The sequence below is a fragment of the Rhamphochromis longiceps genome, linkage group LG8 (assembly GCF_057381845.1).
Source record: "Rhamphochromis longiceps isolate RC_006_pf linkage group LG8, R_longiceps_female_GT1.1, whole genome shotgun sequence".
NCBI lineage: Eukaryota > Metazoa > Chordata > Actinopteri > Cichliformes > Cichlidae > Rhamphochromis > Rhamphochromis longiceps.
Genome location: NC_140564.1, coordinates 15727077 through 15847611, shown reverse-complemented (window position 1 = coordinate 15847611; position 120535 = coordinate 15727077). Strand labels below are relative to the sequence as shown.

Genomic DNA, 120535 nt, shown 5'->3' with positions numbered 1-120535 from the left:
TTAATACACACAGGGTAAGAGGTCAGTAGAGAGAAAATAAAATTGAGCCAAAACGTCACTCCTTGTTCATTAGAGGCAATAAATGCTAAAAGTGATTGCACACATAATAATTTGAAGCACAATTTTTATTATACATGCCAAGTTTCAAGATGAGGCTTGCAAACATGGCAGTCTTTTGAGATTAGATCATTCAAGAGCAGAGATGGGCAGTAACGCGTTACTTGTAACGCGTTACTGTAATCCGATTACTTTTTCAAGTAACTAGTAAAGTAAGGGATTACTATTGCAAAAACGGTAATTAGATTACCGTTACTTTCCCGTAGGAACGCTGCGTTACTGCGTTACTAAAACCGTGATTTTTTTGCGAGAATGTCTCATGACAGTGACGTAAGCGAGTGCGACGTTCGTGACAACAGCTGTGTGCAGATCAACAATGGATCATATATCGAGTGCGGGAGAGAGTATGAGCGTGCAGCGTTTAAAGCGTGGAAGTACTGACCTTACTTTAAGTTTGATAAAAAGTGACAAAAACATTAGTGTCCGTTGTGCGTGGGAAGAAAACTTCTTTTTACAGCGAAAAAAAACCCTAAACTTCCAAGCAAGCTCCGAGTGCGCTATGACGTAATGGAAAATTCACAGAGAAACTGCCGTATCCTTCCACTGACCGCTGCGGCACACCTGCACCAGGGTAAACCTCCGCCTACCCAACTCCTGCTGTACAGGTGAAAATAGAGCAACAGGACCGCTAGTCTTTGATTTTATTTATTTTCTGCTGTGTTTTACTTGCATCTATTTGAAAGAGTGAGTGTAAACACAAAAAAATATATATTTTATGTGCTGGAATGTGCAGAAAATAGGTTTAAATATTAAACAAATTTCTTCCAGTCAGAGAGTGTTGCATATAATTAAATTTTTGCTTGATGCATAAAGTTAAAAGATTAAAATTAATAAAACTATAAAAGTTTTAAAAAGAGACTTTTCCATTTGATTACATTTTGTATGATGGATTATGCAGAAAAAGTAGAATTGGGCTGAAAGATCTATCGCTTTATCACCTATTCAGGTTGTAAATCGTGTTTTTAAAAAGTAACTAAGTAACTAAGTAATTAATTACTTTTGAAAATAAGTAATCAGTAAAGTAACGGGATTACTTTTGGGGGGAAGTAATCAGTAATTAGTTACTGATTACTTTTTTCAAGTAACTTGACCAACACTGTTCAAGAGTATCAACAACTAGAAGAGTGGCAAATTAAAGCTGCCAGTATCAAACAGAAGACAAGTCCAATAAGTGATAATATCAACAGTGCAGGGTTTGTACCAAATCTAATATAAGTATGAAATGTAAGAAATGTACGTCATGATTGAACATGTTCTCCAAAATAAACTTCCCTCACTGTTCCACAAACATTTGAGTCTTTAATAAAAACTTCATTTTGGTTAAAGGTCGTAAACTCTGGCTTGGCTCACATCTTTGCTCTCTGTATTTCTGTCACATGCTGGGTAACATGGACCATGAAGGAGAGAGCTGTCAGGAATAATTTAATTTCAGGGGATGGAAAAAGCACAGTTAAAGTTAAAGACAGAGTCAGCACATGCTTAGAAATATAAATAAATGTCTGCATAAACCTCACGAGGAGCAAAATCATGACAACAGTATTGTTTAACTTATGGAGAGTGTACATTTAATGTCTGTGTGAGGAAGAGAGTGACAGAGCCAAAGTGTAAATAGAGTGCTGCAGGGATGATGTTTTTTTCATTAGTCATTGTTTCATATAAAAAAGGAGACTTTTTTGTAGGTTTTTAAATTTAGAATAAGCTTTATGTGAAGTTTGTGACATTTACAACAAGATCATCTTTATGAATTATCACCAATATTAGGCTATAAATAAGCACATCTGGAGATAAAAAATCTTGGATGCAGTAAAACTTGCAGTTGCTCCAATAGTAGAAACAAACAAGCTCACAGCCTTTTTTTCCACCTTCATAAGATCCAAGGGGTGGGGGTGGGGGGGTTAGGAGTGAGGCCACTTTTAGTGATAAGTAGTGACCACCGACAATATAAAACCTGGATGTAACTTCCAGGTCTGTCTGAAGACCAACTATTAGATGTGGTTGCAAAAAACAGAATCAATGGGAAAATGGACTATTTTGGACAATTTTCTAGAAAGGTTCAGTCACTAATTTTGGGTCACATTGAATAAAAAAACAAAACAAAACCAAAAAAACTTGCTTTGTAAACACAGTACTAGCTTCTTGCCTGTCAATCGTTGTGATTGACAAGCGAGAAAATGGTACTGTGTTTACAAAGCATGCACAGACACATATACCAGGGCCAATGAGCGTGGAGTTCCACAGTTACACCCGCCCTTTCTAATCACGTGTAGAAAACCAACACGGTGACAGAGGAAATGCTCATTATAGCAGTAATTACTAATAATTATTTGCGTATGTGCATTGTGAAATTTTTGTAGCAGCTTGCTACTATAACATTAAGTAATAACTTACCATGAGGCCATCTTTTGACTGTGATGATGTTTAACAGGCCTAATAACATCCATAACCTCATTTAGCCACTTCTTTTTTTTTCTTTTTTTTCTTTTTTAGCAAACTACAGGTTTGGGAAGTGTAAAAGATTTAAAATTGTGTTTGTTTTGTTTTTATAGATTTTATATTATAGAACAAAATTGGAAAATCTCCTACATTTTTATTAAAGACAGACCTTATTTCAGACAGAGAAATTAATAATAATAATAATAATAATAATAATAATAATAATAATAAAATCCCATTAACTTTGATACAACAGAACTTGAAGTGGAAAATAATAACTCAGTTCTGAGTTTTAGCACTCATTCAAGCAGCTTCTTGTCAGTTATACTCTTTATATGGATGGCACTTCACCACTCTCTGCTGCTGCCACTTTGGCTTCAAATTCTGTGGGTGGTTTAATCAGCAACCCACAGAGCACTAGACAACACGCAAGTGTCCTTTAGCATACTCTGGTTGTAAGGGCAGGTTCACAAAGCAGCTTACATGTTTGCTTACCAGGTTTTAACCCAGCAGTATGACCAGGATTTTTCCATTATTCCAGCCCAGCAAGCTCAACGAGGAAGTAATGTAACACACCATACCTCATTCAACCACAGTGCAGGTCATACTATGCATATAGCTGCACAGACTGAGACCTAGGAAACAGTTTTCTTCCATTCGAGTCATCCTAGCTGACTAAACCTTTATAGCCCTAATTAATAGAGTTGGATTTTTAAAATGTAGTTCCCACCTCAGCAATGATTATAAACATGTACAGAAGTGACAACTACTGACATAAGGCACCATCCTTTAGGGCATTTTTACTGTGCAGCCATAAATCAAACACTGGCTCCCTAAATTGTCACTCAGTTATTGTAACTTTGAGAATTCATCTTTTATATCTGACACAGCAAGTGTAAACATCGTAACTTCACAATATAGCAGTTTTTCATGTATGTAACTGCGTCACAGATGGTACCAATTAACTTTTAAAGTATCTTTAGCCTCATTTTACCACTAATGTCAACTGCTTATCACAATAAAAATGCTCTGCCGGCACTTATTAGCTTGTAAAGTTGTGAAGTTGAAATCTTGCATATGTTGAAGTCATTATGTCAGTTTTAACTCATCCACTAAAGCAGCGCACGCACAAACGCACACACAGACACACACACACACACACAGAAGGAGCACACAGAGTACTCAAATGCTTCACCACAGAGATCGAGAGCAGTAACAGCTCTGGTTTGAATCAAATCTAACAACAAACATCCTCACAGATATCGGCCTCTGTGACAAATCTTCATCCAATAGGATCACTGACCCATGTCTTGTCTATCAGGAGCTTGACGTGCATGAAATTGGCAAACCCATATCTCAAGTAAACACTGGTATTGTTTTGCTCTGACACTCTCAGGAATACACGGAACAATCTGAGAGAAGAGAGGAGGACTGAAGATGAAAATATGGAAGGCAGTGACGTCCAAAATGAAGTACCTGACCCTACTAGCCGTGATCAGACTTCACAGGAAGAATGGTGTTCTGAAGGTAAACACACACACACATACAATCAAGGCCGTTTCCAGTAACATTTGGCTACCCCTTCCAGTAATTAGCCATTTCATCAGATAACCTTCTGCACACATATGTGAGTTTGCACAGCTGCTGCTGACAATGTTCATAAAAAGGGGTTAAACAGTGCAGGTCAGGATGACCTTCTAAGCTAATCTAACCTGATACTCAGATTCTATCATGTCCAATTTCTGCACATTATGAAGAGAAGAGTCAGAGCATTCTTCACATTCTCCTCCTGCAAAGTTTGGAGCTCGGCTCTGGAACATTTGGGCAATGTTCTCCTTTAGACACACAGGCCAGAATGTTTTTTCTTTAAAAAAAACCCACAAATACTCAAGGTTGGTGTGTGAGGGTGTGTATCTGCGAGACGTTTCCTACACTTTCCTCTCACAGTCTGCCATTGCTCAGGACTTGCCAAAATAAGCGATTAGCTGTGCTTTTTCTGCACACACACCCAGGCAGACATACACATGTATGCTTTTACCCACTTTTCTTCGTCTTTTGTCATCCATCCTCTTTCAGCTTCATCCACCCAAGCAGGAGTGAATGACCACGAGCAACCTCAGCAACCTATGGTAACCTGGGAGGACAACATCAGCTGCTGCTGAGTGCATTTGTCATATTTAGCTCTATTGTTTAGCTACCCCTCCCTCATGCAAACACAGTTTTTCATCCTCCATCTGTACCTGTCTATGCGTGTCTCAGTATTCATGTGAGGACCTCTGCCAGACAGTAGCTTTGTGTTACGAGAGGAGAGGACTATTTGAGGACATCGACCACAGCAATCGCTGCTGATTGGCTGTTTCTTGTCTCTTCAGACTCAGGTGGTCCTGCTGGTGAGATTTGTGCTGATTACTTGATCTTATCCCCTCTCTTCTGCTCCTGCTAGCTTCATGAATACCTTATTTTATGTTCTGTTGGTGTCTTGTGTCTGCAGTAAGAAATAACTAATCTTTTTCATCCTTTTTCTATCCACTCTGTCCCAGACAAATGCCAAAAATTCTGCAAATCGAACTTACAAGAATAGTTCCACATTTTTGGAAATTCATTGTTGCCAAATGTTCCATGAGAAGATTAATATTGTCCATTGCTATTCTAAAAATATTAAGCTACAGCAACCAAATAGCTGAACTTTTCATAAAAGCTGTGTGAATTTGGAAGCTCTCTCCAAAGGTAACAAAATGTGCTCAATGAACCAATAATGCTCACTACTTAACACATCAGCTTGGTGATCTGTACCTTGGTTGGGGAATTACTAGAAAACTGCTGGTGTTTTGTTTGAGGGTTTGTTTGTTTTTTTCCAGTCTTTATGGTAAAAATAGTTTGGTATACTAGACTAGAATGAGGACAAATGATGCCCTGTCCAACCATGTCAAAGTCTGTAGTTCTTCAAAGCAGCCAAACCTCATGGTGTGGTGAAAGGCAGCAGTCATAAACAAGAAAGAATACGTGATATAGTTTAAATGCTGGAAATTTTTAAACACTCTCACCTGGAAAACATTCATAGTACTGCATTTGTTTTTGTTTTTAAATGGGACGATGTTCAAAATACAGATATAAAATATGTTCAAACCCTGGGTTCCTATATTTTACAATTATTTGACCATTCACTAATCACTAATCACGCCTGGCTGTTGCTTCTTGTTGTCATGGCAATATGACCACCACCCTCGCCCATGTCACGTGTAGCTTGCTTTTTGGAAAATGAGAATATACACTCATAGGGCATTTTATTAAATACACCTTGCTAGTACTGGGTTGGACTCGTTTTGCCTTCAGAACTGCTGTAATTCAACAGGGTGCTGGAAACATTCCTCTGAGATTTTTGTCCATATCAACATGACAGCATCATGAAAGTGCTGCAGATTTCTTAGCTAAATATCTTTGATGTAAAACTCCTGTTCCACCACATCCTAAAGGTGCTCTGTTGGACTGGATCTGGTAAGTGTGGAAGCCATTTAAGTACAGGGAACTGACTGTCACATTCAAGAAACCAGTTTGAGATGATGTGAACTGACATGACATGTTATCCTGCTGGAAACAGCCTGGAGAAGATGGCTACTCTGTGATCATAAAGAGATGACCGTGTTCAGCAACAATATGGAGGATATTGGACCAAGAGGGGCCAAAAATTTGCCAATATTGATACGAGGCAGGATGAAGTTCTGATCCCACCATCTGAATGTCACAGCAGAAATCAAGACTCATCAGAGTCTCAGCTTCCTCTTCTGTGGTAACATCAGTGATATTTGGTGTAGTCTTCTGCTGCTGTAGCTCATTATGTCGTGTATTCAGGGACGCTCTTCTTACCTTGGTTGTAACAAGTGTTTTTTTGAGTTACTGTTGCTGTCCTATCAGCTTGAAGAAGTCTGGCTATTGTCCTCTGATCCTGCATCAACAGGACATCAAGTGTCGCTAAATGGATATTTTCTCTTTCTTGAAGCATCCTCTGTAAACCTGAGAGATGGTTGTGTTGGAAACTCCCAGTAGATCAGTAGTTTCTGAAACACTCAGAGCAGCCTGTCTGGCACACACAACCATGCCACGTTTATATTCACTTAAATCACCTTTCCTCTCCAGTCTGATGCTTGGTTTGAATTTCAGTATGTTGTCTTGACCATGTCTACATGCTTAAATGCAAAAAGTTGCTGCCATGTGATGACTAGATATTTGTATTAATTTATATTACAGCAGGTGAACAGACAAGGCTTCCAGATCTGAAAAGTAAGGCCAAAGTGGAAGTGGCATAAACGTGCATTTGTTGTCCAGCAGGGGGCGACTCCTCTTCTTTCTAATTGTCTTGAAGTTTATGAAAAAATGCACCCACTGTTCATGTTTCTCTAATTATGTTGTGCTTTCATTTGCTAGTTTCAAGTTGCATTGAACACGATGTGTAAATTATGGTTCCATGTAGAGCAAAACAGACAATAAAATGGGGTATATTATAGATCACAGCTACTGTAGCTTTGTAGTCTAGGTTTCTGGACAACACAGATATACTGGTCAGCACTGGTCAGCACATGCAGCTATAAAAGACTCGATCAATTTTGCAGGAATGCGACAGCTCGGTTTCACCTCCTTTTTAACCGAAGTCAGTCTAAAGTTTTCCAAAAGAGCTTGATTGATGGGAAAGTAAAATGGGACGGAAACAGAAGCAAGAAATGAGTTCTGCTACTCTGTTTAGGATGCATCTGGTGAGAAATTTGTCTTTTCTGATTTTCTTGCTTTTCTCCCTCTGTTGATCTTCTTCATCCTCTCTCGCCCTCTTCTTCTTCTGCCAGCCCTTTCCCTTTCATAAAACTACCACATTGTGCATTTGTGGCCTAGACATGGAGGATGTTTTTTCCTGTAGCTGCCAGTTCAGTTCATGTGGACTGACCATTGAGAGGTCAAGAAGAAGGAGCCCTGCACTGATTAATCTAACGTCTTTATTTGTGATCTGAATTAAGAATGCTGAAAAATGTCTTCCCGATATCGATCTGTGAAGTCTTATATTTGTGTTTTCTGATATTGAAAAGTCTGGTTTTGATTTTTTCTTCTTTTCTTTCACTCATTCCTTCTCCAGGAGGCTTTATTGAAGATTTGCCCACAATCGGCTGTGTGTTTTATCAAAATAAGACTGGCAGCTCAAAGCTCAGCGTGCAGCGTCTGAAAGAAAAAAGTGAGTCAGATGTAGAAAGAGATTCAAACGTGAACATTGTTCCTTTGTGTTCCTTTTATGAAGTTATTTTGAAACAGCAAATTGAATATGTCCTTTTGAATATGCGATGAACTCACTGTGCTGGAAGGATTTTCAGTGTCACTGCACTGTCTCTTCTGCATTTCATATGCTGTATTATTTTTTTTGCCCTTTGTCCCTCGCTTTCAGCTTTCGTCTTATTCCACTTTAATGTTTGCAAACTAATGTCTGTTGTTTGGCCCATTTATTCATAATATACTTCTTTTATATGCAAAAAGAAAAAAATACACATTGGGAAATATCAACACTGTGATGGTGGTGTGCTAGCCTAGCATAGTAGAGTGTAAATTATGTAAATGGATTGCCTGGCTCTGTGCAACAGTATTGAAATTTGCCTAATCAGCACCTCTAAAAGATCACAATGTGTAACAATGAGAAATAACTTTATGGAGGTTGGGGTGGGATTGTTCTCTGTGCTATTCTTGTTTTTGTTTTTTGAGTGGGTGCAACTTAGAGTCGTCCTCCCAGGAAATGACTATACTCTATTTCCATTTGTGTTTGTATCTATTTCCCATTTTCCTATTTCCCATTTTCCTAGCAAAATATGAAGAAATTATGCGCTTTTGTACAGTATAGTGGGATGCTTAGCATTTTGTTACCTTTGGAAAAAGCTGAGCTGTTTCGCTGTAATTCCCCACTTTATGCTAAGCTATAGCAAAAAGAATGATATATAACTATGGAAGGACAGAGAGCTGAAGTAGTTTTAAATGAAGTCTAGCTGTCTGACTTGTTGCAGCTCTTTGCAGATAATTTGAAGCTTCCTGATATGATACTTCTAGGTCATCCAAACAGTCATCTAGACAGGAAAACATCAGAGCCATCGCATCGCTTTATCTCAACAAAAGCCACCCTGTACTTATCATCACAGTTTGGCTAAATTGCAGAAATTGGTGACACAAGACTCAATGTCCTATTTTCATGTGTTTTCTTCATACATTCGATTTTGAAACATCTTTGCACGCACTTTTCCTGTTATTGAAGAACTGGGTTAGTTTAAGTACCGGTATGGATGTTCAAGCGGGGGTGGAGGCATGCTCAGTGCTTCCCGGGGATAAATGCGAACAGACACAGCTTGGACAAACAGGGCAAGTCATCCGCAGAGCATTTTGCCCCCTCCAGCATCTTCAAGTCAACAGTGCATGAGTGAACTCCACCAAATGTGTTGTCAGAAATATCTCCAGCCTGCTCATGAACACGGATGGTTTGATTTTAAGTCATTACAACTTAACGTTCCTGTCTTTTTTATGCGTTGGCATAAAAGCATAAATATGGCTTGAATTTCGTTTTGTTGCCTTGAAAGCTTCCAATAAGACTGTTGCCTTAAAAGTTAAGTACAACCAGGAGAAACTTAAATAGATGATTTAGTCAGTTATGAAAAATGTGACCTCTCCTTGTACTCTTTACGCAAATACGTAATGTAAAAATACAATACTGTGCAAAAGTCTTGAGCCACTCTCATTTGTTTAGGAGGTGTTGCTTTTAGCAATAGTTCTCCAAATGTTCTGAAAGTCTTTTGAAGGTTTTATTTGGACATTGACTGCTTTTTCACTCATTTTCAGTTGAGTCCTAGTACCTGACCATCTTCAGAGTAACATAAAAAAAACTTTTTTTTCCTGACTCTGTAAAAATTGTCAAAGATAAAAAGAGTTTGATCAGTATAAAATAATATTATTACACCAACAAGATGATTTAAAGCATGGTGTGAAGTGTGTTCTTAAAAAATTTGAGGAGACTGGAGAAATGGAGGGCAAAAGAAGTAGTGGCAGAAAACACAAATGTTGAGTTTTCAGGGCAGTTTCTGTGGTATGAATACAAATAAACCCAGAATCATTTGTCTTATGGAGTCCATGCTTTCCTGGGTCAGGGCTGTTCTGGCAGCACAAGTTCATGTTTCTTGTAATTCTGCATACTACATACTGCATACATCTACTACAGATTAACAGTATCTGAAAGTCATGTTCTTAAAAAATAGAAAAACAAATCCAGCAAATGCCTGACACAGGCCCTGAGAGATGCATCTGGTCCTTCAGCTGATCCATCTACTGTTCATTGAAGACTCAGCAGAAATGGTCTCAGTGGAAGGGTGGCTGTCAAGAAGCCATTTTTAAGGAAGGAAAACGGGGAGAAAAGGCTGAGGGATGCCAAATTACACAAGAACAGAGTGTCTGCAGCCATCTCTAAGACACGACGGAGGCTCTGTTGTGGTTTGGGGCTCTATCTCAGGCAGTGGTGGAGATGTTAAAATTGATGGAATTATAGAATCGGAAAAGTACCATCAGATTTTGATCCACCATGCAATACCATTTGACTGGCAATGGCTTCGTTTTTCAGCATGACAATGATGCCAAGCACATCACCAGTGAAGAAAAGAAAAGAAACATGACATAAAATACAAGAACGCTTGCCTGAGAGACTTTAGGCTGTGTTGAAGAATAAATGCAGTCATGCCAAATCTTGGCTTTCAATGTTAGAATTGTACAAACTATATTTTTCCCTTAGATATTGTATTCCCATGCAAGTTTGTGTTGCACCTATTTCTCATTTTCCTTGCAAAACATAAAGGAATGAGTGGTTCTAGAAATGGTGGCACAAAACTTTTGCATAGTATTGTGTCTGCTTTTAGACAACAGCATCCCCTTTTCTTTGACTCGTAAAAAAGACCAAAAAAAAAAGGAAACTGTGGTTGTAGTGGCAAAGCTCATCTACAGTCTGGCTAATTGGCAGGTTAAAGCTTCCTGTCACTGATTTCCAACATCAGCAACAGCTTCTCTCGCCCTGCTTTCTCTTCTGAGAGGGTAAAACACCCTGGAGAGCTGCTCCCAGACATCAACACATCACTTTGCCAGAATTCCACACACACACACAAACACATACAGCCAAGCAGACGACAGATGTTCCAAAATACCACAACAGTGCCGATGCAGGCTGGGAAAAGCCCTGTGAGGTTTACATTGCTTCACTATAAAGCTGCCTAGGGCTTTTACGGTTGACGTGAGCGACAAGCAGACTTTGTGAGTCAGGAATCAGGAAGACAAAGAATAAGGAAAAGTGTCCTAACACAGTGAGGTATTTGATTTCTTTTCATTTCCTCATTTCAAGTTGTGCAACAACTTCTTTTTTCCCTCCTGCGCTGCCTTTTATGAACGTTTGTATCAGTGTGGTTCAGGGCAAGAGAGGTGAAGGAGTCGTGTGTGGGAACTACAGCAGGAAGGAAAGCGCAGCTGGGAGTTTTTGCCTGGAGCGAGACAGACTGGAGGTCTGTAGCATAAAAGGAGGCAAAAATAGAGGCAACATAAAGAAGAAAAGGAGAGAGAAAGAAACGAGCAAGGAGCGCAGACGATGAAGAGAAGATGAGAGGACGTAATGAGCTTTGACAAGAAGTGAAAGTGGACTTCATGAGGAGGAGTAGGGTGGAGACAAGAAGATAAGATAGGGAAGGGAAACTTTCCTCCACACCCCTCTTGGGGGAAAAAAAGAAAAAGAAAGGATGGCAAGGCAAATAGCACAGTCACGCCACCTTAACTCATTTCTACACCTGTGCATTTTAAACATGTAGATTTAAATCTTCCTGTCAGAAATCACGCAGGAAGGCGGCCAGCTTAAACACACGATAATGAAAACCGGACCTGGACCTGCACACAAGCGCTGGCACTGCCTTAGACCCGCCACGCCAGCTGGACGGGGTTTTATTCAAATCTGTTGTAATAAGCAGAAGTGCGTTGTGTTGCTTCCGAGGACTTTGCTCTCCAACAGTGTGTGAGAGTTGTGCTTTCTGCACCCCCATCTGCACTCGCCACTCTCTCCCTCTGCTAACCTGTAATTTGATGTTTGTGTACATACCTGCACATGCACACCCACACGCTCTACTCTCTCTCTCTCTCTCTCTCGCTCTTGCTTATATGTACACTTGCACACGCTCTCTCTCGCTCTTCCTCTGAGCAGCAGGTCCCTGGAAGCAGCCAGACTGTCACTGACTGCTGCTAGCACATGCTCGCTCTCAGCTCGGCACTTTCTTCAGTAGCTGCCAAGAGAGGAGGAGGAGGAGGAGGAAAAGTGAGGCTGGAAGAAACAGACTGAAACACAGATAGAGAACAGAAAGAGAGAGAGAGAGAGACTTGGACCAACCTGTGACTGCTTGCCTCTGCCCGGCTGACTGTGTGTGTGTGTGTGTGTGTGTGTGTGTGTGTGTGTGTGTGTGTGTGTGTGTGTGTGTGTGTGTGTGTGTGTGCGAGACTGGAGGGAGACTACAAGTGATGCCTCACACAGTCCCGAGCAGCACATAGCCAGGACTTTGCTCAGCTTTCTTTGCCCCCCCTATACCCCCCTCCTTCTGTTTCAATGATGAGAAGAGATCGCATCTTATTAGCTGTGACCCTCACGGCCGTCTTCTCCGCCGACCTCTACTTCATCCTCTTGCCAAAGATGCGGAGCAAGGGCCTGACATCGGGACACTCCTGCTCATGTGGCCCCAACAAACTCACCCTCCCCCCCAGCCAGGGGGGTCTGGCCACGCCGCAGCTCTCCAACTGGACTTCTGCACCACTCCTGGACGGCACCACGTCTGAGCCTGCGTACGGAGGCTCAAAACTGGTGAGGCTTTTCTCTCACCCTCTATACAACATCCAGACTCCGGCTCTGGGGCCAGAAGAGAGACTGCTGCAGGTGGAACAGCTGATTGACTACTATAGGAGGAAAGTGTCGCACTGGGAAAGGTCAGTTTCTGGTGTCATGTTTCATCATTCTAAATTAAGATAATGTTTGTTGTGACAATAACGCCACTGATTTTGCAATGCGTGACTTGACGGAGTTACTTCACTTTATTGTTAAATTGCGTGTTCGTTTTGGCTCAGAGTTCCCACTGTGGTAGCACGTGTTGAGGCTTGACTGTGGTCAGGAGGCAGGGTCAGTGACACTGGGGCCAAACCCACCCGAGGCACACACACAAACACATATCCATGAACTTGGATGCACTTTGTTCGTGGTGACAGGCATACACCCACAGACAGACATCCGGATCTGTAGACAATTCTGTGCGTCATAAAAACTCCAGTGTCATGTGGGCTGGGTCAGAAAACCCTGACAAACACGTCACTTCTGAGAGCCAGCATCTGGAACGGTTTCTTTAAGGTAAACAAGGATTTTTAAAACTGCCGGGGCCCATCTCAATCTTTGGGAGTTGTAGCCGTCTTGGCTTGTGAGGCTGTCTGTCTGTCTCCCTCAGAGAGATATAGATATTGGGCTCTCACAGTGGAAAATAAGAAGAATTATGAGCAATGGATCTCCCCGCTGTGCTGCCTTACAAATGTGCACTAAAAAAAAGGCAGCTCACAGGCTTGTTATTGCAAAATATTGCAACAGCGTCTAAACATCACATCTACTGCATTCGTTGTGTGCATTCGTGACTTATCTGTTTCCCACAGTGTGTGTTTGGATACACGCTCTGCTGTCTGCACTTGTCCAGCGGCCTGATTACTCTGTGTCACGTCAAATTAAATGAATGAGGTGGTAGGAATGACAGAAAAACAAACTTCTATTCTTAGCGCTTTGCTCCATTATCTCATTTTGTTATCCGGTCTGTGATGGAGTTTGTTTGGGTGGAGAAATGGCAATCCCACTCACTGTGGTCAGCCCTTGTCATGTGGTGCCCCTCTTACCACAGACAGTATTTCTTTTGGTATCAGTTTATTCTTATTCCTACTTGGAGGGGAAAGGGGGCTGGGCAGTTTAGATTTGTTAAAACTCAATTTAGAAACAGTAAAAAGCCTGTATATAAGAGACTAATAAAACTTGGCTGACTATAAATGACTAATGGAGGCAGGAGTAAAGTGGTAAATAGAACAAGTACTTTATAACACAACATGTTTTTCTTTCCTTTGCTTTAAGCATGTCATCTTAGGTTCAGTGTAAGCATCTCTTTAAATCAGCTACTCTGTTGTTTTAAATAACATAGGATTAACAATGGCTTTACAGAAAATTGATGTGTTTACATATGTTAACCATTTATTTAGGGCTCTGATAATAGGGAGTTGACAGCATCCTGTATCCCACAGCTAACATCTGTCCTATGTGTTATTCGTCTTCCTCAGACATATGAAGCTCTACAGTCTGGCAGCGGCTCTGGCTAACATCACTGTGACTAATCATGAGGTGACCTACGACCCTGATACCAGCTGGCTGAAGTTCCACCTGGGAATAAACCGCTATGCTCTGTACTCCCGTGATGACCCTACTGTCCTTCAACTTATCAAGGACATGCAGAGCATGACAGTCATCAGTGCAGGTGAAGGTCAGATGGGATTTGGAGCGTCTAGCTCGATGATGTCAGGGAAAGATTATCGGCTTCCTGTGTTTATGCTGTACTGTCATATCCCTCATGGGGTCTAATTTTGTGAACTGGGTGGAATTTTACATGTAGTGCAGTATAATTGAATAAATATGCAATGAAAAACGCTTCTGTTAATATAGGACAGATGTAGGAAAGATATAATATAATATCAGTACAAGAGCAACCAAACAGCTGATTGTATTGTATTGTAAAGCTCCTTTACAGCACAGGACTCTAATGTTTTTTACAGTAAGGACTGTTCAGCTAGCATTTTATGCAGATGGCAAATCCAGCACCCATTACTTTTCTGGAATTAGACAGGTACATTCCCTGCACTAAGTGTGCTAATTTATTACCTAACAAGTTCATTGTCTTACAGATTACACTCAAGATGAGAAAGCCCTAAAAGGAGCGTGTGATTGCACCCAAGGTATTACAACGTCATCGCCACCTGTAATGAGCCTTTTATCCATTCGGGGATTTGGGCTTTTATTTTCTTTACCTCATATCTCATGTTGTGCAACCGCATGAGTCTGATTTCTCACTAGCCTCTTTGTTTCTCTTTTTGTTTGTCTGCCTCTCTCTCACTCTGCCTTTTCTGCTTGGCAGTACCATGAGAGACAAACACACTGTTGCCTTTGTGATAGTGAGGATTTTTGGTTTTTCTATTGGCACCAAAATCCAGATTTGTCTTTCTGTATAAGACACTTTGCTCTGGGGGCAAATAAAACCCAGGAATTAGTCTGCGTTCAAAGGCAGAGCTCCTAATTAAGCGTTTGATGTCTTCACGCGCCGAGGGAAGCCAGCGTTTCTTACCACCTACGCTGCCATCTCCTACTTTACTTCTGAGCAGCACGCAAACCAAAGCTACGGATGGATAATTGAAAGTTAGTGACGTGCCAAACAATAGATGCTACTGAGCTGTTCACTAAGTAAGTGCTGTAAAAGTGTCGCAGGTAGAAATGTACACATTAAGGAGGACAAATAGCTCATTATTGGTTTTATATGTTAAATTTTTCTCCCAGCTACGTTTCTTCTTCTTCCACGCTGACTTGTCTGACCTGTCTCGTCTGTGCTTTGTCAGCATCCCTGCGCAGTGAAGTGCATGGCCACACAAACATCACTCACTGCCAAGAAGAAACAAGCAACAAAACAATCGCTACCCCCCACAGTTTAAATTTAACCTTCTCATTATTTCACTCACCAAAGAGCGACGTAATTCATCGGCCACAGAAGCTGTTTGTGCCAGTTGGATTCGCGTTGAGTCATTTCCAGAAATGGTTTTATATTATAAACCTTGCTTGATTGTTAACTATTAAGAACCTGGAGTTTCACTGAGCACTGTGGGGAGGGGGGTGCTTGTATGTGCTGATCTGGACTACTGCTGTGACACAATATGGAGCCAGTCAGAGAAAGCGCAGGGTGCATCCAATTACCTTATTACTCGGGTGAGGCCAGACAATGATTCACATTTTGCAAATCTAAAATCTTAAAATAATGAGTCAGTTTGCATGCTGCTCACTGTTTGCTTTTCCCTGGCCAAAAACATTGAGATAAGTGTGGAGTGGAAGTCATGTAGGGCAAATGTTGTGGTACAAAAAAACGTCTCGATCTCGCACCACACATCATGTTTCTGTGTGTCTTCCCACAGTGGTGAAGCCCAGCGGACATCACCTGAAACTGGCCCTGAAAATGCGCAACCTAGCTAAAGCCATGTTTAAACCAATGAGGTGAGGAAATCTAGTTGGTTATTTTCAGTTGGTGAAATCAATGAAATCACACAAAAACATGAAATGCTGAGTTAGGTAACATAGACTGTGTACTGTAATAGCATGCTATGTCATGTTCTGTGTGAATTTATGTCAGTCAAAAGCCTCGAGTTGGCCACCTGTAATGTCTTGATTATATATTGCAGAGTGTTGGAACTGACAGTTTGATCGCTCTGTGTGCGTGTGCGTGTGCGTGTGTGTGTGTGTGTGTGTGTGTGTGTGTGTGTGTGTGTGTGTGTGTGTGTGTGTGTGTGTGTGTGTGTGTCAGGCAGCAGAGGGACGAGGAGACTCCAGAAGACGTCTTCTATTTCGTTGACCTCCAGAGACACAATGCAGAGATTGCTGCTTTTCATCTGGACAGGTGCAGCCTCATTATCCCTCACTGTTTTCACGTCTTCTCGGTCATTGCTGTTAGACTGGGTAATTTTAGTGTCCTCTCACTGTGGTTATATGACTGCTTGGCTTGCTGGGGGTAATTTTAGTGTTGATTGCACACATGTTATTTTATTGATCTCAGTTACGTCCTTGTATATATAAAGGTACTATGACTGTTTTTGGAGGGAGGACGAATGCGACCAAATGGGAGGAAAAAAAGCTTATTTATCACTTTGATTCATTTTCTTTTTTTCTTAGTCAATTATCCAATTCATTTCTTGAGGGGAACGATAACATCTGATCCAGATTTCATTATAATCCATAAAAATGACCAAAAGCCAGCCCCAGCTTCCTCCCACAGTCAGAAGACTTGCATGTTAGGTTAATTAGTGAGTCTAAATAGCCAGAAGGTATGAATGTGAGTGACAGCTGTGGACAGATAGCCAGTCTATTGCAGTGCCAATACACTGCAATAGACTGGCTATCTGTCTGTGGTGTACCCTGCCTCTAGCTGTATGCCAGCTAGGCTCTGCCACCTCTGTGCCTCTAAATAACTTCAGTGACTGATGTCATCACAGCAGGCAGCATGGTGGTGCGATGATTTGCACTGTTGCCCCACACCAAGAAGTTCCTGGGTTTTAATCCACCATCTGGCCATGGCCTTTTTTGTGTGGACTTTCCACATTCTCACCATGTCTGTGTGGGTACTTCAGCTTCCTCCCACAGTCCAAAGAACATGCTATTAGTGGGGTTAGGTTAATTTGTGGTTCTAAATTGCCCATAGGTGTAAATGTGAGTGTCTGTGTTGGCCAGGATGTACCCCACCTCTTACCTTAAGACAGCTGGGGTAAGCTCCACCTTGGTTTGTGATTGGTTACACTAAGAATGTGAATATAGTAAACAAACAAGCTTAAAATCCGCATGGTTAGATGACAGTATTTGGACACTCAACGATAGACTGTATATAAAAGATGGATGCATGACATCACATTTTTTAACTTCTATTCTAAAGGCTCAATTTTGTTGTTATGAAGCCAGAAAAAAATTGCATTTGAGGGAGGTGACAAAATTCTTAGTTATCCCAAATGCTAGCTAGCTAGGCTAGCAAGCTGCATCCACATACACAAATGTTTGCTAATTAGTGCTAATTAATAAATAGCCTACTTGCATTAAAAATGCTCCAAAAGGTACTGCAAACATGGTCGAGAGATACATTTTAGTTACTTGAATAAGCTAAGAAGCACTTGGCAGATGTGTCTAGCAACTACAACTGCCGGTGTTAACATCAAAGTGTCATGTATCAATTTGTGGCTGGCAGTTTTGCGGACCCAAATTGCAGACATGCAGATGAAAATTAAAGAATTTGCCCCAAGTGACCTTTCACAAAATTCTTATTTTAGATTTTTCCATTTCCATGCTGAAGTTTACATCCTGATGTTAGGATCGGGTCTAAACTTTGTGAAACTCTTTCTAAAATGTATAAAACAAAAATCCTAAAATTGACCAAAAATGAATCCAATTTAATTCAGTTTTTTTCTATAGCGCCAAATCACTACAACAGTCATCTAAAGGCCCTTATGATTTTGTAAGGTCAAGACCCTATAATAATAATCCATTTTTAGATTTATGGATCCATCCATTATGTCTTAGAGAGAAAGTGATGAAATTAAAGAATCCTCAGAGACGATGTGGCAGCATTCTTGTAATAGCGAGATTCAAAAACATCCTTAAAATCCCAAACCGTCTCCAACAATTAAGTCTAAAAAAACAGGTCCCCCTGTGCGAACGAATGTATCATGGAGCCTCGAAAAAGATTGCAACATTTTGGCACACCCTCAGATTTCCCAACTTGCTGATCAGTTCGAACCACAGTGTTTGGACACAGATGAGGACACACTTATCTTTATGCAATTACACATTAGCTGAGGCGAGGTGATTCACTCATCTGAACTAGACGGTATCATTAACAGACCCACACACACACAGTGTTAAGTCACAGACAGAAAACAACTCCAGCACCACGTCAACAGCTCGAACAATTACTGTAATTACTCTCAAACAGTGCCTTTTCTCCTTATCTGCTCATACTTTATCAGTTATTCTTTAAAAAGTGAGAATGTTGTACAACTCCTGTTCCTGTTTTCTTTTTTTAAATTTTAATTTGCTATGTGTGTAATCTGTGGCAGTGTGTTGCCTCTCTCTCTTCGTTGTGTCTCACTTGCCAGAAGCCCTCATCATTATCACTCGCAATCAGGGGCTGGGGAATGCCAACCATTTTAGAAACAGCAATTCGGCATGACACGCTGATTGTTGTTTGATTACTATTTGCGAGACATGACTAAAACTCTGCCTCTGGGGAGTACAAGCTCTCGATAGTTTATATGAACGCAGCCAGCTGGATTACACAGCACGGCGGCTGTCAAGCGGACTCATTCACTGATAAGAATCAGTAAAATCAGTGAAAGTGGAGCGTGGGCTCCTGTGAGATGAGGATTTAAAGTTAGATAAGACTACCATCACCTTTGGAAGGTTTACACTGCATTAATATTTATGCCAGCACGAGCTGTCTCCCTACACGAGTAAAAGGTTTTCCTCTGAATCACATCAATATATTTTCTAGGATCCTAGACTTCCGGAGAGTTCCTCCAGTGGTTGGCAGGCTGGTGAACATCACTAGTGAAGTCCTAAAAGTAACCCAGAATGAAGACCTACGAGCTGTGTTCTTCACCTCCCCGGGTAAAAAAAAAAACCACATCAGTTCCTCAAAGTAATACCTTTAGATTAGACTCAACGGTTATGCCTGTATGTTAAATATAAACTCCTTTACAATAGTTCAAATACTTGATTGACACATGAATAGTGTTTCTCAGTAGCTGTGCATCTGATTGGGAGCTTGTTTATCTCTGCCCTTTGCATATCTTTGCAAACAAGCATGTCTGCGTGAAGCTAAGATGATCCGCGAGTTATTTTTTACTCAGTTTGATGTTTGTTTGTGTTTTTCCTTGCTGTTGATATGGCATCCAGCTAGAGGGAAAGGCAGAGCTGATTGGAAAGCATGTAATCGGAAGTGAACAGAAAAACTCATTTTGCATTCTTCCGTTTTTGTTCTGCTTCCCAAACAGCAAACAACACTTGTTTCTTTGCCAAGTGCCTGTATGTGTGCAAGACAGAATATGCAGCGTGCGGGAGCCCCGACCTGCTGGAGGGCTCCCTGTCCGCCTACCTGCCGGGACTCAGCATTGCTCCCCGCATCTCCATCCCCAGCCCGTGGATCCGTTCCTACACCTTCACCGGACGGGAGGAGTAAGACCTCGTTTTTTTTAATGCAGCACAAAACTGTTTAACTGCCAGCAAGCATTCTGCAAAATGGTGAGCTGGCGGTTGTTGATGGCAGTTGTTCAGCTTGAGGCTGAAGGGATGAATTTTTCAGCAGTTTCAAGACAAGCTGGTTGATGCACGAGCCAAATTCTTAAATGATTTCAGCTTTACTGACACCAATTATTATGCAGAATGCTTGTAAATTCACTGGTAAACAGTGCATTCAAGTTCATTCTTGGCACACAGTCCACTGTTGCCTGCAAGATTTTAGACTTAAAGTCTGTTTTCCAGTGACCAAGCCTGTCATCAACTTAGGTTAGGCCAAATCTTGCCAACAGAGAACCGGTCCAAACATCACTTTAGTTATGAGAGTCAGTTTCATTTAGTTTATCCAGACAGGAAGCAATAAATTCCACATTTATCAGAAGCTCCTTAACCAACACACTCTTCCTGTCCTGCCTAGATTCCAATCAGTCAGCAATTTTTATGGACGATGATGTACTCTGTCACACTGCAAAGCAGCTAAAACCGCTCCCTTCAACCTGATAACGTTAAAATAATGAGACGCTTGTCTCAGAGTCTTTATCTTAATGCAGTCGAGAATCTGTGGAAGCTCACTGAGGACAAAATTAAGGCTCCATCCTGCAGGAACAGATGTCCTCAAGTCATTCCAAGAAAGTGGTGTCCATCACATCCTGCCGGTTTTTGAAAACTGGAACAATAATAATTTTCTGTATTTTGCTACTAATTGCTGCTGTGGTTACTGTTCTGTGACTCCGATCACAATTCTTTATAAAACTAACCATTTAAGTTTTTAATTCTGATATAGAATATTATAGTTTTGTTCACTTTAAACAGAAATAAGTAGTGGCGGTGGAATTCAGGAAAATATAATAATAATAAGACAACAATATTTCTGCTGTGTATATGCAGTTAATTTAATGGATATTTCTTGCTACTAAAACATGAGTGTCATTTTCCATAAATCAGAGTGCAAGATTTCAAAGACTCTTTTATTTACTATAGCATCCATTATTTTTAAGGCCTCCAAAGTCAGATTGCACAAGTCAAATGAAAACCACTTCCTGTTTTATATCATTAAAACACCTCAGTGACTTTGTCACACAAAATAAATGAGAGGCCTCCTGACTCTGTTATCTGGTTACATCATTGTAATAACATATTAACATTGTACTGTATAATGCATTTTAGAGCATCCTACATCCAGTTGATGCCTTTTAAAGGGAAGATTTTGCTTATTTTTGCAAGACTAACCAGATTCTGCAATTACCACAGGTCTGTAGAGTTATTACCAGTTAATTACATTTGGGGCCTTGTGAAATTAAAAAATGTGGCAAAGCAAGCACTAAACTGTTAAGATGTAAATAAAATAAAATACAGCATCTGTCTACTCAGTTCTGAATGCTTGCAGAGTGTTAAGAAATGAGGGAGGTAACACAGTGTTACACATCAACCCCTTTGTTTTGCTGGAGCATCACATTGAAAGTGAGCAATAAAAAGTTGTGGCTAATTTATTTTAATTGCTTCATTTTCCAAAGAATATTCTCCATCGGCTCCTTTTAATTTCCTCTCGTTTATGCTTCTTTCAAAAGGTGGGAAGTGAATCCTTTCTACTGCGACACAATAAAGCAGCAGTACCCCTATAACTCAGGAAACAGGCTCCTAAACATCATAGACATGTCCATCTTCGACTTTCTCATAGGTATTTCATTACCTCTGCATTATAAACTGTTCATGTAGCGTCAGATATTTTATATTGCGGAAATCTAGCTACACGTGTAGAGATTTGTTCCCCTCGTTAAAGTCACGCCTTCGTTACAGGGAACATGGACAGACACCACTATGAGATTTTTACCAAGTTTGGGGATGAAGGCTTCCTTCTTCACTTGGACAATGCCAGAGGGTGAGACAGAACCGCTGCTGAGCACTAAATGATGCTGCTTTTGTTCGCTGTCGGGGTTTAACGTGTATTGTTTATGCACCAGGTTTGGGAAGCACGCTAAAGATGAGATGTCCATCCTGTCTCCACTGTCCCAGTGCTGCATGTGAGTATGACTCAGTCTATGGAAGTTGTGTACATAAGGGCATAAGTAAAAAAAATTTAATAAAATCTGTGCAGGAATTAAGGAAACTAATTTCTCTTCTCCTGTTGATCGTGTGTTCTGCCCTGTCCTCTTACCCCCAGGATAAAGCAATCCACACTACTAAGGCTGCAGCTCCTGGCCCAATCAGAGTTCAGGCTCAGTGATGTGATGAGGGAGTCCCTGCAGGAAGACTCTTTAAGGCCCATCCTGACAGAGCCCCACCTGTTGGCCCTGGACCGCAGGTTGCACAAGGTCCTCCGAGTGGTCCACCGGTGCGTCCGGAGGCTGGGCAAAGACGAAGTGATCACTGAGGACTTTTTTAAATCCACAGTGACTCCCGAGGCTGCCACAGACGGGACGATGCAAAGGTAACAGAGGATGCGCTCGGCTTCTGGCTGCTCGGGAAGAGACTCGTATAAATAAGACTCGATAAATTTTTAGGAAAAAGTCGTGAGTCTTCATCACAGAAGGAAGGAATCTCTGACACCTTCACATTTTTAAATAAAGACCCTGTTTTTGTTTTTTTTTAATGAAATAAAATGAAGCTTTGTGAGTGGAAACTTACAGCATCTGATATGTAGAGCCACCACTGGATCAGCTTTTTTTTTTTAATGATTGTTGGTTTACACTGTGGATGTGGAAAGAGAGCTCTGCGTGTCCGTGACATATAATCAGAAAATAAAGTCTTTATGTGATGATTCTGCAAGTTCTGAGGAGAAGTTATCACTTTAGAGCAGCAGACTGTGTGTGTGCGCGCTCAGCCATATGTTTGTGAGAAAAGTGCTACCTATTAAACAGCCACTTAGTTTACTCCACCCTGTTTTCCAGACTTGTAATCCTCCGTCTCATCAGAGTGTTTAAACAGCTTCACAACGTCACCGTCAGCTCCGCCAGGCAAGGATACAGAAACAGCAAACCCAAAACAATTAGCAAATATGCATTTCGTTGCACCACAGTAATAACTCTCACCCAAGCGGACTTGTGTGAGGTTTTCGTCTGAACATGTCAGAGCTTTGACCCGTTCATTCCCTTTGTTCTCCTCCAACTAACCTGATAGTCTGCGTTGCTCTGTGATGTAGAGTAAGATAAATAACCACAACTATTTTTAAGAGACTTTAGAGCCAAGTGGAGTCAGACTTGAGCTTGACAAAGCAGAAAGAGTGGCTGATAAGGATCCTTTACTTAAAACAGGCCCTCGAGCACAGGTAAATCCCTTCATACCGAAGCATTTTTACAATACGCCTTCTCTAAAAGCTTTCAGTGAATGAATGTCTAAAATAAAAGATTTACCAAAGGAAAGCACAGAGAGGATTTGCAAATAACCAGTAGCTAAAGTTTAGAGAAATATAAATGTTGGGTCATAGTGCCAAATACAACAATCTAACTTTAAATGTGCTCAGTTGAATAATATCTGCTAAAGACGGAGTTTTAAAAAGCTTGAGGAAAAAAACAAATTTATTATAAACTGGACAAAATTCTCAAATGAGGAATGAAGAATTGTATCTGTTGTTTAAATTGTTTAATTTAGGCTTTTTCTTGTTGAGCAAATCAATGTTGTTTATTTTTCTGTGCAATACCTCCACCTAGTGTGCAAATTTGATATTACATCTTTTTGAAAATACAGGGACATGGCGGGCAGGTGCTTTTCTTAAACTTTACTATTAGATATTTCGAGGTGTTGAACTGCTGGTTGGGTATTTTATGAAATAAAGGACATTCAAAGCTCTTCTTTGACTGGCTTTTGTTCTGTTCTCTGTGTCAACATGATCCCACACTGCTTCAAAAATGTTGCAACCCATGCTTGAAGGAGGCCGGTCCATGACTGATAGTGCTGCACTGTGTGTTTGGTACGTTTTCCCAGCATCGTATGTTTAAAAATTAAACCACTGGCTATCAGATTCTGATATTGAATGGTGGATCAAAATCTGACAGTACTTTTCTAAGGTCATAATTCCATCAGTTTGGATAGGATCTCCCACACCACTGGCTGATAATGCAGCCACAAACCATGACAGCCTCCACTGCGATGGCTGTAGACACTCACTGTAGTACCTCTCTCCTGACTACTTCCAACACCTTTGAGATAATTTGAACCAAAAATTTTAAAGTTGGATTCATCACTCACATCAGAGCTATTGTCACTGATTTTAGTGCAGCACTTGTGTAGTTTGGGATGCCTCGGCTTTTTCTCTCTTTCTTAAGAACACCTTCTTGACAGCCACACTTCCACTGAGACCATTTCTGATGAGGCTTCAGTGAACAGTATGAGATACATATTTTTCTTCCTATTTCTTATTAGGACACGTGACGTTCAGATACTGTTCATCTGCCGTAGGTAGCTTTTGAGTCAGCAATGCCTTCTTCTGTCCTCTATTTGTCGAGTTTCCTCAATGTTTTAAACACATTTGACACCATGCTGAGATATAGCAAGTTTCTGGGTAAAAGCTCAGCTTGTTGGTGCAAAAATACTATTGTACACCCGTCAAACTGTGTTTTATCTTGGACATTTTTCATTCAGTGAACTAAAGAAATGAGAACAGATTAAAAACAAACAAAAACAGGCTGCTCATAACAAAATGCCCAGAATCTACAAGATTTTGAAAGTTATGTTATGTTGTGTAGACACGACACTGGCCAATCCTTTTAGTTTCATAGGTCCATGTTAAGTGGCTTAAACAAAACCACTCTTCTGAAAATGGTCAGGTATGAGGACTGGACTGGAAATGAGTGATCAAGCAGCCAAGAAGAACCCTGCACAGTATTGAAAGTCTGCAAAGGAAGAAGTCTGAGACAAAGCAGAGTTTCTTTTTTACTATTTTATTGCTTAAACTGCCATCTGGAACAATCTATACCAAAAGGATAAACATCTTTGCACATACAGGAGGTCAAACTAAATACAGGACAGAATAGAAAAAGAATGGTCCTCTTATAATCTGCAGCTCTCTGTGCTGCAGGCCTAACAAACTCACTGAAGGTCGGGCTAGCAGGAGTGACTGACTTCTACTGTAAGCCCAGGTTAGGTAAGCTAAGGCAAACTGGGACGACTGCAGTGTGGCTAAAAACGTTTTGGACTCAAACCAATGATGCAGCTATTTACACGAAAACAATATTCTGACAGAAAGGTGAAACCCTCACCCCTAACGGAGCCATTTCCCAGATGTGTTGTCAGTGGACACAAATCCACAGGTAAGCCACATCCGCAAGGTTTAACCTGAGGGTTAGGGGCATGATGATCAGATTTAAGCGTGAAGAAACATACACTCACATCCATGAGGTCTTCTCACCAACCTGACTACCCTGCAATCGGCACATAAAACCAAACACACATCTCAGCTGTAAGCGAGTACAAACGCTCTGAATGAGAACCAAAAGAAACATGATTACAGGTCATCTCTGCTAACAGACAGTGATGCAGGAATGTAGAGTCCAGAAGTCAACATCATGTGATTTGGTAAAGGTTTTTTTTTTGTCCGTTTGTTTGTTTTTTTTAAAAAGAAATATTTCATTTTATTATGGCATCTAAATAGTTGTGAAGCAGTTCAGCTAAGGAGTAACAAACCAAATATTCGACAGGGTTCCTGCGTCTGCAGGACTTTTTTTCCTTTCTTTTTTTTTTTAAATACACACTTCCATTCATACCAGATCACTGGATGCCTAAAACATCATGCCAGGTAAGCATAGAGAACAGGTCACAAGCTACTCTGATGAAAAGACAGCCACCTTTTCAAATAGGCAATAAGCAATGACACTAGTTTTAAATAAATATCCGCTCGCTCTGCCTGTCAACTCGCCTGTGCCGAGCTGTGAAACAGAAATACTTCAGATGTCCTGAAAAGTCCTTTAAAACCGCTTTGTACTCCCCGCTTCGATAAACCTTTAATTATCCCTTTGATCTATTTAAAAAAGTTTTTACCCATGACATTTTACACAATACAATTACATACTGTTTCATCAGTTGACAAGAAGAAGCATTTATTTTTACTTTGTGGCACTGGACACCTAAAATAGAATTTATGGAAAAATAAGTGTTTACAAAAAGACAAAGTTCAACATATTTTTTTTTAAACAATCACCATCACTCCAAACCATAAGTTTATCATTTAGTCAATGATAATAATATAACTAGGATCATTTTAACTATACTATAACATTTTGATTACAAACCATAGCAGAAGAGTGACCAAGTTATTTGGTATATACTAAAGAAACTGAATACTGAAATACACTTAATACTCTTTTTTTTTGTCTTCCTTTCTTTTTATTTATTTATTTATTTTCCTCAGAGTAGTCAAGGCAGTTCTTGTATGGTCGTCCTATTGATTAAGATGACTACAGGGTGATAACTACTTCCTGTTTGGAACAGAGCACGCATTGCATTCCCACGGCTATGCATCTTTGCATTGAATGACAGTAATCAACATTTGGCACTAGCCTGGTAGCTGCACAATAAAAAATATTTGTTGTACAAGCTCTCTCGAACTAAAAGAGACATTGTTTTCTCGTCGTACCAATCAAACGGTAACCAAAGTCGAGCATTAGATCTTCACGCCCTCTACAGTTTCTCGGTTCTGCTCTCTCTCTGTGTAGTCAAGCTAATTGATGTCCAAAAAAAAAAAAAAAAGCCCGACAACAAAGGAAACTTTTCTTCACTTCAGTCTGCAACAAAAAAATAATAATTTTACTGAAAGCGCAATGTAAAGTCTGATTGTCTGTCTCATCAGTCTGAGAACCTTTCAGATCTCCCGCTTCGTATCGAAAAAAAAAGAAGCTTAATCAGCAAATATATATATATATAACATAAGTTACATGTGGTGTAACTGTGCCTACAAGGTAGCGTACAGCAGCTGGTACAAGCGCTGGTGAATGGCTTAAAAAAAAACAACAAAAAAACAAAAACAGTCACAGCAGCGTGACCGGTGGGAACAATAAAATGATTTGTGTGTGAAATTAAGAGTGGGAATGGGGGAACTGAAATCAGAAGAAGGTGACAGAAAGCAAAAAAAAAAAACTAACAAAAAAAGAAAAGCACTGGTGGACCCCTGGGTCTGAAAGGAGAGAAGAAGAGGTGGAGAGGGTGCGGCGGGGGGCGGAGAAGTGAGTGTGAGGAGAAATGCTCCCTCAGACAGACAGCGACACAAAGCTGTTGTACTGTTGGATGTTGCGTTTGAGGATGTCTGAGCAGGGACCCAGGACACGCTCAAAGCGAGGCCGATCGAGCTTGACGCACTTCAGGGGGCCGCGGGCAACCACGGTGGCGGCGCGGGGGCGGTTCATCAGCAGAGCAATCTCACCTGGGGGGAAAAAAAAACAAGTGTCACAGACTTAAAATTCAAAATTCATGAAAACATCCTTCAGTGTCACACACAGAGACATGTATACAGAAATAGTGTTGGTCATAGTCACAAAGATCTGTTTTTCCACCATTTTTAATGCTCCCTATCTTTTTTTTGTTACTTAAAATAAAAAACTACTGAGTTAATGGCATGACACATACTTACATACATGCATATGGGGCTGCTCGATTATGGCAAAAATGATAATCACGATTATTTTCACTGAAATTGAGATCTCGATTATTTGACGATATTTATTTAACAATAACAATGTATTGAATAATGACTTTAAAAATTGTCAAAAAATAATATAAAATAGTGTGCAAATACTGATAACAGTGCAAATGTTTGCAGTATAAAAAATAAATGAAAAATGTAAAGATCTATGTTTAGTGAACTTTGCAGTGTTGCTCTGTGGTGCAGCTACGACACTGTAGCAAAGTTTACACACTATGTCTACTTGATCCACGACTGACTCCGCGAACACATAATGTTTCCACACCACTGAAGTTTTTTTTTACCTCTCTTTTTAACCAGCAGCAGTCACTTTCCTCTCCAAATAACTTCTGCTTAGCTTTCCGAGCTTCCCTCGGGTCCTCTTAATCAGCTGTCCCCAACCCCCGGGCCTCGGACTAGTACCGGTCCGTGAGTCGTTTGGTACTGGGACGCGAGAGTTGAGGCTCAGGTGTGAAATGTATAGTTTTCAGGGTTTTTATCGGTTTTCAGCGTTATTTTGTTATTGTTTTTATCGTTTACTCGGTTTTCCTTGGTCTTTTCACTTGTGTTATGCATAAATTTTCTTTTTTTCGGTACCTGTACTAATTTTATTTTGTTGTATTTATCCGCGACATCTTAAAGGCTGGTCCATGAAAATATTGTCGGGCATAAACCGGTCCGTGGCGCAAAACAGGTTGGGGACCGCTGCTCTTAATTGTTGTGACACGTGTTCGAAATGCAGAGAGGTGCGCTCGATTTGCCACACGGAGCAGCGCGAGAGTAAAGCACGAGGGAGGGGCTAATAATCGGCTCAGTCATTTTTAATGATCGTTGAAAGCCCAGATCGTAATCGAGATTAAAATTCGATTAATTGAGCAGCCCTACATGCATTTATATGTAAAAGACTCCTATGTAACACTTTAGTTCTTACCAAAGTAGTCTGATGGTCCTAATCTCCCAACTTCCACAAACTCCTCATTCTCTGAGCGACGCTGCAACACAGCTGCAGAGCCCTGAAAACACACAAACATCAGCTTATCATAAAAGTGCTTTTAATACATTGATGAATCAAGACTGCGACTAATGAGGGTTTCAGTTGTTTAAACCAATGCTTATTTTGTTCAGTGGTACATTTTTATAAAAACTACAGTAAAGAAAAAACAAAAACGTTGTAACAACTTCATAACAACCTTAAAGCTAAATATGTTCATGTTGGAATAATGCAGATAAAGAAAAACTAAGCTGGAACTGAAATATTCCACAGTGTGGGATTATTCCATTTTTTCCTGTGAATTAACTTTCTGACACTAACCGATCATCTGTCAATCACATGCATGACCACAAGAGGGAGTGTGTGGAAAACAGAGGTCAACAACTGTAGAGCAGCTTTGCATGATTCAGTTTAAAATTAGTCATATTTATGTTATTTTGTAGCTTTGTGCGGCTCATTAGTTTATGTAAATATGGCAGAAAACCAGGAAAAGCAGGAGCAGACAAGGTCATTCAACTCATTGACAAATGTTTGATAAAGTAGCCATTTACATTTACAGAAATGTAAAATATTGCTTGCTGCCAGCATTACAAGATATAGAAACCAGGTAACCAAAGGAAGCTGAGCAAAAATTCACCTATGATCCTACCCTCTCGCTGCTGGCATGCTGCTAACACTAATGCTAAACATACTGGTGTGCACTACCAGCAGCAAGACATACTTTGGCCAAAAAAAAAAGAAAAGAAAAGAAAAAAAGATTTCAACTGCTGGATATATTTAAAGTGTTGTCTGGGCGTACGCTGCTGTCACACAGCTCTTTCTGAAGAGGAACTGAAGCCTCCATCTCTCTTAAAGTCGTCAGACTTTGATGAAAAAGAAAGCAGTAATTTAACACTGCTGAACACAAAGCTGCTGAAGTTTGTTTGTGTGACTTTAAGATATGAGCACAATTATTGAGTATCGCACTAAAAGCTGTTAAACATCAGAGCTGCACAGGAAGCCAGTGTTTGCCAAAGTTAGTTTGGGTCATTTCTGGAATCTGGTTGCTTAAAATAAAGAAAATATGAAAAAAGTCTGCGTGACACCAAGCAAAGCGTTGAAAATACAGCCCACAACTAACCAAACTAACACTTTCATGTATTCCTGTCACCTTAACAACTGAAAGCTCAGTGAATTACATTAGCCAATCATGTCACAATAGGAAAAGGAAATCCTGTTGTTTCCTAGGGAGGGCTCATGTGACCTAATTAGTACACGCACAGGTCAGAGGTCTGGGGGCAACATAACGATGAGAGACAACCACAGAGTGTAGAAAAAGGACTGATTCATAACCAACAGAGAAGTAGAGAAGTGCGTGTTCATGTCATTTTACGTGTTTCCGTTACATTCAAATGCTGAACAGAAATCCAGCTGAGTGTGTCTTCTCCTGTCCTGCACTTCACACTCATGTACATATTTATCTGTTTCCGTTTCCAGAAAACATTGTGATCAGAAAATATTGAGTTTAAAGACACTAACTACAAGGGGAAACTGCTAACATAGTAATGCACTGCACTGCTGAAATTTAGATTTTAGATTTACCTCTAAGATGATGAAGAACTCATCTCCGGGCTCTCCTTGCACAACAATCTTTTGTCCATCCTCAAACTGGACAGGCTCCAAGGCATCGGCGACTGTCAGACGCTCCCATTTGTCAAGCGACTCTGAGGAAGGAGAGCAAAGTTTAATAATGAGACATAATGATGACAGAATAAAAAACAAACCAAAAAAGAAAAAAATCTTCTGAAGGCCTGAACCTGTTACTGTTTTTCTTTTAAAAGTGAGATATTTTTAAAGTTCTTTTCAGGTTATTTTAATCTCAGCAACAGACACAGGTAATGCGCTTCCCTTCCTCTGCTTTAATTTCTGATATGGTTAATTTAAAAACAAGTAACCCACCTAAAATGGAGACTTTTCTGAGGAATTCCTCATACATCTTCCTCTTTCTCAAAGTGCTTCCCTAAAAGAGAAGGACATTTTTTAAAAGTGTAAATGCTTAAAAAGAAAAAAAACAAACAAACATAGTGTCAAGAATATGCTGGTGGATTAGAAGTGTGAACATGAGAACAATGGCACACCTATAAGAAGAAATTAGCTCAATACAACAGCAACAGAAAAAAAGAGCAAACAGTGAATCTACAGTACAAGAATAGATCAAAAACATTTCAACTTCAAGCTTTAGAAACGCTGGTCTGCAGCCGCACATCTCCTCACCATAAGTATTCTCCTGTAGCTGTCTCTGTCGATGCCCCACAGTTTAACGTTGGTCTTGGCTCTGACAGTAGCCGCTCTTGGGGTGCCGTAGATCAGTGCCAGCTCTCCAAAGCTGCCACCTTCCCCTATGCTGGTCACCCATTCATTGTTCACATACACCTACCGGATTGGAAAAGGGACAAACCAAAATAAATACTTGCAAATGTTAAATGTGATTTTAAATGAGTCATTTAACAGAGCTACTTGACAATCCAAACACTCACATCCATCTCTCCTTGGTCGATGACGTAGAAATTGTCACCTTCGTCACCTGAGGGCATAAAGCCGAGTCAGTTAGCATGACAGAAAGCAGTGCTATGATTTTGGTTAATGCTTTTTTGTGATCAATGCTGACAAGCTGTAATCATACCCTGCAGAATAACTGTTTCCCCAGCAATGTAGGTGACTGGAAACATTGCATCAAATATGTCACTAAATAAAGAAAAGAAACAGAGAGGTGAGCCAGTCATCCAAATCATCCCCACGAATATACTTTTTGAAAATTATAAAAAATATTAAGTCTGGTACCTCCGCTCATTGTCATCCAGGTGTGAGAAGAGAACATTCTTTTCAATAGCTTTGGCCAAGGCAGCCATTGTTTTGTAGTCTTTTGGAATGACCTTAGGAATCAAAAAGAAAGCAATGTCAGGATGCTGGCACAAATAGAAATCATATGTGCCATAGCGTCGTATCTGCTGTATGCATTTACCTTTCTGACATATGAGGCGGCATCCTCCTCTGTGTAAACCTCTGCGCTGAAGGCGCCTCTCCGCCGGCGGCCCTTTACCACGGGGTTCATGGGCGGAGACACCTCTTCATCACGAGAGTCTGAACGGGAACTGCTGGCCTTCTGCTGGTTCTGAATCTGCTTGGCCTCCTCCTAAATAGGAGGGACAGGACTGAGTCAGTCAGGGAAACAAGATTTATACAGTCACAACTAATTGTATGATAGAAAGCAACGCATCCTACACTCAGGACTCATGGTAATGTTTTCCTCCAGCATGCATCAGATGGGTGTGTTCCTCTATTGCAGACACTACACTTTTGATTTATATGCAATTTATTTGGACAGCAGTTCACATGAGGTGAAATCAGTTTGTTGCATTTGGTTGAATCTGAGCACACAAAAAGCCACTGTGTACCCCTACACTCATCCTGTTGTTTCTATGAGCAGTGAAATGATCAATACGTTTTATTGTCCCAGTTCCACTGGCAGTCACATGTGCACAAGCCACACTTTCCCCTTTCCATCGTTCTGAGGTCGATTTTTGCTTCATCACTCCATATAACACTGTGAAATCTATGAGTTCCACTCTCGCCCTTTTGTTTTTGTAATCTGGACTGTAGCCTTTATGTTGTGATGATTTCACTGGGTCTGAAAATTTTAATAAATCCTGAGAGGTTTTGGTGCAGCCCATTATCCAGTTGTTCCTGTGTACGTAACAAGATTTTTAACGTTTTTTGTTACAGGCAGTACAACTTTGAAACATATGCATTTCAATAGGAAGTATGTTTCCTGTTTGCACCATGCATGCTGCTGAGACTCTTCAGAAGGAATTCATGAAACCACATTCTTTTTATAACAAACACTAAGTATTTGTATTGCCCAAAACTGAGGCCCCTAGTGTATAGAAACACACAAAAAAAACCAGACAAACAAATTGAGTTTAGAAAACCAACAAAAGTAATTAATATTGTAACTATTTTATGAAATTGTGTTGTCTGGTCTTATTTTAATCATGTGCTGGACAGAAATCTAGACTAGCCATGGAGTTATTTGAAAAAATAAACTAAAAAGAGTCGTCTTTCCCATGCAAATTACATCAACAGTTTCTCTTTTAGATCTAATAGTTTATTTGCATTTGGCTATCATTATTTTGTTACTCTTCATATTGCCAAGACAATTAAACTCATTCTAGGTCGAATAAATCATCTCTAAATCACCTCTGGGCTACTCCTGAGCTCTTTTCAGCAATGAAAACAATGAAATGACACGGCTCAAGAAACACTTTGGAGCCAAGCGTCCGATTACTTTTTAACCTTTTATAATTCAATATTGACAAAAGCCTCATGTGACAGACTGGCGACCTGTCCAGGGTGCACGCTGCCTCCCACCCTGTGGCAGCTGAAATAGTCCACAGCCACACTGCTATGGTGATTTGGATAAGCGAAAGAAAATAGATAAAAAGATGGACGAAAGCCTCAAATGTTCTGAATGTTGAACGTAAATAACTGCAAACCTGAAGAAGAAAAAACTCTGAAACTGTCCATCTATGTATGATCATGACTACAGTTGAAGAAAATAATAATATAAGATAAACAAAATAGTAGCTAAGGTATTATTTCATTTTCCTGTCTCTGGAAGATAAAAATCTGCAAAAGATCTGACAGTAACCAGACTACTAATTAATTGTTTTACTTATTCTCTGTTCCTTCATATGAGCTATTGCTGACTCTGGCTGGCAATATTTTACTAATATTTAGAGTAAACTATAGCATCCACTTCTCAAAGAGTTTTCTGGAAGTCTGTTCTCCAAGTGTGCATGCACATTTGGTGGGTCTAAATATTTTTCCACAAGATGTGCTTTGAAAAAAAGAAAGAAAGAAAAGAAAGGGGAAAAATGTATAATATAGGGCTTGTCTGTTTTCCCCCATTGCATGCTGAAAAAATTAAAAATCAAGAACCAACTGTAAATAGAAAAAGGTCAATGTGGGAGGTTAAGTGCTGTCAGCCTGCTGGACCAATAGCTAATCATTCTGCTTTAAAGTGCTATGAATTTTGGCGTCACTGTAAGTGACACAAATCAGAAGGTAGGTTACAGTAACTGGCAGTAGTACAGTCCAATACAAGGGTATAAGATGCCCACCCATCACTGACAAATGGCTTGCATTTGTCCAAGACACAAACATACATTAGCACACAAACCTTCTCCAGCCTCTCAAAGTACTCCCTGAGGAAAGCCATGGGCCTATCTGGCCTGGAGGTGCACAGCTGGACAATGCAGTCCTTCAGCAGCTGTTGAATGTTGTGTTTCTGCACGTACTGCTCACACTCCCTCAGGCTCCGCTCCTCCTCGCTGCTCGTACTTCCAGATGCCATGACGACAGCCGCAACCCTGCTCTGTGACCTCTAACCTTTGTGCTGAGAGGAAAGGAAAAGAAGCATGGTGTCAGATCATCAGCGCACAACACTGAGGACAGAGAGTGACACGGGGTAAAAGAGCCTGAGCGTCTCAATGTGAACTGGACACACAGAAAAATGTGAGAATGTGAGAAAAATGGAGCCGGAGTGAGAAAGCACAGCATGTTGTTTTTGTCACTATGGAACCCGAGTGCTCCTAATTGTCTGGAGCGAAAAATGGTCATATGATGTGATCACACACAGGCAGACACAACAAAACTAAAACAAGCACACCGTTTTTCTTGGTTTTATTTACACAAAACAGTTCAAGTTTTTTTCCCCCAGACTGAATTAAGCCCTCTATCAATGACAGAGCAGCTGGCTAGGGCTGAAACATTATCATAGACAAGGCCTAAATTTAGACGAATGGTGAAATGTGAAACAGGCCAAAAGCAAGCGCACATGATTGAGGTTTCAACATTTCACGCCACAATACTGGTGCTGAGCAAGACAGCCTGACAGCTCCTTAGATCATCTGATCAGCCTCTGTGATATAAGTTTCTTCAGACAGCTCTGAGCTTGATCTGGCTATGTAGTCTAAATCAGGAAGGCCTCTAAAGTCCTGATGTAACCCATCTCTGCCATTTAGAAGGGTAAATGAGTAAACAAGTCCTGCGGAGTGAGAGTACAATCTATTCTGTGCCTGCAAGTGTATCGTGCATGTGCATCAGTATAATAGGATTCGGATAATTTCTAATCTGACAAGGCCCAGGGGAGATTACTAGCCATGTTATCAAAGATGAAGCTCGCACAGCCGTTATGCACAACTAACTACGCTTGTAGTGGAAACTTGGCAGGCTTGCTTTAATCTAAACCCAGCACAGGAATAACTATGTGGTAAACGATACTGTTTTCGGACCAGGTGGTATAAATTAAGAGCTACGGCAACCTCTACTAGGAAAGCTCTCCTGTCTTATGCAATAAGAAAGTCTTACTTTATTTGAAATGTCGTAAAATAGTTATTTATATTTAAATGTCGATTCTTTGAATCAGCTACTATCCTGCAGCATCGCCTAAAACTAACTATGCAATTAAACAAAACAACAGCGAGGCACAATGACCTTGCTAAACAGCAGACAAATGAGCATAGCTGATGATGGATTGTAATAACGCATTTAATGGTTTAAAAAGTGGCGAAATACCACCGTTAGAGTAAATATGAAGCAGATGCCCTGTCTGTAACACTGTCTAGGTCAGGAAGGCTTCGCGAGAAAGCTGACGGCTGCAGTCAAGTAACTTACACGAGCAGATTAATGCTAATAAAACGAGCAACCCGACATATGAAGAAGCAGCAGAAAACTCCTCAAATGAGCAACACGCGTATCAGAGGATTGCTAAACTACCTTCGGCCTAGTTTATGTATGTCAGGTTTGATGCCTAGCTCGCTAGCTCCGTGCAAAGGCAAAGCGCTCCTCCAATGACGCCATCTTGAGTTCTAGCATAAACAAACGAGAGACGGAGGAAACAAATTTCACCTATACAGAGGTCATATGTTCCGCGAACCAAAACAACACGAATACTCACAAGAAACGGTAAAATCCTGCCGAGCCTTTAAACGGTGACTCGGAATGTAAGATATTTCTCAAAGCGCACCGTTACCAGATCTTCCTCCTCTTTTCGATTTTTTTCCCCGAGCCCTGGACCGCTGCCCCACCGGATACGGCTGAGAACCAATCAACAGCCGTCACTGACGTCAATTCTCTTCGTTCTGACATGTGAGCCGGTAACCCGTGGCAACCTTAAAGGAGACCGCACGGAAATCGTGACGTCAAGGAAAAGGCAAAGAAATTGATTAATATTTGATTTCAAAAAGTGGTCGTGGTGGCAAAAGCAACAACACTACGAACCCCAACTACAAGAACAAGTCTTTCATTTAACTTGTAACGGTAAACAACTTTAAAGAAGTAGTATCAGAAGCTGAAGCAGCTACTCATTAGGGAGAAAAATGTCTCATATGAATGTTATTCGTTATTTTTTACAGATATAGTGTTATACCTTATTGGGTAATTCAGTAATACTGCATGTATCCACAGATGATATTGTGATAGTGATCTATGGTGAGATTAGGGAGCAGGTGGAAAAGAGCACGGAGAGGTGACCATATAATCTGGAGGAAAGGGGAATGAAAGTCAGTGAATAAGAGGACAGGTGTAACAGTGAAGCTGCAAGGAGCAGAGATAGTGAAGGTAGAGTGAGTTTAAATAGCTGGGGTCAACGATCCAAGGCAAAGGACAGTGCACAAGAGAGAAGAAGGGCAGGGTGGGGTGGGTGGAGATGAGTGTCAGGGATGATTTGTGACAGAAGGAGCAAGAGTGAAAGGGAAGGTTACAAGATTTCAGTGAAACCTGCTATGATGCATGATTTTGAGATGGTGACAGTGACAAAAAAGACATGAGACTGAGCTTGATGTGGCAAAGGTGAAGATTTTCAGTGGGAGTGACCTAAATTAAATGCTATTATATGCTGAACATGGAGGTGCTGCTGGGCAGGAAGAAAAGGAAAAGACTTCAGAGGAGGTTCATGGATGCAGTGAAGGAGAGCATACACAGGGTTGGTGTGACAGGACGCTAGGGATAAGGTACAATGGAGGGAAATTTATTTTATTTATTATTTATTTAACAAGATTACTGCATGAATACATTGCCCTGAAATAAAATCAGTGAAATGTTCATACATGTTTGGGTACTGACATCACTTTCAGGTCACATTTGTATATAGGGCTTTGGAGTTGAGGTCACGCAATGCATTGTGGATATAACCCTTATTTCAATGGAACCGTGTGTCACTTTAATGCGGGTTTTTTTTAAAATAAGAAATGTATTAATTAATAGGCTTCCTGTTTCTAAACTCTGTTGCTGTTTCTTTTGCAAGACTGGGCTATTTATTCACTATTTCAACATCAGTTAAGTATTTAAAAGTCTGAAACTGATGCCAAGTGTGCCACTGAATTTGAAAGCTATTGCTGTCAAAAAGAAAAAAAATCCCTTATTATCATATATTAAATTAAAGCAGGAAGTCTGCACTTCAACTTCATCTAGACGTGGCTCACAGAGCCAACAATAATGACTCAGTAATGTATTGCACATCCAAGTTTTTAATTTACATTTTTATTTTTGTAAGCATGACAAACGAACATAGACACGACATAGATGAACAGCCACCGCAAGTAGGAACTGAAAGAGGAAAGACTTTCTTTGGGTCACAGTTTTAGCTTAATAGTAAAAGCTTTAAACTACTTAATCTTTTGTTTGTTTTTATGGTTAATTAGTTGTTTTAAAAACCTGAATTCACGTCAGTGCTTTAAACCGAAACTTTGAAATAGAAATATTTTCGTATACGAATAAATTAAAAATGTTCTTACATAAAAATATTTTTACATAGATATTATAGTAGTATATTTAATTTCATATTACTTTGTTTAAAAAAAAAAGTAAACTATTACCAAAAATTGCGTACTGTAATTTAAGCTGTTTGCGTGTCACTGGGTTTTCATCCAATCAAATCATCAAAACAATTCCTCATGACAAGACTGAAAGCAAAACTGGCCAATCACCAGTTTTTCCTCTTAAACAAGCCGCTCGGTTGATTGATAGCTGTTTGCTAAAACCATTCTTGGATTTTATCAACTTGACCAATAGAAAAGCCAGAGAGGCGTGCAGACGTATGGTTGGAAAGCCAATCACGATGTACCTCAGGGTGACGCATCCTCCCATCAGCTGTTTTTGTTTTCCTGTGTGGACACTGGAAGTTAATAACACAATAATAACAACGGGAGTGTAGCCTCTCCGAAGTAAAACGGTCGTCAGTGAGCTGTTCCTGTTTATCTTTGCTCCCGTTCCGGTTAGCCATAGCAGCTCACGCTCCTGTTTACGATGTGCACCATCTGAGCCAGCCTGCCCGGACATTCCTGTCCCCGAAGAGTGTGAGCGTGGCGCTTACAGTCGGGGAGCAGCAAAAGGGGAAGCGGGTTCCGGCGGTGATCGACCCGGGCCCAAGGCCTCCGACCTCTAGAGGAGGGGGAATTCAGCTGCTGGGATGGAGTCACCGGACTTATCCGACGACCCCGGAGTGCATCGAGGTTTCATCTGTGCCTCGTTTAACCAGGACACCACGTAAGCGACCTGCGAGCTGGGCCCTGCATGAACTCAATCTCCTTGATACACCTGACCGTTGCATAATTATTTTCAGCTGCATTTCTATAATGTGGTTTATTTTCTGATGGGACCTGCAAAGTGAGCGCATGCAAAATGAAGTAACCTTTTTGTGTGCACCATTTAAACTTCTAGACGAGAGTCCCATAGAGCTGGATATGAAGTAGGCCACTGTGTGGCCTATTGCACTTTTGAGTAGTCTTTTAGTATTATAACCAAACTTGTAGTAACACAGTTTAACAGTCTCTTGACAGTCTCTTGCTTACACTCCCAGTCAACGTGCAGTGCTATTTGTTAATAATGAAAATAAAGGAGCTTTAAGAAAAATCTGCTTTACAGTATCTCATACTGAACCAAGAATTCACAAACTCTTGATTTTAATGTGTGTCTCCTTAAACAAACAACTCCTTTGGGTATGCTTCAGGCTAAACAGCCAAATAAGCCTGCTGACCACATTGCTCCTCTCATCTCCAGCTGAGCTAGGAAGGCAGGCATCTTTATGGAAATTAACCGCTTTTAATGGTAATTGCTTTAAGGCTTTGTTGCCTAAGCATGATAATGACTCAGGTGCCAAAGACTTATGCACATAAACAGATGTTTGCCTGAAATTCTTTGTGGCAGGCTTAAGCTGCCCTAAGCCTAACAAAGTAGTTCTGTGATCTGATAACCATGTCCTAACCCTGTTGTCAGTTATGGTCATGCTACTATTGCATCATGGACAATGATGGGTTAGTTATCAGTAGAGCTGTAAGGAAGTCAACTGAGGCCACAGTGTATTATTTTCTTGCTTAGAAAGTAGCTATTACAGCATTGGTATCTATGATCCATTATAACCATTCGCAATGGTTTACAGTATTATACTAGTGACCATATGTGTGTGTTGGTGTATAATACTAAAGACATTATTTTTTTAAGGTATTCCAATGTATCCAACTTAAATTAAAGGCCGATGGTATACTATGTAACTACAGTGTTACTAAAAAAAGTATTTGGGTGTGCTTCCATTGTAGCTCTCTATCAGTGGGCACTAAGACCGGCTACCGGCTCTTCTCAGTCACAGCTGTGGACAAACTGGACTGCATCCATGAAGGGGGTAGGAGTGACACTGTTCTTCACTCTCTTTAATCAGCAAACAAACCAACCTGCATTCTGCCCCCTAAATATGACACGAGTACACAGTGACAGAGGTCTGCACAGCATAGTTTGAGCTGTGGTCATGTTCAACTTAATTTAGGCTGTTCAAGTCATGTTTAGTCTGATGTGCAAGGTAGGTAAACGCAGACTGAGGCACTTCTTTTTTTTTTGTACCAAAAGGCTGCTGCGAAGACTGGCAGCAAGTCTGCTACAGGTCAAACCATTCTCACAGCTCACAAATAGATGGGATACTGTGAATGTACTATGAATGAATTTTGACATGAGGTACTTTCCATAACTTCTCTGAGTAGAAGTACAGGGAGTGCAGAATTATTAGGCAAATGAGTATTTTGTCCACATCATCCTCTTCATGCATGTTGTCTTACTCCAAGCTGTATAGGCTCGAAAGCCTACTACCAATTAAGCATATTAGGTGATGTGCATCTCTGTAATGAGAAGGGGTGTGGTCTAATGACATCAACACCCTATATCAGGTGTGCATAATTATTAGGCAACTTCCTTTCCTTTGGCAAAATGGGTCAAAAGAAAGACTTGACAGGCTCAGAAAAGTCAAAAATAGTGAGATATCTTGCAGAGGGATGCAGCAGTCTCAAAATTGCAGAGCTTCTGAAGCGTGATCATCAAACAATCAAGCGTTTCATTCAAGATAGCCAACAGGGTCGCAAGAAGCGTGTGGAAAAACCAAGGAGCAAAATAACTACCCATGAACTGAGAAAAGTCAAGCGTGCAGCTGCCAAGATGCCACTTGCCACCAGTTTGGCCATATTTCAGAGCTGCAACATCACTGGAGTGCCCAAAAGCACAAGGTGTGCAATACTCAGAGACATGGCCAAGGTAAGAAAGGCTGAAAGACGACCACCACTGAACAAGACACACAAGCTGAAACATCAAGACTGGGCCAAGAAATATCTCAAGACTGGTTTTTCTAAGGTTTTATGGACTGATGAAATGAGAGTGAGTCTTGATGGGCCAGATGGATGGGCCCGTGGCTGGATTGGTAAAGGGCGGAGAGCTCCAGTCCGACTCAGACGCCAGCAAGGTGGAGGTGGAGTACTGGTTTGGGCTGGTATCATCAAAGATGAGCTTGTGGGGCCTTTTCGGGTTGAGGATGGAGTCAAGCTCAACTCCCAGTCCTACTGCCAGTTTCTGGAAGACACCTTCTTCAAGCAGTGGTACAGGAAGAAGTCTGCATCCTTCAAGAAAAACATGATTTTCATGCAGGACAATGCTCCATCACACGCGTCCAAGTACTCCACAGCGTGGCTGGCAAGAAAGGGTATAAAAGAAGAAAAACTAATGACATGGCCTCCTTGTTCACCTGATCTGAACCCCATTGAGAACCTGTGGTCCGTCATCAAATGTGAGATTTACAAGGAGGGAAAACAGTACACCTCTCTGAACAGTGTCTGGGAGGCTGTGGTTGCTGCTGCACGCAATGGGCGATCGTGGCTCAAGAGTTGGGAGTTCGCCTTGTAATCTGAAGGTTGCCGGTTCGAGCCCCGGCTTGGACAGTCTCAGTCGTTGTGTCCTTGGGCAAGACACTTCACCCGTTGCCTACTGGTGGTGGTCAGAGGGCCCGGTGGTGCCAGTGTTCGGCAGCCTCGCCTCTGTCAGTGCGCCCCAGGGTGGCTGTGGCTACAATGTAGCTTGCCATCACCAGTGTGTGAATGTGTGTGTGAATGGGTGGATGACTGGATATGTAAAGTGCTTTGGGGTCCTTAGGGACTAGTAAAGCACTATATAAATACAGGCCATGTTGATGGTGAACAGATCAAAACACTGACAGAATCCATGGATGGCAGGCTTTTGAGTGTCCTTGCAAAGAAAGGTGGCTATATTGGTCGCTGATTTGTTTTTGTTTTGTTTTTAAATGTCAGAAATGTATATTTGTGAATGTGGAGATGTTATATTGGTTTCACTGGTAAAAATAAATAATTGAAATGGGTATATATTTGTTTTTTGTTAAGTTGCCTAATAATTCTGCACAGTAATAGTCACCTGCACACACAGATATCCCCCTAAAATAGCTAAAACTAAAAACAAACTAAAAACTACTTCCAAAAACATTCAGCTTTGATATTAATGAGTTTTTTGGGTTCATTGAGAACATGGTTCAATAATAAAATTATTCCTCAAAAATACAACTTGCCTTATAATTCTGCACTCCCTGTAAGCAAGTATTCAAGAGATTCATCTGTTTTTCTTTCCCCAGTGGAGTGTCCAGATGTCTATATAGTGGAGCGACTGTTTTCCAGCAGCCTAGTGGTTGTGGTCAGTCTGTCCATGCCACGACGAATGAACGTCTATCACTTTAAGAAAGGCACGGAAATTTGTAACTACAGCTACTCCAACAACATCCTCTCTGTCAGGCTCAACAGACAGGTAAAGACAAGAGTGACAGCTTTGCATACCCCTTTATCATCCCAGTTTGTGCTGATAATTACATGTTCTTGTGCTCGTGTCTCTTTCAACATCAGCGGCTCGTGGTGTGCCTCGAAGAGTCGATCTACATCCACAATATCAAAGACATGAAGCTCCTTAAGACGCTGCTCAACACACCCACCAACCCCTCAGGTAGACTACAGCTTTTGGAAGAAATTAAAGCTTTGCCTGCTGAAACATGACAAAAAAACCCCCAAAACTCCCAACTGTTAGAGAGACAGCCTGATGCCCAGATGTTGCCAAGTTGTTCTGTGGGCTAGAAGACACTGAAGCATTAATAATAGTACAGCACCTTTAAAATCTCTTTAGAAAGTTTTTTAATGAAGGCAAAAGAAGGATGCTTAGAAGGTAAAGCCAGTCTGCAATCGCAAACAATAATAGATTAAAAAAAAGAAGATATAATTGATACAAGGAAAAGGGGCATAGAACTGAATGCAAAATGTCAGTAGAAAAAGAACAAAAAGCAAAGTAATATCAAAAAGACAAACAGACACATCGCATAAAACCTGGTCTATAAAAACATGTTTTCAGAAAAGATCTAAGGGAAGTCAATGAAGCTGCGAGCCACAATAGCCGAGAGGCCCTGATGGCAGACACATGGTCACCTTAGAACAGCCAGAAAGGGCTCAGCTGAGATTTTAAGGTTGCCATACTGTTTATGAGGGCTGCATACAGTTCAGATGGGATCAGCATGTCTTTTACGTAGCCTGCCGGAGATTCCAGTTGGCTTTAAAGGTGATTAAGTGATTAAAGAGAGAGTTAGAAGTTACTGTGTGCAGAGAAAATAAATGCAGCTACAATTTGATTTGACATTATGCTATCCAATGCAATGAAATTTATGCATTTTGTGACACTTGAATAATATATGGGAATATTTGGGGGACTGTAAGGAAAAGTAGTATCATATACATGTGTGTTAGCTGTGTATTTAATCATGCAAGTGGAATTTACATTACTTTTTTGACTGGAAGCCACTGTGGATACATTTTCAATTTACAAAACAAGCAGACAACAATCATAAAGTCAGCAAATGGACTCTGCTATATCAATACTGATTAAATGTGACAAGGCGCTTCAGTTCCTGTAACAGTGATAAGAATTTTGCATTTCATAGGCTTTCCAAAGCACTGTGTTTAAAAAAGCATGCAACAGTTGCTTGATCCAATGTATTCACAGGCCTAACACATTATTCTTTATAAGTAATAAGTCAGATTAGATAATGCATGTTAACTCCAATAGGCAAAAAAGCCAAATCAGTGATTATGAAAAGAAAAAAAAAAGATAAAATAGTAAATAATCCTCTTGTCTCCTTTATAGGTCTCTGTGCACTCTCCATCAACCATGGCAACTCCTTCCTGGCGTATCCTGGTAGCGCCACCATGGGAGAGATCACAGTCTATGATGCCAACAATCTGGTGAGGCAACAAAGGAAAGAAATGCAGCTGTTTTCATTTCACCTGGAAACCCCATGGGGGAAAAGAGCAGCCTTGTGTTAAAGAGCATTGTTGCCCCTTTAGAGCACTGTGACGCTGATCCAGGCCCATGACAGTCCCCTGGCAGCTCTCACATTCAACGCCTCCGGCACAAAGCTGGCTAGTGCTTCGGAGAAGGTGAGGGTTTGATTTCCTTTTTCACCTTCCTTCTCTTTTATTACACATCAGTCCCTCCTGACCACGCTTTCCTCCACAGGGTACTGTCATCAGAGTTTTCAGCATCCCTGAAGGACAGAAGCTGTTTGAATTTCGCAGAGGCATGAAAAGGTTATTATTATTCTTTTCACGTAGTTTAGGCATTAAGTACTGACCAGCAGTCAGAATTGAAAAGAAAAAAAATCATTGAACAAACATGATTCATAATGTAGGAAAGAGGTTTAATAAATTTCTCGTGACATGAAGGTGAGCAGTGCAAATAAATCTGGTAATATTCACCACTTACATGTTTTGGTGAGTAAGATACTTTACTGCTCTTCCGCTCAACAGCCAATGATACATGGCTGTGAATGTGCTGAGCAGGTTCCAGTGTCAGTGACTGACTAACAGTAATGTGAGTGGTGGGGTCATGGAAACATTACACTGTAAGATAGCATGGAGGCTGTCATACACAGCGTTTCAACACTCACACTGCTGTGACCGGACTGTGTCCAAAGGTTTGCAGAGTCATTTCTTATCTCAGACAAAAATCCTTAAAGGCAAAGTCGTGCACGGGCTTTAATAATACATCACTGTAATGTTAGTTTTGGATTACTTAAAAGAAATTAAATCTCACTGTTTTGTTTCTCTTTCTATTTCCTGTGTGTGTTCCAGATATGTTAGTATCAGTTCGCTGTCCTTCAGTGCAGATGCACAGTTCCTGTGTGCCTCCAGCAACACTGAGACGGTCCATATCTTTAAACTGGAGCAGCACAGCCCAAGGTTGACTCTCTCTTCCTTTTTCAAGCTTCTTTTTTCAGTTACTCACTATCTAATTTTGAAAAGAAAATTGTGTTGAGAATAATATTAATCCTATTATATAAAGTCATATGTTAATTAATGTAAATATTCACAGTCACTTATTAGGTGCATCTATAAAAGTAGTTGGCACTGGATTGGACCCACTTTTTCTCTTCAGCATTAATTCTTAATGGCAGAATTTCAACAAGGTGTTTCTGTGTGGGGTTTGCATGTTCTCCCTGTGTTTGCGTGGGTTCTCTTCAGACACTCTGTCTTAATCCCACAGTCCAAAGACATGCAGTTAGTGGTTAATTGGTGATTCTAAATTGTGAATGCAAATGGTTTTCTGTCTCTAAGTGTTAGACTGGGGACCCTGTCTCTTGCCCTAACAGCTGCAGCCTTGTATTGGATAACCAGAAGATAATGGATGGATGCTGAAAATATTCCTTAGGTCTTTTGGAGCATATTGACATAATAGTATCACACAGCTGCTGCAGATCTGCCTGCTGGTCAGCTGTAAATCTCCTGTTCATCAGATCCCAAAACGTGTGAGGCTGGAGGCCATTTGAATATAGCAGACTCCCTGTCATGATCAAGAAAGGGATGGCTTGAGCTTTGAGATATAGGGTGTTATTAGACAATGGTGCACCGTGTATAGGGATGTGCATGCTCAGTAACAATACTTTGGTAGGCTGAGTAGCATTTAGATGATGCTCTGTTGTTTCTAAGGGACCCAAAGCTAGCCAACAAAATACTCCTCCACACCATTACATGTGTGGAGGAGTATTTGGCCAACTTTGCCTAAACCATTGATAAAAGGTAGGAGGAATCAATTTTTTCATGTTGTTTATGCCAAATTCTGACCTTACCATCCAAATATTTCAGCAGAAATTGAGACACGTCAGATTATACAATCTTCTATTGTCCAGTTTTGAAATGTAGCCTCAGTTTCGTGTTCTTAGCTGAAGGAAGTGGCACCTAGCGTGGTCTCCTCCTGCTTCATGGTTTGATGTGTTTTGTGTTCAGAGATGCTCTTCTGCCCACCTTGGTTGTAACAAGGGGTTATTCGAGTTGGTTTTTTTCGTCCTGTCAGCTTGAAGCAGTTTAGTAATTTTCTCCTGACCTTCTGTCATCAACAAGGCATTTTCACCCAGAGAACTGCTGCTTACTGGACATTTTCTCTTTTTCAGATTTTCTGGAAATTCTAGAGATGGTAGTGCGAGAAAATCACAGCAGATCAGCAGTTTCTGAGATGCCCATCTGGCACCAACAACCAAGCCTCATTCAAAGTCACTTAAATCATCTTTTTTCCTCTGATGCTCGGTTTGAACTTTAGTAGAACTGGTGTACCTAATAAAGTGGCTGGTGATAACTGATAATAAACCATTATTTAGATGAGTATTATCCTGCTTCACCATTACTATTATTTTATTTTGCACGGGGGACTCACTGACAGTTGAGATGCTTTTGTCTCAAACGTTGCTCTTCCTAACCAGAGTAAATGAATGCCTCGGCCTCTCTGCTGTGTTATTATTAAAAACAGCACTTTTTTCTAACTCTCATTGCTCCATTATATTATAAAACTGTTATCTTTAGTAGTCTTTTATTCATGTTAAATGTTTTCTTTCTCTTTAACTACAAAGCATCTTGTTTTATTCCAGCCAAGAGGAAGAGTCCCCTACATGGTCAGCATATGTGGGGAAAATGTTCACAGCAGCCAGTACCTACTTACCCACTCAGGTATCTGACATGATGAATCAGGACAGAGCCTTTGCCACAGTGCGACTCAACATGTTCGGTCTGAAGAACATTTGTGCCCTCGCTACGTAAGAGAACTACAACTGTACAGGTATATTGAAAAAACACAAGTCTGTATCTGTGCAGGTTCATTTATATTGTGTGTGTGTTGTTTTTGTTGATGTTGTTGTCAGGATTCAGAAGCTTCCTCGCCTGCTTGTGGCATCTTCAGATGGGTTTCTTTACATCTATAATGTGGATCCACAGGATGGAGGCGAGTGTGTCCTTGTTCAAAAGCACAGGTGTGTATATCTTAGTGGGATGTACAGGTTATAAATATGGCAGGAAATCCTCATTCTAAATTAAAATGTATACTTATTTTGGTTCCCCTTGACTTACTCTAACTGAAAAGTTAGACATCTTGAGGCAGATAGAAAGGTGAAGATGAAGATGTAATCATTAGAGATGGACCGATCCGATATTACGTATCGGTATCGGTCCGATACTGACCTAAATTACTGGATCGGATATCGGAGAAAAATAAAAAATGTAATCCGATCCATTAAATATCACGAAAGCACCTCACAAAACTTGCAACACGCCGTAACTCGCCTCAGAACGTTAGCACGTCGGAGCAGTATGCATCACGTGATAGAGCGGCTGTGGCATGCGGGACCTGTCGGTGGTCTGGATAGCATTTGGAGCTTCGCTAGCAACCCGGCATTTCATCTCCGACAAAGTTATCCCCGAGAGCAGTAAAGCAAGTGTGTAAGTCCATCTCTGAATGTTTGTAAAGCATTCCTGCGTTAAGCTTAACAAACGATATATGGAGCAACTGCCTCTTCTTGCTGCTACTTCAATCATGAAACTGCTTAATGATCAGCTGATCGGCTTTTCTGTCGCAATTCCGTCTCTCTGGTTTGTTTTTGGCCCACTTTGCACCAGAAAGAGGAAACCAGTGGATAAACAACAGCAGCACGTTTAAGCTTGATAAGCTGTTGTTAGAATTTATTTAATATTACTTTCTACACCAGGATCTTTTTTTACGTAGCTGACGCTGGTAACTGTGCAGGGGCGGATCTAGCAAAGTTTAGCCAGGGGGGCCGATAGGGCATTAACAGGGAAAAGGGGGCACAAAGACATACTTTTCTTTCTTATTCTCATTTAAAATGTCTAGCTTTTAATAAATAATTATCTGACACGCAAAGTTTTAATTTGATGTAAAATGAATAGAAGTCAATTACTGTATATAGTAACTATTAAGTCTAATATATATACCCTAGTAAGCTATAGTACTTTTTCCTTTGGGAAGGTACCATCTGTGCAGTCTGCAATTTTGTTGAAGAAAGATGTTGAATCTATTTAATATTTCTTGAAAAATAATTGATTTCTGTGCATTTTTTTTTCACACTGCATCAAATTAAGGTTGATTACGTCGATTAAGCATCATGAGGTGGAGCGTGAGGGGTGGTTCCCTATTTTTTATTTATTTATCTTTGTTGTTGCTGGGAGTTGGAACCCTATTAGTTAGGTTGCTTAATATTTACGCTAAGTACTCTTTAAAATACCAGAATAGGGAGGATGGTGTAGGTTTAAGTTTATTAGATTGATCAGTATTGCTGAACTATGAAATTTATTTTTTTTTTGCATACAGGTATAACAGAATAGCTTTAGTGTAGTTGTTGTTTTAAACTTGAGTATGAACTTATACAAAATGCAGCAAGATATTTAAAAAAAACAGTTTTGTTGATTAAAAAACACTATATCGGATTCATATCGGTATCGGCAGATATCCAAATTTATGATATCGGTATCGGTATCGGACATAAAAAAGTCGTATCGTGCCATCTCTAGTAATCATGTGCACTATAATCACATGTAGGAGCTGAAAACGCTTGAATGCTATTTTTTTGTATCTGTATGCATTTAAACAGTTGTCCATTTCCTTACTTCCATACTTTTCCATCTTTTGTTGCTGTTTAGAAATCTCACATTGTTGTGCATTCCTGTTGTCGCATTATCTTAGGTGTTAAATCCTATTCAGCCCATTTCTTCCATGCTTCCTCAGGCTCTTTGAGTCCAATGAGGAGCAGGTGGACCAGAAGGAAGAGGAGAACCCCGAGAATGTCCCTCCACAACCACCTAGCCAAACATATGCTGCCACTGTGGCTCTCCCCACGACCGCACCCTCCTCCACCACTCTAATGGGTAAGATTTAAGGCTGACACTTTAAAATGAGCATAGTCAGTATACTTTATGTTTAATGGCTATTAAACACAGCTGTAAATAGTGTGTGTATGTTCAACTCTTAGTATTGTTGTCAAGCGACTCCTGTTTAAATGAAGCTTGTTTCTTTATAGTTAAAACCCTAGCCATCCAAATATGATCAGAAATATTTGAAATTTTAAAATGCTCTTTCTTTGCTTCTTTCCAGGCTACTCCGAAGACGGTGGAGCCCAGAAGGGTGAAGTCATCCCCGAGCACGAATTTGCTGAGGGCCCCGTTTGTCTGGATGATGAGAATGAGTTCCCTCCGGTTGGAAACCAGAATAACTGACCAAATTCCCCAGGGTACCCTCCCTGCCCCTGCCCCTGCACACAAACCAGACTTACCTGTTTCTAGTAGGAAGGTTGGACAAAATATTCCTAATGTGTTGCGACATTGTGGCTTCCCAACCCTCTCACAAGTTACCCTGCACACCTAAAGTTAAATCTTGGAAGGATATTACCTTCTTGTATTTCTGTATTTTGTGCACCCATTGTTATTTGTAAAGGATATAGAAAAAAACACTAAAACAGAGCAGAAGGTCCACTCATCCTAAAGAAAAAAACATCAACAGAACATTTGTTCTTTAAGTCAAAGGCTGTCTGAACCATCCTAATGTTAACTCCCATATACTACCACTAACAACAGTGTTAAACATGTTGAAATAATCACTGTGCACAGCTAGAAATTCTGACTTTTATACTACTGTTGAATATATGTATTGTCCAACGACAAATCATTACTATGGTAGCAACCTAAAGAGCAGGTAAGTAGTATGAGCTGACCGACAATACTTAAGCTCAATAATATCCAGGGGTTAAAATAACAAAAGTGCTCCTATGGCCTCAGTCACACTAGGAAAAAATTGGCAATTGGCAAGTTTTTTTTGGGACCAAATACAAATTGTTGACCAACTGGTCACCCAGAGGTTGAGTGTACAGTGCCCCCAACCTCTGAGCGATTGCTTTTGATTGCAAGGCATTTGCACAGGTCATCTGGGGGGAAGCAACCTGCCTCCAAATTATTTCAGTTATTTCAGATTTCCAAATAATTGCCAGCTTATTTATAAATGCAAATAGAACGCCAAAATGTTGCAGTAAGTTGCTGCAACCCGGAGTCAGTCTGCGTGGATGAGGATCTCGTCTGCACCATCATGTTTATTTCTCCAAGTGAGGATACAATGAATCGCGTCAGTGTCAGTTACAAAGATTTGTGGTGGGCAACTCACTGCAAGCTGCACTGAATTCAATGCTGCAAAGCATGTCTTATGTTCAGACTTTCAGAAGGCTGTAGGAGAACCACATATGAGTATACAGCTTGTCATCCTTTTTACAGTGAGTTACAGTGTTTAATCACATTTCAGCGTTGCCTTTTCTCAGCAGCGTGCACACAGAGCAAGATTCATTTTTCTTTCTTTCTCTTTCTTTCTTTCCCTCGACAGACACTAATACATACATTACATGTGTCTTTCAAAATTGAGCTATCAGTGGGACTGTGCTAGTGTATTATAGCAGTGTCTGAATGTTATAGTATGTTAGGATTAGTTAAATTAATATTTTATGCTTAACAGATGCCTTAATTCAAGGTTTTCTAACTGTGGGATGTGAGACAGCAGCCCTGGTGCATAACTCCAATTCAGGTTCACAAAGTGTACATAGATTTCAGGTATATGAAGGAAGTGTTTTCAGTGAAGTAAATCTCTGGATAAAACCTGGGCTCCGCCTGAACCTCAGTTCTCAGGGCCACACAGTCCCCAGTTATTCATAACAAAATAAGAGATCACCGTTATCCTTTTAAAGTCTGAGCAATGAAATTAAGACAGAAAATTGAGTGTTTATTGACCCTTCTAACGCTTTAAAATTAATTAAATATTAATTTTGATATATGAGTTTTAACTTGTATCATGCTTACCACATCTGTGTTTTTCTTTGCAATTTATTTCTTAAAAAATGTGTTTTGCAATTTTTTCAGGGGGGAAAGAAATCACACTGATGATGTAAGATTCTCTAAAACTCATGTATCAAGTTTGACACACTAGAAGTTAATGTGTTGTAGCATAAACATGTTGATTCTCCTTCCGCCTTCTCTCACTTTTCTCAACTGTCCCACTGTTTTCAGAGCAGAACGTCCCTGAAACCTGAATTCAAACTGTATCGTGTTGTTATTACATTTCTGGTATCCTCATTTTTGAGCCACACAGTTACGTTGCTCTTGATATAATGTTGGTCATTGATGGAATGAATTAGCTGCAGCTGTTTGTTTATAAATTTATAAAGTTTTCCCAGTCCACTTGTGCTGAGTCCACCCTTGGCTCTGGTAGGACTGACTGAGGACTGAGGTAGACGGCAACAGATTTCAATTAGGGTATTATTGCATACAGCGCTTAAGTGCCAACTTAACCCTGTTTAATCAAAAATTTATAGCAGACTGACTTCGTCTTATTACCGTTTTATCCCAGTTTTATTGCCAAATTAACGCACCAAAGTTGGTTTAAAGACAGCAGCTGAGCATTGCTTCAAAATGATCTGTCTTTGAAGAGACCATTTCAAAGGCAATACCACTGCAAGTTAATTGCATACAGGCATAATTTTTTTTTTCCGCACAGCAGTCTCCGACCGCTGTTTTCCCTAGTGTGACTGGTCCCTGGGAGGTATGCTTAAAACTCACCTAAGATTTTACTTCTTAACAAGCCAAGTGCAATGTTAAGTCTTAGGACATTTATCAGGGCCATTCCTGTGTATGGGGCTCCAGAACATTTCAATCAGTGGTCATAAAAATGTATGATACCTCAGGAGAGACAAGCAGTAGTTCACTCAGAAAGAAATTATACATAGATATTATACAATACACTATTTAAATCACGATACATGCCATAAGTATCATATGACTTGCCGATGCAGCTGTGATACTAATTATGGTAGCAATACACGAGACTGAAAAATCCTGCAGAGTCACAAATGTAACCTGATGAAATATTTTGCTCTGTAGGTGCAGCAGTCGACAGCTAAATGCAAATCCTGGGACGAGCTGTACACGACAAAGCTACAGGTCCATTGTTTTCAGTGCAAGCCTAAAAAACGTGTTATTTACTTAATAATTCTGAATATGTTAACATATACGTCAAGTTATTTTTACATTAATGCATTAAGTATCCTTTTTGTGTAATGTGTTACACATCAACACATAGACTTAACATTCGTAAAATATATGTTAATGGGTTTTTACAGTGTATAATGTGTATATAACATTTCTTTATAGTACTGTTGTAATAAGTAACATAGTAATATGACTTGCCAGAAGGTGGCGCTGTTAGGGCACCTGTGAGCTGCATTGAGCTGTTCAATACTGGACATTTACACCAGAGACTCATTAAATCTTAGAAATGATTTGACCTCTGCAACAAGTTTTGTTTTGTTTGTTTTTTATTTGTAATTATATTATAAATGTTTGAATATTATAATAAAAGCCATCAAATATTCAACAAGATAACAATAAGGATCTATTTTCAGATGTTTGGTCTCCAAAATTTGATTGTCGCAACAAAAGTCTCTGCCCTAAGCCCAATCCTATCCACTAAATTTAGTATGTCTTATGATCTGATATAAGATGTGTTATTTTTCTAAAATTACTGAGAATTACTCCAGCCACTGTTTTACTAACAGGCCAAAGTTCATCCACCTACTTCTCTTTGCCCTCTCATCTTGTTTGTACATGTCCTGTAGCCTCTGGCCATTGAACCCCTTCACTAATGGCTTCTTCTACAAACAAAGTGCTAATCACATTTTTTTAAAGAGTGAGACTTGTTTCTCCAGCTGTGAGCCTGTCTTATCAGCCTCTTGTGTGAGTGTTTACATGTGAATCCCACCCTCAACCCAGCCTGGGGCAACGACAAACAGTCTGTGTCAGGTCACAGCACGGTGCTGCTGACTCGTCTGTCCTGTAATCTGCGATGGACACTGACTTGTCAGTGGCGATGTCCCATAATAGCTTCTCCCTCCTCCGAGCGATCCTCTCCGCTACCACCTGGTATTCAGTTGTCTTGACATCCAAAGGTGTTTCCTCAGCCTCATCACGCTCAAGATCAAATATTAGTGGAGGATCGTGGACCTGCTGCTTTCCTGTTTCTCCACCGCATGCTTCTGCTGCACCTATAAAGAAACAGGAATACATGCATTCCCCATAAGCCCCTTTTCGCCTACATTAAATTGAAGAGTGTTCTGAAACGCTGCTGAGTTACTACTTTAGTTCAGGGTTTAGAATTATTTAAATAAATGCAAAGATTTTTGCAAGATGATGCTTCAGGATGAGAATGAATCTGCTACAATGTAGCCTTTAGGGTTGTTTTTCTCTTTTAAACATCTGTCTGCAGAGCAGGGTCACCAGTCTGGTACCACCATGATGACATTATGTAAACCATCCACCACAGTGGTAGGGCATAACAAGCAGCACTGCAAACATATGTGAATAAACACATCATCAGCATTAGAGAAGTTTGTTTCTCAAGCTGTTTTAATAACATGACATCATGCCCGACTGTAGTGTAATGGATTGTGGATGGTGGGCACGCGTGCCCTCCATTTGACCAGTACCTGTGATGTAGAAAGCTTTGTGTCTCCCACTGCGAACTGTCTGAAGGTCACCAAACCTCCCTGCAGCACCACTGTTAGGGTGGAAGAGAAACTACAGAAAAGAAGGATTGATGTCTGCAGGCAACTCAAAAATACAACATCACTGTGAAAAGTACACTCGCAGGCCACTTGGTAATACAACTTGCTAATACCAGGCTAAACCCTCTTTGGGATTCAGAACTGCCCTAAATCTTCACGGTATAAACAATCAAAGCATTCAATAAGTTGTCAAAACTCTCAGAGATTTTGGTCCACGTCGACACGATAGTGTCAAATAGTGGCCCAGATTTGTCATCTGCATGCCCATGATGCAAACTGCTTGTTTCACCACATCCAAAAGGTGTAAGAGATTGTGAGGTTTGCGACATGGCATTTTATCCTACTTGAATGAGCTATCAGAACATGGGTACATGTGGTCATAAAAGCATGGATATAGTTAGCAACAATACTCAGGTTTTGGCATTTAAACGACTGGTACTCAATTAGTTCTCAGAGAATATAAGAAAGCATCCCTCACACTATTACACTACCAGCAGCAGACTGAACCATGGACACAAGCCAGGATCGTTCAATGCTTTTATTCTATTCAAGCCAAATTCTGACCCCGCATTTAGAGATGCTCTTCTGATAACCCCGGTTGTAATGAGTGGTTATTTGAGTTACTGTTATCTTCCCATCAGCTGGTCATTCTTCTTTGACCTATGTCATCGACAAAGCAGTGTTGACCAAAGAACTGTCGCTCACTGGATATTATCTCCTTTTCCTGGACCATTCTTTGCAAACCCTAGAGATGGTTGTGCAGGAAAATCCCAGCAGATCAGCTGTTTCTTAAATACTCAGACCAGCCTGACTGGCACTAACAACTGCTGAACAGGTGTACGTAGCAAAGTGGCCAGCAAGTGTATACAGCTAAATATAAATTCAAAGTGAATTTTTTTTTCACCTCATGGCCCAACTGTTCACCATGTAGGAGGATATTTGTGGCATCAATGCCATCATAACGTCTGTCAGAAGGGAGTGTTACCCCCGCCAGAGACAGAACAGTTGGGAAGATGTCCATACCACTGCACAAAGAGATAAGGAGTGAGTAAGCACTGTTTTTAATGGCTGGTAAAAGACTGTTGGGTGAGTCAGTAAACAAGGTTCTTCTGTACTCTTTGGCTTTATGACCGTGTAGGGTAGTCATATATTTTATAGGATCTATAAAATTGCTCATCTATATTCACAAATATATTGTATGCATACTGTATACCTATTTAAATGATATAAACTAGCCTGTGCACGCTACTAAAGTGGTGCACCTGAGCAGGGACGAGCTGGTGGTATTTGCAGGAATCCTTCCAGGCCAATAAGCCACTGTAGGCACTCTGTGACCACCCTCCCACGTAGTCTGCTTAGCTGAACCGCCACCTAGTACACAGGCAGAAAAAAATGTAAATATGATGATGCAAAGCAATAAAGTGGACGTTATACTGCTCAGGAAGCTTATTTTATTTACCTTTGCTGGTCTGCCATTTGCCTCTGAAGGGCCCTACGCTTCCTGCATACTGGCATTTCTGTTCCCATGGACCGTTGTCACCTGTAAAGAGTGTGCACACAAGGCAAGACATTCAAGACAGTATTACAGGCTTTGTCAGAATATCAGACATGAATCCAGGTGACCAACCAGTGAACCAGATGAGTGTATTGTCTCTGTCTGTGGCCTCAGAAGCATTCTTTATTGCCCCAACCAGACTATCCAGCTCTCGCAGACTGGCAGCATACACTCCACTATTTGGGTGATTATCAGTGGTAGGGGCATCTGGAGATAGTGGAGGGGCCAAGGGGACGTGCATATGAGCAAGTGCTATGTAGAGCAGATAAGGTTGTCCTCGCTCACTGAAAATACAATTAATAAAAGGAAACTGTGTCAAAAAAATAAGGCTGGCGGATGCTGCATTGAAAAAATAAACTATTGGCTTACAAGCAGATTTGTATTAAAGGTAAATGACCTGACAAACTCTTCATTCACTGACTGCCAAATACTATTTCAGACACTTGTCACAGCAACATAACAGTAATCCTGGACAAACACAGTTATGGGGTACTTGGAGAGCAGCCATCAGCGGTGTATTTCCTGCTGATGATGCCTCAGGATATCTGCCATGCTATTGTGCTGTATTGTGCTTCATTCAAAAGCTCCAAACCAGCTTCTACATCAGAATTACCCATTTTTACTCATGCTTAAACTGAAACAAAACCATGTCTGTCAAAAAACAAGCAGTTCTGTGCTTGCAATTAAATTTTTCCATCCAAAACACAGCATTATCAACTTAAAAGAGCTTCACTGATAAAAAACAAACAAACAAAAAAACCCTTCTATGTCTTTACAGCTCATTACTTACAATCACAGCTACACTCGTTCAAATGATGCAGTCATGTAACATAAAGGCATGTTTTTTGTTATGTTTGTAAATTTAATATAGCATATTTCAAAAATATATACTCTACTGCTCTGTTAGCAGGCTATATTCTGTTATTAACAATTTCCATCAGGAATGGTTCAGAAGTCATAATGCACACCACAGAGCCATACTAAAACATTGTGGTAATGTTCTTTCATTACGATAAACATAGACAACTGTGTAGACTGCAGCAGTTTCTCCTTTTGTCATCCAAGGCAATCAACTACAGATGTCTGCAAGAGCTACCTGGTTTCACCCCCCCACCGTGTGTCGACAGAGGATCCACAGTACATGCATATCCTCAGGCAATAAAGCAGCATTTTGAAACACTGTTCAGATCAAGCCGATGATAAAAGCCTCACGTGGAATCATTCAAAGAGAATCATATGCACAGACATAGTAACAGACAACAGTTTCTATTGTTGTGGAAGTAATGCGTGAAACTCTAAATCACATCAGATTTCACTTCTTAACTTTCACACACACGCATATTGTCTAAAGAAAGATGTAACATACCTGGCTGTAGGGAACTAGGGCATTTTTGGCTCTGACACATGGTTGCAAAATAAGGCTCAGGAAACGCTGTGCTGCTTTAATGTACATTTTTTTACAGCATATTTGCACTACAGTAACCTTTCTAAACTTAACACAGGTAACTCAGGAGGTGCAAATATGTTTTTAGCTCATACAGTTCTGTACTGGGTTCAACCCAGTACTAGGAAGGTGTAAGGTCTGTGTAAATTAGTGCAACCTCATTGTACCTTGCATTGTGTATAATCCGGAGTGCAGCAGACTTGTATTGCTCTGTTAGTGTCCACAGGTCAAGCGGCTGCTCCACAATAGTGCTATTTTCAATCAGAGGAAGGCCGATTCTGGAATAACAACCTCCATGTATGTTCCTCTTCAATCTAGAGCACAAAAGCAATAGATTGTAATAAAACGACATTTCGCTTGGTGAGGCCTTGGAAGAAAGAACTGGCATCCATTCATGGTTGTTATAGTATAGTAAAAAAAAAATACTTCTAATAAATAAATAGCTACTTGCAAAGTATTGCTAGTCACTGTGCAACCTATACTTTCATTATTGTGTGACACTGTCACAGTACTACACCTGATCACTTGTGGTCCATGTGAGTCACAGGGGAGGCACTGGGGCAGGTTATATCCTGGGATATCAGTACATCCCATGTCATTACTGAAGGGAATACCTAAGTAGTAGTCAAAACCTGCACAAGAGATATAGAAAATATTGCAAATATTGATCAAAGTATCAGCATGTTATCACCTTACCATAAAAAAGGTCTTATCTCTCAACTCTCTACACATGTCCTTATGGTAACTAGAGTAGTCAGGTATTTTTCCCTGCACTACCTGTTTATACCTGCCTGAGCACAAGGCTAGTCAGTGCTTTAAAGATGCTGATGTGAAACTTTTGTGGTTGTGGTGCAGGGAAGGGGATGGGACAGGGGCAGTTGTAAGTCTGTCCTGTGTGTTGTCAGGTGCAAATATGTTGTCTCACTAGACACAGCTGGTTGGAGGACGTGATTAGTGACCCTGTGCAGTCTGCTCCCTGCAGTGAGGTTGGGAAATGTTTCACAGATACCAAACAACAAAACTTAAGTGGAAAGATACAGCATTGTGCAACAGGAAAACTGTCTACATTAACCCACTGATCACTGTTTTATGTGAAACACACAAAAAGTATCGAATGCTCAACTGCTAGATAAATTCCTGCACATTAATTTTTTCAGCATTTCTTCTGGCTGTACTGCTGCCGTTTTGCTAACTCTTAGCAGCTCTTAGCAGCTGACTATACACTCTTATACTTCTATAAATTCTCAAAGTATAGAATAGCTTGTGGTTTCCAGTTGAAACATACAATTTACTGTGATTTAGAACAGAGTTTTTGAAACCTTATCAGTACATTTAAATAAAATTGCGTATCAAATTGTGTATCAAAGGTTTACATATTGAAGTGACAAAAGCAAAAGTCTAATATACTGTCATGGTAAAAGAAAGCACAGTGTGTGTCGTTTCAAAGGTTTTAAAGGTAGAATGGTTTAGTTTTGTGATGTTAAATGTGAACAAAGACTTCTGCATTGATGTACCAAAGTATTGCAGAGTGAAATGTGAGGCCATCTGTCTGACAGCTTGTCCAACACATTACAGTGATCCCACATGTAGCAGCATATCCACATCAGAATGACTGACAAAGACAAAATCAAGATGTTATAATGGCCCAGTCAAATTCCAGACCTCAACCTGACTAAAATACTATGTTGGGGCATTAAAAGAGCTGTGCATAAACCTCAGCAACCTTTGAAAGCGAGGGAAGACAACATGGGGGACAAAGTCACACAGAAAATGAATATTTAAAATTATTGCTGCTAAAGGTGATTCTATAAGCTATTAAACCATGGACTACACTTATTTTTTAAACACTGCTTCCACATTTTGGCTCAGTTTTTGTTAAATGAATAATGACACAGTGTAATATATCATTATATTATTTTATTATATTATATTATTATGCTTATATTTTGCACTTAAATAGTTCTTATCTAAAACTAACTGCTATTTTTTCCACTACATGAAGTTGACAGACACTTTGCTTAAATGTCCCACATACCTCTGTTAGTTGGACTGTATAGTCCATTGTGTCCAAGATGCCATTTCCCAATCATGGCAGTGTGATATCCTGCCTTGTGTAGTAGCTGGGGTAAGGTAACTTCAGACAGAGGCAGGCCAGCTAGAGACTTCACCCCGAAGTTGTGAGTCACCCCGTTTCTTAGGCCATAACGACCTGTCAGGATAGCAGCACGGGACGGAGAGCATGTCGAAGCTGGGGAGTGGAAGTCGGTCATTCTAGAGAATTAAAAACATAAAAATATTTTATCGTCATACCATCTTGTGGTTTTGTGTTATTCTTGAATTTTTTAAGTTTCTGTTTAGTTTTCATTATTATTCTAACCACATCAAGCTTCACTTTTTCTTTATTTCACTGTCATTTTAGTGAAATTTTCTTGCAAAATCACTGACTTCTGATTTTATTATTCTATTTCCCAGACTGTGTTCCCTGTTTTGTTTATGTATCTGTGCTTCATAACTTTCATTGTCTCTTTCATCTTGGTTAATGTGCAGGAGTCTTCTTGTCTCAATATTATCTGACTTTTGGTTGTTGGCAGGTTTACAATGGAGAGTTCTTTTTAGTGTCTAGTTCTAGCTATCCTGCATGGCTTTGTGACTGTATGCATCTCTCATACTGACTCCTCTTGTTATGAACCGTTTCCTTGTGTGTTCTGCTCTGTGTTATCTGTGTAAATACATGATCAAGATGCTTTTATGTCCTGTGTTTCACGTTTTCTGGATTTCTGTTTGTTCCGGTGTTGCCTGATGCCTTCTGTCATGCTTTCTTGTTGTTGTGCTTCCACTTTTGTTCCTTTTCCCATGGTCTGTGTGAGAACTTTGTCTTTAAAAGGACTCACAAATAAAGGCTCCACTTGTAACTTAACTTCCTGCCTCAAAGTCTTCCTCTAACATAATATCCCATATATTTTCTCTATGGACTTCAGGTCAAGCAAACTGGCTTGCTAATCAAACAGTAATAACATGGTCAACAATTTATTTGGTAGTAGTTTTGGCATTGCTGCTGTGACGGCCAAATCCATGGCCACACTCTAAAGTCGGTAACGCTTGTGTATTTTCATTTCTTCATTTGAACACAATAACACATTTTAGTTTCCAATAAGTTTATTGATTGGTTTGGATACATTTGTTCCATTTGCAAGCGCGCACATTTAGGTTATGTATTCATACCAGTTCATTATTTTGTTTGACTTCTGACTAACTACTTACCTGCCATCATCCCTGGGAGTTGCCGGACAAAAGGGGGTGGACATGGTTTGAAACCACTAAATACAAAGAGCGATAATTGGACCGCACCACCACTTCCTGCTGAAGGGGAGAATGTGTATTTTCTTTAATTTAAAAAAAGCTTTTGTATTTGATTAGATATTTGAGTTTAGGGTTCAGTGGTTTTGATTTTCTTCTTTGGTGTTTAGTTTATAAACAAACCACGCAGTACTGCATCATTTTCGTGGTTTATAATTGTGTTTTGTCTAGTTACCCCTCGTGTGTCATAGTGGTCTGATCAGCCATTATATATACCCTTGTGTGTCATTTCCTGTTAGGTCAGTTATGTTTGTTTGGGCAGTTGCTTGGTTTGTTAAATTTGCAGTCTTTGCCTGAGCTTCGATTTGTTTCTTTGATCTCTTTTATGAGCTCAACATTTGGTATTTTTGTAAATATGATTTTTGGGGTTAAATAAATGGAAACCCTATTTTCTATTCATTCCTTTGAGTCCTCCTGCTTTTTCAACTTGGTCCATCACAGTTGCCATGTGCTATGCCTTGTTGGAAAAGGAAATCAGCATCTCCATAAAGAATGTCAATAGATGGAGGGCTCAAAAATGACTAAGCTGATTGTGGATTTCATCAAACACACTGAACCATCCGCCACCAATATGAGAAGATAGTATGGCACTCAAAATCACAGACTCCCACCGGACTTGTATTCTTAATCTCTCTGGTGTTCCTCTAGAGTGCAGGTCCTCGATTTCTAAACACAATATTGACTTTTGTCTAAAAAGAGAATTTTGGGCCACTGAACAACAGTCCGCTTACTTTTCCCCTGAGCTCAGATAAGATTAGACTTAATTAGAAATGCAAAGGTCACAGCTCTTTTTCAGAAGACAGCAATGTGTGCTACCTCTTGATGCACTGACAAAATCTTCACTCCACTCCTTGTAATGCTCTGGAGGTTGGAACCATCCCTGTTGCTTGTACATCTTTTCCTGTGACACTAATTATTAACTAATTGTGGTAGTGTGGTTAATAATAATTACTTATTATTAATCTCTAGCTCAGTTCCAGAGCATGCCTTCATCCTGTGTTGCTCACCTCAAACCCAACCGGCCGTGACAGATGGCTGCCCCTCCATGAGCCTAGCTCTGCTAGAAGTTTCTTCCTGTTAAAAGAGCATTTTTCCATCCCACTGTTGCCAAAGCGCTTACTTAATTGAATTGTCCCCTCCAGTCCACCTTCCATTAATATTCTTTGATACAGTACCCTGTGAACACCAAGCCTTTTTAGCCTTAATGACTGTCAAAGCAGCAGTATTCTCCATCACTGAGTTTACTAGTACTGAACTATACAGTGGGGCAAAAAAGTATTTAGTCAGCCACCGATTGTGCAAGTTCCCCCACTTAAAATGATGACAGAGGTCAGTAATTTGCACCAGAGGTACACTTCAACTGTGAGAGACGGAATGTGAAAAAAAAATCCATGAATTCACATGGTAGGATTTGTAAAGAATTTATCCGTAAATTGGGGTGGAAAATAAGTATTTGGTCACCTCAAACATGGAAAATCTCTGGCTCTCACAGACCTGTAACGTCTTCTGTAAGAAGCTTTTCTGTCCCCACTCGTTACCTGTATGAATGGCACCTGTTTGAACTCATCATCTGTATAAAAGACACCTGTCCACAGCCTCAAACAGTCAGACTCCAAACTCCACCATGGCCAAGACCAAAGAGCTTTCGAAGGACACCAGGAAAAGTATTGTAGACTTGCACCAGACTAGGAAGAGTGAATCTACAATAGGCAAGCAGCTTGGTGTGAAAAAATCAACTGTGGGAGCAATCATCAGAAAATAGAAGACATACAAGACCACTGATAATCTCCCTCGATCTGGGGCTCCACGCAAGATCTCATCCCGTGGGGTCAAAATGATCATGAGAATGGTGAGCAAAGATCCCAGAACCACACGGGGGGACCTGGTGAATGACCTGCAGAGAGCTGGGACCAAAGTAACAAAGGTCACCATCAGTAACACACTACAACGGCAGGGAATCAAATCCCGCAGTGCCAGACGTGTTCCGCTGCTGAAGCCAGTGCATGTCCAGGCCCGTCTGAAGTTTGCCAGAGAGCACATGGATGATACAGCAGAGGATTGGGAGAATGTCATGTGGTCAGATGAAACCAAAGTAGAACTTTTTGGTATAAACTCAACTCGTCGTGTTTGGAGGAAGAAGAATACTGAGTTGCATCCCAAGAACACCATACCTACTGTGAAGCATGGGGGTGGAAACATCATGCTATGGGGCTGTTTTTCTGCCAAGGGGACAGGACGACTGATCCGTGTTAAGGACAGAATGAATGGGGCCATGTATCGTGAGATTTTGAGCCAAAACCTCCTTCCATCAGTGAGAACTTTGAAGATGAAACGAGGCTGGGTCTTCCAACATGACAATGATCCAAGACACACCGCCCGGGCAACAAAGGAGTGGCTCCGTAAGAAGCATTTGAAAGTCCTGGAGTGGCCTAGCCAGTCTCCAGACCTCAACCCCATAGAAAATCTATGGCGGGAGTTGAAAGTCCGTGTTGCTCGGCGACAGCCCCAAAACATCACTGCTCTCGAGAAGATCTGCATGGAGGAATGGGCCAAAATACCAGCTACTGTGTGTGCAAACCTGGTAAAGACCTATAGTAAACGTTTGACCTCTGTTATTGCCAACAAAGGTTATGTTACAAAGTATTGAGTTGTATTTTTGTTATTGACCAAATACTTATTTGCCACCCTGATTTACGAATAAATTCTTTACAAATCCTACCATGTGGATTCATGGATTTTTTTTTCACATTCTGTCTCTCACAGTTGAAGTGTACCTCTGGTGCAAATTACTGACCTCTGTCATCATTTTAGGTGGGGGAACTTGCACAATCGGTGGCTGACTAAATACTTTTTTGCCCCACTGTATATGCTGGTGTACTGTGCCTCAGATAATAGTATTGAAATACTGACATCAAAAACACCCAAGGGTAGAAACATCCGTCTGATACATAATGAATATAAAATAAGAAAAGGTTCATAGATCTGAATCAAATTCTGTACCGTAGTCCTTGCAGGGCCATCAGGTTGAGGTAAGGTGTGTTGTTTGCCCTCTCTTCGAGCTGATTAGCATCCAGATCACCCCAGCCAATGTCATCTGCCAGTATGATGATGAAATTGGGTTTTTCTTTGGGTTTATCAGCTGTGGGTCCATGCTGGGACACTGTGTGGAGCAGCAGCCCGAATAGCAGCATTGCAGCAGGAGGAAGCTGGGGTGTGCCCTCCGCCATTTTGAATCAAAACCTGCAAAAGATTACTTGCAATTATAACCTTAATTCCCCAAAAAGGGATGCTTTGTAATAATAAAAACAGAAAGCAATGATCTACAAATCTAAAAGCCCATATTCTAATCACAATAGAAAAAATAGAGCAAAGAAAACATAGAAATATTTCACAAAGACTGTTTGTTCACTTTGAATTGTATGGCAGCAACACAGAGACTGAAAAGGAAGGAACAAGACTGAAAATCAATATGCTCGTGATAGCTCCTCCGTCATGGTCGTGGATCTTTTCACTCAGCATTTTCAGTTATGGACTAAGATTTATATTGTTTAGTATTCTGAGTTATTAGTTCTAATTTTTTTATCCATGGATTGTAGATATCAATGGTGTGCTGCTTTGTTTTTATCCTTAGGCTGTAGTTTAGTTCTTGGTTTTAGTTTGTTTACGTTCTCTTCCTTTTTGTTATGTCTCCCTCTGCATTTCCTGACACCTAACACAGAGAAGTCTCCTTTTCTGCGTTCAGTGTTCTCCCGTTTTAGTTACTTCCTGTTTTATTTTGGTAAACTTTGTCCCAGGTGTTTAGCTTTCGGCTTTACTTTCCCAAGTCTTGTTTCCGTGATTGGTCCCAACTATGCTCCCACCTGTTTCCTCTTCTTTGTCGTCGTCTGAATGTCCCCTTGTTTCTTGTCATTTCTTTCCCACTTGGTAGTGTGTTGTCCTTGTTCCACGTCCACTAGTGATTATTGGTTGTTGATTATTAGCTCAGCTTTTGATGTAATAGTTCCATAATAAACCTGCCTCTGGAGCTTATTTTCTATCAAGAGTCCTACATTTTGGTCCACATACTTCCCACCACACTGCCAAATCGTGACAGCCTCAGGAGGAAGTGCATTAAAATCTGCATATGCAGGTTAAAGCTCTACTGTACAAAGTAGAACCAGTGTTTGCACATGATCCAGAAACGCTGCTGTCTGCTCTGGGCAAAAGTGAAATTAAAATGGACTCAGGCAAAGTGAAAAACTGTTCTTTGGTCAGACAAATCAAAATTTGAAATTTTTTTTGGAAGACATGGACATCAAACAAAGGACTATCTGGCTTGTTATCAGTGCTTGGTTCAAAAACCTGCAACTCTGATGGTACATGGATGCATCAGTTCTTATGGAATTGTCAGCTTACACACTTTAAAAAGCAGCATCACTGCTGAAGGGTATATACAAGTTTTAGAGCAACATCCAGATGACATTTTTTTCAGTGAAGTCTTTGTATATTTGAGCACGATGAAGATAAACCACGCACTGCAACGATTACAGCAGCATGACTTCATAGGAGAAGAGATCAGGTGCTGAAGTGAAGACCTTTCACCAGCTGAAAACATCTGGCACACCATGACAGGAAAAATGTGACAAAAACGACCCAGTACAATGTGACCATATTTCTCTCTCAAATGTCCAGCAGCTGGTCTCCTCAGATTATGAGCTGTTGTTAAAAGAAGACTTGATGCTACAGAATGGTGAAAATGCTAGACATCCCTGTGTATCAACACAGCACATCAATAATACAGCTTTATTAACTATCAGGCATTGACCAGTGCTACTAGTTTTAAATCTGAGTGTTTGTGACTGTTGTGCAGTCTAGGATCAGAGTATTATAAACTAGCATGGACCAAGATGCCGCTATGTTTAAGCTTCTATGGAAAATTACTAACTACATTTCAAGATTTTGCAGAGTAAGCTTACACAGAATAAAGAGATCAGTCGATCCAAATTACCTTAAATCATTTCAAAACCTGTTACATATCCTGTAATAAGAGACGCGATCTCTCTAATCATGCAGGTAGTGTTCCTGTTGCAACCCACTTTTTATCAAAGCAGCCTAGTTTGTTGAGGGCAAATCAGTTAGCCTCTGATCACAACCCGTGCTCAACTTTCTGCTTCATCACACCAGCACGTGTGATGTTTGTCTAGTTCCTAACAGTTTTAAGATGGTATCAGCATTTGTGGTTAAGAATTAATCAACAAAAAAGCTGAAATTTTATAGGTGCATCAAAAGAGTCGTCAGTAAGCCCACTGGGTCAGATGTCAGTGAGTAAAATCTTTTGGCATAGAGCAGCAGAGTTAGTTCCTTGGACAGTATTTGTTTTTTAAAGAATCCTTAAGAAAAAAACAAGTATTACATTATGTATGAATGGACAATGTAACTGTAGAAGGATACCCTAAAAAGTGCAATCCTTAATTCAGGTAAATGGCAGTCATCACTTTTTAACCAAACAAAGTTTAGGGATTTAAAAAACAAACAAACAACAAATCTGTACTTTTCTGATTTGACAAAACGTTTTTCAAATATTCAAGCCTGAGGTTGGGCACAAACTCCCAGTCTGTCTCTCTCTCTCTGGCCAGCTATTAACTCAGAGCACCGCTCAAACAACACCCCAAGTTAAAGAACTTTGTGTGTGTATGTGTGTTTAGTTTGCCGGGGTACTATGAAGAACTGGCTGCAACCAGATCTCTTTAACCCCTTCTTCCACCCCCCACCCCGTTCTCGTTCATGAATGTCAGCTTTTATCTGATACAGCATGCTTGTACACGTGCTTACATATATGTAATATATGTCAGTGTGGGTGTCTGTGTACACGTGTGTGTCCTTGTGAGAGAAAAAAAACGCCTGTGGAAATATGTGCACCATAAGTTAGCTTAAGTTTGAAAGTTTATTGACGTCGCTCGCGCGCCACTTACGGGACTATAGCAACGAGCGAAGACAGGACCCTCTGAAAGTAGCTTCTTACAGGTGAGACAGCTCACTCCGACTTATTACAGCCATGTCATTACAAACGAATACGTTCGCTTTTAATTAGCTACTTCAAATAATTTTCCGGCCAACACGCGACGCACAAATACTTACAAACTATTTGTGAGCACTTATTTAGACGTTATTGCCCAAGGGTATCACGCGCCCCCGCAGACGGACCGGATTGCGTCAGTCGCACGAGAACGGACCGTTGGGGTGGGGCACCCAAAGGTTAACATTACCACCCGCGTCTCTGGCTCTTAATTTAAAGTTATTTCTTTACAGCTAAATATTGTTCAGTGGTCAATTTCCGGCTGTAATTAAACCGTTCTATTTTATGTTATTTAATTTTAAAGCACATATATATCATATTTCTCTATTAATTTGGATCCACACAAAGACGATAAAGGTAGAAAAATTTCAAACGCCTGAAAAAACCCCAAAAGAAAAAAAACAAAACAAGCTGCAGTCTGTGGTTGTCAGTTAGTATTTTTCAACGCCTTAAACATGTCTAAATGTCGATTATATCCTTCGGGATTAGTTTCGTCTTGTGACTACTTTCCTTGATGCATTTGATAATATTTAAGAAACGGATCACTTAGGTTATGAAATGATACTTTTAAAGAGCCGAACCATTTGTGCGTACTGATTAAACATTAGTTAATTTGTTAGTAAATTAGTTAAATGTTGACCTTTAAAAAACAGTTTATTAAAATCAGTTTTATTTATATATCACCAAATCACAAAAACAGCCCCCTTGAGAGGTTTTATATTGTAGTTTACCCTACAATATATATATAATGTATATTATTACAAGAATAACAGAGAGAAAATCCGAACAGTCAGACAGTGGGAAGGAAAAACTCCCTTTTAACAGGAAGAAATCTCTGGCAGAACCAAGCTCAGGGAGGGCAATCCATCTGCCACAACTGGTTGAGGGTGACTCACCAGCTATTTTATTAGGTACACAAGACCAAAAACCAAAAACTATCCCCCACACCATTACAGTACAACCACCACCAATCTTTTATGTTGTTTATGCAAATTCTAACTCTACCATGTGAATCAAGACTTATCTGACCTGGCAAAATTTTTCCAATCTTCTATTGTCCAGTTTGGACATGAGTGACACCCAGTGTGGTCTTCTGCTGCTTTAGCCCATCTGCTTCAAGGTTTGATGTGCTGTTCATCCATAGATGTTTATTTGCATACCTTGGCTCTAACAAGTGGTTACGTTATTGCTGCCTTCCTATCAGCTCAAAGCAGTCTGGCCAATCTAATCTGACCTCTGTAAAGCCCAGAGATGATTGTGTGGGAAAATCCCTGCAGACCAGGCCATCTGGCACTAACAACCATGCCAGGATCAAAGTCAGTTAAATCAACTTTCTTCTCCATTCTGATGCTCAGTGACCATGTCTACAATCCTAAATACACTGAATTTCTGCTATGTGATTGGCTGAGTTAACAGCCAATCACATGTTCTACTGCTTGAGTTAACAAGCAGTTTATCTAATAAAGGGATGTGTAAGCATATGTATAAAATTAAAATGTTAATGGAAGATTCACTGAACAGCTTAGTAAGTGTCACAAAATATATGTTAAAATGTTTTTATTTTATTTTATTAGTCCTTTATTTATCCAGGTAAAAAATCTCATTGAGATTAAAAATCTAATTTTCAAGAGAGACCTGGCATCATGGCAACAACAGTCAAAATGTGATCCATTGATGTGCTTGTGTGTGTTTGCTTTTGCATGTAATAATAAAGAATATGCATGATGACAGACTTTTATCATTCTGGTCATTCACTGATATTTACATGTTTTACAGAAAAGAATACAGAGTAATTGTGTGGCTCAAGAGTTGGGAGTTCGCCTTGCCGGTTCGAGCCCCAGCGTGGACAGTCTCGGTCGTTGTGTCCTTGGGCAAGACACTTCACCCGTTGCCTACTGGTGGTGGTCAGAGGGCCCGGTGGCGCCAGTTTCCGGCAGCCTCGCCTCGGTCAGTGCGCCCCAGGGCGGCTGTGGCTACACACATCACCAGTGTGTGAATGTGTGTGTGAATGGGTGGATGACTGGATGTGTAAAGCGCTTTGGGGTCCTTAGGGACTAGTAATAGTAACTAGCCATTTACCATTTAACTGAAAATTTACAGCAGGTGTACAGAATGCCATAGTTGTTTGTTTGTTTGTTTTTCAACAATATATGACATGTAATATGAGAAGCCTGTATATCAAAAACAGGATTTACACTATGCTTAACATACCAGCACAGCTTATGAAGGCTAGGTTCAGAAATTTTACAAAATCTGGTAGGAGGGGGATACTTACACAACAGGTTTGCAGCTCTGGAGAGTTATGAGGTCAAACAAACCACGCTGGAGATTATAAATCCAAACACAGGTAGGTTGGGAGACCTGGGAATCCCATAAAAAATACTCAGATGCATGGAAAATGTATAATTCCTGCACATAATTTCACAAAGGAGCTGTATTTCTATATCACCTGGTGGTACATTTAAGGATTTAGGATTTAATCTGTCATTATTGCTTCACTTTTTTCTCCCGTTCTTACAAAAATAAAAACATATTTGCTCAGCTTCATTAATAATTGATCAGGGAGAATGGAGAGACTGAACTTCAGCGGCTGTTGCCTTTCCCCCTCCTGACCATCTTTTGTTGCAGCACTGCCAGTGTTTGTACATTAAACAGATGTCCGTAAGAATGTACAGAGAGACTTTATTTAAGAGGCAAGCAGCTAAAGAAAGACCGATATAAAAGAGGGTGTAACACTATATGAACTTCTACTGGAAACACCAGCCAGTTATCAAGTCAGCTGATTTGAGTAATTTGACAAGGATCAGGCTTACCACCTCTTACTCAGACTGTCTGTGATCAGAAGAGGAACACTTCAAAAAGCTGTGACTCAGTCCTCACAGAGCTGAAGCTGGCTTTTGTGCGGCAGGTACCTACAGCACCACAGCAGCGCGTGCGCCCCCTGATGCTGGATCGTTTATTGCTAGAAGAAAAAAAAAGGCAACTCGCTTCTCCTTACATTTACCGCTCAGGCTGCCGAACGAGAGCAATTTCCAGTTTAAGATGAATTTTCCCCGAATGCGTCATTAAAGTATTCCTGCCGGTTTGTGTGAGCGAAACGGAATTGTGGGTTTGATCTGTAATTACTTACAGCGAGTCCCGGCCAGTGTCCTGCGGCTATGGGCGCATTCTCGTTCCGCTCGTGTTGACGCGTCAGAGCGCCTCTACAGTAACAGTCCAGCATTTGTTGCCACTCTACTTTGTGTTTTTGTCTTAATTCGATCATCCATTCAAAGTACGCACATTTGATTTATTATTATTATTACTTTTTTTTTAATTGATTACTTTGCAGTTATGCTAATCCGCTGTTTTTCTTTCCAGGGCATGGGATTGAGTGGTTTCTTGGGGCCCAATGTGTACTCGGAGGTCCCCGACGGTGGCTGGGGATGGGTGGTGGCTGTGGCATTTTTCTTGGTGGAGGTGTTCACCTATGGCACCATCAAAAGCTTTGGCATCTTCCTCCAGAACTTGATAGATGAGTTTGGAGAGACCAACAGTCGAGTCTCCTGGATTGTTTCCATTAGTGTGTTTGTCATGGCATTCAATGGTAAGCACATGTGTTGTTGCTATGTGGCTGCAGCTTTAAAAAACTTAACATTACATGCGTACAAAAATAACATTGAAATAATGAGAATCGCTGTACCACTTAGCACCTTTTGCTTCCATGATGACCAACCGCTTTGGCTTTCAACTTGTTGTCATGACTGGAGGACTGCTTATTACTTCTGGCACCATCGCCACCATCTTTACCAGCTCCATAAACCAAATCTACATCACCTACGGATTAGTTGCAGGTATTCATTTAGTCACTTTTTCACTACTTTTCCACTTCAAAAAACTTTGCACACAATGCTGTTATTCTTTGAATTTCTTGTACATATTTATTCAACTGTTCAGGCATGGGTTACTGTCTGACCTTCCTCCCCACGGTGACCATCCTTTCTCAGTATTTCAACCATCGGCGATCTCTGGCCACTGCTGTCGCTTCTACTGGAGAGTCCCTGTCAATGTTTGCTTTGGCACCAGGTGGGATGTTTTTTATAAAGACGCTTTAAAGACAAGTGTGAGTGACAGGGGTTAGAAAAAACGTGATTAATATTCCCAAATAATATCAAGAAAAGATTACAGTTTGCAACAGTTTCAACATCACATTTTCATTTCATAAGCCAGATCTTGAACATTACATACTTAATACTCATGCAGATTTGTTTGTGGACACTCATGGAATGCCTCTTCTTCCCTCTTAGCCTTTGCAGCATTAAGGGACCATATTGGCTGGAGAAATACCATGGCAGTATTAGGAGCTTTGCAAAGCGTCATCATCATCTGTGGCGCATTGCTTCGGCCGATAATTATTAAACCCAATGAGACGCTGAAACCAGAGGCTGACACCTTAACCTTAAAAGATCTGAGCAAACATAATGACTGTACAGAGGGCACAACTTCAGGGGTCTCTGTGACAAACAAGGCATTCTCTGATCAAAATACCTTCTGCAGTTTGACTAACGAGCTAACTACAGGCTCTGTGAGCACTGCAGACTCTGGTGTTCAGTCTCTAAGTGACACTGACAGCGGCAAGCAACAGGAGACATCTTTACCTCACAAAGAAGCAAAGGTGGAGATTGAACGGGAACAACTGGAAGAAAGCAAGGGAGAAATAAAAACATCTGAAAAAGAGGAAAAAACAAGCAGAGATGCAGAAAAACAAGCGATGAAAGAGGAACTAAACAATGCAGCTGACAAAAAGTTATCTGAAAACAATTCCAAACTCTTGGACTTCTCCATCCTCAAAGAGTGCAGCTTCATTTTCTATTCTCTCTTTGGACTGTTTGCCACTCTGGGCTTTTTCGCTCCACAGCTCTACATCATCCAGCTGAGTGAGAGTCGAGGAGTCGAAAAGGACCACGCGACTTACATGCTCTCCACCATAGCCGTGGCTGAAATCTTAGGCCGATTCTCTATTGGATGGATCCTCACACGGAGGCAGTTTAGGAAGAAGAAGCTTTTGGTGCTTTTAGCCTGTGTGATTACACTGACTGTGGTGCTGGTGGGATTTACTTTGGTCACAGAGTTTTACGGCCTAGCTGTGTGCTGTGCTCTCTACGGGTTCTTCCTGGGAACTGTGGTGTGCACCCACATTCCTCTGCTGGCTGAGGATGATGTGGTGGGCATAGAGAGGATGACTTCAGCTGCTGGCGTCTATGTTTTCATCCAGAGCTTTGCTGGGCTGGCAGGACCACCACTTGGAGGTACTGAGGAATGACATATTTACTGGACATAACCTCCAGGATCAACTTTACTACAAATGATACTATATCTTAAAACAATATATATTTTAGTAGTGAAAAACACACATGTTCATTTATGGGATTTATGGGAATCTTATACTTGTAGTTACAACTCATAATCTTGCAAAATACACACAAACCAAAAGTATAAAGTTTGGCTGGATCATCTAGATCAGGATATTTGATTCAGTCCCTGCAGAACATGACAAGACACAATGCAATTGCTTCCAGCCTTTGTTTAAGATGAGTACATAGACCTTTTGACAAGCTGGCTTTTTAGTTCTTACTTCTACCTCTATTCTCCTTTGCTCCTCAGGCATGCTGGTGGACATGACCCATAACTATGGATCAGCCTTCTACTCTTGTGCAGCTGGCATGGCTCTGAGTGCTTTGTTCCTGGGTTTGGTGAAGCCTTCTAAGAGAGGATTTTCCTGTATGAGGAGAAGACGCTCTGAAAGCAATGCAGCCCACAAGGAGGAGAGTGAAGAGCAAACTGAGGAGAACTAGAGATCCAAATGATTTCTCTGACTTTGACACTAAGTGATGTAGAGGGTGTTTTACCTTTTAAGCTGATGTAAAATGAGAGTAATAAAGGGTTCAAGCCATAGAACGGTAGTTAAAGGCTAATGCTGATAAACTGTAACAGCATGAATACACTGAAGAGAAAGACGCTTACTAAGTGCTTAAAATCTGCCTTTGTAGGTCTGGTTTCTGAGAGCAATCTCAAAAATTTTTAGACCACAGTATCTAAGTAATAATTGTGCCTTAATTACCTGATATACCAAACAGTGTTTTTAACAGTGTCAGTACCTTTAAATTATCTTTGAAGAAGCTTCATTTAGTCTTGCACTTAATGGATGGCAGTGACAAAGGGTACACTCAGAGTGATTAAGCGTTAAGGGAGGTGTCTTAGTTTGACAGGAGACTTTAACACTGACGCTCAATAATTACCTCAGTGATCAGTTCAATAACAATAGCCAGACAAAATGTGATGCTAATGTTGCAGCAAGAACAATCAGTTGCACAGATCTTTGTTACACTTGTTATGGGAAATACCTGAAGCTCAGGACAATTTGATTATATGTGTTTTACTTGCAATCAAATCAAACTGTCACTTAGTTAACGGTGCACTGCTATTTAATACGGGATGTCAACCCGCAAACAATTTTTATATCAAAAACATGTTTGTTCGTAATAAAGCAACACTGTGAAACAGACAGGTGAACGTGGTTTATTCTCTAAAACCCAGCAGACAAACTGACAACATGTTCATTCACTGAACACAACATTTATTTGAAAACATGCAAATTAATCCCAGAATGCACAGATACACTGACAGAAAAGAAATTTGCTGGCTTAGTCTTCCAAAACCTGTAAACCTATAAATGCTAACATTATATGATAAATCTTATATACATACTACATGTTTAATTGAATTTACATTGTGCAAACACAGGTTTCCAAAGTGCTACCATCACGTCATTAAGTAAAATAGAGTTGTTTAGTGTTTTAGTCTATGATTTTAAGTGCTTTCTAAGCATCACATTGCACTGGGGGCAATATTTTTCAGATTGAAGGAGCTGAAAAATAAACCACTGACCTTCTGATCAGTAGATGACCCACTCAACCACGCAAGATGCCCATTACATATGGTTTTGGGCTTTAATCAGCACAGTTCAGTAGACTATTTACAGTGGCTAGCCAATACTTAGACTTTTGATACATAAAATCTACTTTGATAATCAAACAGCAACACAAATGTTAAGAACAGAAAAAAATTGGATGGAGGGTGTAAGAAAGCACTCTCAAGTACCTTCATCAAAACACCAAATGACGGAGGAGGTACGGCTTTCTATTACTCCAGTAGTGTTAGACCTGAAGAATAAACATTTTTGGGATTGTAAAAAGTGCTTGTATGACTGAGTGGATGAATGCAATTTATAAAGTGCTCAAATAGAGTAAAAAAGAACTATTATTGATCCTTTTCCAGTATTTCCAAACACCTGCAGACCCAAAGTTTGGATGCATTAAAGGCTTCGGTGGGTTTTGTAAAGTGAGGTGTGGTATGACTGGCTGATGCCTTCACTGATGTTTGAGTCTGATCCTCGTCCATCCAGTGAAGTAAGGCCTGATAAACAGTAAAAAAAAAGGTTAACTGATGTTTATTATATTATTTTATATTATTCAAAATATAAATATTATAAAAATATTATAAATATTAAAAATAAATATTATTTATTTTTTATGATTTTTATTTGATGTATTTCTGTGTATCTTTCCATTTTTTATTTTTATATGCATTTTCAATACTGTGTGGGAGATTCTTGCATTCTTGCTTTGACAGTGACTGTTACCAGATGCTTCATAAACAACAAATAAGTGCAGTGTGATGACATTTCCACAAAACGTGGAAAACAAAATAAAGTACGAGAAAAAAAACGCCAAGTTAAAAATCAAGCCGGCACTGTGAAGCAGCCTGTGTGAAATATGTTTTTTACTATCTACTTGCTCAGCGCATTGGGGTCAAAATTCAGTCTGATTTAAAGGCCCACTGTGAACTCAAGCATGTCAGGTAGGCTGAGGACACAGTGCAGCGCATAGATTTAGCTAGAATCTGAAATAATCAATATTTTTAACCCATGACCCCACATCAAATAAGTACTCAGATGAACTCTCACTATTCCAGCACAGAGTATACAAAGACTATATCTTTGTTAAAATAACAATGGTCTGATAAACTCCAATTAATGTCTTGCTGGTGCTGTATTTATTCAATAACCAAATAGTAAAGAGAGTAAAGGGATTAATATTGTAATTATCTCCTTGTCTTCAGCAATCAATGTGTCATTACCTTGTATCTTTCAGCTATATTGAAGCCGATTGCGAACTGCAGTTTGCGAAGGCAGATGGGACAAAAGTCCAAGGGCCTTCGATCAGACTCATCGAGGTGGTTGGAGCCTTGCATGACACAGCTCAACCACTGGCAATGTGAGATTCCAAACATGTGGCCGATCTCGTGAGTCATTGTCTGGAGCAGAAACACTAAAGTTACAATGAAGACTAAAAACAGACACAAGAGTGAAGGTTTACAAGGGTCTATGGAAATAAGTGCTTTGATAAGACATGTTGATACAAGTGGGCAGATCATGACCACTGGCAAACCAACAATAACTAAATACATTAAGTAAACTGAGATGTTTCTTAGTAACCTTGCAGGATCGAAGCAGCAGAGAGCTAGTGATCGGTGGAGTGTAATAGCCGTCAAACACAGAATAATCCTTCTGCCTTGGCTGAAGATGCTTCTTCAGCCTTCCAGCATAACTTCTCTTATAGAAGTTGTCATCATATCTGGCAAAACTGAAAATGCCCATTCCTGTACACATTTAGGAAAAATTTGAGGAAAGGAAACAGGAAGCTATCTCCCCTCTAATGTATTTCACTTTAGCACTATCTAGTGGCTACTCAGTCACATTGCATCACACACAAAAAAACTAAGCATCTCCTCCCCAATGCTCATGGAACAAATTGCATCAAGACGGATTTGTGTTTGAATAACCTAGTGCTTTGCTTTTAGAAACCTCACCCTCTGTCAGAGAAGCTTGTCCAAAGACAAAGTTCCATGAATCTTTGGGGTAGAGGTCAATCATTGTGATTCCAACAATACAAAAAGCATCTTTTGGTTTCCTCTTCTTCAGAAATTGTAGCAGATCGCCTTTAGTTAAAGAGAAAAACAGTACTGACAAAGAAAATTGCACCAACCCAGATTGACACTGCAAGGAAAATGTCCAAAGTCACTAACTGATATGGAAAAATGTTAAATGTACGTTTTTTGTTTTTATTTTTAAGTCATTACCAGTAAGGATTTGAAGGTTGTAAGAGTTACTGTTGACCCTGAAAGAGCACTTTGTTTCAGACACTGCAACTGCTGGAAGCAACTTCACAGAAAGCCCGTAGAAGAAGGCTTGGCAGTAATCTCGCAGCCACTCCATATACTGGTCTGTCTGGGCAGCAACTTCTCCAAAAGAACCTACAACAAACAAAGTGCAGAATTAAGCCTAAGCAACCAAGTGGCATGCTGAATTTGGAGACCACACCCTTTTGTTGCACACACTAGACATACTTTACCCATTTGTAATGCCCAAAATTAACTGACTATAGTTTTTTCTTTCTCATTTTTTCTTCTCATGCTCTCTATGTCCACTGCTAAGGGCATCAACTGAAAGCTACTGAATCCTGTAAGAAACATTTCACAACTCCCCACACATACTCCGCTAGAACTGAGAGAAATAGAGATTCTGAGTACATGATATGCAGATATGCACACCTATGGTTTGAATATAAATAGTACTCTGGCTTTCATTTGGGGTCTTGCGATAAGGCTTTCTGTAAAAGGCCTCAAAGTCTTCGGGCTCCTCGGGGTGAGCGAGGATCCAGTCAGAGTCAGAGTGCACGGTGAGGAGTTGGAAAAGGGAACCCGGCTGCCCAGCGTGGAATCCTTCCTCCAGAAGGCGCTTTTCTTCTTTTGTGTACTTACTATAAACCTTAGTTAAATACTGAGAATTGGAGACCAAAGCTGTATGGAGTTTCTCTGGAGTGTACTGGATCACCTTCATCTGCAGGAGAAATGCATTGCATTAACTTGAATTACCCTGCAGACAAGACAATGTTTTTTCCCATCTTTTATCCCCCCATCACATAAATTGATTCTTTTTACTCCTTTTACATGGATGTCTTGCTCTCTTTGGATGCATGTGGCAAGGAAAAGTTTGACATTTTGAGAAATGTATTTGTAAATGTTTTTGCTTTCTTGCCGAGAGTTAGATAGGAGGACTGATCCACTCTAGTGTTTTGTGATAAACATTAAGCCACCAAGAGATCAAAGTAAGCTAAACTAAAATTAAAAGGGAGTGACTGCACCTGGCCAAAACAATTACAATTACGGTCCGACTACTTTGGATTCTCTGAAGGGAGGTACTGTGTGTAAAATGGCTGTACTTCCTGAACAGTTATTCTAACTCTTTTGTCAAACCCCTTCAATATAAAAGCTAAATACTTATGCACTAATTGTAGGCTAATTATATCAGGTCAGTCCAGTTCTGTCAGCAGCTAAATAGCGGAGACTGGAAGAAGAGAAAACCATTATCACACATTAATAGCAGCTACATTACATTACAGTAAATATAAACTCACAAGCTAGCTTAATGCTATATGATATTTTCTAAAGAATAGTTAGCAAACGCGTTTTTGCACTTTTGTTCGACACACAATAAAAAAACACTTAAAACACTTAAAAGTACAAATAAGGCAAATGGGTCAATAGGGAAGGATACAATAATGAGAAAATACCTTAACCGACACTTCTATTTGTTCACACCGGAAGCTATATTTACGTCATGTAAACAGAGGGGCGGGGTTAAAGAAAAAAGAAAGCTCGCAGTCGCGATTGTCTTCCAAAAGACTTCGGAGTATCACGTATTGTAGTGCAGACATTAAAATCAGATTTATCGTAAACTTGCCGGTCTGGTTTCTCGTAGCGGACTGTTGCAAACTAAAGAGAACAATTCAACACGCTTATTGGCAAGTAGACGTCATACGAAAGCGGAAGAACTTTCGGTTAGTGCAGCTAAAGTTAGCTAGATAAGTGGCTACTCAAACGGTAGCAGGTAGCAGCTAGCGGGCTAGCTTGCTTCTTTGCTGTCATGACCGGGGCTCCTCGAGATTTCACAGCGTAAACGAGAATACCTAGCAACTTGCTTGTTAGCTTTTATTCGTTCGGCTAAATTTGTGGCCCCGCCGAGACGCTGGCAGAGCGGAGATTTTTTGCTTTCCTGTGGCTACCGGTGCTTCTTCAGCCGGCTGAAGATAGCTCGTTTTACACACCCTGGACTTCCCAGTGAGATGAGAGAGAGCAGCATTGCCAAAGCATTTAAATAAGACATCTTAACCCGGCTGACAAGGAGTGTCAACCTTTCTGTTTGCCAAAAATAAGCATCCGATAAGACTGGAGAAATGCTGACTGACAGCAGGTAAAGACGAGAACATATATTTTCACAATATTTCACAATTATTTATTATAGGATCATCACCATATGGAAAAATACACTGAGTTATTATGTCATTGTAATTCAATGTTATGACTAAGTCACATTTTTCAGGCATCCAAGTTCTAGTCATATAATATAGCTTCATACAGACCCCAGTAAAGCTGTGTAAGTCTGTATGGTCTCATAGTACCAGTGCCACATGCCTGTTCATATAACTGCTTCAGCCTGTGTTGCTATTTTTGGTTCCTCGTCATGTACTCTCTTTCTGATACTCTTGGCTTCCTCCGCCCAATCTGTCTCCCCCTCCCTGCATCATTTCTGTCACACAATCTCTCTGTTCCTTGCATCGCTGTTTTGTACAGGAAAAGGCACCATAGCTGCGACAGCGAGGAAGACCAACAGCTGAGGCCTCAGGCCAAGAGGTCAGGAGGGGGTCCCTCGTTGCTTGTATCAGATTTGGACTCAGAGGTGAGACACATACATAGATTGTGGATTTGCTCCTGATTGTCTATAAAAGTTGACGTCTTTTACTTTATAATGTAAATCTTGCTGCATTTTTGCAGATAGAGCACGTGTCTTGGGATCACATACAGTGCGCCGCTGTCAGAAAGAGCTTAGACCGTCTTTATTCACAGGCTGTGCATCCATCTGTGAAGCTGCTGTTCAGACTCCAACTCTGTTCTGTGTTTGCAGTCTTCCAGCAGTGACAGCAGCAATGGGATCAGCAGTCCAGAGAGAGCAATAGTGGCCACCACCAGACCATGCATACACAGCCAAAACAGCTGCAGGACCCAGGACCCCGTCAGCCCAAAGCCCGAAGTCTCTGCCAGCTCCTTGCCGCACGGTTTCCATGGTGACGGAAGAAGTGTCTCATATGACTACATCAACAGAGTCCTGAGGGAGGCGCACTTCAGCAGTCTGCAGACCAGAGGACGACCAGGGTCGACATGACCGTGACCTCCGGCCCTCGCCCGACCTTGCCTCCTGACCATTTTGTCCCTCACCCATCAGTGTCAACACTGCTGGCATGATGGTGCCTCCCAGAAAGCCTCAATAACACCATGGGGTCAGGTGTAAGGCGATGATGTGTAGGGAATAGGGTTGCAACAGTATGAGATTTTCACTGTCTCTGAAAATATTATGGTATTACAAAGTTCTTATCATTATTATTATTAATAACAACTTTTTTATTGATTGAAATGTATGTGGCATGATAACTTTCAGTTGTCGTACCATCGCACACGACATATTATGAAAACAGCATACAGCTGCAACCCCACTGGGGAGGTTTATGGATCCTGGGCTCATCCCCACCTCGACATGTACCATTTGTCAAGATCATAAGCACATCCGCCTTTCCATGGCCCAGCCACTGTGGTTTTCTGTGCAGTATCGATGTGTACGTGTGGATTTGTGTGTATGTGTGTGTGTATGCATGCACCCCGTGCACTTTATGAAGAGGTCTCCTTCTCTTTACATGCGTGCGTCGATGCGTGAACATTTTCATTGGTGCTAATCACAAGAAAAGTGTGATGATGATGATGATCCAAAGTGCTTGCAGAACTAAATAAAGCTAAGCACTTTACTCTGGAAGTCTTTCTGTTTACTCTTGACTGGGACAGTCGGTCGCTTGTTTCCATCAGAGAAGTGGGAGTTATTGTGATCCCATATGGAGAAGGCCAATGGATTCACTCCTAAGGAGCACGATCAATACAATCCATTAAAGAATATTTTAGGCTTTGTTTTCTCTAACCAAAGCTATAAAGTTAGAGCATTCTACTTTTTGCAGTCACTGGCTAAATGAATCTAAAATGTCTAGGTGTGGTTGGTCAGTGGGTTTAAGAGGATGGAACAGAGATCCTCATAGACTTTTTGGCTGAAATCCAACCTTAGATTAAACCCTGGCTAATTATAGGTCCTTAAGAAGGCACTGTGGAAAGTGCAGGTCAGGCAGCACTCCGCTCGGCACAGCGCTTCTAACAAAAACAGACTCTTTAAAATAATTTAGAACCCAGTGTTTACTTGTTCCACATTTTCCACATTGTGTATCTGTGTGTCATAAGCCGGTCAGCCATACTTGTTTATGGGTGGTTTAATATGACCAGTACACTGTGTTTGGAATAAAATGAAATGTAAAAGTGATTCATATGTAATTTCCCTGAATCATTTGAAATAAAGTGTTGCCAAAAGTGATGTGTGCAAACATGTCGGATAAAAAAAACAAAACAAATCACATCAAGACTGCGTAGTGGTTAGTGCTGTGACAAAAATACAGCATGCTTTATTGTCCTGCATGTTGAACAGCTTGGCTTGTGTTCACTGAACTGAAACACATCAGTGGCGTTCATTATAGTACAATTACGCTGAATTACGATTTAGGCGTGTAGTTTGAACTACATTCCACTGCAATAAATATGTAACTGAAACAATGAAGGCAAACCTTTGCTGAAATGAGAAATCCTTTATGACTGCTTACATATGATCAAACAGTCGAGACATTAGTTATGCACACACAATAACCCAAAAATATTAATTCCCCCAAGTTTTTTTTTTTTTAAATCATGCACTCTACAAGTCTCATTTTAGTCAACAGAGCAGACATAATAAATAAATTTCTAAATTTACACTTGGAACATTTACAATGACTTAATAGCTTAGTACCAAAAATAATGGAAGACAACTCTCTTTTGATTTGAGTTCATAAGAAAAGCGACTGTAGTGCAAATTTCAAACAGAGGTTCTCCCCCTCAGAGGTTCAGGCCGTGCTGCAGAGGTGGAAGTTGTTACATAAAAGAAATCCTGAGAAAAAGCAACCACCAGTGTGCCCCGCAAAGCCAAAACACAGTAACTGCGTACTTTATTAGATTTAAATTTAGGCCTACATCTGTCATTTTACTATTTAAACATTATGATTTCACAGAAGTGTCATTTTTAGGGAAAATGGAAAAGTAGCAGGTTGGAGCATTTTTGTTTGCAAATGATGCAGGAACTAAAACTGGTGCTGCTGAAGACTAGCCTCGCTTAGACTTTGGTTTGGACTTTTATTTGATCAGCCTTCCAGATATTGAATAAGCCTTTTCATAAACCATGATTTTTTTTTTTTAAAGAAGTATTTATTCATTAGTTCTTTTTCCCCCTCATAACACATGTCAAGGCTGTGCTTTCCTTGCACTATGTAGAAAGGGGACCCATTATGTTTTTTATTTGCTTAAACAGATGGAAGTTTCAAATAATGAGGTCAGTGTTTGCTCAAGTAATTCTTGTAAACTAAAAGCTCAGGCTTCAGATTGATCGAAACATTTTTTTCCTACCCGTCTCTGTATGACATCAGTGAGAGCAGATACCCCTAATGAGACCACCTCAGGTACACAGATCTGGCCATGAGCACAGAAGAGTAAAAGACAGCTCGTTTCTGACGGTGAGGATGAACTGATGAGCTGCACTGAGGCCCAGTATGACATAAATAAATGTGATTTTGAACTGTAATGTCATGCAAAGCTGCACAAGAGTCTTGGATTAAAGATACGGAGGTGGAAAAACAGCTTAAGTTTTCTAAAGTAAATGTTACAAAGATCTCTCATTTCATGTTTTCTGCAGTTATTGTCCTGTAACTTTGTAAGGCAGAGTAAAGACCTCTTATCCAAGACAACTTCAGTCATTAAATACTTTTAAAATACACTGCAGCAGACAAAGACCTGTCTTTAAGAAGACAAACCATCCATAGATGGACATGATCTGCAGGCTCTATTTATGAGTCCCAAATCTCACTCTTGGCCCAATTTGCTGTTTAAAAACAGTTTCTGAAGAGGCACACAGATAAGAAAAGAAACTGAATTAGAATCTGCTATCCACTTACAACTTAACTGGTTGGATCTTGGTTTGGAACATTAAACAGGTTTCCAAAAGGATCAACGCATGATGACATCATTGGTTTAAAGTAGAACAGCTCTAAACGGTTGCCTGCAATCAAAAGTTGAGAAAGGAGAAAGCTGATACTGACTGGCTGCAATTAGATGCAGAGGAACTGCAAACTGAGGGAACATCCTCACTGGTTTTACTGGTGATAGATGAGTTCACTGAACAATCGGACTTATGCACAGCGTCCATCTCCTTTATCCTGTCGCCTATTTTGTCCTCCACCTCTTCATGTGATGTTTCACTGTTACACAGCGGCTTTCCTTTGGTCACCAGCTCCATGCCACTGAACAGAGACAGTCTGCTCTGGGGGTGTGGCTTACTCTGAGGTTCACATGAAGCAAGGGTGCTTTTATCTTGAACAGTCTCGGAATCTTCAGCATGCAGTCTCACCTCGCCTGTCCTTACTGGTTGGACCTGATCTTCTGCTAATTCGTGGCTCTGAGCCAGATCCTGACTAGGAGGGGGAGATGGGTGCTTTGGTGGTTGAGTGACACCTGCAGATGAAGTGTCCGGCTGTTGAAGTTTGAAACTGTCAAACAAGTGTGTTGGCAGTAAATTGCTGCTAGAGGTGTGAAGCTGATTCACTGTTGCCTGATGGCTGTTCACTGCATCCTGCCTGGTAGCATGCAGAGATCCGCCCATCAAAGCCTCAAACTGTCGCAAGATCTAGTCAGAGGAGATATGCAGATTAAAAAAAAAGAAAAAGAAAAAAAAGCACAAATAAGTATTATTGGGTTTACTACTTGTCCTTAAGTAGTAAAGTAGTCTCCCTCTGCTTCGTTTACCTTGGTGGCTTTATTTGCCACCGGTCCTGGAGGGCCCTCGCTCAGCTGGCGAAGTCTGTGCTGTGTGGCTCCAAACATTTGTTCCAGAGAGAGGAGGTCAGAGGTCATCAGGGATGCGACAGCACACAGCGCCCGCTGCAAGAGTAGACAAACAACACTATAATCAGAGTAAAGTTGAAACAAAGAATTCTGATTTTCGATGTCTTCTCATTGTTACCATCTTAATGGTGTAGGAAGGATCTTGAAGCTTGCAAGACAGCAACTCCACCACAACCTCACAGTTAAGAATGGAGCACCTGACAGAGTTAAAAAAAAAAAAAAAAAAAAGAAAGAAAAAAAAAAAAAGAAAGACTGAAATCGTGCCACAAGTCCCAACAATTTACTGCATCACAGAAACCAAAACAACCAATAAAAAAGCTTAAAATAGAATAGAGTAAAATAGTTGAATTAAATAAAAATAACACAAAAGCAGGAGCACAAAAATGTATAATAAGATGAAAATAGCTCAATTAATAATATTAAAAAAGGCAACTGAATACAATCAGGAGTTTACTAAAAAACTAATTAAAAATGAGAAACCAGCTTGTAGAAAAGAACCAGCCCAGGCTGTTGTGTTTTAAATGGGATTTTGGTGCACTGACTCTTTGATGAAGTGTTGGCTCTCCTCTCTGGAAAGGAAAACTTTGGAGCCTTCAGTCAGTTTATTGATGAGTGCCATCTCCTGACCACAATCCCCTAGCTGCAAGGCCTCCACCCTGGAAACCACACAAAGTATGAGAGGAAAGTAACAAACTTAAAGAAAACACAGGCTTATAATGCTCAGGAACATGGCTTACTGCATAGAAAAACTGACAATCCTGGCAAAAGGTTTATTCTTAGGTGACCAGTAAACAGTAAATTGTACAAACTGCACACAGAACATTTGGAGATTATGCTACAAGCTCCTAAATGTGACTGCACTGGAATAAAAACAGCTGGTTTAACAAACTACAAGCCCTCTTCAAACATGAACAATTTTCTGATGTTTCCTTTTCTCGTGTGTCACACAACAGGAGATTAAATGCACTGTCACTGTACAGGCATTGGGTAAAGTCTGTTTAAAATCCAGTACTTGCTCTCAGCTAATGCATTAAAAAGAAAAAAAAAAGGCTCGAGGGCATGATGTGTTAAAAAGGTTAAACTTTTTTGACACTGACCGATCTGATAGGTCCCCACTGCTCTCTCTGCTGGCCCCTGATTGGCTTCCTGTGCCAGCTGACTTGCTGCCCACCGACGCCCTGCTATTGGCAGCGATGTCCTGAGAGGAGTTGTGAGAGGAGCTGTTGCCACTGTCCGTCTCTTCCCAGCCACCTCCTACCTGCCCCGGACACCACTTAGTCACTGGTGAAGTGAAGACACATGAGGAAAACCTTAATTTATAAACATCTGTTCGCTACTAAGGCTTCAGTTGATACTTTTTCCTCAATCTTGCCTCAATAAAATGCGTAATTGTGCCAGCTTCATTTCTGACCTTTCGGTCTACAAGCAGGCAGATTATAGGCACACGCTGGCACGGCCACCTCTATGGGTGCAGAAGGCGCCACCACGGCCCGGTAATGGTTGTCATGGAGACGGATCCCCTGATGCTCAGTAGGGGGAAGGACAGCGCTCGCCACCACCTCAGCTGCTTTCTGAATCTTATCCAGAAGTGAGTCGCTGCCTGCTGCAAGGCACAGGTCCAGAAATTTACACACACAGTAAGTTTGATTTGTATGTACTGTGCAGCTCGGCTTCCCTCACCTGTCCCCTGCTTTCTTGGACTGTATCCAAAACCCTGCATTCCTGATCTGTGGGAAGTGGCCGATCCCATACCTAAAGAGAATGAAACAAATTAACTATTGTACACACAATGCAATTTAATGACTACTTCTTTCATCCCATCTACAGATACCCATTCTCTTCTATTACTTGTTTATTACATGGCGCTAAAGTCAAACCTGATAGCAAAGTGATGTACAATAGTTTGGCATACAGGACGTAGTACATATATTTGGGTCTTTAAGTCTTTAAAGCTTATATCTTTCATCAGGAAAATTATACTTTCTAATTCATTTTTGAGTTATCACTTTCACAAACTTTGGTGTCCACGTCACCCGCCCGCCTGCCCATCTTTGAAAGATGAGTGCCGTTTATGGTCATAATCAATGTGTGTTAGCACTTACCCATTGTAGGGGGGGCAAGGTTAGTTGAAGTGATACTGTTTTTGGAGGGAATGACATCTGTGAAAAGTAAGCGGGCCACTTCCTGTAAATGGATGAACGGCAAAGAATAAAAGTTCTTATTCAAGCCACCTTCCCTTTCTGTGTAACTAACTATATTGAGATGAAAATACAAAACAACCCATGTCGTACCTGTGCTGTATTCCTCACTTTCTCATATAATGCTGTGCCATGGATGGGATCAGGAGGGCCGCTGTAAACTTATCAAATAAAAATTACCCAAAGTGAATATGTATGAACGATGGCAGCAGCAAAATAATGAAAGTTGAACGCACAAATGAGAAAAATCTAACCGGATGCTTGCTGGATGAAGGTGGAGTTCCTTCTGAGTTCTGTGAGGAAATGGTTGGACCCATGACCACAGAGGTGGACAAAAATCTTCAGCACCTGATACACCAGAAGCAAGAACAGAACCCACACTTACTCGTAAACTGCAATCAGCAATGTACAGGTCCTTTAAAGAGACAGAAACAGTAGCAAAAGCAATTCTCTCACCTTCAGTTTGACATGACAGGACTCCACTTGTAGCCTCTCCAGGAGGTATTCCAACAAACACTGACCACAACCTGAAGACTCATGGGAGATTTCTACAGTGTGCTTAGAATTAAGGATATAACACTTCATCACACAGATATTACTACTCCCATGGTTTAGCTGGTATAAACATTTGACTGATAACCCACGTGAGACCTTTTCTTCACACACACAAAAAATATAATTTTAACCTATCCTATCCTAGCCATGCTCAAGGTATGTACCCATCAGTGATTATGTAGAGTCATGGCCACAGCCTACTTATACAGCTCTAAGATGCAAAAGAGGCCAGCAGGAGTAGGAACTTTTTGCAGTCAACAGCAGAAGCAGCTAAAGGATACTTCCAATCTCCTGGAAAAGGTAGCCAGGACAGGGGTTTTCATCATCTGCTGTAGCCTTCATCAGGGTGGGCACCTTGGATAGTTAGACGAAATTGTGGTTTACCACTTCGGTTGACCGCAAACTGACCCTTAAACCAGTGTGCAGCATTAAGTTTTAACGAAACAACCTGACACGTCCAGTGAAAAACAGAAAGTAAAAAGCCAAAAGATGTTGCTTAAGGATGTTAGCTAGCAGGCTAAAAGAAAGCTATGGTTTCGCAAAAGCTAATAGATTTAAATAAGTACGTCAACGTTACGTGACATTTAACATGTTCGTTTCGGCTTCTCTGTGTTCTTTTTTTTTAAAATAACGACTGTCGATATTACTTACTTTCTGAAGAAAGGCTAATCGTTCCATAAATGTTGCCATGATTTAGCAGTCCCAGCTGCGGGTTACTCATCTTCCTTCGAGGTGTACGATGGAAAGGCGGGGCTTGAGGTGACCGCTAGCCAATAACAAAACACTAAGCAGCAATCCTCGACTCTATTGGCGTTCTGGTTAAACCAGGAGTTGGAACATGACGAATCAACCTTCAGAAATGTTTTTTCTGACAAGGAAATGAACGAATCATAGTTCAGATTTTTTTATGGGCGTAAACAGTCGTCAACATGGCGCTGCCCAGGGTTTTCACCGGAGCTCCGTCTGTTAGTTGTATGATAAAAATAATTTCGGTTCTTTTGAGTTGTCAGAGGTTTTAAGAAACTATTTGACACGAAAATATTGCTGCTTCGTTTTTTTTTAAAATCGTTGACTTAAAAAATTTACCAGATATTAAAACAAATCTATTTACGCCTGAACAGCATGTCTGGGTCAAATGTCTGGAGTCGCACTAGGGAGAAAATGAGACTTTTCCCGGAACTTTTTGCACAGTGTGCGAACGAGGTAAGTACATGGTGGAAAAATACTGCTTGGTAGATTATCCTTTGAACGGGTTCAACTCTGGAACCTCTCTTCTTCTCATTAGATATGAATAAACTTAGCTGCCTCTCCCATCAAAGCCAGCTGCCATCTCTACAGCAGCTCCCAGTAGGGGACATCGAAAATATTTCCTCATTTAAGCTTTTAACAATATACACGTGCTGCCATGTACTTTATTATCTCAAGATGTAGTTTACAAAAAGACCTACCAGTTAATTATTCTTTAAAGCACACATAAGCACTTGTTTGTATTGTATTATTATTTTTTATTACTAGATTTACCTAGTTAACATTTTAGAGCATGGTTTAGCTTCTGGTGAATTTTTGGCAATAAAGTTAATGTGCCAATTCTTAATAAACAAACAGTGGAAATTAAGTTAATAAAAATGGGTACATTTGTTAATAAAACATTGGTCCAAGTAATGCAGTTATTTATTACATTAACAAATGTGCTTCATGTGACGTTTTAATTTGTGTGTTATTCAGGCAGCAGTGTATGGAAAGTGTGTAGCTGCTACCACAACAGGCACACAGGAGCTGAGGAAGGATCTGTGTGCCAAAGAGTTTGAAGCACTGAAGATCTGCTTTACCAATGCAGTAAGTGCCAGTGTCAGCAACTGTCACACTGAAAGTTCTGTTTAATGTTATCCATTTACCTATTTATATATTTGATTTTATTACAGGCCAAAAAAAGAGCCAGATGAATGGAAATCATCCAGGCTTATCTGGACCAATCTCAAGAAGACCAAGTTGACTGACTTTTGATGCTAAGAAGTTTTTCACGTTGGTGTGGTTGAGATAAGCCATTAAGAACTGCCGTAGTCTTTAACGTGAAAACCTGTGCGTGTCTGTGTGTAAATAAATAAAACCCTGACTTTGATGTTTCGATATATGATCTTTATTAATTTTTATCAGCAAAATGTACAGAAATAACATGCATGTAGAAAAATAGTCACAAAAATAGCCTCTTTTATAAAGCAAAGGTCCAATATGTTGAAGTGCTAGGCAATGAAAGACAATACAGAAGTCCAAAATACCTTCCATTATTATATCTTCAAATAAGATCATTTAGTGGAAGAAAAAGACCAGATATTGAGGGGAAAAAAACACATTTTGTTTGAATAAAATATACGCTGTAGTATGTTAAGTGAAAGGCACTAATAAATCAACCTGGAAGAAATACTAGGAATAAAGATGGAATGATTAGAAACTACAGGTATTGATCCAGGTTGTCTGGTTCGAGCTGCTCTGCTGTCCACAGTTTATGGAAATAGTAAGGCTACTCTATATCTCAAAACTCCAGCGTGTAGTTAAATACCTCATTTTGAAAGCATGAAGCAAAAACACTATCAAAGGGCCTGAAGCCACAGTACATTAAATTTGGGGTAACTGGGTTCTATAAGAAAATACATGGATCACATTTAAAAGCATTTACAACATTTACAAAGACCAAGGAACAACTGAATAACAAAAGGAGTACATGTGACTCAAATACGAATAGCGTCCTTTTCAAAAACACTCCACAGAAAGGTAATTGCATAGATGTATGTACACTTTAAACAATGACCTCTTCAAAATTTTCTCTGGAAACAAAAATAAGTTAATATTTACATTCACTTTTGCTCTTTGATAAAGACTTTGGCTTCCTGGCAGATTACACAGTATCAAGAAAAACAACACAGTCCACTTCTTAACAACTCCAAAGGCAAAAGAGAATGTAAGGCAGCAATATCACGGTCCACAGTATTAGAGGTTCTGCAGGTCTACAGTATGTGTTTGACCGCTAAATAAGAATGTGTGTGTGTTATTTAGCTTCTTCATCCTCTGAGGCCTGTTTAATCTGCCGTGTGTGTAGCCTTGCCCCAGCCAGTAGCTGCCCCTCCAGGGCTGCGTGCAGATCTTGCCCCCCCAGCTCCAGCAGGGGCTCCAACCCTGGAACCCCCCTGGACGCCTCAGTGTCCTCCAGGGGCCCTCTAGCCTCTCCAAGTGACCTACGCCTCCGCTTCAGATCTATCTCTCCCTGCTTCCTAACTTTCTCGTGGGAGCCCTGGGGGTGAACCTCGCCATCTTCCTCCCCTTCTCCGGGTTCTGGCTGAGCAGCAGCTTTCTCTTTGAGGTCTCGTCCTCCTTTCTTCAAAGCCTCACCATCATCTATCTTGCCCCCCTGTGCAGCTTTTCCAGCATTTTGAGCTTCTATGGCCTGCTGCAGCTGAAGCAGCCTCTCCTGAGCCTCCTGCAATGCCTCCTCTTTCTTTGCTTTATCAAGTATTTCATTGTCCGCTTTCTGCAGCTCCTGCTCATATCGCTCTTTTGCAGCTTTGTCGCGTGCAAGTTTCTCTTTTAATGCTTTTTCTTTCTCAAGCTCTTGCTCTCTGATCAGATTCTCTTTTATTTCCCTTTCCAGTCGTTCTTTTTCCAGCCTTTCTCGAACTTCTTTCTCTATCTTTTCCCTCTCCAACTCTTGTTTGACCACCACTTCCTGTCTTTCCTTTTCTATCCTTTCTTCCTCTAGCCTTTCCTTTTCTTTTCTCTCCATTTCTAGCCGTTCTTTTTCTAATCGTGCCTGAACTTCTTTCTCTATCCTTTCTCTCTCTGATCTTTCCCTCTCTAACTCCTCTTCCCTGGCTAGCTTCTCCTTCATTTCCCTCTCCAGCCGTTCTTTTCCTTGTTTTGCCTGATCTTCTTTGCCTACCATTTCTTTCTTAAGTTTTTCAATTGCCTCTTCTTCTGGTAACTGATCATTCTGAGCTACAGGTTCAAGTTTTTGCTTCCCCAATGGCACTCCCCTCGCCCCGACCTCACTTTCCTTATGTGATTCTCCTGCGAGCGCAACATTTGCATCCTCCTTGTAAGCTGCTGGTACGGCTACTTTTGCAGGGTTAGCTTCAGCACCTTTATCTTCAACCTGAGCTTGATTCTGGGCCAGAGCATGAGCCTCATTTCCTCCAGCCTGTGGAGCTCCAGCTCCCTCCTTGGGCTGCTCCAGTCCAGACTCCTTAGGTTTTGCTGCTCCACCTTCCATCATCTCTGGTTGTCCTTGGATGCCTTTCTCACCATCGCCTTCAGCAGCGCCCCCTTTAAATGCAAAAACATTACATTTAAGTTAAGGGCCACCACTTAAATGTGGCCCTTAACTTAAATGGGCCACATTTAAGTTGTGTTTTCTTTACAAGTTGTCATGACTACAAAAAAAAAAAAAAAAAAAGAAGGTATATACACACCAGCAGGTTGTTTCTGGTGGATTTCCTTGTGTTGTTCTTCTATGACAGCCAATAGTTTTTCCTGTTGGTCCAGAAGCCTTTTCTGTTGTTCTTGTTGCTCCTTAATGACCTGCAGAAGCACCGCGTGGTCCAGCTGACCCTCTACATGGAAACAAACCATTCAAAAACATTTAATTAAAATAAGTAACGACCTGTTCAGAGAACAGGGCATTAGTTAGGAGGCTTAATAAAACTAGGGCCAGACTCTGGGGGTGAGGGGGGCAGACAGGAAACAGTTAATAATCTACTACTTCCAGTTAACACGCTCTTCTAGACTGTAGCCTTAAACAGGCAGGTGTGGACACAGATTATGTTAACAGGCAATGTGAGTGGGTGCTTTTAGTTTACTAGTATTAAGTTTAAATATAAACACACGCAAACATAAAACACACACAACTGTATAAGCAATAATTAAAAAAAAAAAAAAAGATGAGCCATTTTGTAAATGTTTAAAAATTTGAGTGACAGACAGATTGAGATAACCTGAAGAAGAGGCAAGAGGGAGTTCATACCTGCAACCAGCTTTTTTATCACTGCGACAGGAGTCCAGCAGAGACAGAAAGAAAAGATGGAGAAAAAAGGAAGAGAAGGCAAAAGTAAACAACAGAATAACAGAATGAGAAAGTCAACAAAAGCCAAAAAAGAGGATCGAGCTAAGTCAAGAAGTGAGAGGAAACATCTGTACTTCTTTTTCTTTTTTAACACCATCAAACAGGGAATAATAGGCAAGAAGGGATCATTAAGATAAAACAAGCGAAGCAGGAGAAAAGAAAGAGGAAGTGGGCTACATAGCAGTCTAAATTAGCCAATAAGAGGAATACTGCACTCTCCCACCCAGAAAACAAAGAGGTTAAATTAAGTGTTTGTTATTTATTTATTTATTTATTTATTGAGCCTTTCCTGTAACCTGACTTCATATTTGGATTTTTTTTTAAAGTCCAGCATTTCATTTTTAAATAAAGTCCTCATATATCACTTAGTTAAAGTTTCACAATTTTACCAGTTTGACATTTTTAATGTTCAAAAACACATTTTTTCACATGCTGATTTTCCTGCAGCAGGAACTCTGAAACAACGTTTTACCTCCAGTCTCTTCAAATCCTGCCTCTGGAAAGCTCAGTCTGCTCTGATTGGTCAGTTGATACCACATTAGCGAATCAACATTGGCTACATACATCCAGTACAGCTCTCTAAGAGCTGGAAACTGCTAAAAACAACAAATCGTCTTCTAAATATAACCAACACCAACACACCTGCTGCCTTAAACACGTCTTAACTTCAGCAAAGTGATTTTGTAAGAAAATATTTGATATTTGAAAATTAGAAGAATATAAATATAAAGATAAATGTACTGGGATTTTCCCATTAATGTTGGGACAATGTTGTGGCCATAAAGGTGATTCACTAGGTCTTCAGCTTGTCAGATGCAGTGAATGCATGGAGACTCTTGTATTGAGTCTTGCTGGAAACAAGAGAACGTCTCGTATGTGTTTCTCATAGCGGAAGCAATTTAAAGTCAGAGTTGGCGGAAGTGGCTCTAGTGGGACAATTAGGGTGCATCTGGATTCCATTCAGGCAGCAGCTCTTTCCATGCTTAGCAAGCTCTGCTACAAACTTAGTATGTCAGTGTTACACAGTGACACAGATAAGGAAAGCCTGGACCACATTTTAGCAAACTATTAATATAAAATAAAAACCCAAGTCTGTGTCTGCACAAATGTGAGGGCCATTCCCCCGACCGAGAGCAGGTCATGGTTTACAAAAAAAACTATCAGCCACTATAAATGCGAGTGCAAATTGATTTAGGCTGATTTTTAAATGTGGACGTGATTAAGGTTTTTCATAACATGCTGAAAAAATTGGCAGCTACTAAATAAATGAATTTAACTTTGAATTTTATTGAACATGTCTACTCCACTTACCTTCCATCTTGTCATCTGCTGCATCTTTGCCTTCAGCAGCTGGAGCCTCTTCTCCAGCAGGGCGATGCTCTCCTTCAGCAGGGCGATGCTCTCCTTCAGCAGGTGGAGCTTAAAGGTCATTACATATCACAAACACTCTCTTAGAACGCCTTTTTCATCATTTTGCTTAACCAACAGTTAAACAGCTTGAAATGCTCACCTTTCTCTGCAGCATCTGCAGCTTTCCCCACTTTATGGACTTGGGCTGCTGCATCCTGATTGGCTTCTGCAGCCTGATTGGCCACTACACCTGCATTATCTGCAAGGGGCTCTTTAACAGCGTTGAGATTCTCACCCTCCTTTAATGGGGCAACTTCCAACTTTTTGCCTGCTTCTGCAACAGGCTTATCAACCAGCTCGTTCGACAAGACTTCACCTCCACCCAGATCCTCTTCTTTTGCAGGTTTTTCATCAACCTTGTCATCTTTGTTTTCCACTTTCAAAGCATTCTCGAAATCTTGCTCGTTGCCTCTTAGAGGGTTTTCTTCAACACCTTCTGCAGCAACAGGTTGTTTGTTTTCATCTTTCAGCTCTGCAATGTTCTTTCTTCTGTCTACCATTACTTTGTCATGAGGAATGGGTGGTTCATGACGATGGGCCTCTCCCTCTGGCACTGCCACACCTGGATAAATAAGAAATGGTAATCCTTACAAGTTCGACATCCAGTTAATGTTCCGATTTTGGTTCAGTTTCCTTACCCGCATCAGGACGATCCAACTGCACCTCCTCGTCCTTCTTCTCCTTCGATAGATCAACTGGTCCTTTAATCTGGGGGGGCTCACCTGGGTCCCGCTCCACAGGCTGCACCACCTCCACAGGCAGATGATTGTCAGGCTTTTCTATCTCCACTGGCTTCTTGTTTGCAGGGTTGTCTGCATGTAGGTGCAAAAAATGGAACGTCTCATTAATGCTACTGTTCTACTGTTTCACTATGGTCAGCTAATCTAATGCCAGATATCATCCCAAGATATCCCCATATTTTCATCACAGTTTTCTGACACAAACAAGACGATAGGTAAACAAAAATTTATGCAGACAAATATATGAGGACAAAATCTGTGATCGAATGTATTGACACTTTCGTCAATGATTAAAAATGAGTTGAAAATTTTCTGGAGAGACGAGATCAAATCAGAACTAATTAAGTTGCGAATAAGGCTGGGACGAGTTTAGTGATCCAATTAGAAGTTCTCTTTTTGGAACAAGGCTAAACAAAAATTTGATCTGCCCCCAGGTAACAGTACAGGTTCTTTTGTTTATTTCCCTGATTATATTCACTTGGGAGGAAAAGAAAACACGACACATAGCCAGATTTCAAAAATAAGAAAAATAAGCTGCTTTGTAAACTGTGTGGAGCAACCATCACCGGTAAAAACATGACAAACTTTACACTTTATCTTTTAGTCGACCGAATCAACTTTAGATTTTAGCCCACTATAGTCTTATGACATTTAGTTGATTAAAAGTCTAAGATTAAAACAGTTAATCTTAGACTTCATTTCTTGGTGCTATAATTCTCATACCAAATGCCATCTGAAAATATGGACATTTTTGGTTTTGGACGTGTACAGCCACTAGGGGGCAGCAAATACTGAAAATGGCAAGACTGGCATCAGTGATGTGTCGAATTAATGAGGGTGACGGGAGAGAGAAATGATATCAGAGTGTGGCAGAAAGAAAACAAGTTTTTATCCTGGCTCTTGTGAGTTTAGTGTGAAGCAAAGCTGGGAGGGAAAAACAAAAATCCACAAATGAGAGTTTCTGGATGGGAGTGAACAAGAAGGAACTGCACAGTAAGAAAAGACCACGAGAGCTAAGGATGATTAACTGTCAGGACTCCCTCCATGCTCTTCTTCTTTCACCCTAAAACTGGAAACATCAGCTCAGAAGGTTTCCTCTGGGTCTCGTCTCCATTTTTTTTTCATTTATCCCCAAACCCATATCATCATCACCCCACACCCCATTTCCTTTTATACAGCCAGCGCTTGCAGGCATTTTATAGCTGCCATGTGAGATATGCGGGGAGAAAGGGGGTGTAGACAATGTATTTTGGGGGGGAAGAGGTTTGGAGGGGGGTGGCAGGAGAAATGAACAGAGGTAGAGGGGTGGAGAGAAATTGCTGGAGTTTGAAGGGCATCAATCTCGCTTCATCAGTGTCAAGCACTCAACACTGCTTTCAGATATTATCAAGAGGTTATCTCCTCACCCTGCCTGTCTGTCTACCAGTCACTCTGTCTGTCTCCATCTTTTCTTCTCCGAGAGATAAAAGAAAGCCTTTCTTCTGCCGTGGCTTTGTGCTTTTGTTTTAGTCTCACTGGCCCTTTGCTACTGGTTCACATTCTCTTTACAATGCGCCTTCAAGGTGCTGCGAGCAGTCTGTGACTTTAAAAATAAGACAAGAAACAAACATGTCTCTTGTACTGCTGGTGCATTTTAAAGGAAATAATTACATGCAACTCTGCTGTCCAATCTCAGATGCTACAGACAGCTCCGGCTCTGGCCCACTGAGGTAAATGTTTCCATGGCTCATTAGTAAACCACTTTCATTTACAGCCCATCTAGTTCCTAAGTGATTGCCAGCCATTACAGAAACTCGCGATCTTTACCGTGCAGTTCAGGGATGTCTGGTAGTTCTTGCTGGCTGTTCTTGCCAGGTGCAGGAGGAGGAGGTTGGATCCTTGGACCGGGGCTACTGGCCGAAATTGAGAGAGTGGTAAAGGTGCTGATCAGCAGGATGCCCAGACCAACAAAAAGCACCAGCTACAGGACAGGAAGTGGAGAACAACAAATTGTCAGACAAAATATTTTCCCCAAATAAATATACTGGAAAAGTGCAGATTCAAAGCTTCTAACCTGAGCAATGATGCTGTTCTTTTGGATCTTTCTGTAGATGAGAGCAGGACAAATGAAGCAGATGAGGCTGCCCATGGTGGCTCCAGTCAGACCCAGAATAGTTTCCACTAAAGACAGGAAAACCGGTTTAATAAAAAATCTGCGGGCCTGTAGTGCACTAGTTCCAAAACAGAGGTGCTCACCAAATGTTAATGGATAGAGTGCTGAAAGAGTTAGCTTAAATGTCTGAAATGGTTATAACAAACTGGACAAAAGTTAGCTCGACAAGTGGTACAACAACTAAACTAACAGGAAAATGATCTGGAGATCCAAGGTGTGCCTCCCCAGATGTTGCAGTACAATGAAAACTTAATTAAACCAACCTAAACACTGTTAAATCAACATGACACCAACGTTACCAGAGCTGAAGCGTTTCTGTCTGTTTCAGTGCACTGGTTCTGTTTCTTTGTGCCAAAAAAAGACTGGGTGAAAAAAGACTGCTAGAGTCCCAGATCTGGGCTCCTCATTACAAACTGGATTCATAACGGCCCCTCACAGACGCCATCCGTGGCACACTGCTGCTGGCAGCAGCGAGCCGTGGCCACACCCAAGTCACAACGAATGGGCCTACTGGGCGTCAAGCCCGGAAACCCATCGTTCATCTAGAGGACGGACACCATATTGTTTCCCTCAGATTTAGTGCCCATTCCCCCCAGGGTCCTTACCTCCTTTCTCCGCAGTCTATTAGCCTGATTAAATACACAAAGAGCCAATCTGACCGGCTCTGTGTGTGTCTCCGTGTTCACCCAATCAAAACTTTAACAAACAGTGGGTGGACAAAACACAAAATAATGCTAACCTTTACATCTATGCAATTTTGGAGCGTTTTGTGAGAGAGACAAGGACTTAAGGAAGCTGACGGAGAGCCAATACTGGTGTGTACTGGACGTTTGTTTGTGTGCGAGTGTGTGAGAAAGAGTCCGGGAGAATAATAGCCCTATCTTCCTGTCTGCCCATCTAAAAGGAGATAAAAGTAAGGGCCCTGATTTAAGGACTGTGTTAGAGTGTGACAGTCACTGACTCGTAAAGTCACATTCACACACATCGTAAAGCTCCCCAGCTACGCCCACATAAAGGAACACATGCACCTTAAGACCTCCAGCGAGCAGCACACATACACACACCATTTTATTTTAGTCCATGCAATCCACAACCAATTTTTCTCACTCACTCACTCACTCACTCACACACACACACACACACACACACACACACACACACACACACACACACACACACAAAAAGGACGTACCGTTGGGGATGAGAATGCCCCCCAGCATAGTGCCAAACACAATGCACAGGGTGATCATCTTGAAGCGCAGAGGAGGCATGTAACCCCCAGCGGCAAATGTCCCATCCTTCTGCTGTAAGACAAAAATGGTAAGATAGAAAAAAAAGAGCTAAAGAGGGGATTTAGTGATGTAACAAATCTCACATTTACAAACTGATTACAGATTCAATACATTTATGCTGCGCACAGCAGGGAAACACCTGCTGTTTGTGTTTACACGAAAAACTTCTAAATGCATCTTCAAACTGCATGAAAGAAAGAATGGGAGGTCCTCTTTCACAATCTAATTTGTATCCAAATTCTCATCCCTCTACTATTAACAATTCAGTAAAGTGAGAAAACCATCAAGCAAACAAGCATTAAGACTTTCTTTTTTAAAATGTAGAGGACAAAGGGAGCGTCTGAGTATATCTGAACTCACTTGCTGCTCAAAAAGCATAGTGTTGATGGCCTGGCGGCAGGGCAGGATCATCATGGGAAATCCAACAGCTACAGACATCATAAAACCAACGCGTATCATCTCTGTCACCAGGTTGGATGGAAAGTTCATCAGCACGTTCCCTGCGATGTTCTCTGTAAAGCTGACGTACCCAAAGAAACCCACCTGGAGACAGAACCAAGCATGGTGTTTGGGGAAAAGCAAAAAGAAGGAGGAATTTTTATAGTTTCTGATGCCAATATCAGCCATCAAGACTGTTTTAATATCAGGATAAAGACACATTTCTGCCATAAATAATATAAAATACCAGAAACTCCATCAAGAGTGTGTACTGTAGGATGCTAAGCTCAGAATACACATTGTTGTTGTTTATATAGAGGTCATAAAATCTTGTTGTTTCATGAGTGAGACCTATGACAGACTAAATGTTGCTCTCTGATTAATCACGCTTACCAACTTACATGCAGGACAATGTCACTGCTCTTTCTCTTCATCATGTTTCCCTCACAGAAGTGACAAAACCATCATGAAAGACTGCAAAAATCTAACATGCTAGTCTTTCTCTCAGGACAAGATACAGTGCAAGTTTTGTCCATAAAGACCAGAGGCAGTATGTACAAGACTGATGTAGCCTCAGTGTCTGAAACATGAAGCCGGTGTGGAAGTGCCTCAAGACCTAATTTTTTTTGTCACATCCGGTTTTAAAAACAGCAAGAGAGCAATGGCTAAAACTCAGCGGGTCTTTGGTAACTAGTGAGTGAAGTTAAGGTAGCTGTTTGCATCTTTTATATACAGTCTATGAATAACTGACTGATTTGCAAGCTCCAGATTCAAATCAATGCCTTACACCATCCAGATTAGTCTGATATTGTGTAATCTAATCCCATTAAAAGACATTAAAAAAAGTGAACTCATGTCATTAGCTTTTTTGGCAGTGACCTGTTAAAATTTTAAGATAAGTAAACTCAGATACTCTTTAATATTACAAAATAGGAGTGATGTGAACACAACTGAGAAAGAGTGGTTCCACTCACTGTGATGTAGAAGATGGTAACAACGTTGAGAGATGAAGTGAAAATGGTGCTCATGCGCTTAACAGACGGCTCATCGAGGCTGTCGTAGGTTGGTAGCACTTGCCTGTAAGAGATAGTAAGCCAAAAAACAAAACAAAAACACCCTGTATACTGCATGGCACAACACTATTGTTGCAATGTGATCTTATACTGTCTGAATTATCAGACATACAAATTCTACAATGCAACAGTTCTAGCAGGGAGATCGAGGAACGTAGTCCTACAGATGTTTCATTTGATTTTTGTCCCCCCAAACAGCTGGCAATATGACAGTCTTCACGGCCACTTACTTCAAATTTAGAAACCGCTCTGTAGCGTTCCTTTATTAAGCAGCCATATGGGGGTCCATTTGCGATGCTCAGTAATCAAATGATGCATCTCTTCCCTCATGTCCTTGTCAATATCCAACTAACACTGGATGGTTTAATCTACACGATTTCATCTTCTTTGTTTAGCCCATTAAAAATATATGAATGCAATGCAATTATCAATAAACATTTGAAATTAATACTTCAATCTTCTACTTAGATGTAATCAAACTACTTTAAAAAGTCATTCGACTCAATCAATCATACAACATCATATAAATGAAGGTTTTTCAACAATTGGAATCTTCATATTGAGAATATGAATCTTAATTCATATTAATATCAATTCATGCTTAAAGTTTTATTTTTTTATTGCAGTCATTTCTCACGATGGCAGTAGATGAAAGTAATGTAATGGGAGTGGTAGTGATGTACGGTATGCACAAGTGTTTGTCTAGATACCACTGCATATGTGTTTGTGTGTGTGAGAGACACAGTATGGGTGACAGTAGTGAAAGCCGGCTGAGGCTGAAATGCTCGTCTATTAACACAGGTGTCGACCTCCTTTCATCATTTCCTGTCCTGTGCTTTAAGGCGAGTGTGGGAGTGTGGAGGGGACCATCGGCACATTAACCAGTGAATTTACAGGCTTTATATATAACTGCAAGTGGCTGGACAGGTTTTAGAGCATTATAAACTTTCCTGGCAGACTCTTTTTACTCGCCTCCTTTTTCTCTCTCCCTCCCTTTCTCTTATACATGTGAGAGGCGAAAGACAGAAGAGAGAGAGAAACCACAACTTTCACTGGCCTTTGTTCTCCCTTTGCCTGACTCTCTGTTCACACACTCGGTTTTATTAGCTAGCATGATGCCATTCCTTGTGCTTGTTTAATGTGGAAACCAGTTAATGTTATAACCAATGTTAAATAAAACGTTATACTGCAAGCGCAGTGCAAAAGCATCTAATGGTTGCTCAATAGACCTGACTCGGAGGCTAGTCCTTAAACACAATGAAATCTCAAATATGATGCAGACTGACTGTGGGAGAAGTGAGTGTGTGGAAGACAGTGTCATTAAATGGGACTGGAAAACACACCAGCAGTAGCATCATAGAAAGATGTTCCTGCCATACATGTTTTTCTTATGTCCCTCTATTATGAGCTAACTGCTCCTCGCTGTTCAGACGCTCAGCCAAAAAACAACAGGGCCAGCTCCCATCCCATCATAATGGTGATGTTAAGTAATGTTTTAACTGAAAGTAAACACATTTCATGAATGTAATAAAAATCCAATGTGCTGAGAGCTGTTTAATCAGCCTGTGAATACATCAGTGTGTCTGTGAGATGGCGGCAGTCCAATGTGTTGATTAGTGGTTTGGCTTAAGCTGCCTGCCGCCTAACGGAGCGCTTGCCTCGCTCAGCCTTACCACAGGCCAAGAAATCGCCATGCCAAATATCACTCAGCACTACTAGTGGGACGACGGAGGAAGCACACATAAACACATACAAGCTCATACTTTCTTCTTGTTGGATCACATGCACACCTCGCTTGCTAATGATCACGCCTGTCTGCCATACCATAATGTTATGTTAGCTTTGTGTGATTACATTAATTAAAAAGTCCTGTTTCACTCCCAAGGCTACAGTCGCCCACTTCTATCACTTACCTCACTCTTTCTCGCACAAAACAAAACCATACACTGCCACCACCCAAACATCTGGCCCCTGATGACCTCACCGTAACACCCTACAGCCCTCTCCAGCACCAAAGATTAACTTGCTCCTGTTAGACATTCATGTCTAACAGGATACTGGTGCAGTGAGCTGAACCACCCGCTCAGCTCACTGCACGCCCAGAGTGGGCACTGAAGCGTAGAGGACAGGACAAAAAGAGGCAGTGACAAAGCATGCAAATGAGTGAAAATGGAGGCAGTAAAGAAGAAGAAGCTGTGATCAGTGAAAATAAACCAGTGAGCATTGTGAACAGCATGCAAACGCTGTGTTGGAAACCTTCCTATTATTTACTGTTAGTAAAGACTGCAGCACAGCATTCATTATATATAAGAGCCCAACCGATAGGACGCTCAAACTTTGCTAGCTCTTTTGACCTAATAAATACATTATTACCATTACATGTAGTGGTATAGCATCACAGCTGGGCACACAGCGGTCTGGAGTCAAACAGGGTCTTTACACTAACACGTTTCTTAATAAAACATTGCTGGGAAGTGAAAAGAACACCTCATTTTCCCCCATCATTTTTCACTTTCGCTAATATTAGGGTTGATATCAGATGTTCACCACATGAATATCAAGGCCAAAAGAATTCACTTTTATCCTTAACCACTTATCCAATTCCGGATCACTGGGGCTCCCCGAGTCTACTCCAGCTGTCATTTGCTAAGAGGCGGGGTACTTTATTTAAAGTGCACTTTAACTAGAGCACCAGACTGCTGTGACTCGATCAGGTGAGTAACAAACTGAAGAAACCTGCGACTTAAAGCACAATAACGGAGTCTCGTGTGGCGTTAGTGTTAGCTGACGAATGCAGAGGAGAGAGGAGGAGCAGCGGCACAAGAAGGCAACAACGCGGAAGCTAAATTATTAAGAATTAATTCCTCAACAGCTTAACTCTCCCTGTGTGAGCATCGCAGTTTGATTTAGTGGGATTGTTGTGGAACGTGAGTCTCTCTCTGCGTGTAAGAGAGACGTTATCACAGCTACAGAAAAATTCATGGATTATTAAAGTAAGGTGACCACCTCACTTTAAAAATGCATAATATGTGTAGGCAAGAAGAAGCTAGTGATGGATTGCTCACATATATTATCAATTGCTTCTTCTGTATGTCATGATTATCATCAATAGCCATATATTTCAACACCTCTGGTGCATATTTATAGACAGCAGCTAATGCATAGTCAGCTTCAAAAATCCAACATGCCTTCCCTCTCAAAAAGCATCCAGTACTTTGCAGCTTTTGCAAATCTAAACCATCCACTTGATTTTATTTTTTCTTATAAGTGTCCGCTCATCTTCTGTGTCAGATTCCGTCATTTTCTGGCTGAATTAGAAAACACAAAGCGAAAAGTAAGCGCAGATGGTTAAAACTAAAGAAAGCACATCTAAGCAACAAAAGCAGCTTCTTTTTACAAATAGCGATGCCTTATCAACCACCTCCACCACAAATCTGTTTCTTTTTACCCCAAATCCTCCACTGTGGCTTTAAAAAAAAATGCTGTGAGTATTCATGCACCAATTGTGAAATTTTCTCTACATGCAGCGATAAAACATTTAGTTCCCTGTGTGGAAGAGCGGAAAAGCCCACGTTTTGGGAGTTACACTGCACATATTTATAAGACTAATATCGAACGTTCACTATAGGTCACTGAGCTTCCAACGTCAGAATTCTATTTAGTCGTGGTTGACATTACTTTCATCATGTGATCCTGCACAGGTGGAGGAGTACTTACGACTGGCAGGCGAAGGCCATCCCACAGATGGGGAGACAGCGAAACACACCCTCCCAGCGCACCATATTGATGTGCCCTAGCCACCAGCCGCTGAGCAGCCCATGTTTGAACGAGGACAGCACCATCTGAGGGGAAGGAGGCGGGGGGAAGGGGGAGTTACAGCCCAAACCAAATGGAGAAAAGTTGGGGAAAGAGTGAAAAGAAGAATGGGAACAATACCCTCGCTTATGGCTCACAGACAGATAATGAAAGTAATAAATGGGGAGAGAAAAACCAGAGAAAATGAAGAGCTGGAAATAACAAAGAGACGTGACAGGAAATCCCACACTGAACAAAACCTGCTGTAGTGGAAAAACTGGAGTAATGAAGATGATACAAAATGAATAAAAGCAAAAATCATAAATTTGCAAGAAATAAGAGGCATATGAAAGGAATATGTAGACAAACACTAATTCATAGGTTTTCATCAGCATGTGCTCTGTCTTGCTCCTCACAGCACCTGATAAGATCCCAAAGGAAAACCTGTCACACCCACACAGACCAGGACTGAAGGTGGAGGGCAGCAAAAATGAGCCTGTCACTTCCCTATGTTCTCTGCCTTATTACTACTGCCACCAAAAACACACACACAAACACACAGAGCTCAAATGGCTCAGACCAGATCACAATCAAAGGTGAGATTGTGGATGATTGAAAGAAGGAGGAAGAAGGCTCAGGTAGGTCGGAGGAGGGAGTAAGGAGTGTCACACTGCGGGGGAAACATCGCGCTTCCTTCACTCACCCCCTCTCCGTCCCCACCGCCTTACAGTGGTATGTTATATTTTTGGGGAGGGGGAGGGGGGTGGATTCTATGGTTTACTTACGGGTGACAGCAGAAGGTTGTGGCGATAATAGGCAGGCACTGAATGACCCCCTTGAAGCGCCACAGGTGAACTCGCTCCACCCAGGAGCCCGAGATTATGCCGTAGCGCAGAGACGACAACACTATCTACAGCACCAGAAGCAGAAACAGCAGTGGAAAAGGAGGGGGTGGGAGGGAGCAAACAAAGGGTGCGGAAAGATGAGGAGAGTGGAGTGAAAGAGTGATGGTGGGCAGAAGGACGAGAGAGACAAGACGGGAAAGAAAGAAGTAAAGTAGTACAATGGAGAGAAATGAAAGAGGGGGACAATTAATGGTAGGATGAAAAAGGGAGGGAAGCAGGTACATCACTGTTAGATGGTTAGGGGTCTGGGCCAGGCCGGGCCTGGATCTAAAGCCGGACACACACCACACCACTGTTCCACCTTATCGACATGCCACAGAGCTAGAACTCACATCACACAGAAATAGTACAAACAGCATTTTGAAGTCTGTGGAACCAGTACTGCAGGTCAGTAAAACAGAGCTACCCACACATGCACGCACCAACTGTGTGTGCATATTTAAAGAGCAAATGAGTTGAATCACATGAGCCAGAAAACTGCTGCTGGATGGTTTCTACACTCAAACTTTTCACCTCTGACCACACTTCAGACTAAATGCATCTTGTGCAGGGGGCTGTGTGCAAATGCAAATGGCAGCGTGCTCCTGCGGTTCTATCAGAACGTGCTGCATAAAGCATCATTTCTGGTCCCACCAGAGTGCATGTCTGCATACACGTTTTTGCTTGGATGGGGTGCAGAGAGGTTTTTACGGACCACACGTGCTTCCGTGTGTTGTTGTGTGGGCCAAAATAGTGGCGCGAGCAACAGCGGAGGTTATCGCGAATGGGAGAAACATGAAATAACTTCAAAGATCAAAAAATAAAGTATGCAAAGCACAGATAGTGTCTCAAATGGACACTTTTCATTGTTTTTAACAGTTTGGCTTGTTGTATGCAAGAACTTTGCTTTTCTCTGAGTTGGCCTGATAGACCAACAACAACACAAGCAAGAGTGGCCCACAGACCGGTTGTACCACATTCTCTGTTGTTAAAAGGAGAAAACGTGCATAGCTCCCTGCAGGCCAACAGGCCATCTCCGCCCTGCCAGCGGACTGTGAACGCGCTCTTCCTGCTGAATTTCGCCTTCGTGGCATACAACTGCACTTCTTTTAGAAACTGTTCAAAATTCTGAAATCTGTTGCAAGAAATGTGCTCCGTGCTGCACTGACGCCTATTTAGACTGAACTTCACATGCATGACATGCAGTTACTGTGGCCAGAAGTGAAGTTTGATTTAAACATTGGGCTTGGCCACAGAGCAAAAGTTGTAATTTATGTAACTTCACAAACTTGAAGGTTATATTTTGATTTCTTAAAGGAAACTATGTCCCAGTAGTTACTACCGCAGCCAGCTGATGTGGTGGTGCTGTCAATCAGTGCTGACTAGCTGCTCCAGAAAGATATGCACACACACTGTTTTGTCTTTAAAGAAAAAAAAGCATTTTACATGCTGCATAAACAGCCAAAAGTTTAAGTTTGATATATGTAAAATAAATCGGACATATGTGGGAGTTTCTGTTCTACAGTTGAGTTTGATGTTTATTGCAACTGACCATTTATTCTCCACTTACTTTCCATTTACACAACTTTTAATGTCTCCTGTGGCCATTTCCAAGTAGTGCCTTCCCAGGGCAGAGCCTTTTTTCAGTCTATAACGAGCAGCGCAGCAACTGTTCTCTGTCTCAAATGATTTCATGCAGATTTTCTCTTTAAAAATAGGAGCAAGACAATATGGCATTGCACAAGGATGTCACAGCTCTGTACAATGGTGCGCGTAAGAAAGAATTAACAGGGAAGACAACAAAACGACCACTTGGCCAAATAACATTTTGAAAATCAAATAAGCAACCATGGCTAATAAGCTGTGCTGCAACTTACACATGCTTTAAATCTATTTGTACTTTACTTGCTGTACTAACAGACAGGCAACAAAAACAATCTTTTTTAATCTTTTTTACTGATAATTATGCTTCAACTATTTGCTTCTCAAGATCTGCAACTAAAAAGAATTTCTGCTACAGCCTATTCACATGCACTGTGTAAAGTTTAGATGTATGTGTGTGTGTGTGTCAGTGGGCTAACCGTGAACATGAAGAGGGTGTAGAACATCAGCGCCATAGCTGAGAAGGACTGCAGAGTGGCCATCATGTTCCTCTGCAGACTCAGAGGGAGTACGATGAACAGCGACACTATAATCAGCAACAGCACGCGAAAACTGCCGGTCACCTATACACAACAGAGTGACAAAACAACACACTTGCTTAGTTTCAGTATTTTTCCTGTTTTCACAACATCTTTACAAGTGTTGGTCGCAAAAGCCTAAAATTATGAAAAAGTAGAAGCGAGTAGCAACAAAATCATGATATCAAACCTGTAAACCCAACAGCTGAGCAAAGAAATTTGAGCCCAAATCAGCAATGACAACATAGAAGGCAATACAGGTCCCCAACATCAAACCGATCATGCTGCAGGGACACAAAAAGAGAGAGACAAGAGAAACCTTGTGAAAATGTGTTTTTAAACATGACCTACAATGCATAATCTAAATATCCATTGTAATGGATCCATTGTTTCCACTGAACATCTAAAATGTTCCAGTGATCCAACAACTGTATTACTGATAGGCAGAAACTAAAATTTGTCAATGAACTTGCCTCGTTTCCACCAGTGCTTTTCCTGGTTTCCCGTAAGCGTGGAAGGCTGCGAAGAATAAAAGTGCCATCAGTGTGAGCAACATGCAGTGCACTAAAAATATTCCGTCCTGATAAAACTAACAATCAAACAAGATTAAATGTCCTCATTCATCGTTTGTAACACATATGGAAGCAGCTTAAATATTGTCCTTGTGGGCAGAGATTTGTTTACTTTACTGTTATTGACACTTCTGCACTTGATGTCATCTAACATTGTTATAAGCAAATAACGTTCTGCAAACAGTTATTAACTGTTCGCAGAACTAGTGACAAGTAACAACTTCTTTCGCCACTTTAACCAGGAATCAGCTGTTGCTTAAAATGGGCACCATTCAGGCTTTTCCACAAACATACTGGCGACTGAAAACATTACATAACAGAACAAAATAAATACAAGTAAATATTTCTCTTGTTTGCCACTTTAGCTCACCCAGTCCAGCATAGGTCCTTCGTTTGGTGCTGCTGGCCGTGTGGACCAGAAACATACAAGACTTGTGGGTCATCCATGAACAGAAGAACAGCAGGATAGTTCCCAGCACTATCCCACACTGTGAGAAGACAGATGGAAAGTTAGCAGGCGTGTCCTCAAGCCAATTCAAATGAGATCGTTCTTAAACTTTAAACAATATTTCTTCCTTCAAACTACTTAGAAGCACAATACGGGGGAGGAAACCTTCAGCCAGCTGGAAAACAAGTATACCCTGGAAAAGATTCTGATGCTAGGCCTACAGAAAGGAACAGCCAAAACAAATACAAGCTCCAAACATGTAGTTGTGCTAAAAAGGCATGACAAAGTTAAAAATTTGGGAATAGCTTCGTTGACTAAAAAGAAAAATCATGTAATAAAGCACTAAATGCGATGTGAAGGCATTACATGTTCATAGAAAGTGGAGATATCCTCCAAGATAAATCTGCTAAATCTGCTCCATCCCTGCTGTCATAGGCTGAGAACCTAACATTCGAGGAAACCAGAGTACCCGGAGAGCACTGATGAAACCGAGCACCACTGAGCTCCCCAGAGGGTGAAATCCTTCACATGAAAACACCTCCTAATTTCATATAGTGATAGTGATGATATAAATTCATCTCTCTATGAAAAGTGCTGCTGATGGATGGAGATGCTGCTTACCAAGTGCTCACTGACATTCTGAGGAAGCTGGTGATTCTCACAGTCACTCATTAATATCCCGTCATGCTTATTCACTTTTATATCTCATTTTGTTGTTATTCTTCTACTCTACTACCTTTAAGAGGCAAATAATGTACTTCTTATTCAATCACATAACCCTTTGACATTGATATATATTATATTTGTACTGGTAAAAATGAAGCTACCTGACAGTGAATAACACTGTTAATATGTTAAAATGAGTTTTCCTTTTAAAAATTAGAAGATGAATGCAGTAACAGCAGATCTTTTTCCCAGCAGTCCCTTTCTTGTGAAAGATGTATAAGTTACTAATGTTACTAATGATATTAATAAAGGCATTGTTCACTTCAGGTGCTTAGTAACACCTGTTTACCTGTTGTACCTTACTAAAACTTTGTGAAACAAGATTATGACCTAATATGACAAAAAGAGGAGAAAGGGATTTGAGCATTCCCTCTGATCCTGCAAATATTTTAACAGAGAGTGGGGATTTTCGGAGAGACTTAAGGACAAGTCCCGCAAGGTAAGCGTCGCAGCAGCAGACTCACCTGTTTGAAGCAGAAGGGCATGGTGAGCACACTGACTCCAACGATGCTGTTCACCACGTTCATGATGAGACCCGAGTTGGACGCAGTCATCTTTAATCTCCTAAGCGACGCTTCTTGCTCCTTCGGTAAGAAAATGTCAAGCAAAGCCGGACAGCAGCAAGCTGCAGGCGAACGGAGTTATAGGAGTGATGGCAGAAACGGCAGCGCACAGCTGGAACCAAACTCATCCGCCGATTAATGACGTGGCGCTCTGAGAGGAAACACGGAAACAACAGAGCTTAACCCGCGACACACTTCCAGTCTGTCTTCCTTTCAAATGTTACAGTAAAACCGATTCACACCGCCGAGCTCAATGTTTACAATGCGACCGGATAAAAGTATTTTAAGTCACAGGTTGACCCGTTAGTAGTGGCACCACTGTAGTCTCATTAGCTCACCTTTCTCTTCCACTTCTGTTCCTCGCCCTCCGCCTCGCTGTCCTGTTTATGTTATCATTGGTAATTTTGTGACATTAAAGGTCAACTGTCGTCTTTTTGTGTATATAACCTGCGAGTTGATTAAAAAAGGCAGTAAGTCCACCAAGGCTGTTTTTCTAAACGCGTTTCCAGGAAGTACAGATGGCAGCCGAGGAGGTGAGTGAAGACAAGTCAGCCTGCTAGTTTCAGTACTGTGGAAATGCTTGGGCGCCCACTAGTGGTCACTTTGTTATTTTATTTTTTCTTTATTTTTTCCTTAATGGATGGATATCTATCTATCTATCTATCTATCTATCTATCTATCTATCTATCTATCTATCTATCTATCTATATATATATATATATATATATATATATATATATATATATATATATATATATATATTTATATATATATATTTATATATCCTATCATATAGTCCTATGATACATTTTTCCAGAGTGCTTTCAATACTATTTTTGTTTCTTTTCCCCTGAGTATTTTGGCATTGTTGTATTTGCACTTTTACTTAACTAAAGAACCTAAATAGTTCTTCCGTCACTGATGAGCTCTGTAACCACAACAGTGCCAACAACAGACACGCTTGAATCCTGTTTTTCCAGAGCCCTCAGATATTCCCGTCAGGAAAGGGAAGCAAGCAACAAAAGCCTAAAAGAGAATAGACCAAACTTGAATGACGTTGGAGAAAATATTCAGCCTTGCACCTGAAACATTGCTGGCAGTATGGGCGGTTTATTTCCGTTAGCTTTAGTGCCTGCCTGGTGCCCTCTCTGATAGATGACTATTGTGTTGTATGACCAGGAAAGAGAAGAAGGAGCCCCAGGTTGGACGGGGGGAGAGGTGGGGGTTTGACCTAAGAGCGCTTCCCCCCCACTCACCAAATTCGGGTGTGCTTCCCCCCGGGGACAAGGGATTTTCAGCAGCAGGGATGTGATGAAGCTTTAAGAGGCGCAGGAGGGGAATTTTGAATTGTAGAGAGGTATGTGTGTGTGTGTGTGTGTGTGTGTGTGTGTGTGTGTGTGTGTGTGTGTGTGTGTGTGAGAGAGAGAGAGAGAGAGAGAGAGAGAGGAATTTCCAGCCTTTCAGTATCACCTTCATCTGAAAACACACTTTTATTTGAATATATTTCTCCATTCTCCTTTAATTGTACTTATTTGTCTATTTTTTCAGCACTTTGTATATTTGCCGTTCATTTTTTAAAATTTAGACGGTCTAATGTTTATTATGTATACATGTGGATGAGTGCGTGCTTGTGTGTTTATGTGTGTGTGTGTGTGTGCATATGTGTATGATCAGAGAGGTTAAGACAGGAAAACCCTGGCCATTGTGCGCCAGTGACCCCTCAAAATCAATGTGACAGACCGGCTGATTGGCTGGAGGGTCCTGTCTCTCTGCACATAATCCCTCAAGGTAGACCCTCAGCCAGGCCTCCTGCGCTTGTGTGTGCTGTGTGTGTGTGTGCTGTGCATGTGTGCGTGGCAATATCTCTGCTTGTATATGTGTCTTTCTGCACCTAATCCCTCTAGATAGACCAAAGGCCATGGGATGGAGTATTAGTGCAGTTACAGCAGGTCGGTCCTGTGTGTGTGTGTGTGTGTGTGTGTGTGTGTGTGTGTGTGTGTGTGTGTGTGTGTGTGTGCGAGCGTGTAGGAGATAGAGAGCTTGAGTGTGGGGACTACTTCACAGTAGCCCAATTAGGCTGCAGAGTGCTTATGTATTTCAGTAGGGCGCAGTTATGTGTGGAGGCAGTAGTGGGTTTTAGAGGGAGAAGGGGGGCAAATTTTAGGGCAGATTTGGACGGATAACCCGGTTGGGGTAAAATTAGACGCAGGCCTCTGAATTTGACCTCAGGCCCTCAGCATGACCCCAGGTCACTTAAGGGTCAAGGGGCACAAAGCAGAGCACTGACCCTGCACAGGTCAAGCATGCAGGCGGCTGAAAGGACGCCTTTGTGGGGCCTGGCATGCTCACTATTTCCCATGAGCACCAGGGGGACTGTGTCTGCCCAGGAAACTGGACCAGAGAGTGAGCCAGAAAAAGGTGTGTGCGTGTGTGCATGGAAACCATAATTGATTTGTGTTTATATTTCTGCTTGTTTGCCTTACGATTATCACCAGTGAAGGTCATAGTTAATGCTGATTTCTTATGAAAAAAATGTAAAAATTATTTACCTTTGCATGCTGTGGTATGTGTTTGTTTTTGTGCATTTGTAATAACACAACTCAACTAAACTTCATGTTTTAAGTTTCAGCTGAAGGATCATTTGGTTAAAAGAAACATTTTCAGTTTCTCAGCCAATTAATCCTTTGGGCTTATTCCCTGTTAAATCCAATGGTGCTTTTCTTAGTAGCCAGATGGTTGAAATTTTAGAGTTAAGTGATATTTTACTTGTATTTGAGTTTGTGTCAGAGTGAGAGATGGCTGAGAATTTTTAGGTACGCCTGTGGTTGTTGCTCGTGTACATCTGTTAGCGCCTCCTTATTGAGCGCATGCACGCAGCCTCCAGTCCTGTGTGTGGCCCTCAGAGAGGGAGAGAGAAGCCCTCTGCTCCAGTAATCACATTTAATTACGCACCAGCATTAGACAGCCTATGAATAGGGTTTTTAGGCAGGCCTCTCACACAGAAATTGGCTGCATCCAGCTGAACATTGCCCACCTTTGTCCTGCCCGTCCTACTATATTCTATTAAGACTTTGTCATTTGACCATCATCAAAGCACCATGCTCTAGCACTAACAACTGCACGACTAATGCTACACATTAAAAAAACGGGAAGGTAAAGGGAACAATAGGCGTTTTCTTGGCTGAACGACTAGCGTCTGCCCCATTAATGAAGCAAATGGACCACACATTAGACTTCATCCACAATTACGTAGCACCTAAAATCGCAGATAAAGAACACATAGTCTCAAGAAAATTCTCCATGTCTGCTTATCTGAGGTTTAAGCAAAAATCTGTGGGTGCTTCTTTCAGACACAAGAAGTGGAATTTACTTTGTTAATCTCCAGGAGGAGGGGAGGGGTGGGGTGCGGGGGCTTCCTGCACTGTGAAATCAATTTGAAACCAGAACAATTTTTTTTTAAGATGATAGGGGATTTTGTGTTGCAGAGAGGAAGATGCCAAGTCACCATCTGCACCGCTCAGCTCTGTTTGCATGCGTGATGCGTGTTTACGTGTTAATATCGACTTTAATCACTGTGTTTACATGCGGTAAGAATTCTCGGTCGGCGCCTGTAAACATCACAACTCAGACAGTTTGCAGCCTACATTAAACATGTTACTGTCCACTGTGCGAGGCTACTGTAGAATTAATGGAGAAAGTCTGGATAGCAATGCAAATTAAATATCTACGCATTAATACTGATAAACAGCAAGTCACTGTACTTGACTTGAGTCTCGGTCTGTTGCCAGGATCTGCTCATATATGAGCACAATCGTGTTGCATCACGTTGCACTATACCTCATTACCATGCAGGTGTACAACACTGCAGCAACCTGAGGAGAGTCTCCCTCTAATTATGGGCAGCTTTGTGCTGGCACATGCAAAAAACTTATGAGAGTGTAAATGTTAGATACAGATAGTTCATTTAGTAGTACCGTGATGGTTATGTGATTGTTGGGGATGTGTGATGTGGTTTTCAGTGTTTGTGCAGGCAAGAACAATAGGTTCAGACAGTAATTGGCCACCATGACCAAGACTCCTGGAGCCTCTTAATCAGAGCCAGCATTCATCCTCAGGGTGGGTAAAAGATGTTGAAAACCGATGCAAGGTTTTAAAGATTCAGATCTACAGGATTTAAGACATTTTACAGTATGAAACCATATGAAGATAAAGCTGGCAGTGTTACTGGGGCCTATTATAATTTTTTACAGCAATAAACTGTTGTGGTATGGGCACATTGTAAATTAACAGTTTTATGCTGCTACTTTTACTTTACTGTAATTTCATGGGGAAACTTGTTGGTGTATGGCATTAAATCATTTTAGTGCTTCTCTTGTACTCTTTTGTTCTTATCCCCTTTTTGCTGTTTAATATGTTGTTTTTTTAAGATCGAGTTACTATTTTTCCTGATTTTGCATAAATGAGAGAGCAGTTAAACAAGCATCCAGTTGCATCGTCTAATAATCCTTTTACTAAACCAGAGAAACTTCAAATTGTGATCTATATTGCAAGAAAATATAATATTCTAATAAGAGAAGGATGTAAGCACAAATGGCAAGTAAATGTATTCATATAGTCCCTTTCAAGATAGAAATAAAAACCAGAGCATTTATAAAGCAACATTAAGAAATAAACAGTAAAACGAAATTAAAGCTTCAGCTGTTTTTGAAAGAACTACACAATAAATTAAATATTGCACAAAATAATTATAGCTTTGCAACTTTTATATTTAAAAAATCCAACACAAAACATCTCTTTACTCCTTTTTCCCCCCTCAGTGAAACACGCTGTGGTGTTGAAGTAACACGTGGCGCTGCTAATGATCTCGCCACTTTAAATGTTTATGTTGTTAAATTCACTTCTCTTGACAGCAAACGAGACAAATTCTCTACTTGAGCCCCACACACCGTCTCTGAGATAGTGCCCAAACCTGCCATAAATCCAGTGTGTTTTTAAAAGGCCAGACTCATAAAGAGAAGGGGTGACAGAGCAGCACTGATGGGTCAATATTACCCCCCACCTCGTTGCACACACACACACACACACACACACACACACACACACACACACACACACACACACACACACACGCTAAGATGTCACTTGCACGGTTAACGTCCACACATACAGCTTAAGTACACCCACACAGTCACATTTGCATGAAAACACCTTCAGTCAGATTCATATACGAACACTGTATATATATCCAACCAGCCCCCCACACACTCACAGTGCATAGTGAAGCGCATAATGTGCAGTATGTTCACTCCTGTATGTGTGTCTATTAACATGCACACACTGGCCCAGTGTGTTGTGAATGGTGTGTTTGACTGGAACAGAATGACTGTGGGGATTCATGCTGGGTTTCCTCTATTAAACTCTGCAATAAGGCTCACTGTGTATGAGAGTGCTGACGTCCCTGCCCACCTCAGTGATCTACAGCCTGTGTGCGCATGCTAAACTCTCTACCTGTTCCCAATGATCTATGGCTCCGGGGGATTTTATATAGCATATACGAACATTTGTGTGCATTTGTGTGTGTTTAAATCAATGTTTGCGAGTGAGCGTGTCCACATGGGCGTGCAGCTGCATGCTTCACAGACTCCGTTTGCAATGGTTTGGGGTTTGGCACACAGAGGGAGGGAATTCCTTTAGATTCGGACCGAAACAGAGGAGGGTCTCACTGGTGACTCCAAACTGCTCCAAACCTCGGATAGAGGGGGGTGATAATTTACAGTCCGAGTGGGCTGCAACTAAAGGGGACTCAGCAAAGTGGTTGAAACAGGCCGGCCCGTATATCTCCCAGTAATTGACGGCATTTAAGCCGAGTGCAGAGTTCAGAGCCAGGAGAGATGGTGTTACCCCAGGTTCTCTTCAGGTTCCTCCACTCCTCCTTTCTCTCTGGCTGCTTGCGGCTTGCTCGGCAGAAACAAGCTTTTCATTTGAAACGCTCCTTTATGTGGCTCTCTGGTGCCAGCGGCATCATTAGGATTTTAGGAGGGTACTTATCACATGAGCAGCCAGGTCCTTACCCACGAATATGAGGATTATTTTCTGCTTTTTTTTCCTTTTTTTTTTTTAAGTGCTTTACTGATTTATTACGGACAGCGATAGAATAGACAGGAGTCTGAATGGCCTCAACAAATCTAGTAAACAGCTTTTATGATAGGATCCAGACTAAAAACTTTGCTTGTTAACAAATATGTATGTGAAACCACTATCAATTTAATGGTTGAAGAGTTTATCTTCACTGCTTTCAACTCTGTTGACCATTTATAAATCGTACAAAGGACTATTCACTGCAGAATATAGTAGGCTCACTGGGGGGTGGCAATCATGGAAAATATTCAGGGATGATTCCTTTAGAAGCTTTATTTCTGGTTTTGTTTATTTATTGTATTTGATTTATTTATTTTTGCATTTTTTGCTTTTATTTCGATAAATGCAGACAATCTCAGATCCCTGATTACTGCACTAAAATTCACAACAGCAAACCCTTCCACCAAAAAGTCACCTTCTTCTTACTAGCACATGACAAGGGGGAAAAAAGATTAAATAAAGATTAAACTAATAATTAAATAAATACACATTAGGAATGCATGAAAAGGAATGTTTTTTAAAAGGGAATTAAAAAATTGCTGTCTCTGGGTGATTTTAAAAGTTAAACTGGAGGTAATATTTCTTGTAGGAGCAATTCATTAGGTACGCCGTTTACTTTTACTTTCATATCTAAAACTTATATAACAACAAGCTGTTCTAAATGGTTGTTAAGTGTGGTTGTTAGTCTGTTTTGGTTTGGTTTAGTTCGGATCGGTTTGGTTGTCCGTCTCTGTGCGTGTGTGTTAGCCCTGTTAATGGGACCAGTCCAGGATCTGTCCCACCTCTCACTCTATGACAGCTGGGATTGCTTCCAGCCCCTTTGCAGTTCTTCTTCTAGGGTGCTGAGGCCTTAATATGAAAAATCTGAGCAAAGATCGTAGGTCACAGTCAAACTCACAACTCCAGATATGTGTTAACATCCCCAATAACATCACGCCAGGATGGAAAAAGAGTGACTGATGATGCAAATCTTAACTAACAGCTGCTGGGTTTGTTTTTTCTATTTTTTTTGTTCTTTTCTGTCTCTTAATACTTGTGTGTTAATGGATGCGGCTCCTCGCCCTATAAACAGGAAATATCTGTTAAATCCCAGCAAATAAGACACATGCACAGCCATTCATTTGTCAGCACAAACTATGGCCCGAGTCTCACAGTTATGAATGTCATCTCAGTCTTGCCAAAGCACACATCCAAACACCTCAAAACGCACTCACTGAGGTTCGTTTTCAGCATCATAATCTTATTTATTTAATTTTTAATTATTTCTTGCTCTATTTTCAGTATCAAGACTCGGAAGGGCCTACGCACCCTCGTTCAGTCCCCTACATACTTTTCCACATTCCTCCCATTTCTTTCTCTCCCTTGAACGATAGATATACTATCCTCCTTCCCTCTCTCCCTTTTCACATGCCTTCCCCGCCTCTACTTGTTCTCCCTTCCTCTTCCTTTCTTCTGCTCTCATCGAAATTCAGCGGTGTAATTCTCTCTCCGAGGACACCATTGATCTCTCCCTTCCCGCATGTTTGAGAAACACTGGGCGGGCAGAGCTGGGATTTTTAACGTATGAGGGGAGCAGCGGGGAAACGGTGAGAGGAGGAGGACGAACAGGAGAGGGGATGACAGAAGCGAACTAGAGAGGAACAGGAAACAGAAAGAGAAAAGGGGGGAGAGAGGAGAGAGTGAGAGAGAGAGGAGAAAAAGCAGTGGGGGGAGAAGGGGGAGGCAGAAGAGGACTGCCAGGCCCCCCTCCCTCACTCCCTCCATAGTGACTGCAGAAGAAAAGACACGGGCTTTCCTCGTGATCACATCTTCCGCCCCTCTTTTTGAAGCACAGAGAGACGAGAGCAGCTATTTACTGGAGCACACACATAATGGCCACTTTTATTTACTTTCGTCCATTTAGCTTCTGCCAAGGACTCTCTAGTGTGTGGGCCAAAAACAGAAACCCGAGGTGTTTTACAAAGTCCCCCTCCTCCTCCCCCTCCTCCATTTTCTCCTCTATATGCATGTATTTGGGTTCCTTATTTACTTGCTTATAGCTAATTCTTAACCACCCACAAAACAAAACAAAAAATCCAAAGCAGAGGTGATATCCAACCCCTGCTCAACATGTGGCCACATTTATATATGACCTGCCTTCAAATCTCCTTCAGGCCAGGCCACATCCAGACTCACACACACACTCCCCTACTCTGACATCAGAAAGGTCACTAGTACTACCCAGGCGGTGATGGAGCTGACCCTCTGTCCCGAGGCGGGCCGATGACCAACCAGCCTTCAGCAGCAGCAGTCGTCCTCTCTTCTAAGTTCACCGCTGACCTTTAAGAGAGTTTCATTGCTACCAGACCTCAGACAAACTGCAGCTCATCAGGCAGAAATGCGTGATCCCCCTCAGCCTCACGCAAGTCAGACTTTCTGTCTTTACACAGGTTTCGTTTTTGTGTTTGTTTCTTTTCCCCACCTTCATATGGAATTTATTTAATTCCTTTAAACTGAACATTAAGAAATAGCTACAGTTATTTATTTATTTTAGATTTTTGTAAAAGTTTGCTTCTTAGTACACCAAATCTGATCATCTCCTTTTATTTTACACATATACATTTGTTGTATTTATTTATTTTATCTCTGCACATATTGTACATTTTATTCTGTATGTTATTTATTGTGATCACTGCTTGCCTTTCTTTTAGCACCAGCATGGGAGAGTACTCTAATTCTGTTGCACTATTATACAGAGAATAACAATAAAGGGGTAAATATTTAAGGAAATTCCACATTTTTAAAATTTATTTTTAATATAATTTTAATATCAAATTTCTACTAGTCTGAATATTTACAGTAAAATATTTTAGTTCAGGTCAGGAATAAATTATTTGAGCTTTTAGTTACCCTTTTTTAAAAAAAATGAGATTTAATAACCAAGGAAGGTGACACTTTTTTATTTTAGTGCATCTACAGACTTAATATTTCAAACGTGTCGTCTTCACTGGTTGAATAATGACGCAAAATAATTTAATATTTCATTTAATTTCTCAACTGCTGAGCTGGGGTAAAGAGTTTTCTTTTAAACGTCTGAACAGCCTTCATTTATTTATTTAGAAGTGGTATAAGCGGTCTTAATACAAAGTGCTCGTTTTGCAGCCTGTAAACTGCCCTCACCCAAAATTACAGGTTTTCTGACCATATTTTCCTCTTGGTTTTGTAACCGGATCGCATCCATTTCTCACTTCTTACTTTTTTCCCCCACTCACTGTGTTCTTTATCACCGAAACTTCATCTGTTGTGTGACTAATCATCCCGCTCTTGTTTTCTCTTTCGCGAAAAAGAGAAGCCACTTTCTCTCAAATGAAGCTCACAAGGGGGCTGATCACAAGACGGAGCAGGTCGTGTGTCTTTCTCTCTTCCTGCCTCGTTGTTCTGTGTGTGTCTGTGTGTGCGTGTGTGTGTCTGCTGACAGTACAGTGACGGATGCCCCTCTTGCCCTGTGCTTGATGCCTTTACTTAGGGGCCTCTGAGCCTCCTGCATTCAAAAACAAATAAGCTGCCACATAAAGATCATCCCTCATTTCTTCTCAAGTCACTCAGAGCCTCGTCCCCCGACACAAACACACACAAAGATGTACCAATCACTAACGTACCAACTTCCTTTTCAAAAGTATCCCGCGTTCTCTGCATTGCATTTGTGAACCAGGCACACACGGCTCAACGCACACACACAAACGCACACATACACACAAGCACACTAGGGGCTAACATCTGTAAGGGATTTGTACAGTGAGATGATACTCAATAATAAATAATGTGAACATTTGAAACTCATTTCAGTCCCCCTCTGTGCGACCCCAAACAAGGTCAGAGAAAAATGTGTGTGTGAGTGTGTTTTGCAGGAGAAAGGCAGAGAGAGAGAGAGACCCCCGCGCGCACGTTTACGCTATATCTGAGTATTATTCATGCATGTCTGCGATATGACGACTCCCAGAATCCCACAGGTGTTCCCAATTCCCAGTTATAGCAGTGACCTCGCCTCGGTGTCCCCACTCTCACCTTTCACCATTTCCTCTCAAAGAACTGGGGGAAAAAGTCATGTATCATGTTTTCTATCAAATCTCACCTCCTCTGCTAACTTTTAATCTTACGGATCCTTTAATTGGTTTACTTAACGAGGTTCAGATGATTCAGGATCAGACCCCTAGCCCCCTTCCCCCCTCACAGTGTGCTTTGGTATGTGGCCAGTAGGGGAGGCTGTGGTCCATCCTATAAGGCTCCACAGAGCACAAAAGCAGCTGATGTTGCTGGTCAGAGGTCAGCAGACAGCCTCTGAGAAGCACCAGGCGTTCCAGTTGAGCTGACTCAGAATTTAACAGGCCAAAGAAACCTGAAGAAAGGCAGAGAAGGGGTGTGAAGTCACTTTACACTAAGAGAGAGGAAAGGACTCCTCATCTGTCCTCCACCTACTCCTCCAGCCTTTGACCTCCTTGTCCTCCCTCCCTTCTTCTTCTTAAAGGACGGCCGCTTGCGTATTTTCTTGTGGCCGTGGAAGCTGGAGGTCTGCTTAAAACTGTGACGAGATCACCTCATCTGACCCCACTCTGAAAACACTCAAGTCTAATGTGATGTCATCTACAACAAGACCTCACCAGCATCCACCACCCTTAAAATGAAGCTCCGATTCAACGTGAGCGTTCATGTGTTTGTTGCACATGTGCGTGTGTGATTGCATCCTATAGAGGAATGCAGAAAGGCAGGAACTGAATGTGTGTCTGTGTCCAGTTTCTGGTAGGTGAGGCCGGAGAGGTGGGAGATGACGTGTATGTCAGCTAGGGGTGCAGGGAGATGGAGTAAATCTGACTCTGACACACCTCACCACGTAAACACACAAGGGTAAATGCACACACACCTTCACATCTGGTGTGGTCATCGGTCCACTTCTCAGTGGATGTGCCCCTCCTCCAACACACACACACACACACACACACACACACACACACACACACACACACACACACACACACACACACACACACACACACACATTAATTCTCCCTGTAGTGCTGCTCCTCACCCCTTTCTCTATCACTGGCAAAGTAAACCCACCATGTGAGAATGATGAATGGGCTATTCTGCACCGGAAGCACACGTTGGAAACCTCCTGCCACCCCTGCCCTGCTTCTCTCTCTCTCACACACACACACCTGCACACACACATGCTCCCCCACTTGCTTTCTCTTACCCTCTCGAGTCTGTTATCGTCTCTCCTCCTCTTTCTCCCCTGGTGACCTCACAGGCCTCCTTCCTTCCTGGTCGCCACATCTCTCTGCACACACAAGATCCTGATGTCTGTGTGTGTGTGTGTGTGTGTGTGTGAGAGAGACTAATACAGAGAGCGTAGTGTCTTGCAGACGGTGTCCAGTGTTGCACACACACCTGCAGGTCATGTGCTTGTTTATTGAGCACTTTGTGCAATTAGATGTCCAAAAAAAAGAACCAAAAAAAAAGAGTTAAAACATACGTTTGCTTTTTAAAATCTTTATTTGAAAACGTTAGCATGACTTATAAATTATTGCAGATAAAACGGAAAATAACAGCATGCAATCCGCGAAACACTATATGAATTTTTGAATTGCAGATTCCCCCCCCCCCCACACACCCCTTTTCATCTGTCTTTTCTTCAGCCATAGACGTCACATTGGTGTGAGGGAGTCTGAAATCAGCCAGGGGAAATGTTGAAACTCCAGGTGGTCGGCAACCAATTAAATAAAGTGTCACTGTGCTTCTTCTTCTTTTTTTTTTTTGAATTGCACACACACTCCTTTTGATGCAGAGACAAAAAGTAAAAAAAAAAAAAGTTAATGTAAAACACACACACACACACACACACACACACACACACACACACACACACACACACACACATGTATGTATGTGTGTGTGTGTGTGTGTGTGTATATATATATACACACACACACACACACATACATACATGTGTGTGTGTGTGTGTGTGTGTGTGTGTGTGTGTGTGTGTGTATATATATATATATATACACACACACACACATGTATGTATGTGTGTGTGTGTGTGTGTATATATATATATGTATATATATATATATATATATATATATATATATATGTATATATATATGTATATATATATATATATATATATATATATATATATATGTATATATATATATATATATATATATATATATGTATATATATGTATATATATGTATATTTTGTAGAAGGAAATTTATAATTTATATATATATATATATATATATATATATATATATATATATATATATATATATATATATATATATATATATATTATATATATATATATATATATATAAATTTCCTTCTACAAAACCTCGACCCAATGTGGAGGAAAAAGGGGGGAAAGAAACAAGTTTCATTTGCTGTCGAAACATTTGTAGTGGAATTAAACATATGGATGCCACAGGCAAACTGAGGGCTGGAATATATTAGAGCCGCACAATGTTACACTAACCCTCCAGTATCTTACACCGCTCTGAGAGATTAATGGAATAAAGAGGAGAGAGGAGGTGGGGAGGTAAGGGTGTGGGGGTGGAGAATTGGGGGGAGAAAGAAAAAGAGTGAGTGAGTGTTCGTCTGGCTTTCTCAGGCTACTGCAAAATCAATATTTTGCCATGATACACAGCTCTCTCCTCGCAGCTTTTTGGCTGAATACATCCAGATCTGCCCATCTAAACCTAAATATTAGGTATCCCGTGCCGCAGTCAGACTTCAAAGGCAATTACGCACATCTGTTTGAAATTGTAGTATTTGATTTGTTTATGAATCTGTTCATTTGAGGTTTTCCTTCTTTTTTTTTTAACAAAATAAAACAGAGGAAAACATACAAATAAAAAATAAATCCCGAGTCACATTGTCTCTGTGCATCTTTTCCACACGCTCCCGCAAAGTGTAAGTGGGTCATCATTCCTCACTTTACAGATAATATTTTGCATCCTGTTCCAACACGTTGGGTCTCATCATGCCAGCATGTTGGTGTCTGTGAAGAAGAAACCCAAGGAGCAAAACGCTGGAGTGGTTTTATTTTATTTTTTCCTATTGTTAAATTAGTGATTTTCAGCACAGCAAGGTAATTGAAGGGAAAGGCTTGTGTGAAAAAATGTCACAGAGAAGAGGAGGAGGAGGAGAAAAAAGGAGGAATGTGCAGATTTGTTCACAAATGAATAGTGTGCTTGTTGTTCTTTATACCTCGAGTAAGGAGAGAATTGAACTGTCTCAAGGGGAGCAGAGCCGGATGTGAAGAGCAGCTCAAATCTCGGGTTTAAAAAGTTTGCGTCATGAATTTAGGACAAAAAGTGTGACGTTTAAAGAAAGAAGAAACAAAAAGAAGTCATTATGGTTTTCACTTCTTCTTCTACTACTACTATAAGCTCCTGTATTTGACAACAGGGAGATCCCACTTGCTGTGATATGAACTATGAATATGAGTCAGACACCGAGTGTTGTGGTTTGACCTCAATGTATTTACTCGCTCGCTGGGAGAATCTGACTAATATCTATCACAGTTCATGCGGGTAGTTTCATAAACTGCTGTGAAATGAAAGTTCACCTATAATATGATACGTATTATATTTTAACATGTGATCTTTTTTGTGGTATTTTCTTCATATTCTGATTAACAGAAGGCTGTGAGGCTGCAGAGGAAGTGCTGAAATTTGAATTTCAGTTTTTATCTGATGGCGAAAACAGCTGATTGAAGGGAAACGTGGTGTGGAATTTTACACAACAGCTGGTCAGGGATCAGTCCAAACGATAATTCATCGTTTATTCATCACAGCTGATTTATATAAATGGTCCTTTTAATTGTTTGATCAAAATTAGTCTCTTATTTTATAGTTTAATTTACAGCGTAATTAGAAAAAAGGGGCCACACGTTCCTGCTCATATTTGGTTTCAGTAATAACTGACACACACCTTTTAGAAGATTTCAGTGCCATCTTATAATTATTAACAATCGACCCCGTTCCCGAATAGATAGCCATTCTTTCTATTTCTAGTTCTCCCCGCTGATCCTAAAACTTACCGCACAGTTTGCAGATTTCACGCGAAGGACAGTGAATGCGCCTAAAGAATATTTTTAAATGAGTTCACGTGGTTCACACACAATCCACCTTCCATTCCCCTCTGACTGGGCTCTCCCTGCATTCGTAATTATTGTTTACATCGTTTACTGCTAAACCCCTTTTTTTTTGCCATGTACTAATTTCACGCTAGACAGCTGCAAAATTATTCAGCATTCTCACAATATGCAAAAGACGTAAATAAATACATTTTTATTTCCTCTCTCGCTCTCTGGGTAACAATGTGCCAGTTCTGGCCCCCATGTAGCAGTTTGACCTTAAACACGCGCTTTTAGGCACAGACCTGGCTATTGGAGCAGGAATTCCCGGACAAAAGGCGCAGACGGCCTTGCCGCCCCCTCCTGGACTAAATTTGGTAAACCTAGTCCCTGCGCATATTTTACACAACCATCCCGCCTATTACCGCAGCTCGTCCAGATCCTACAGTGTGAGAACGACCCGCCAATTTATCATTCATTGCGGCAAATCATGGCGGAGACTGCGTTTAATTGAGTTTGCATTGTATTTCGTTGCTGGGTGCCTTTCTCGCTATAGGGTGTGTGTGTGTGTGGAGCGAGGGGGGTGAGGGGGGATTCTGTCTCAGGCCGTCCCAGTGCAACTGTGGTGGGAGGAGGAGGTGGTGTGTATGGAGAGGAGAGGAGAAGAGAGGGCAACCTTACCCTCCCCCCCCTCTTTCTCCAAGAACCCCCCCCCCCCTCACTCCTTTCCTCCCGCACCTCACCCCCTCCTCCTCTCAGCTCCGCCTCTGTCTTACAAAACAATCAACTGGTAGTGAATAATGTGCATTGCTCATGTAAAGCGGAGCAACAGCTGCATATTGACGTATCTAAAATAGATTTTATAAATGTAAATGCACTTACTGATAATCGCAGTGATCGAAAGAAGACGGTTAACAACTGTAAACAAACAAGGCTGAAAAGTTGCCTCCGCGTGTGTCTG

At 40.9% G+C, this 120535-nt stretch overlaps 10 protein-coding genes and 1 long non-coding RNA gene across 21 annotated transcripts in view; 5 read left to right on the top strand and 6 right to left on the bottom strand.

Annotated features, from left to right (window-relative positions):
* Positions 1-4713: 4713 nt before the first annotated feature.
* fam20a (FAM20A golgi associated secretory pathway pseudokinase) lies at positions 4714-23453 on the top strand. The gene is made up of 11 exons (XM_085416004.1): positions 4714-12555; positions 13930-14123; positions 14548-14598; positions 15820-15898; positions 16206-16298; positions 18933-19048; positions 19435-19615; positions 21244-21353; positions 21473-21554; positions 21637-21696; positions 21837-23453. Exons 1-11 carry the CDS (start codon positions 12182-12184, stop codon positions 22105-22107), a joined length of 1611 nt encoding a protein of 536 aa, XP_085272130.1. The 5' UTR covers positions 4714-12181; the 3' UTR covers positions 22108-23453.
* Positions 23454-24535: 1082 nt separating this feature from the next.
* LOC146663313 (cAMP-dependent protein kinase type I-alpha regulatory subunit) lies at positions 24536-35431 on the bottom strand. 2 transcript variants are annotated; one of them, XM_085416001.1, is made up of 11 exons: positions 35273-35431; positions 33494-33709; positions 31277-31447; positions 31096-31187; positions 30938-30999; positions 30792-30838; positions 30529-30687; positions 30214-30274; positions 29857-29978; positions 28216-28297; positions 24537-27026 (listed from the first exon to the last, which is right to left on the bottom strand). In XM_085416001.1, exons 2-11 carry the CDS (start codon positions 33665-33667, stop codon positions 26854-26856), a joined length of 1143 nt encoding a protein of 380 aa, XP_085272127.1. In that variant the 5' UTR covers positions 33668-33709; positions 35273-35431; the 3' UTR covers positions 24537-26853. The 2 variants fall into 2 exon arrangements, with proteins under 2 accessions (XP_085272128.1, XP_085272127.1); XM_085416002.1 differs by lacking the exon at positions 35273-35431 and having other exon boundaries at positions 24536-27026; positions 33494-33691.
* A 1929-nt stretch (positions 35432-37360) lies between these two features.
* On the top strand, positions 37361-51322 carry wipi1 (WD repeat domain, phosphoinositide interacting 1). Its single transcript, XM_085415996.1, has 12 exons — positions 37361-37860; positions 38910-38992; positions 41267-41436; positions 41532-41628; positions 42814-42911; positions 43014-43106; positions 43186-43256; positions 43800-43907; positions 45587-45751; positions 45857-45964; positions 47731-47870; positions 48097-51322. The coding sequence occupies exons 1-12, from the start codon at positions 37784-37786 to the stop codon at positions 48216-48218; spliced, it is 1332 nt and encodes a 443-aa protein (XP_085272122.1). The 5' UTR covers positions 37361-37783; the 3' UTR covers positions 48219-51322.
* A 9-nt stretch (positions 51323-51331) lies between these two features.
* On the bottom strand, positions 51332-66743 carry arsg (arylsulfatase G). 2 transcript variants are annotated; one of them, XM_085415994.1, is made up of 11 exons: positions 66035-66743; positions 61951-62190; positions 57629-57864; positions 56111-56225; positions 55761-55907; positions 54222-54433; positions 54054-54134; positions 53857-53965; positions 53499-53619; positions 52517-52607; positions 51332-52075 (listed from the first exon to the last, which is right to left on the bottom strand). In XM_085415994.1, the coding sequence occupies exons 2-11, from the start codon at positions 62175-62177 to the stop codon at positions 51795-51797; spliced, it is 1620 nt and encodes a 539-aa protein (XP_085272120.1). In that variant the 5' UTR covers positions 62178-62190; positions 66035-66743; the 3' UTR covers positions 51332-51794. The 2 variants fall into 2 exon arrangements, with proteins under 2 accessions (XP_085272120.1, XP_085272121.1); XM_085415995.1 differs by lacking the exon at positions 53499-53619 and having other exon boundaries at positions 52517-52587.
* On the top strand, positions 64664-71547 carry LOC146663310 (monocarboxylate transporter 7-like). 3 transcript variants are annotated; one of them, XM_085415991.1, is made up of 7 exons: positions 64665-64953; positions 66782-66952; positions 68366-68591; positions 68695-68838; positions 68942-69070; positions 69292-70293; positions 70649-71547. In XM_085415991.1, exons 3-7 carry the CDS (start codon positions 68369-68371, stop codon positions 70837-70839), a joined length of 1689 nt encoding a protein of 562 aa, XP_085272117.1. In that variant the 5' UTR covers positions 64665-64953; positions 66782-66952; positions 68366-68368; the 3' UTR covers positions 70840-71547. The 3 variants fall into 3 exon arrangements, with proteins under 3 accessions (XP_085272119.1, XP_085272117.1, XP_085272118.1); XM_085415993.1 differs by lacking the exon at positions 66782-66952 and having other exon boundaries at positions 64664-64953; XM_085415992.1 differs by lacking the exons at positions 64665-64953; positions 66782-66952 and adding an exon at positions 66959-68279.
* Positions 71548-71564: 17 nt separating this feature from the next.
* On the bottom strand, positions 71565-75810 carry LOC146663309 (archaemetzincin-2). 2 transcript variants are annotated; one of them, XM_085415998.1, is made up of 7 exons: positions 75679-75810; positions 74867-74945; positions 74186-74359; positions 73916-74044; positions 73542-73705; positions 73184-73360; positions 71565-72460 (listed from the first exon to the last, which is right to left on the bottom strand). In XM_085415998.1, exons 2-7 carry the CDS (start codon positions 74943-74945, stop codon positions 72305-72307), a joined length of 879 nt encoding a protein of 292 aa, XP_085272124.1. In that variant the 5' UTR covers positions 75679-75810; the 3' UTR covers positions 71565-72304. The 2 variants fall into 2 exon arrangements, with proteins under 2 accessions (XP_085272124.1, XP_085272123.1); XM_085415997.1 differs by having other exon boundaries at positions 71569-72460; positions 74657-74945.
* On the top strand, positions 75764-78068 carry LOC146663308 (protein VCF1). Of its 2 annotated transcripts, XM_085416000.1 has the most exons (3): positions 75764-76358; positions 76739-76844; positions 77070-78068. In XM_085416000.1, exons 1-3 carry the CDS (start codon positions 76342-76344, stop codon positions 77325-77327), a joined length of 381 nt encoding a protein of 126 aa, XP_085272126.1. In that variant the 5' UTR covers positions 75764-76341; the 3' UTR covers positions 77328-78068. The 2 variants fall into 2 exon arrangements, with proteins under 2 accessions (XP_085272126.1, XP_085272125.1); XM_085415999.1 differs by lacking the exon at positions 75764-76358 and having other exon boundaries at positions 76365-76844.
* A 967-nt stretch (positions 78069-79035) lies between these two features.
* tepsin (TEPSIN adaptor related protein complex 4 accessory protein) lies at positions 79036-84693 on the bottom strand. 3 transcript variants are annotated; one of them, XM_085415988.1, is made up of 13 exons: positions 84583-84693; positions 84213-84285; positions 83833-83924; positions 83631-83724; positions 83470-83537; positions 83281-83362; positions 82859-82930; positions 82590-82781; positions 82276-82459; positions 81721-81834; positions 81297-81375; positions 81080-81214; positions 79036-80960 (listed from the first exon to the last, which is right to left on the bottom strand). In XM_085415988.1, exons 1-13 carry the CDS (start codon positions 84619-84621, stop codon positions 80343-80345), a joined length of 1842 nt encoding a protein of 613 aa, XP_085272114.1. In that variant the 5' UTR covers positions 84622-84693; the 3' UTR covers positions 79036-80342. The 3 variants fall into 3 exon arrangements, with proteins under 3 accessions (XP_085272114.1, XP_085272115.1, XP_085272116.1); XM_085415989.1 differs by having other exon boundaries at positions 82590-82778; XM_085415990.1 differs by having other exon boundaries at positions 84213-84340; positions 84583-84668.
* A 153-nt stretch (positions 84694-84846) lies between these two features.
* On the top strand, positions 84847-86050 carry ndufaf8 (NADH:ubiquinone oxidoreductase complex assembly factor 8). Its single transcript, XM_085415987.1, has 3 exons — positions 84847-85134; positions 85657-85767; positions 85854-86050. The coding sequence occupies exons 1-3, from the start codon at positions 85054-85056 to the stop codon at positions 85872-85874; spliced, it is 213 nt and encodes a 70-aa protein (XP_085272113.1). The 5' UTR covers positions 84847-85053; the 3' UTR covers positions 85875-86050.
* On the bottom strand, positions 86046-105851 carry slc38a10 (solute carrier family 38 member 10). 3 transcript variants are annotated; one of them, XM_085415983.1, is made up of 18 exons: positions 105653-105851; positions 105216-105465; positions 103948-104065; positions 103479-103524; positions 103196-103289; positions 102907-103050; positions 100727-100851; positions 96048-96150; positions 94996-95178; positions 94536-94647; positions 93245-93351; positions 92998-93151; positions 91090-91263; positions 90552-91013; positions 90353-90460; positions 88943-88963; positions 88392-88532; positions 86046-88245 (listed from the first exon to the last, which is right to left on the bottom strand). In XM_085415983.1, exons 2-18 carry the CDS (start codon positions 105303-105305, stop codon positions 86975-86977), a joined length of 3453 nt encoding a protein of 1150 aa, XP_085272109.1. In that variant the 5' UTR covers positions 105306-105465; positions 105653-105851; the 3' UTR covers positions 86046-86974. The 3 variants fall into 3 exon arrangements, with proteins under 3 accessions (XP_085272109.1, XP_085272110.1, XP_085272111.1); XM_085415984.1 differs by lacking the exon at positions 100727-100851 and adding an exon at positions 99864-99988; XM_085415985.1 differs by lacking the exon at positions 88943-88963 and having other exon boundaries at positions 105653-105850.
* Positions 105852-117223: 11372 nt separating this feature from the next.
* LOC146663304 (uncharacterized) overlaps positions 117224-120535 on the bottom strand; it is a 7830-nt gene continuing 4518 nt past the window's right edge. Inside the window, exon 2 of the long non-coding RNA XR_014913017.1 lies at positions 117224-117261. This is a non-coding gene — a long non-coding RNA (uncharacterized LOC146663304). The remainder of the gene's footprint in view (positions 117262-120535) is intronic.

Coding starts and splice junctions, on each gene's coding strand:
- ndufaf8 (XM_085415987.1), top strand. CDS start 85,054: ATGTCTGGGTCAAATGTCTGGAGTCGCACTAGGGAGAAAATGAGACTT. Junction 85,135..85,656: donor TTGCACAGTGTGCGAACGAG/GTAAGTACATGG, acceptor TGTGTTATTCAG/GCAGCAGTGTATGGAAAGTG. Junction 85,768..85,853: donor AGATCTGCTTTACCAATGCA/GTAAGTGCCAGT, acceptor ATTTTATTACAG/GCCAAAAAAAGAGCCAGATG.
- LOC146663313 (XM_085416001.1), bottom strand. CDS start 33,667: ATGGCATCTGGAAGTACGAGCAGCGAGGAGGAGCGGAGCCTGAGGGAG. Junction 31,188..31,276: donor CCGCCTCATATGTCAGAAAG/GTAAATGCATAC, acceptor TTGATTCCTAAG/GTCATTCCAAAAGACTACAA. Junction 29,979..30,213: donor CAGAAAAGTCTCCATTTTAG/GTGGGTTACTTG, acceptor CTCCTTCCTCAG/AGTCGCTTGACAAATGGGAG.
- tepsin (XM_085415988.1), bottom strand. CDS start 84,621: ATGGCAACATTTATGGAACGATTAGCCTTTCTTCAGAAA. Junction 84,286..84,582: donor GATTAGCCTTTCTTCAGAAA/GTAAGTAATATC, acceptor TAACTATCCAAG/GTGCCCACCCTGATGAAGGC. Junction 81,835..82,275: donor AGTGGGGACCTATCAGATCG/GTCAGTGTCAAA, acceptor TGTGGTTTCCAG/GGTGGAGGCCTTGCAGCTAG.
- fam20a (XM_085416004.1), top strand. CDS start 12,182: ATGATGAGAAGAGATCGCATCTTATTAGCTGTGACCCTCACGGCCGTC. Junction 12,556..13,929: donor AAAGTGTCGCACTGGGAAAG/GTCAGTTTCTGG, acceptor CGTCTTCCTCAG/ACATATGAAGCTCTACAGTC. Junction 14,124..14,547: donor CATGACAGTCATCAGTGCAG/GTGAAGGTCAGA, acceptor ATTGTCTTACAG/ATTACACTCAAGATGAGAAA.
- LOC146663310 (XM_085415993.1), top strand. CDS start 68,369: ATGGGATTGAGTGGTTTCTTGGGGCCCAATGTGTACTCGGAGGTCCCC. Junction 68,592..68,694: donor GTTTGTCATGGCATTCAATG/GTAAGCACATGT, acceptor TGTACCACTTAG/CACCTTTTGCTTCCATGATG. Junction 68,839..68,941: donor CACCTACGGATTAGTTGCAG/GTATTCATTTAG, acceptor TCAACTGTTCAG/GCATGGGTTACTGTCTGACC.
- arsg (XM_085415994.1), bottom strand. CDS start 62,177: ATGGCGGAGGGCACACCCCAGCTTCCTCCTGCTGCAATGCTGCTATTC. Junction 54,434..55,760: donor CGGATTATACACAATGCAAG/GTACAATGAGGT, acceptor TTGTATTTTCAG/TGAGCGAGGACAACCTTATC. Junction 54,135..54,221: donor TACACTCATCTGGTTCACTG/GTTGGTCACCTG, acceptor CACTCTTTACAG/GTGACAACGGTCCATGGGAA.
- wipi1 (XM_085415996.1), top strand. CDS start 37,784: ATGGAGTCACCGGACTTATCCGACGACCCCGGAGTGCATCGAGGTTTC. Junction 41,629..42,813: donor CACACCCACCAACCCCTCAG/GTAGACTACAGC, acceptor TCTCCTTTATAG/GTCTCTGTGCACTCTCCATC. Junction 43,257..43,799: donor TTTCGCAGAGGCATGAAAAG/GTTATTATTATT, acceptor TGTGTGTTCCAG/ATATGTTAGTATCAGTTCGC.
- slc38a10 (XM_085415983.1), bottom strand. CDS start 105,305: ATGACTGCGTCCAACTCGGGTCTCATCATGAACGTGGTGAACAGCATC. Junction 93,352..94,535: donor GGGCATTCTCATCCCCAACG/GTACGTCCTTTT, acceptor TCCTGTCTTTAG/TGGAAACTATTCTGGGTCTG. Junction 88,246..88,391: donor CCACCAGAAACAACCTGCTG/GTGTGTATATAC, acceptor TTGCATTTAAAG/GGGGCGCTGCTGAAGGCGAT.
- LOC146663308 (XM_085415999.1), top strand. CDS start 76,629: ATGTACTCTCTTTCTGATACTCTTGGCTTCCTCCGCCCAATCTGTCTC. Junction 76,845..77,069: donor TATCAGATTTGGACTCAGAG/GTGAGACACATA, acceptor CTGTGTTTGCAG/TCTTCCAGCAGTGACAGCAG.
- LOC146663309 (XM_085415997.1), bottom strand. CDS start 74,945: ATGAAGGTGATCCAGTACACTCCAGAGAAACTCCATACAGCTTTGGTC. Junction 74,360..74,656: donor TATTTATATTCAAACCATAG/GTGTGCATATCT, acceptor TGTTTGTTGTAG/GTTCTTTTGGAGAAGTTGCT. Junction 72,461..73,183: donor ATATAGCTGAAAGATACAAG/GTAATGACACAT, acceptor ACTGTTTATCAG/GCCTTACTTCACTGGATGGA.